Raw genomic sequence first — 138,323 nt, forward strand, 5'->3', positions numbered from 1 at the left:
ACTAATCCTTTACTAGGTGTGTCTGGTATCACATGAGGGTTTAAATATAAGCTGTGCAATAAAATTATTTGAATTCATGGAGTCAGCAAGAGCTGACCAAAAGAGGGCAGCATTTTATCATATGGTTTAAGCTTTTATCGCTCTGGTGTCATGTCGCTTATGTAATATTATGAAACTCTTATCTGGTTGTTGAAGACACTGTAACAATAATTCAGCAAATCACACTCGATGTCATAAACAAGGAATGGGCCAGGGGGAACTGTTGAGGTAAGTTTGAACTGTTAGCTGAACATAACCACACTCAAAGAGAGTCTTTTGTTTTGTTCTTATTACATAGCAGTGTCAGCAGAAGACTGCACAGTCAATCCTGTGGTGAAATCCTAGTGGTTTCACTTGGTTCTGTCAGCTGTGTTTTTTCTGCGGGTCTCACCAGCTGTAACAGCATCTCCATATGGAAAAACTCTGGCTTCCAGTGGAGCTGCTGTTATCTGTGGAGGGACACCTCTTGTCATCAATACACTGCGTGGACTCTCTGCAGCTTGCACTCACAAACAATCTGTTTGTTGTTGTTGTTTTTTTAAAAATGTATTTTTGCTCTTCGTTTGTTTGTTGAAATGCAATAAATCTGACTTTGTGAATCCACTTTAATTGTCTGCCTTTTTCTTTACCATGCTGTTTGAAGAGATAAAACACATTTATCTGAAGAATGTGTCCATATGTTGTTTTTCTATGTAAGATAACACTCAAAAACATGTGAATAGAGACCCAACATTTTTAAGTAAGAGATAAGACGGGAGAAAAAAAGTTCACTTAGAATTGTTATCTGTGTAAATGCCAAGCACCAAGAGGTGTCAGAGTTACGGTATTACACCAATATTACAGCATAAGTCTAAACTGACAAACATTTTTAAAAAATCCCCCTGTTTTCGAGAGATACTGTTACACCACTAATTTACAAGTAAAACCAAAACTGAAATTGGATGTAGGCAATCCTTGTGGACAGAGTGTAATTTGATACAGGCCCCTCAAAAGAAAAGCAAAAGTACTTCTGTATTACTGGAAGTTTTACTGGTAATAACAAGAAATCAGTGCATGTATGTTTTAATTTAAACCAGTATGGCTGTATGTGAATATAGCAAACAGATTTTGCAGTAGCACACTGGCACATTACATATACATTATATTTATTGGGCACCTTCCAAGGGCCCCAAGGAGTCAGTTAGGAGGTCCCTGACTTCATCCCAGCAAAATAACAAATACTGTTTCCCAGAAAAAGATTCAAAATGACCAGAATAAAAATGATTTGCAAAACATCTGCATGATGGGCAGTTGGAGACACACAACCACCACAAATAGCATGTCCACGGTTCATGGTTGTTTTGTGCAGGATAATCGTATAATCTGCCAATGATCTGGAAATAAAATGCATATACAAAAGGAAGATGAAGCAATTGAAGAGGGAGATAAGAGAGAAATAAACCTCCCTCAGAATAAGAGGAAAAAGTAACTATGCGAGAATATTGACGTCTACACATATCTTCACTAAAAATCAACACGCAGGCCTATGAATATTATGGTTCAGTAATAGATTAATTAATTATTTGTGTGTCCGTTATCCTCCAATGACCACAAAACGGGCAAACTATAAGACAAATTTGAAAAAAGATAGATTAAGCAACAAACAACGGTGAAAAAACGCGTAAATGTGGCTTGGATTAATAAAGAAACTATTGAAAAGTTACGTTTAAACTGGAGCGTGTGTGTTACTATGACTGCACAGGATGTTATCGCTGAATGTTTAGACTTTTAATAGGAAACGTGAAACATTTCCGGTATCCGCGTGTCACTCGTCATTGGTGGTTTCACCAACTGACAGTCGGTTGCTAAGCTAATAGCTAATCCCTAATAGGTTAATTGCTTTTACTTTCGCGCAGCATTAGACAGTATATATATATGCCTAGAGGCTGGTATTTATGGTGAAGTGTTTCTGGCTGTGTTATATCGACCAAAGTCCGCTGAAGAGGGAGTCCTACCCTTAATGACCGAGACTCGTAGTGCGTGGCTACTGGCTGGCTAGCTAGCGTAGAAGAGGGTGGGGACAAAAACTTCCAAGACCTCGCCCAGTCGTTGCTTCACTCCAGCAGGCAGCTAGTCTCTTGACGGTGTGAGAGACCCACACCACTAAATCAGATAATTATTCAAGGGGAGAGTGGCACAATTGTGTCAACTAAGGGTAAGAATCAGTAATCATGTTCAGAAAAAACATGAAGAAGGACCCCGAGCTGTTTCAAAACGTGTCCGAAGGGCTGCGGCGGCTTTACCGGACCAAACTGTTCCCGCTGGAAGACACGTATCGATTCCACGACTTTCACTCACCCGCACTCGAAGATGCCGACTTCGACAACAAGCCCATGGTACTCCTGGTGGGTCAGTACTCCACCGGCAAGACCACCTTCATCCGACACTTGATGGAGCAGGACTTCCCCGGTATGCGGATTGGCCCTGAGCCGACCACAGACTCTTTCATCGCGGTGATGCACGGCGAGCAGGATGGGGTGATTCCGGGTAATGCCCTGGTTGTCGACCCCAAGAAGCCCTTTCGCAAACTCAACGCCTTTGGAAACGCGTTTCTCAACAGGTAATGTCACTGCCAGATCTGCCAGTCACCAGATCCGATTAAAGGGATTGCCTCTAGCAAATTGAAAAATGTAATACACCAGGATATGATCTCATAGGGTTATTCATTGATTTGTGAATTAATGAATGAATGAATGCGTGTCTTGTGGGTCTCATGAATTTTTTAACTTTCTTTAGCTTCTACAGATGTATATGAAGAATTGTCCCATAACAAAATAACATCCGTGATTTAAATGCTTCCCCTACAAGTCCTAGCATGCGCTTTGCCTTTTCTAGGTAAATTCATAGGCTGTTGCACAATCTTTGCAGCTGAGCCAAGTTTGTGTGCGAGTTTTCCCCCTTTCATCATGACTAGAGAATGTAGTTGTCTTGTGTCAACCAGACAGGTGGCATATCCACTCTGTATCGCAGAGCAAAGGACAGAAAGGTGCTTTCCAATCTTATCCCCTTAACAAGAAGTACTTTCGCTTTGGACATAACCCTGCCTGTTAGCACAGCACCTGGCAGAGTCACTCTTTACAGACTGTACTGTCCCAGTGTCACAGCATGGCCCCTTTAACGTGGAAATAGTTGTAAACTATGTTACTTGGCAACAAGCTGACCTTGTTCTGTCCTTAATTCAGTGCCACAAACTTCATATCCTGCTGGCCATATAAGCGTTACCACATCAGAGCAAGTCGGCTAGCCAGCTCCTTAAAGCTCTACCTGTGAGTAGGACATATGAGGTCTTATCATGAAGGGTGAAAGGTTTGGTGTCTATCTTGTTTCCAGTGGAACATATTTGTGACAGTATAGTTGCACTATCAGTGTTGAGTCATTTTAGCTCACTGGAATTTGTTCTGAGAGATTGATTGGTCCAGATAAGGCGGTTTCTAAGGCAACTTCCAGAGCTCTTCCCAAATATTATTGAAATTTATGTCCAAGTCTGAGGGAGAAGCTCCGTCATTCCAAAAGCTCAGATGACTCAGAGGTTTTCTCAAGGTGGGGCGTTTGCTATTTATTGCAGTGTGGAAATAGCAGAAATGCACAAATTATTGTCGAAAACTGCTGAGTAAAAGCAGAAATGAAAGGGAAATCTACTAATAATAAAGGCGAGTGTGGTTAGTGTCATGCTTTGAAATAAAGAGGGCAAAGAATAGGCTGAGATTGCTGGTGTCTCATTGACTACAGAAAATACGCTCCTCCCCACCCGGCTCAGATTGCAAGGTGACTTGAGTCAGAGCCCGTATGACGGAGCAATATTAAGCCTTGAGCACCTGAATCCTGTTCTTTCTATGTATGGATTTGTCATGACATCAGGCTTCTTAACATCTGATTGTTGATGATGTCACTTCCTGTTGAGGATGTTGGATGTCCCCTCCTCTCCTTGGTGGTGTCACTCATGGGAATAGCTGCCTACACACACAGGCAAAAAAACCACTCCAACAAATGACTCATTTGTCGATGGTCATGATCTTCATCTGCTGTTAACTTCAGATAATCACATTGGTTGTGTTGCCCTATGCTGTAGTAATCCCAACACTCAAGTTGACAATTGGTCATACTTCCCATTATCCTCTCACATCCCTTCCTGTAATTATGTTGCATGTTTCCCTTATCTTCCAGAAGAGCAAACGTCTGCCAAGGAACATAACTCGGATAACTTCAGATAACACTTTAAAACAGTAGGGGGTCTTTTACTCAATACACCTTAATTCATCTCTCAAACTTTATTACAGACTCAAGGGAAACCAGATAAGATTGGGTATAAACAGAGGCCATTGTCCATTGTAGTATCATTTGTCAAACTGTTGGATGAAGTATTGTGGCTTCATGGGATTTGTGGTTCTATTTGAATTCAGCCTGTATCTTTGTCTCCAAAACAATCAGGCCTGGAGTGGTCATACATTGGCTTAGATATCACACAATCATTAATTATAAGACGTGTGAGTATGACAACAGAAGGTGTTTGATCTGTTTGAACAGCTCACATGTCACTCAGCCAAGAACTGGCCTATTACTGATTAAGCTTTCTGCCAAAGACCAGATCCTCAGAAACATTTAGGGCCAGGGCTGTTTCTGGCTAAGGGTCTGTAAGTTTATCATTTTCCCTCTCGTGAGCCAAAAGTATTGAGACTGGCATTTGGCTGGTTCAGTGTTGTTATTACTCATAAAAGTACATAGGAGATCTCCATGGTCAGATTGTTAATTGACTGATATAAGGAGACTGTGATGGCGTCTCTTCTTTGTAGCTCTTAACTATAGTTATTCACCATGCAGATTAGCCTTTAAATACCAGGCTCAGATGGGACCTACCCTCAGTATAACCAGTTATTTATGAAGAGAGTAAACAGAAATCAGTCCTGGGATCCTCACACATACAGTTGGCTATTGGTTTTAAGTTTTCTCCATTAATTTATTCATTTCTTGGTCAGTTTTATAACATCTTGGCTTCTGATTATCTCTCTTGTTGCTTGTGCAATGATTTTGTGCAAGATGTTTCCAAAAAAAGTAACCAAAGGCTTCTTCTCCACCTTGCATATTTTTGAGCTCTTGTTCCCTTTTATTTTACATGCCGCTGCAGTCGGAGGGCCCCAGTGTATTTTGGCGTTCTCTGTAAGCCATTAGTCAGTAAATCTGGAGTCAGCAAAGCTTAAGTTCCGCTATGGCCCACCCCGGCCCACGCTGTCCCGCTCCGTCCTGTCCTGTTTTTCCAGGACGCTGACTCTGCTCTTTGCTGACGTAGGGGCTAACACTTGTAAAGCCTTAGCACACAACAAATATACAAGAAGATGTGTGCATATATAGATACAGCAGGTAATTCAGTCAGGAAGCAAATTTGGAAAGGTGACAAAGTTGTTCATCCCTCCAGTCCAAGTGACAGCCTCCCTGTTCCCTGTTTCCTCTTCTCAACAGGAAGCTGAGGTTACGATGTGAAGGAAGGCCATAGGTCAAGAGGTGGGGCACAAGACGAAGACCTTTGTGTCATGAGTTTTAGCCAGAAGTCAAGTCGTAGGGCAGATATCATGTGAAAAGTTTACCCAAGTCTTCATGCCAACCTGTCCTCACAGTCTCCTATTTTCCTAATCACTCCATGACCCCCAAGCCTGCTCGAGTCGACTGTTTCTGGGAGTTCCAGCTCTAGTTGAGCCAAGCCTTTTTCTTTTTCTTTTTTTTTTTTTTTCTGACAAAGCTATGTGTGGAAATATGTTAGGACAGACAGTTGAATGGAAAATCTGAGCCATGATTCCAGATGGATATCCTACGGCGTCCGATATGAGAAAGAGAGGAAAATGCCTCCGTGTTTTGTTATCTTTGGCGGTTACTGTTAGTGTCGTGCAATAATGCATAGGATCTCTGTGCATGGAACCATTGTCTCATATTTCTTTGACTTTGTAGATTTTTCCATTTCCCCATCGCGTGTGGTATTAGACCTCTGTTGGGGTTTGTGGTGTGTGTGTGTGTGTGCGTGTGTGTCTGCCCTCAGTGTGGTTGCGGCAGGAATGTGAAAGCACGGTTTTCCCAGTCTTATGACCTGGTGCCTCTGAGCTCACGTTGTGAGTATCCTTCGGTTTGGCTGAAAGGACAGCGGAATGAGAAGTAGTACTCTGTACCGTGGGGCGTCTTAACAATCCCCCTCTTTGTCCTGGGTGGGAGATTGTGGGTTTATGTAAAACCAGTCATTGTTTCTCATGCTTTATTATGTGTGTATGAGTTATTGTGTTAGCTCAACTTCTGTGAGGGTGCAACAAGGGTCCTTTAAAGTTTAAACCTCAGTGCAAAAGCCTGAGACATTATTGTTGAGTGAGTAACGTTGCATGGGAATGACCCAGGCCTACAATTTTACAGCTTACAGTGTGTTGTCCCAGTGATTCCCTTCTTAATCATTGTTACATCAGAGGTGGTCCTCCATAAACAAGCCCTCTCCACACTGTTTGGAAAATCCATTTCATTCTGTAGTCTTTGCTGTTGTAGGATAAACATCGAAACTAGATTTAAAGTGTCAGCTTGAGCTCAAACAATTAATCATTTTAGCTTGATTGATGTTTGTGCACAGAGCCGAATAACGTGGTCAGCACAAGTGACCCAACATTACTCTCCTAGTGTCAGAGCCTGAGAGCAAGAGGGCTGTGACAGAAAAGATCCCAAGTGAAATCTGTTGAATGCTAAGCTTATGTATAAACACTCTCACCTGACTGGTTTTCTGGTCTCTCCCTTTCCACCCCCTATCCCTGCTATTCTTCTTTCTCTTCTGCCTCATTCTGTGTCACTTTCATTTTCTTCCTCCTGTGCTTTGTTTTCTGTCCTCCCTCAATCCCCTCTGCAGGTTCATGTGTGCTCAGATGCCTAACCCCGTGCTGGAGAGCATCAGCATCATCGATACCCCTGGAATCCTGTCTGGTGAAAAACAGAGGATAAGCAGAGGTCCGCTTCCCACACTTACACACTTACACTTGACACGTTCTTTCCTGTGCTCGCGAGCAGTTTACACCAAACCACACCTTCTAAAAAACCCTGAAAAACTGTAACCAGAGAGGCTTGCACACATGCAAAATAAACTCACAGGAAGTGGCAAGTTCAGATAAAAAAAAAAGGAAACAAGCTTAAACAACCTACACACTTGCTTCTTTCTTAAATATTTCCACTTGACAAGTACTCTGCAAAGATAACTGTAGCAAAGTTGCTCCCTATGCTGTCAAACCTGTATTTAACTCCTTTTACACCCTCAAGGCAAAGTGTAACCAAACGGAAATGTGATTGAGGTTCTCGCAGCTTGACAGTAGCGCAGAGAGGGCTTCTGAAACTTTGAAGTTCATTTCCTGTCAATACAGATGTCATTGTCTGTGGCATCCTCCATTTTGACATTTTTCCCTCTTTTTCTATCCAATCCCGTACCCTTCCTTAGCTGCAATTATTTCTTTTTAAATAGCTGAATTTATCACACTGCCCATCTACTACATTTTGTTTTTCTCTTTTAAATTCTTACTTGTCTCTTAACTCACTTCTGAGTCACTTCCCAGCGCTCTGGAGAGTGAATCCTTTAATATCTTTATCCACGAGTTCCCACAATAAGGTGAACCACAGGGTCATTTCAGTATTGCCACATCAGCAGTTTTCATTAAACTTTTGATGATGTGAAAGAGCACAGTCAGAAGATAACGCTGCAGCTGAGCAGAGCTTCTCTTTTTTCTACAGTATTCAAACCGGCTTAAGAGGAAACATGTACAAAATGTAGACTTTTGTGTAGTCAAGTGAAAGGAAGTGGAGTAAAATGGCAAACATAGCAGAGTTTCCCAAGATGCCCCCGCCCCACCACCACCACCACCACCACCACTGCCTGTGTTGCACAGAGAGCTGCTTCATAGGCTGTCAGTCTGTGACTGTCAGTTTTCAGACCAGATGGCAAAAAAAGAAGGATGAAAGAAAATTTCAGGAACTGAAATTGAAATTTCAGTCACAGCAGGTGTGATGAATTATTTGATGAGACTCAAGTAGAGGCACGCTGAGGTGACCCTGTGTGAGAAAGAGAAACTTACTAAACCCAGGGCCACCGACCTCAAACACTTTTGTTTCTCTGCACACATATACTTATACATTCTTTCTCTCTGTTAACCACACGCACCCTCGCTCACGTCATCCTCTGCTCTGTTTCTGTGTAAATATGGACACAATACTGTACTCCACAGACATACTGTACGGACTATGTCACGTATAAACAGACCGATTAGATTGTGCAGCTCATGTGTGGCGGACATGTGTTTCTGCACTCAGTTTGTAGAGTTTGTACCAGGCCACAGGAAGCTGTTGGATTACTTCAGCGTTTTCCTCGCTGCTAATCAGCTAACAAAGGCTGAGTGTGACTCAATATAGAGCAGCATAGTTAATTTCAAAAGATTTTGACAGAATTTAATGCCCACAAAAGCTATCGGAAAACATCCATTGACATTGAAATGGTGAAGGCCATTTGTGGATGCTCAGCTTTGTCATTGCGTAACTCTATGACCACGCATTCATTTTTGAATAGGTCAGCATGTGTGGCTCAGTGCTTTTTAAGTGACAGAAGCAGAAAAAAGGCGATTCTTTTGGAGAACTATCTGACGCCTTTCCCACAATCGCCGATGATAGCGAACACTCCCGTGTTGAAGTTTTCTCAGAAGCCAAGTTGAAAAATCTCGCGGCTATGACGGGAAAAGCTCTGCAGGATTAATCTGAGGTAAAGTTAGACACTTTTGGGATAATGTGCTCTCTTGACATGATTTCAGACACAACAAAACCTGTCTGTTTGCATGATTTTTAACCCGATTTTCTTTCAGTATGCGCCATTGGTCCGAGAGAAAAAAGGTTTCTTTTTTAGCCCGTGACGAATGAAACAATTAGACGAGCTGATGAGAGGATCTTTGGATGTTCTGTTAGGTGCATTTTATTGCACACGAGCACAACCATGCTAGCTCCACCTGCTCTTTTCAGGCTTTATGGTAAGCATTCTAACATGAGAGAAGTGTTGATCGGCACCGCAGACTCGCGACAAGAAAACTCTCAAAATAACGTACAAGTCATAATGTGAAGGTCTGTTCCGCATGTCTGTGCACATTTGAGTTTCTCTCTCTCAGTGAGGTGCATGTGGTAAAGACATCGCAGTTGTTGATGCTCTGTGCTATAAGTAAGTCTGGGCTCGGCCAGCTGTCTCTGTCTGATTCCCTTACATGTGTGTTTAAAAACAGACTTAAGAGAGAATGAACAAATGTCCCCGGCGGGCTCCCACTGGGATCTTAGATTTGAAATATTACTCCTTTTTCTCCCTCTACTTTCACGTGTCATGTGCACAAACTGCTCCAAGTGCTTTCAGCTGACCTTTTTGTCCACCTCTGTTTACAGTTTTCTCTTATTTTCATTTTCCACTGACTTTCTTTCTCTTATTTCCTGAATCCAGTCCCCTCTCCGTCTCCCTAACCATCTGTCCATATCGCTGACATTCTCTCTATCAACCATATCTCTCCGTCTCTCTCTTTTGTTTATATGTACGGGACGGGGACAAAAGCCAGCCATGTTGGAATGCACAGCAGATCTGGCGTCGATTGTGCGGCAGCTGAGATGAGCTTTTAGACGAGCTGCATTCTTTTCTGATCAGATGACACACAGGCACTAATCAAAACCACAGCTCCCAACTTTCCCTTCACATCCTCAAAGCAAATAAAACCTCATAAAGGGCCTGTTTTGTCATTTGGGTTGGCCCCTTTTTTAATTAAATAACCAGAGAAAGTGAACCGTAGAACAAGGTTCGGGGAAAGAAAATCCTAAATTGATTAGTCACTTTCTAATGTAAACTTATGTCAGCGGTTTTCATATTTCACTGCTGGCTAAATAGATGTTTGTGAGGCATATTACAGGCCTACAATAGAGGTCATTTTATCCCTGAGGCCAGTACATGCTGCAGACTGAGAAGTCAGACTCTGGTACAGTCTCTGCCTTTATAGACCTCTCATTCTCAGCACACCTAGTTAAACAGTAACCAGGGGAAAAAAACCTAGCCTCTTGAAAGCCCTTTATTAAACATTACTGGATCAACATGACATGGAATATAAATATACAACCCACAATTAAACCTCTCCCAGTACATCATTTATTGACTAATTGGAGCATTGAGCTCTTTGTCAGGGTTAAACATAATTAACCACACCTCATCTGCTAACAGTGAGGCGCTTCACTTCTATTGTGGATTATTTAGTCGGTTCTAAAACAATTTTGCCTAGATTCCTGTTAGATTACAAAGCCGGTTGCCGATTAATGTTGATGGAGATGTCTAAACAGCCCGTCTGCCCTCCTTTTCCTCCAGGTTATGACTTTGCCGCTGTGCTCGAGTGGTTTGCTGAGCGCGTGGACCGCATCATTCTCCTGTTCGACGCCCACAAGCTGGACATCTCTGACGAGTTCTCCGAGGTGATCCGCGCCCTCAAGAACCACGAGGACAAGATGCGTGTGGTGCTCAACAAGGCAGACCAGATCAGCACCCAGCAGCTGATGAGGGTCTACGGAGCGCTGATGTGGTCTTTGGGAAAAATCATCAACACACCTGAAGTAAAAAGCATTTATTTGTCACGTTTGTGTTGTGTTAGAATTAAATGCATCTAGACAGACTATGTTTTATTTATGCATGGCCCGTCTAAAGAATCTTAAGCTTGTGTTAATTCTACTCACTAAGCACCTGAACGTTCCTTCTTCAGGTGTAACTTAGTTGTTTGACGGACCTTGAGCAGTCAGTGAATGTGTTTGAGTAAAAGGCTGCTAATCTTTGTCAACTCACGCTGGAGGTCAGATGACTTTCCAAGGACAAGAGCGATCATGTAGACTTGTTCTCAGCCTGTTACTGTATGAAAAGACATGAGAAGAAAAGCTATGAAGTGTAAATAATGAAAGTGAAAAGCAGTTGTTATGCCATCCTTTTCAAATCCCGTGTCCCGTCATGTGAAACAGTCTCATGATTTTTCCCTGCCTGTTTGGTTAATGTTTGATCCAGAGCCATATTCATCAACTGCTCCCTGAGAAACCTTTGGATCTTGGAGGTCATTATTCATTGACTTTAAAGAGGAAATTAAACTCAGAACGCATGTTTTTTAAAATTCCCTTTTCACTCTACCGGCTTCCTCACAGTGTGATGCATCGTCTTACGCCCCTCTTGTCTCTTTGGGCTCCTGCAGTGTAAATGTTCTGTGTGTTTTTGTACAACAGGCGGACGGCGGTGTCGTGCGCGTCACCTGTGAAAGAGTTTCCTCTCACGAGGGTGTAGCCAGATCAGTTAAAGCCTGAGGGAAGTGAAGAGTAACCTGTGCAATCTTTGTTCCAGGTTGTGCGCGTGTACATCGGGTCGTTCTGGGCTCAGCCCCTCTTGGTTCCTGACAACAGGAAGTTGTTTGAAGCGGAAGAGCAGGACCTGTTCGTAGACATCCAGTCTTTGCCACGGAACGCAGCACTGCGCAAACTCAATGACCTCATCAAGCGAGCACGCCTTGCCAAGGTCAGTCGGCCAAGAAGAGGCCAAGGGCCTCCCTCCACCCTCAGCACACACTTTTAATTTGGAGTGCGTGTTTGCTAGCTGACATTATACACAAAGGGCAGATGTGGCTGGTGTGAGTGTCAGTTTAGCATCACTTACTTTCTGTTTAGTCAAAAACATAGTTTGTATTTAGGCGGTTTGACCCGATGATCAGGTTACAGTTGCAGTGTTTCCGCCAGATTTTAGCCGTCGATACATTTCACTTTCACATTTCAAAGCAACAAATCCCAGATCCTAATGGTGGCCCTGGAGGAAGAAGTCATGAGATCATTAAGCAGAAATGTCTGTTTCAAAATGTGAAGGAAAAAGCAAGTCGAAGGTTGAGATAATTCAACCAAAGCATCAACTTTCCTGTTTGTAGGAGCCACCTGCCACAGAGGGATTTCACACACACACACACACACACACACACACAAAAACACCCTGTTTTGTGCAACTTTGTTATCTACGTTTTAATTAACCACAAGCAGAAGGAAGCAGAATAGCATGAGTCGAGATGAGGGCAGTTTTGACACCATTAACCACATGACTTTATGTAAAGAAAGGGATTGTTTGTTATTTCTTATGGCTTTCCCCACTTCAGACACCCCCGACTTGTGTGTTTTAAGTTTTCTCTTTCTTTCACTTCTTGTTTTAAGGAAGGCAAAGCAAGTTTATTTGTAGAGCACAATGCATTCAAGGCAATTCAAAGTGCTTTGAACTAGTTTTAAAAACTGTATTTTTACCTCTTAAGCCAAAATAATAAATCAAATCTTTAATCCTACAATTTTTTCCCCTTTCTAATAAAGGACAAAACAAAGAGTTAACGGTTGCTACAAACCTCAACATTCATTGAAACAATGTCTCTTCTTTGTGATACGATCTTCAGGTGCAAGCCTACATTATCAGCTCGCTGAAAAAGGAGATGCCCAGTGTGTTTGGAAAGGACTCAAAGAAGAAGGAGCTGATCGCCAACCTGGGCGAGATCTACCTAAAGATAGAGAAGGAGCACCAGATCTCACCTGGAGACTTCCCCAACCTTGCCAAGATGCAGGTGAGATTAAAGCTAGAGAAAGATCCACAGAGAGATGTCTCCCTAACACACTGCTGTGTACTAACTGGAATTACAGGCTTGATGTATTTTTTTTAAATTTTTTTTCAATATAGAAACAAACCTCTCAGAGTACAATAACCTTCCAACCTTTTCTCTTCACATCTTTGCCCTTCTTTCCTGCTCTTTGCCCTCCAGGATGGGCCAGGACGGGGATGAGATTTATTTTTCCTGGTTTGTCAGGAAATCCTGCTTCTTGTATGCTTCTCCCGTTGGTAGCCATTGAAGACTGATCTATTTCTATCCCCAATTCCTGTTTTCTCTGCTCTCCATCCCTTCAGGAGCTGCTGAATGGCCAGGACTTCACCAAATTTGCAGCGCTGAAGCCCAAACTCTTGGAGGCAGTGGAGGACATGCTCGCCAACGACATAGCTCGTCTCATGGCTCTGGTGCGCCAAGAGGAGGCTGCCATGCCCAGTCAGACCGTCAAAGGGGGAGCCTTTGAGGGGACCATGAGTGGCCCTTTTGGCCACGGCTACGGAGAGGGCGCCAGCGAAGGCATCGACGAGCTGGAATGGGTGGTGGGCCGCGATAAGCCCACGTACGATGAGATCTTCTACACCCTTTCTCCCATCAATGGCAAAGTGTCCGGCGCTGCGGCCAAGAAGGAGATGCTGAAGTCCAAGCTGCCCAACACAGTCCTGGGAAAGATCTGGAAGCTGGCAGACGTGGATAAGGATGGCTTGCTGGATGATGAGGAGTTCGCCCTGGCCAACCACCTGATCAAGGTGAAGCTGGAGGGCCACGAGCTGCCACCTACGCTGCCTGAGCACCTGGTGCCCCCATCCAAGCGTGGGATTGCACAAGAGGATTAAAGGTGCAGAGAGGAGGGGGGGACAGCCACGTCAGTACTCATGTTAAAGACTCTCTATGCATAAAGTCCAACCACGAGCATGAACAGCGTCATCCTCCATCAAGCTGTGAGTTCCTGAGCTTCCCGACGCACTCTGAGAAAGCGGTGCTGTGATCTTATTCACCAGAGAGAGACTGGAGGGTTTCTGCGGAGGGTGGGGAGGGTGGGGGGGCAGGTCAGGTCCATCTTTGTGCATTAGGGGATAAAATTCAGATATCTAAATGAAAAGAAATGAGAGATGAGAAGGGGTTGAAAGGACAGAAGTGGATCATGAGGTGATGGAGCTGGAGGTTGCATGATTGGGCTGAATATGGATTTATGCATCCTGTGTAAAGATAAGGTAAACAGTTCATATTATAATATGTTGATCCAAAGATATATAGTTTTTTTCCATTTGGAGAGAAAGAGGAAATGAATTCAAACAACTGTCAGAATTGCTTTATCTATATTTTTGTATTTCCTGACTGTTAACTTCAACGCTTTCCAAATGCTTCCCTTTTTATTATTTTGCCAGATAAATAAAAAGGAGCACTGTACTGTGTAACTCGTAGTTATGTGGATTTGTAATGTATCTTTCTGTGATGCACGACAGTGTTGCAAATGGGAAATGGTCCACATTTGAACCTCATCTGGACTTTCCAGTGTGTTCCTCATTCACCAGCTCACTCAAACACTCATACGGGGCTCCTTCTTCTTCCTCTACAATCACTCACTTGATGAGAAACTTTGGGGCCGTGTGGGGAGTTCGGTGTCTTGCCCAATGACACTTTTACACGTCTCCAAAAAGAAAGCCTTACTCTTTGAAGAAAAAGTAATAAATTCAATCTTTGCTGAATAAATCTGGACTGAATCATAGTTGTTTTTTTTTTTTGCTTTCATTTCACAGCTGTTTGTCACTTTGAGTCATGGCAAGTTCTCCAGGTCACTATGAGGTCTTCCAGGATAGTTTTCTTTAATACGCTCTGCTTGTGATGTAGTTTTCTGCCCTCTGTAGGCGGCGCAGTCAGATCAGAGGCCACAGAAGGACATATAAGGTCATTTACTCATGGAACGAGTGGCATCGGTCTGAATATTTTTTAGGGCAAACTGAAAGGCAGTAGTGACTGCAGACACTTGGGACGCATTCTGCAGCAGTCGGAGGACACATGGAGACGATTCGTAACATGTCAGCCCAGACTCAGGAAGAGCTGCACAAATCATAAACAGAAGGACAGGAAGCCCTCTCACACAAGAATCTGATTTTCATTATTCTCCTGATAAACCTGCCGTCTCGTTCAGTCAGAGTAGGTCTGAATCTGGGGATTTTCTGCTCGATTCAAATCATTCTCAGTGGGGGTGCTTAACGAGGGTTTTTCTTTGTGGGACTTTGTGATGGGGGGGGGGAAGCTGCCAGGCTCAGTTACATAAACACGATATTTCAATGGAATATTTTTAGTCGTACGTTTAAATATTTCCACACTGCTACGTCTGTCAGCCTCAACCTGTAACAACCACCTGACCGGGTGGAGTTGTTGTGATGCTGAATCACGGCTCAGAGCGTCGAGTCACCGCCGAAAACACAATGCTGCATTTCATCCTCATGCTAGACTCACGGTCATTCATTTCTGTCTCATAAGCACACACTCAGCCGGCACACTGGCTGCCAGCCTCTGATACACAATGTCTCATCTGTGATTAAGTCCAAAGGCGCTCTCTTGTGTCTTGATAAGTTATTACAAGCTATTTTTAGTCGGCCGGTTCTGGTTTTCCTCTGCTCTCCTGCAGCTAAAGCACAACGCCGCTTGAAAGAGCTGTGCCATCCTATTCTGGCTTTTCTTTATTCTATTACTTTGATCCACTTTTCTATGTTTCCGTTCCCTAAAAGATGGTCAGAACTTGATGGAGACAGATTTTATTTCACTAAACGTTTTCAGTGTTCGCTCTTTAAACTGAGGCCATATCTCCTTATCAGCCATCACCCTCCTCCATGTTTAGCAGCTGGACAGATTTATTCTGCTTTGACGGCTTTATTTGATCATGAGTCATTTCTTTTAAAACCCACCGATGAACTTGGATGACTTACGGTTCGATAACGTCCTACATAATGTGTTGTATAACCTGAGAATTCACAGCTGGCAGTAGCTCCGGGGTCCCTCCTGACAGAAAGCTGCAGGAATGCCCACAGTGGTGTCAAGTGAGAGCCTCTACGACTCCTCATCTTTACGCTTCTGTGCACTGTGTTTGCATAGCTGTCAGGCTGCTCCACTGTATATCTCCCCTTTACACCGTATCCTTTTTCCTGTCTTCCTCTGGTAGGACGTCACTGCGTTCCCCTCGTCTCCTTTCCTCTTTTCCTTCCTTCTCCTCCACTGTTTATGGAGTGCAGCCTCTCCCTGTTTTTCTGCCTCTGGGGCTTTGTTTTTCATCTGTATTCCTGTCACTCTGCTGACTCGTTCCGTCACCAGTGTTTTAGGTCACATCAGCTGGTCCCCTCCACTTTTAAAAATAAACCGTCCAGCCCTCTGACACACTGACCCAGCAGAGAGTTGACTGGGTCGTGCTTATATAACACCGTCATGCGGTGGGAGTGCCGCTTCTCAGAAGCAGGTGAGGAATGAAGCACCTGCATGTGTGAGAGCAACTCATCGGGGAGCAAAATGAAAACGGTGGAAGCCTGTGGTTAAAATAATTCATCATTAACAACTGCAAAAAAACAACAACTTTAAACCCAGAAGTGTTGCGTTTTGTTGTTTTTAAAGCGATCATTTTGAAACTACACAAGCTGTTGCAGGAGCATATTTATCACTGTGCTCCTCATTCTTTACTTCTAAGATTTCAGCAGCTCAACGCGTCCTCTTTGAATTCTTCTGTTTAATTACGCTCCAGATGTTTTCAGTGTGTAACAGGTCAGGACCGCTGGCAGGTCAGTTTAGCACCTGGACTCTTTTACTTTGAATTCATGTCAAGCAGAATCTTGTTTGACAAAGTCGAAACGGTGTCATCTGGATGTCAGCAGATGATGCTTCAAACGCTGTTTACATGCTAAAAAGTTCTTACAGTTTGGTAAATCCAACCTCAGATGAACACGTGACACATAGCACAGAGTCATCATTTATTTAAAAAAAATGAAAATAAAAAATGTAGAAACCATGTGAAAAACTAAACTAACTCCATGAATCAATAGTTTGTACAATCCCCTTTTGTATTAATAACTTGAAGTTAAAATTCTCTGCATGATATTATCAGTGAATTCTGACCCACTTGGCCCTAAAAATGTTGTGGTTCATTGTAGTTTGCAGACATTGGTTTCCGCACAGCTTTCTTAAGGTCCCACCACAGCATTTCAGTCAGGTTGAGGTCTGGACTTTGACTGGACCACCGTAACACCTTGATTCTTTTCTTTTTCAGTCATTCTGTTGTAGATTTGCTGTTGTGTTTGGGATCTTTGTCCTGTTGATGACAGAGTTTCAGCCAAGCTTTAGTTGTCAGACACGACCTCACATTTGACTCTAGAAAACTTTGGTGTGCAGAGGAGTTCATGGTGACTGCAAGGTGTCCAGGTCCTGTGGCTGCAGAGCAAGCCCAAATCATCAGCCCTCCACCACCGTGCTTGACAGGTGTTTGTGCTGACATGCTGTGTTTAGTTTTCTCCAAACGTGCTGCTGTGCATTATGAGCAAACATCTCCAGTTTGGTCTCACTTGTCCAAAGGACATTGTTCCAGTCTTGTGGTTTGTTCAGATTTGCAGCTTTGCAAACCTAAGCTGTGCTGCCATGTTCTTTTTAGAGACAAAGCTTTATTATGCAACCCTTCCACATAAGCCTGTCCAGTCTTTCTCTAATTGTACTGTCATGAATTTTAACATTTAACATGCTAACTGAGGCCTGTAAAGTCTGAGATGTAGCTCTTAAGCTTATTTGCAGTTTCTGCACACTTTGACCATGGGGTGAACCTGCTGCTCCTGGACAGTTTGCCAGCTGTCTGTGCATGAATCATTAACTGACCGTGATTTTTCAGTGTTTTACTGTGTGTTTCAGTGTTTCATGCAGTGATTTCCACCACAGAATTGTATGTTTTCAATGATGTTCTGCCATATAGAGTCAGTTTTCAGCTTCATCCCTTACACATAGGGAATCCTCTGGATTACCTGTGGCATTTAATGATATTATGTACAGTAGATTATGAAATCCCCAAAATCCTTTCCAATTTTCAGATCGAATTTTTAGATTCCTGCACTTATCCGTGCAGTCTTTCTCAGAGTGATGAGCTCCTGCCCATCTGTTTTTCTGAATAACTAAACATGGCCAGGATGTTCTTTTCTAAGTTATACTACTGGGATTACATTCAGTACGACAACTTCTAGATCATTTCATTCTGTTTTTTTTGTATATTTTACACAGCATCCAAACTTTTCTGGAAACAGTGCTATAAAATTGACATTGCTACCTGATACCAGAATGGCTGAAGTTGTTTCAGGCAGCACATAATATAACGTGACCAGTGCATCATGTGATTGCGTGCGTAATACGTCAAATAAGCCTAAACTCGGGGGTAACAGTAAATATGACACAAAGACAAGAGATTAAAAGGAGGAGAATTTAATTTTCAGTTTCTTGGACACAGAACACATCAGAGCAACAAAATGACACGCAGGAGTGATTCTGTCCTGTAATGATACGTCTGTGGGACAGGTTCACATTCTTTGGGGAAGGTGAAAACGGGGAGGTAATTTAAAAAAAAAAAAGGGGGGGAGGCATAAGGGAAGATAAGTGCTAAGAAGGATTTTGATTTTCAACAGCGATTTGAGAAGTTTTAAAATGCTGAGCTGCCATGACAGACATGTGGAAACAGGTTTGGTTTGTTTACACTGGATCTCAACAGGGGGACATTGATTTTTTTTAACCTAGAAATGGGCTAAATATGACAAAAAAACAAAAACAAAAACAAAAAATTCAAGTAACTGCCTACATTGAGATAATCTCTCTGTGCTTCTCAGCAGAAACCCTTCATTAAAGCCAATCATTCCAAACCAAAGTCTTCATCAGGGTGAGCCTTGTCCTTGCTTGTCTGGTGCTGGAAGCTGAAGAGCCAGCACAGTGAAAAGGTGGGACAGACTGATTATATGTGTTTAAAGATTCAGACAGGTTTGATGAGGTAGGCAGATGTGCAGTGTGGAGCAACAAAGCTGGAAAACAACTGTCTCCTTCGGCTCAGTTCGTCCTTTTTCTCCAGTTTGATTGTGTGATTGATGCTGGTCACTGTTGGTCAGAGTTCAGTTAGTTTGTTCAGGCCCAGGCTCAGCAGGGTGGCCTAGCTGTGGGCTGAGGGGCTCCGAACATTTCCTGTGAGGCGTATGTGATGTACAAGAAACCATCTGTATCTCTGTAACGAGAATAAACCTCCCTCATGCTGGAGGACATGCACGACATGCTCTTCTCTGCCACCAGGAGGAACAGCGCCTGGGAGGACTCCAGGTCGATTTTATTCCTGAGGAGAAGACAAGTGGAGAGGCGGATAACGGGAGGAAGGCAGCAGAGAGTTTGAGCACAAAGGAGAGAGAGAAGATGAATGTTAGATTGAAGGGAAAATTGAAAACATGCTCCCGGAGACGTGGGTACAAGCAACGAGAGGAGATTCAAACACAGAGAGATGATTCACCTGAGGAGGCAGAGGAACTGACCCAAGGTGAACTCAAAGGGTACCAGAAACTTCGTTTTGTCCAGCAGGGGGAGAGTCTTTTCACGAATGTAACGTTCAACAATCACCTAAACACAAAAACACGACTGTGAGGAACTGATGTTGCAAAAACACAATAAAAAAGTTATTGAATTAATTGGGATTGCAAAGTGATGGAATTAAAACCAACTTACAGGCAATTTGTTGGGGAATTTAGACCGAATACTGCACACTTCATCTTTTCTTGTTGCTGAACAGAAATGCAGAATTTTATTTTCAACACTTTTAACCAACCTTTGCGCAGTGTGAGCTCACAGTGCTGATACAAGTAGAGGAAGTAGTAAACAGATGGTCTTACCAAGGCATTTCCTCTGCTTGAAAGGCATCATCTCCATGGATTTCTCGAAGGGAGCCATATTCCTTGGGAAAGTTTGCTGACGCCGGTGGTGATGGAGGCGGTGAAGCAATTATGCCCGGGCTGACAGTGAAGTCCCCTCGGTGGAAGCCAAAAAACCCCAGTGAGCCTCTGTGACCGCTGGTGTTTTATGGAGGCAGAACTGGGAGGAGTCGAAATGTGACACTAGCAGACAAAGACACACTCCTCATCCTGGTGGGCAGCATGTGGTCGCAGGGATGCCTGTTTTTTCTCCTCTGGTTCAGACCACATTCACACCTACTGGTTATGTCACAGAGCCTTCTCGCATCTGCTTGTGACATTGGTGGGGCTGTCACGTACACAACGCGTGTGCTAATGAAGAGGGCCGTGTAATGAGGACAGTACAACATGTGGAGAAATGAAGGGGGTCCTGAGGAACCCTCCCGAACAAAGCCGTACAACCCCAGACCCTCACAGTTAAAAACCTGTCATATTTATCACTGCTCTGAACTTCATACCTGGTGACCTTTGACCACTGTCAGACACCGGCTCTGTAACAGCCACATTTCATCATATCCTCATGTTAGACTCACCTTTGAGCCTCAGCTGACAATGATTAGGATCACTCTGTGATGCTGTCGACTGTACTGTCCACCTCAATATGTGCATCTGTTCATATTGTTCTTAGTAGGTTTTCTGTAACTTTCTCTTATATCACATGATTGTCATAAGCGGATCACTGAGTTGTCACGAAATTATCTTGCATACAATTGCAATTCTATGAGAGATTTCATCTGCTGATGAAGGTCATGTGATCTGAACAGAGACTTATAACGCTCCTTGTGGCAGTTTTCAGTATATTAATCTAAGTAATGGAAGGAAAGCAGCAAACTCTCAAGGAATCACCTCAAGGAAACATGCAATGATCAGCTGCTTTTGTTCCGTTTTGTACAGGTATTGGTTGTTCATAAAGTTGTGAGGATATGGTCAGTGTTTGTTCTTTAAGGTGGTCCTGCAGTCAGTTTGCTGCTTGCGGAGCACCAGTCTGCTTAAAGAATCAGGAAAAGTTGCTCTCTTGTGGATGAAGATCACCCTCTGCTGGTTAAATTGCAGCACAGGGGAAGCTTCATCATAAACCAGTCTCGATGATAAAACCAAAAAAAAAAGATACATTCTTTTGTTCACCAAACCGACGACTTTACTGGTGAAGCCAAAAATCAAGAGACATCTCGATTTTGATCAATTGTATGAAGCCATTTAAAAAACATATAAATGGGCTGTTAAACATCCCAGAACGCTCCTCTAAAGCCAGAGGTGTCCAGAAGATTTAATAAAAGTAATGACATCCTCAGTCATTTAAAAAAAGAAAGCAGATGTTACAGTTCAGAGAAATTTCTGTCACCATCTGTTTTGTGGCTCTGGGTAAAAGATAAGCTGCCGGATCTTTTCCTGCTCATCCTCATCTCTGCACTGTATCTTTGTTCCTGTAACTTCTAGCTTCCCCCTACTGTTTGAAAACATATCAGACTAAACAAGGCAGATTCAGTGTTTGCCCAACGGTGAATTCTGTTCTGATATAACACACACAGTCATGTGAAAAAGGAAGTACGCTCACTATCAGTTGCACGGTTTTATCTATCAGCTCACAATATAAAATCGCTTTGTCTACAGCAGGTCCAAAAAGGAGCTAAAGACAACGAAAAACAACACATCACATATTTAAAACATGTCATTCATTTAACAAAAACTGAACCAAAATCCCAAAGCAGTGTGGGAAAAATTAAGTACACCTCTCAACAACAAGTGTGAGCACCTTTATGAACACAGGAGTTTAGGCAGTTTGTCGGTCTGCGGCACTCAGGTGTGTGTTAACACAATGCCGAAGAGCAAAGACATCAGTGATCCTTAAGAAGGAATTTTTGCTCCACATTAACATGAGAAGGGTTATGAAGTCCATCATTATTATTCAGAGAGCTTATTCACACATGGAAAACATTCAAGACAGATGACATTTTTTCCAGGAGTGACTGTTCAAACAACATCTTCCCAGGGTCAGACTGCGCAATGCTCAGAGAAACTGCAAACAAACCCAACCCCAACAGCTACACTGCAGACTCTACAGGCCTCAGTTAGCATGTTCAATGTTAAAGTTAGAAAAGAACTAAGGTGTTACAATGATCTAGTCAAAGTCCATATCTCAACCTGATTGAAATGCTTTGGTGGGACCTTAAGAGAGCTGTGCATAAACCAATGTCTGCAAACCTCAATAAACTGAAGCAATGTTGTACAGAGGAGTGGGCAAAAACCGATAACGTCCTACAGAAAACGACTACTTCAAGTGTTTGCAGCTTAACGTGGTTCTGCATGCTGTTCATCATGGGGTGCACTTAGTTTTTCACACACTGATTCTGCATTTTGTAGTAGTTTTTGTTAAATAAACAATGACTCTATGTAATATCCGTTACAGTACATCACAACAATGTCAGTCTGCTTGAGGTGACTTCTTTTCAAAATCCTTTCAATCATTAAGCATGCAATGATGTAAAAAATGACAAGGTAAAGCTCTGAAACTGTGTTTTGACATAAAACGAATAGCTACAAAATTCTGGAAACAGTTGCTATATGCTGTACTTTGCAGCAAAATGATGGCATGCAGCAGAAAAAGGCAGTAAGTTAGAATCACATTAAATATTGATCTGTAGTTCATGGCAGTGAGACAGAGTCTGAAAGAGAAGCAGCTACAAGTAATTATCTTGAAGAAAAGAAGAAAAAAACTCAGAAATCAGAAACAATGCTCCATATATAGAGTGCACAATATGTACGTAAACACAGGTGTTTTCACTTTATTCAGCCTGTTATTACTCTGTTTCAGGGTATAATTACCTGCTATACTCCACCCAAATGCAGCTTTAATGAAACAGAGCAACTGCAAACACTTGACTGGGTGGGGGGGTAAAGGGACTCTAAGTCTTGAATAAATGAGGACCCAGGGATAAAACGTTCATTTTCCATAAGAATCTAAAAGACGTGTTCCGAGCAGTGCACCGGTGTTACAGACCACTGGGGGACAGCGTGCAGGTATTTGTCCTCTGCTATCCTGCTCACTGAAGTTGGGCAGCGGTGGGATTTTTTTCGTGCGTCCATTCGAAAAACTTGTGCGTCCAATCCCCGTCCAAGCTCCGGTGCGGTGGCTCCTCCTCTCTGCCGCCTGCTCTCACATGTAACGTTATCACCCTCTGCTCTCTTTCTGATGCATTGTCTCATTGGGGACGCAGCGCACGGAGTCCGGACTCGAACGGACCGGCAGTGACAGGAAAAAGGAGGATGTCAAAGGGAAATCACGCTTGGGCTGTTGTGAGACATGGCTCGTTGATGTTGCCTCAGTCTACCGGTGGATTCATTAATTCTCGTCCTGTGCCAGTCAGCGGGGCTGCTGCCTAAAGCTGCAGGCTGCATGGCACGTTACAGATGGACAGGATTATATTTAACTTAATGCTGCGTTAATTCAAGTCGCTGCCATGTTAATGTCCCTCATCCGGAGTTGTGTTGTTCTTCCTGGCGCTGGACCATAGCCCATTCATCCCGTCATACGGTAACTGAGCGGCTGCCATCAGTGCGCCCCGGTTCTGCCTGCCCAACGAGGATGGCCGCCCGCCGCGGCTGCGTGAACTCACTCTGGTCGGGCACCGAGCGCGTCCGCATCGGAGAGCGCCTCAAAGCGACGCTGGCCGGGGTGCTGGAGCTGGAGGTGCTCAGGTGCAAACACCTGGAGATGGTGGACACCGCTCTGGCTGACCGAGCTTCCACTGCCGCTAACGCCGAGGAGCCACGCGCGGAGGAGGGGAGCGGAACCCCTGAGAGCGCCGCTCCGGACGCCGAGCATGCCTCTGCGACATCCCGCAGGCAACAGGTCAGTCAGTGCGTCTGTCAGCGCCGAGATGGATCTCTACATGACAAGTTTATTAAATATGAATGCGGGGTTGATGGTGATCTGCCAACAAGCCAGTTCCTCTGGGGCTCAGTAGACAGATTTTATCGCTTCCTGGTGGCGCGGCTGTGCCGAGAGCTGAATACCCGAATGACTGAGATGGTGCCAAAGACCATTCAAGCATGCAACCCGATTATTATATTCAGCTGCAGTCACGTGGAACAAATGTCATTTAGGTCAGGGAACCAGGGCCAACTACTGTCTGCCTCAAGGTTATACTGGCTCTAAAATCAGTTGCAGGTATTAATACACAAGCCAGAAACCAGACACTGCTATATTATTTTGACCCCAGCCAGCAAGCCCATCCGCTCTAAAGGTCACTGTAACACCTTGTTTGCATTCACTCTGGTGCCAGAATGACGCTCTGCTCCATCACTTTCTGAACAGATAACCCAAATGTCGACATACACAGTGTATGATCTCGCGCTCTTTTCACAGACACCCGCAAATGAAAGGCAACCCGTTTCTCAAAGTTTGATCTGAAATGGATACAAAGGTGTTTTTGTGCGGAGAAGGAGGGGAATGTAGGCTGACAAGTAATACAAGACAGGATGTGTCCTGGTCGCATCATGAGGCCCGGATACTGAGGCTGTATCTGCTGTATCTGATCACTCATTTCTCCAGATAGAATGAATCTGAACCCGTGAAGCCATCAAGATGTAAAATCAGCTAGAAATGAGAGGATAAATATTGTGGGTGCACCACAGAAATGAGTAGGCCAATAGCAGGAACAAATGCAGTCTTGAGAAAACTATCTATTGAAGGATTGAAAAAAAGCATGTTTTTGCAAACATTTCCTATTTTGACTTCTTAGATTTGAGGATCTGGGGAGGTTCTTTTTCTTATGATATCCAATAAACATATAAAGGTTTTGGACTGTTGGTTGGACAAAATAAGCAGGTGGAAGATTTCATAATCTCAGATATCTTTATCCACTTCTTATTCCAGTAAACAAAAAAGGGATGGGTAAATGTTAGTGGTTAGTTTCAACCTTATTGTCTTTCACAGGGCACCGATATCAACTCCTTTCGACTATGAGATTATCTTCTTTTTTGTCAATAAAGCAGCTCTTTAAGACCAAAACTCAGAGATAAATATCTTCTCATATGGATTCATTGTTTGCACAGAAGGTTTCGTGATGTGTTAGGTCATTTTTGAGGGAAATAAGACTCACAGATTACTCTGGAAATGTTCTTGAGCTTGATCAGTGCCATCATGTTTTCAAGCAGAAATGCCAAAAAAATTTTGGTAACAGCTTAAGCAGTTCAAGCAATAATGAGATCAAGCACTGGGGGCAGGTTGAGATAATACTACAGCCCTGTTTCTGTTCCCATACAACACAAATTTGAAAAAATAATCCCAACTTTCCATTACGGAGATGGTCTGGTTTTATTTCCAAGCACTGACTTTGTTGTTGAGGACAAACCCAGCATCTGAAATGCTTTACAGAATGTACTGGAACTAAACTTCAGCTTGTCGTGGATTATCTCTGGATCAGTCCCAGATTTGACAAACAAGTGACAGTACAGGTCCATGCTGTTTTTGGAGGCTACAAAACGAGGCCACTGCTGATTACATGAAATACGTTTTGCGGTTATTCTCAGAAAGCAACAAATCACTTTGAACAAACCGTTATTACACTATGAATATGTGTTTCTGATACCAGTGAGTTGCATTAGTCAGCAGCCTGCAGCATATTAACACACACTGCTTAAGCTGGGCCACAGCTGAGGTCACCCTTGCAGAGTGGTGTATTTATCTACCAAAATAATATTAAATTACATCCTTGAATAGTCTGCAGTGCAGAGGAAAATAACATTTGAAATAATCTGTGTTCATCAATGCAAGGATAGAAATGTCAGTCCATTCAGGGTGTCTGCATATGTGCTGCCTTCCTCGCCGCCCACCAGCCAGCATCTCCTCTGTATTTTCATCCTGTGGGGAGGCTGAACAGCATTGCTCATTTTCACCTCTGAAGGGAGCTGCCGTTGGAGCGGAGCAGCCTGGCTCTCAGCCCTTTGCCCGGGCCAGCCTTCACCAGCACACAGATTTGCATGAACAGAAACAAATTTGTGTCCTCTTTGTTGCAAAAGTGACTACTTTACAACTGTAGCAGCTGGAGAGAGAACAAGGAAGAGAGAGTACTTGAAGTTTTTTTTAATTTACTTATTTAGTTTGTCAGTAGAATTAAGGTGAAACTTTATTCAGAGGCTCAATGGATTCATTATCTGTAGTTCTTTAGTCAATGCTTTGGTAAAACACAGTTGGTCTATGTTTGAAAATTGAACTGTTTTAGTATAAAAGGATTTGATGACTAATAGCAGCTTCATTTGACATCAGATTTTCCTTTTTTTTTTAAACTTTGGAATGAAACTTTTCAAAAGAAAGAGGGTGGAGGTTAACACAGGGCACAGCTATATTGGTCAGGATCATGTCAGTTTTCATCTGAGAAAAACATCAAAATGACTCTTCAAATATGTGATTTCCTCCTACTTTTGAGATGCATTCAGGGTTTTGAGTGGGAAAAAAAAACATCCTCTCGAAACAATGCTGTATGAAGGTAGAAAATCTTTTTTCTCTGCATTCAGATTTTCTGAATGAAACAAGTTTACTTTCTTGAATTTTTTGTAGCAGCTATAAGAAAATTTGTCAACAGCTCCTACTGCTGTCAAAATGGGTGTCAAGGCCAAGCTGGTGGAATCCTCAATGCTGCTGCTCTGTGTGCCGAAGCAGAAGTGTCACCGCTGAAGATAACACACAGGAAAGGCATGGGAGGAGTAGGTAATGTGCTGCAGGGCGTCCATTCATACACGTTAAATAGAGTTGCAACGCTTTTAATGGATGGACAGAGAACTGAATTCAGCGGATCTGAGACAAACGTAGCTGTTTGTAGCTTCTCGGACGTGAAAATCGGTTGTCTTGTCTTGCACTAACACTAAAACATGCTGACTATGTGTGTGTTTTGGGCAAGTGGTTGGATAATTTTGACTGATTCTTTTGATGTTTCATTGACCCAACAACTAATCAATTAACAAAGAAAGCAAACCAGTAATGACAATAATGATCAGATACAGGCTTAATAAGCAGTGTCCACAGCACTTTGTGCACCTATTGAAGGCTGCTTCTCTTGAAACCAGTATTGGAAAGCATCAATTTACATGGAGGGTCATTACCCTGACTTGTGGAGTGAGACAGCTTTTGTCTCCTTTTTTTTTTTTTTATTGTGCCTCGGGGTCTCTCTGAGCTCACAGGAAAAGTCTGTAACACTGATACTTGTAGGACCTCCTGCGCAACATCCACCTTGACGTTTAAGAAAAACTGGAGCTCATCACTCTCGTCAGCAGCGGAGATGAAGATACACGGCGTGGGTCGTCTGTAAATTTCAGTCCAACATTAATAATGCATGAAACAATAAATACCACACTGTGTCAAACTAGCCTCTCCATAAACCCTCGCTCTGTTCTGCGCTGTCCGACCACATCGTTCTGCCTCAACATGGCAACCGATTCAATTTGTCTCGCTTATGACATCATGTACGTATTAAGAGGAGGTGTGCTGCTTGTGCAGCTGCGATCGCTGCAGCATTATTATCCAATCGACCCATACATTTTCTGCTCATTACTCCAAGGGGGGCTGCACTCCACCCTCACATGACAGAATATCATATTACAGAGCTCAGAGCAGACCTCCACCCTCCTATGATTTGATCATGCTCACTCTGTAACATTATATTCTGTAATGTGGAGTGCATTATGCGATGAGGGACAACATAGAGAAAGATTTTTGCACATTACTAGACACTCAATGAGCTTTTTAAGAGGTTTTTCATATCTTGAAATAGAAAGAGTCTGTAAACTTAAGTTAAAGTCATTAGAAATGCAAGAGAATATGTGCTATATTGGCAGAAAGTCACATCTAGATTGGACTGTGTGTGTATGTGTGTGTGTGTGTTCAGGCTGAGTTAAATATTTCGCCAGGCCTGTTGTGCTGTTGTGAGTCTGTGTGGGAGGAGAAGTGTGCAAGAGTTATAGAGCTAGTAGCTGTAGCTATGGTGAGTAGGGGGCGGCAGGCTCGAAGGATATTGTAGAAGTGGGTTGGAGGGGGGGTTATTTGTCAAGGGGAGCGTGGGGGAGGTGGGGGTCCTCCAAGATGCCCTTCTCTTTCACCCGGCAACCGTTCATTCCCTCCTCAGCTCTCTCAGTGACTCACACTGTTAACCGTCTTTTTTTTGTCCCTCACACTCGTTTTGGTCACCCACTCAGCCTCGACTCACTGTAGATTCACATGGAGAAAAAAAACAACAACGGGACAGGTTCTCACAGAGCTGAGGGGAAGGGGAGAGACAAACAGAAGACGGGTCAAAGTCTGACATTCTTTCCCCCACTTTTTCCCTTTCTTTTCCTCCCTCCCCCTCTGTCCATCACCCCCCTCTTCCCTTCTGCCGCTCCGGCTGCTCTTTGTTACGTCATCTGTCCTCTCCCATTATCCTCTGAATCCCCCTCCTCTCCTGTCGCCCCAGCAGTGAGTCACTACCTGTATTGTTTCCTCAGTAACAAGAGGATTGATCAGCGCCACTCACAGTGTTTCTGTTGTCTGGGCTCGATCACACTAATGCCGGGGCTCCTGGCTGGTGTCCTGGAGAGATGGGTAGAGGATTTGGAGTATAATTGGAGGAGGGGGGTTTACTCAATGGAGCCTCAACTAATCTGGGAAATGGCTGCACTTTGCTAACTTGATGACTGTTATACTTGTGTGTGCGTCCTCATTCCTGACTGTTCTGGTGGAGCGCTGTGACATCATCCGAGCGTGTGCCTGGTGTACGATATCATAAACACGAAGTCCCTTTAACAGTAACCAACTGACAGATAAACAGAGGGTTAAGAGTTGTGCTTTCAAAGCAGCGTGACAGCTGTCATTAGTGGAAAATAAAACAAATGTATTCAAGTTCTTTAACTCTGTCATATAGTCCTGCCTCATTAGGTACAAGTAGTTTTTAATCCCACTTTTTTCCCCAACAGCTGTTGTTCCTATATGTTTCCAATTAAAATTGACATTGAAAATAAAATACATTAGCCTTAATATAGCTCAGTGGTTCTCTGCCTTTCTACTGTGACACAAAGACTAGTTGGGGTTCTGTTGCATCAGTAGTAATCTAATTAAGTCACATCATAGATTCTGAGACAGTTTCTCTTACTTCTTGTGGCTGAAAATGTATCTGTGTCTTTACTAAAGAGGAAATGGAGCACAGGGTAGAGTGTTTTTCTGTTGAACTAGAACATTTCTTCTCATTGATGATGCCTCACTTTGGCCCTCTAAATGGTCTCATTTCAGTAGACAGGCCTCCCCACTGGTAATCAATACTAGCCAGAACAATTTGTGGACAAATTGTGGTGGAACTGCTGAGACTGCCTGCCCTTTGTCTCTTTCTAACTCCTAAAAAATGTAAGATGAATCTGTCAGAGTGTGTGTAAAGAGAGCATAGCTGATACAAGCTGTTGATGATTAAATCTCCATCAGCTGTGAGCTCTGAGTGTCTGTTGGGGTTGCCATGGAGAGGCAAAGTGCAATATCTGACTCACACTGAAAATCCTCCCAAAAACGATTCTTGGTTACGGCTATTTAAGGAAAAACAGTATATCCTATCTACACAGTTTTGCCACCATGAGCACCATTTACGTGCTTTTCTGTTTCTAGTGTTAAAAAACAAAAGAAGAGTTAAAAACAGTCAGTTTTAGTTTTCTCTTGAAATCCAGTACAGCAGACTTCTGAGAAAAGGCATGGCGGTCATCACATGTACAAACTTGTATCCATCTTGTTTGTATCAGTCACAAAGTATGTTTTTTTTTCAGATGTTCACTGACTTCTGCTCAGTTATTTTGATGATACTCAGCTCTCGTGTTTTCTTATATTCAGGCTGCCTCTCCCTCAGATACAATGGTGTTGCCCTGTCAGAGCAGCCCAGAGGACTGTGGCAGTAACTCAGTTGATGCGATGGTCCACTCCTCATCTGGCAGGGGCAGTAACTCACGATGGTCTACTCTGTCCTGGGACGCCCCATCTGACCTGCTCTCCCCTCCAACCCCAGACCCTAGTGGTATGATCCACCTGGATAGTGACTCCAGACCTAGTTCAGGTAAATAATGCACACCTTGCTGTCAACGGTCAAATTGACAACAGCATGATAACAGCATTTACTTGTACAATGACCAACAGTTTGTCACCTTTCGATACAACTTCAGCTCACCTTTAGCGACCTCGTTAAACATTAACCATGCTCTTTTTTTACTTTTATTTACTTGAACTCTATCTGACTTGGCCTTGACGCGTTGTTTCCTGCTGTAGATCCTGCAGCATTTCTTGTCAAACTCTTATCCAGTTTGTGCTCCGTGTGCCTTGACGATCATTACCTCTTTGTTATGTACTGCAACACATTTCCTTTTTTCCCCCAACTATTCTTTCCTTTTTTTTTAAATATGAAAACTGCAAACTAAAACAGAGCAGGTGATCCAGCTCAGACCTAAACGCACAACTCCAGAATTCTTTAATTCAAATGTACATAGATGTTTAATTTATTTTCAACACAGATTTTTTTTTTTAATGCTTTAGAGCTAGGTTTTTGCTTCGGTTGTATTTTTCCACTGAACTACTAACACTCGTAGGTCAAACAATGAACACATTACTGTGACGCCTTCTCCTGGAATTTTAATGAAGTTTGAGTTTCTGAAGCTGATGTCTTGTCTCTGTTTGACTCCTTTTCACAGACTCTAGTAATTACCTATTTGATCATACAGAAATCCAACATAAATTCCTTCCGTAGGAGCTGTCTCACACAACCAGTGTAAACCTCATAGGTGGTTTTGTATCCTGGTCTACATCACTAACACTTGTACACATTAGAGATAATTTGCTAATAGCTTACAAAGGCATATGTGCTCACTGAATTTCTTTTCTTTGGTCAAGGTTTCTATTCAGTGAGCGGGAGCTCTCTGTCAGACTCCAGCTACTCAGTGTCCAGTGAGGCCGCCCACGGAGGCCCGGCGCCGCCTGTCAGACCTCTAAAGCTGTGGGAGCAGGTTCCTCCATCTGCTGACAACACTGACACCCTGTGGTCAGAGGGTGCAGCGCAGCTGCAGCAGCCTGCACCGGATAACATGCAGGAGGATGCTGAACCAACAGAAGAGACACAAGTTTCAGGTGAGCTGAGACCAACAATAGACATGTCTTCTCAGTTTGTCTGTGTATTTCATAGATGAAGTTTCAGGTCCCAGCTGAAGCTGGTTCAAAGTATTACGGTAAGCACTGAAGGTCTTGCAGTACATCTGAACATAGATGACTTTATCAATCCAAAAGCAGGTGAGTAAAGACTAACAGGTGGCTTTAAATAAATATGTGGAACTCCCTGTCGGTCAGTTAGAAGTTAGGAAGCCTCATGGATGAGAAGTCTTGAACCAAAAAGTAGTCTAGTTACCTTCTCAAGACCTTAGGACCATATAACCTGGATGACTGAGAATCTACAGAAATAAACTTTAATGAATATTTTTCCTCTCTTGTCTCTTACAGTCCCTAGTGACCTTGATGCCACTGGTCTGAGCTTTCTCTCTGATCTTTGCTCAGGACTTGGTGACTCCCTGATTTCCTCTATTGCACTACTTCTTAACTCCACTTCATCCCCCTCGTCCTTTCATTCAAAACCCCAGCTGGACCCCCGCTACTGCACTGACCTAGTGTCCCGCCGGACCAAAGAGGTGTATTCCTACCCAAGTCCACTGCATGCTGTTGCCCTCCAGAGCCCCCTCTTCACCTCCCAGGCCCAGGAGCTATCCACCTCTACAAACCCTGAGGGACCCCAGAATGATGAACTTGTAGAGTCAAACGCTGACACAGCTGTGCCTCTCCAGCCTTCCACACTGACCTCCTTTACTCATTTGGAGCAGTACATATCACGACTGGCTCGCCAGTACCACAGTCGCGTAACTTCCTCCACTTTTGATCTCACTTCAGCTGCGACCTCTGGTCCAGTCACACACAGAGGACTTTGTATCCCTGGCAAAAGTCACGGCTCCACCCAGTCCTTATCTGCCTTTGAGAGCCGCAGTACACCCTCCACCCTGTCGGGGGGCAGTGTCACTCCCTCAAAGTCACTGCTGGGGAACTCAGCCAGAGTCAGCCTCAGCACTTCGGGGAAAAAAGGCACCAGGAATTCAATCAACCTGGGAAACCTTCCCTCAGCAACTGGAGAGGACCTGAACATAAATCTGCATCTCAACCTCAACTTGAATTTGACTCCTGGCTTAAATTCCAGCCGCGGGCTGGGAGACAATCCTAAAAATGGTAGTTGTGGAGCTCTAAAAGCCGACTTTGCTACATCTTCCACAGCCTCTGCCTCCTCACATTGTTCTGCTACACCCACCCCAGCACTGAGATCTCGCTCTCGCATCTCAACCTGCCCAAGCAGCCTGTGCCACCGCAGTTCCCTGGAAGTGCCCTCTGGCTCAGGAGCCAGCTCTGGATTTGGGTCAGCAGCCTTCTGTCGCTCGTTAGACTGGAGCAGCGGAGCACCACCTGAGACTGGACAGTCGGTGTTTGGTACCACTACTGGATCAGCTCCTGGGTCTCAGCGCAGCAGCTTAATCCAAGAATCCGGCTCTAGTACCAAATTGGGTGAGGACTCCCCCATGGTGGGAGAGATCTCCCGCCTCTCTGGCCTGTCTAGGGCTGTGGTTGTTGGACTGATGGAGCAAGGTGTGGAGCTTGATATTGACTGTTTCCAAACAGATTCTGCAGGTGAGAGGAGGGGCCACAGTAAAACTCACCTGACAGCACAGAAAGATCAGTCACACGACTATGCCAGACTGACAGAAGTGAATCCTCAGAGACCAATACAGCTCTCCCTCAGTGTCACTCATTCTCCACAGTCTCAGGCCAGCCTCACCCCTCCTCGCTCACACTCCAGCAGCCCCATACACCCATACCAGTCCATCCATATTCCATCCCCCCACTACTCCTCACACTACCACTACCAGCACGCCCCTTCCCCTTCTGAACTTCCCTCCTCCACAGCCTCCTCCCCCGCCTCACACCCCACCACAAGGGCTCACTCCCCTCCACGCCCTCTCCAGCCATCCCCTCTGGGTGCCACCCCCCTCTCGGTTTTCCGACGGGATTCACCCTTCCAGTGCTCCCTGCCCCACACAAATGCCAGGACATCCCCTTTGGAGCACGGAGGCATCCAACCAAGAGGTGGATCACTTCGGCAGGGCGTGGGAGGAAGTGATGGTGCCAGCAGGTGGAAGAAGGTGGAGGGAGAGGGGCTCTACAGAGGGAAACATACCTCCCACAAGTTGGTCAGGGCAGCCACTGTTAGCAGCTATGTGAAGAGAGAGGACTACAGCTCAGTTTGGGCTGAGGAGGAGGAGAACGAAAGATCAGTAGCCCAGACACCCAGCAGGTCCTCCAGCAAGCTCTGGAGGGGCCTTGAGGGACGCCGCTGGGGCAAAGAGTCTGAAAGCAAAAAGGAGGAGATGGACAGAGCTGAGTACGGCTATGGCTGGAGGAGGAACAGCATTGGAAGCTGGAGGCGGGAGCACCAAAGGGGGAAGGCTTCATCCAGCGGTGGTGACAAGAAGCCAAAAGTGGATAACTCCCCCATCTTCTCAAGGAAGAGGGGGAAAGAAGATGGGGAGAGACGCAGCTCCAGCCTCAGGCTTTCTAGGAGGGCTCTGTTCAGGAGTGAGTCCCAGGGCCTGCTAGTACCTCGAAACCACAGTGACGGGCCCACAAAAAGGGCGCATTGGGTCTCCTCCCTCGACGTGGGGCAAGGTGGGATGAGGATCAGCAAAGATCAAGGGATGAGACTACTGAGAGCCAAGGAGGAAGACAAACGCTTATCTTCCACTGCCAGCCTCTTTAACCTCTCTCGTTCTCAGAGCCTTGAGGGCAGCTGCCAGTCACTCTCGCCTCTGTCCTCCCCGTCATTTTCTCCTTCCCCTCCTCCACAGAGGCCCCTCCAGCGCTCTCGATCGCTGAGGGATTTGGGCCGGAGAGTGTTTGGCTCGATGAGGTCCCTGAGTCTCAAACGGAAGCCGCCCAAAAAGGGACACTTGTAAATGAACATCCCAGTAGATGCATCTCCGATGTGTTACATTAGAAACACCACTTGTGCTTAGTATTATATTTGATGTAAAGAAAGTGCCATCAGCTCCTAAGTTTCAGTCTTCAAAGTTGGAGTCATCAGATAGATACACCGGTTCTCAACACTGGCAGTTTTCTAAAATTCATTCACACCAACATGATGGAAGTTCCTCTTCGGCACATAGAAGTCTGTAAAACCTGCTATTTATTTTGTTCTTGGCACACAGCGTCCATTCTAGTCACATTTTTGGTCATTTTCCAAGGCATAGCTACGTTTTCTATCCTCAAACTAAAACATATTCCGCATCTTAAATGAAGAGCGTTGAAGCTCAGTGATTTTTCAACTTGCAAAGCGTGCAGTGAAACGTGCTCGATGGTGCAAACAGAGAAATGTGAGTGAAAGAATATTCGACAGATTCATTTCTATGTGAATATCTATGTAAATCTTTTACAATCTTCCTGCATAAGTGTTTTTGGTGGAGTTTTACTTCACGTGAAAGCCGTTTCCAGGATCCGACAGCCAAACAAAAATACTACTCTGGGATGCTTTTGTGGCAGGAAAAAGAGCTTAAGTTTAAGATGCTGAACATTAACTCATTACTGGCTACAAGAAACTTCACAGCATCAATGGTCAAACCCTCCTGCAACCATGAGTATGAATGTGTACGCACATATTTCCCCTCTGCATGCTGCTCTGTGACTTGTTAAGTGATTATAGCTATTGTGAGAATGTGATATTCCTCTTTGATGATTGGCAATACTGCCTCTGAAGTACAATCATATTGGCCAGATAATGACCAAAACCAAGCAAATACTCTTTAACTTGTTGTTTTGCTCAGGATTTTGAAATAAATATCAAACTATTAAAATACAGATGTGTTGTATGAAATTAATTCGACTTTAAAACAACTAATAAAAGAACCAAATGACTGAATGTCTAGTGTCCCTGAAATACCTGCTAATATATATATATATATATCTACACAGTGCCAAGTCACTCTCTTTTCTTTGAGTTACCCTTCTGCTCCTCAGTGTAAAATTTTACATCAAACATTTTAAAGTCCACCATGCAGAGGTCATTTCAGGGCGCCTTAATGTTTGGGGCAGTTGGCTTCCAGCTGTTTGTGAGTCCTTAGGTGTGTGTGTCATTGCTTCATCAGTGCAGGGATAAGATACCCAAGCTTGCGTCTACAATTTGAAGTCTGTAGTTGCCATTGTTCAACACGAGGAGAGAAGCTGTGCCAATGAAAGTCAAGGAAGCTATAATGAGGCTGAAAAACCATTAGAGACATGAGTCAAACCTCAGGATTACTGCAATCAACTGTCTAGAAGATCATTCAGACGAAATAATGCACTCGGGAGCTCTGTTAGCACAAAGGGGCTGGCAGGCCCAGGAGGACTTCCACTGCTGATGACGGAATAAGCCTCACTATAGTTAAGAAAAATCCTCAAATCCCAACAGATCAGCAGCAGTCCTCAGGAGGCAGGTGTGTCTACAGAGGCTACGCTGCAAGATGTGAACCACCACGTAGCCACAAAAACAGGATGGCAAGATTTCAGTTTGAGAGAAAGTGCTTAAAGGAGTCTGCAGAGTTCTGGAAAAAGGTGTTCTGGATAGATGAGACCAAGATGAACCTGTAATAGAGTGATGGCAAGAAGAAAGTGTGGAGATGGAAAGCAGCTGCCAAAGATCCACAGCATAGCAGCTCATCTGTTAAATGCAGTGGTGTTATGGCTGCCACAGGTGCTGACACCCTTTTCTATATTGATGTAACTGCTGACAGCAGCTGCACAATGAACTCTGAGGTGGTTAGAAACATCTGATTGGTTTAAGTTCCAGTAAATGCCTCCAAACTCATTGGACAGCGCTTCATCCTGCAACAAGATAATGATCCTAAACATACTGCTAAGGCAACACCAAAAAAAAGGGAAAATTCTTGAATGAGCCAAGCCGGTCATCCGATTTAAATCCAACTGAGCATGTCTAAAGAAGAAACTTAAAAGGGACAAGCAGGAGTTGAAGGCGGCTGCAATAGAGGCTCGGCTGATCCCCACAGAAGATATTCAACACCTGGTGATGTCATCAGTGGATGTGTGTGAGGGATATGCAACAGAGTACTAAACACTGTGTATAAAAAGTGTTGTAATTGCTACATGGTGGAACTAAAATGTAATGACTTTAATCACGTCTGAAGTGTTTGATTTAAAATGTTATACTGAGGGGCAGAGAGGGAACTGAAAGAAAAAAAGTGACTTGCGTGTACATGAAAAAGAAATTCTGAAACTGGGAATTATTTAAAAAATACTTTACTTGAAAACTCACAAAAATCACCATTCACATCACTGAACAGACAACTGCAGTTATGTAAGCATCTGAGTAGTGCACGAAGAGTCTCTTCAGCTTTCACAAGCAAAGAATTACTGGACTTTCGTTCATTTCCTTGTTGCTAGGAAACTAACTCTTCTGTCCTCGCCTTTCTATTTTCAGCAGCAACATATTTACTGTCCTACTGACTGCTTTCCAGCAGTCTGCATCATGTAGGCTCCTTACTTTCTCATGCCCACTTAAAACTCACAAAGGTGACAAGAGTCATGTCAGCAAATCGATACGTGCGGACGTTCTTCCGAGGTTGTACAGTCCGTCTCAGGTTGAAGTTTTATTTGGCACACTGAGCTGTTCGTCTACATTCCGTCACCTGCTCTGTTGGTTTGGTTCGTCCCGTCTCCGGCGCTCTCCTTCATGCTGGAGGGGAACATGCCTCGATACATGGCTTTCTCTCTTTGCAGCTCCTGATTTAGTTTCTCTTCTGCCCTCTGCAGATGCTTCCTCACGTTGGCATCTGTGACAGAAATAAACAGTTCAGAGGGGCAAACAGCAGCCAAAATCCTTCGAGTAGCTGTGGATACTGTGATGTTGTGGCTTTGTTCTTACCATTAGGCTGCTCCCTGCAGGCCTGGGTGAGGTACTGTTTGGCTCTTTGTGCATCCCCCATCTCCAGAGTGGCTACTCCTGCCCTGTACAGTGCTTTGACGTTGCCCGGTTGCCACTGCAGCACTCGCAGACTGTACTCCAGCACACGACCATAATCAACAGTCTGTCTCTGCAGCAGGCATGCTGGAAGGCGCACATGCACATGTTTAATAATTATACAAAGGGTTCCATTTCAAGCTAGTGAAGATAGAACAATATTTTGAGAACCTTTTTAATCATACTGTGTATTTTATAGCTAATCCTGAGATGTATTTCACTTTATTAACAGTATCTACTTGAACTTAACAGTATTATCATTTACCAGCTAAGTTGTTGTAGCAGTCAACTTGTGTGTTTCTCAGCAAAGCCTCCTGATCAGGTGTAAGAGGAGGTTGCTCAGGTCCAAACCCTTTCACCGATTTCATCACATCGGCATCGAGGCTCCGGAGCACCAGCAGAGCGCGGTGATAGCGGCCGATGGCTGAGCGAATATTCTTGTCCCTGTAGAGAGCATTTCCTTCCGTTTTCATTTGAGCTGCCTCTTCCAGCAAAGCCCAAACCGGCTTTGCAGAAGTTCCTTCAGGTCTCGGGGGAGTTGATTCAGCCGCTGCCGCCCCCTGCCCATTCAGACTGTCCTCTGCTCCTGCTGCCTCCATTTCTGCAGTGGTGCCAGTCAGCTGTTAAGATGAGAAAAATGCATGTATATTGATGAGTTAAGAAGCCATTAAGCCTCATCTAATATTAATATGTGCTTACAGTCTTTGTCTTTTAACAAAAGGGATGGAAAATCTTGTTAAAGATGGTGAGAAACAGCAAACTCATATTCAGAGTTTCTAACGATTCAGGCCAAACTGATAATTTGGCCATGTCATACTGTCCTTTATGTTATCAGATATGCAACTTTTTACAGCGGTTAGGGTGCGGTAGGTGGGGTGTAGAGCAAAGCAGTGTCTTTGCAGAAAGCACAGATGGTTTGATAATAGAAAGGCAAATTCCCATGAAATGCTTTCTTAGAAGGCAACCCCCAGGTGTTGATTGATCTAGATTGACAAGAATCATTTTGTTAGCACTGGTGACAGTAACTGCAGCCTTTTCAGGATACAGAACCCCATCGATAGCAGATTTTTTCTGCACTCTGTTGCAGTGCACCTGCTTTGAATAAACAATAAAAATAAGATTAAATAAATGCCCCCGATTAATCAAAAACATTCATCCAGAGCGGCTACACTTCAAAGGCAGTTTGCACAACCAACCTGTCTGAATAAAGTGTACAACCTCATGATGCCAAAAATCTGAAAAATGCATATTATAAAAGGGGAAACTTTCAGTAGTAAAATGAGCCAGATTCCGTTTTTTGTCAGCTACACATTCAAAATATATGGAAATCCACGGTCTACATACAAGGGTTATTCATTGTTACTGTATTTATAATTGTATTTTATGCATTGACATGTAAAACAGTCAAGAATAACCAGCACGTTAAACCCACAATGAGATACACAGTTTTAAAGTTAAATTGAGAACACCCTCTTTTGGACAGAAATATCAGTCACAACCCTACGCTTTATTTTATATCAAATCGAACGCAGTCACGTCCTTACTTTCATCAAGTTAACTGACATTAACGGACGTTCTGTAGCAGAACTCCTAACTGACTCCACAGCTAACAGAGCTAGCAGCTAACTTCGTCTCCTAAACAACTAACTTTCCTACTGATTATTTCAGTATGTTTTCCCAATTACGGGATCTAGCAGCTTAAAATGCGGTAGATAGCTTATACGGTAAGGTAACGTCTCACCTCACGCCGACAATATCAACAACAGAGAGCTACTTTTGGCAGTTGACAGCCATGTCGCTTGCGCCGGCACATGCGCTGCCTTCCATATTTTCTTCTTCTTGAGGCAGGCTAGATTTTTCTTCTTCTTCTTCTTGTTCATTTCCGTCAGTCTAAATGCCTGATGGCACATTGCTGCCCCTCACAGCTCAGGAAGTCGAAGCTCAGGCTGAGTCTACGTGGAAAACTACTCGCACTTGCTGCATTCCACTTATTCCTACACTTGCTTTTAATTTGTATAATCAATTCAATTTCCTTTGTTAACACACATCCAATTGTCGCATTTCAGGCCTGTAACATATTCTAAAAACAAAGAAAAGACAGCAAAGCTTTTGTCACTTTGAAATGTTTCCATTCCTTTGAGGATGCCAAGTCATGAATAAATAGATTCTTTCAAAGATTCTGCTTTGTTAAGAAATCATGATTCTAGTCACGTGTTTGAAATGACAACATTATCATTGTTATTTCTTAACATACAAGCTCTAAATTTGCACCTGTCTTACTTTTCCTGGAATGAGTTGCAGGCCTGAAATGTAGGAATAAAAGATTCATAGCTGCCAACTGTAACAAAATAACTTTGTCCTTCTAAGTAGGACCTGAAGCAGTTAAGGACCGCTCCAGAAAGTCCAACCCAGTTTTCCAGTCTGTGCAACAGGATTCTGTGATCTACAGTATCAAACGCAGTGCTGAGATCCAACAGAACCAGGACTGAAACATAACCGGATTCAGTATTCAACCTAATGTCGTTTAACACTTTGACCAGAGCTGTTTCGGTGCTGTGATGACGTCGGAAGCCTGACTGAAAGTTATCAAGACTACCAATTTCTTTCAGAAAGTCGTTGAGCTGGTTAAATACAACTTTCTCAATAATATTGGATATAAAAGAGAGGTTAGAGACAGGTCTGTAGTTGTTCATCACAGAGGCGTCTAGAGTTCTGTTCTTTAGGAGTGGCTTAATGGCAGCTGTCTTTAGTGCCTTGGGGAAAATGCCTGATGCCAGTGAGATGTTAACTATTTGTAGGAGATCACTTTCTACTGAGCTAAAAACTGTTTTTAAAAAGTCGGATGGTATTATGTCCAGAGTACAAGTTGTTGACTTCAGATGCCGAACTGTTTACTCCAGGATTTTTAAATCAACAATATTGAATTGTGACATAGCGTCAGAGTTAGTTCTAGGTTTAAGACACACATTAGTTTTCTTGTTGGTCAGTGTGGCGTAAATGTTTTGTCTAGTTGTTTTGATTTTTTGGCAAAAAAAGTTTTTTGCATTTCTCAGTGGAGAGGATGTTTGGGTTTGACTGTTTAGGAGGATTTGTGAGTTTTATAGCAATCAGAGTTGGAGAATTGTTGACATTCTTTTTAATCAGTTCAGATAAATTCAGCTGTCTGGCCTTGCACAGCTCATTGTTATAACTACGCAGGCTTTGTTTGTACAGCTCATAGTGAATCTGAAGCTTTGTTTTACTCCACTTACGTTCAGCTTTCCTGCATTCTCTTTTCTGTTTTTTGACCGTTGTGGTGTTTCTCCATAGTGTTTTCTGTTTGCTCAAGCTGCTCTTGATTCTTATCGGTGCAACAGCTTTCTGGTGCAAAGTTTTCAAGTTGAAATAATCCAGCAGTCCGTCAGCCGACTGTGCGCTCATTGTTGGTAGGTTCTGTTACATGTTGCCACAAACCAAACATGTCCAGCACAGAAGAAAAGTCTTTGGCATTACCATCCGTCATATTATCTATGTGAATGTTAAAACCCCCGGTCAAGATAAAATGGTTAAAATCAGTCGAGATAACAGACAATAATTCAGAAAATTCATCAATAAAACTTGCACAGTATCCTGGAGATCTGTAAATGATTAAGAACAGAATTTTAGGAACGCCCTTTAAAATCAAACACCAAATGAGATCTCTTTACACTGGAATGTATCTTTAAATAAGGCAGCTTCTCCTCCATCTTTCCTCCCATTTCAGCATTTATCCATAAAACTAAAATTGCCCTGCGTTTCCTGGTAGATGATGGTCGCTGTAGTCCCGGCTGGGATAGAGACATCCTTTGGAGACCTTGGGTGATGTGGAGTAAAGGGTCTGGTGAGGGGTTGGGGGTTGACAACCATGTGTTCAGGCCAAGAAGTCTGCTGAATAGTTTAATCAAACAGCAGAGAAAAGTCTTTCTTTAGGATCTTCCTTCTCAGAATATCAAAGGACCCCTTGTGGACAATGATCTTCATGCCATCTGGATGTGTAGACAGGATGGTCGGCAAGATATCTATCAGTTCCCTGACTGATGTATCAGAAAAAGTTATATTCTCTGTCTTAGCCATTCTGACATTATGTGTTATAGAGTCCCTAATCAGAATGGTATCTATTCAATTAAGTGTGGAGGTGTTGATTGCTTCCGTAGGCCTCACCTTGGTTGTGGGATTTGGGCTTCTCCCAATAATCTGGTTAGCCCTTGGCTGAGTTTTGGGGCCATTTCTCTTGTTTTTATAAATTTTTGCATTACATTCATTGTCACACATTGTATTTGGAGTCAACGGATCGTATCTATTCTTCAATGGTACTTCAGGTGGTGGAGTGAGTGCTGGAGGTTTAGGTTTCATGCTGGGTTTACCTCTGCGACGGACAACATGAGACCAGGTCCTGGCTGGGGTTGACGACTTTGGTTTGGCACCAACACTGTTCCAGTAGGAGATGTCAGTCCGACCGTCCTGCTTGGGAGCTTCACCAGATATTCCAGAGTCATTTGGACACATCCTGGGAAGTGTGTCAGCCAGGTCTGCAGTGTGAGGCTCCACATCAGCTGTTATCCCGCGTAGAAAGATCTGAGTTAGTCCTTTGGCACATGAAAGCTCCTCAACCTGCACAGGAGGTATAATAGAGTCAATAAATTCCTCGTTTGCACGAATGTCTTGCAGTGTTTCAATCCTCTTCTCAATTCAATTCAATTTCAATTCAGTTTTATTTATATAGCGCCAAATTACAACAATTGTCATCTCAAGACACTTAAATAATATAGTCCAATTCAAGCCAATTGGAATTCAATTCATTGTAATCATAATCCAATGAAATCCATCCATCCATCCATTTTCTATACCGTCAATCCGTCGGTCGGGTAGCAGGTGGGCTGGAGCCTATCCCAGCAGTCCCAATGAAATCCAATTAATTAATTTCAAAATAATCCAATTCATTCATATAGAGCCAATTCAAAAAACAATATCCGAGCTAAGGAAACCAACAGATTGCACCGAAACTTGTCTTTAGTGTGGAAAGGAATGACTCCCTTTTTAGCAGCTTAACTATGGGATGTTTCAGGATTACTTGAGCCATCCCTAACTATAAGCTTTATCAAAAGGTAAAGTTTTAAGCCTAATCTTAAAAGTGGAAAGGGTGTCTGCTTCCCAGACATTTACTGGCAGCTTATTCCACAAGAGAGGGGCCTGATAACTGAAGGCTCTGCCTCCCATTCTACTTTTAGAAACTCTGGGAACAACAAGTAAACCTGCAGTTTGGGAGCGAAGTGCTCTGTTAGGAAAATACCTTACAATGAGATCTTTAAGATATGATGGAGCTCGGTCATTAAGAGTTTTATATGTGAGAAGAAGAATCTTAAATTCTATTCTGAATTTAACAGGAAGCCAATGAAGAGAAGCTAGAACTGGAAAAACATGATCTCTCCTGTTAGTTCTCATCAGAACTCTGGCTGCAGCATTTTGGATCAGCTGGAAGCTTTTCAGAGAATATGTGGGACAGCCCAATAATAAAGAATTACAATAGTCCAGTCTTGAAGTAACAAATGCATGAACTAGTTTCTCTGCATTACCCTGAAACAGGATGTTCCTGATTTTAGCAATGTTACGAAGGTGAAAGAAGGCAGTCCTAGAAACCAGTTTTATATGTGCGTCAAATGATAAATTCTGGTCAAAATTAAGGTTCTTCACTGTAGAACTAGAAGCCAAGGAAATACCATCTAGAGTAACTATATAACTAGACAATTTCTCCCTGAAGCGCTCAGGTCCAAAGAGAACAACTTCAGTTTTGTCTGAGTTTAGAAGCAGACTCTTCTATCAATGATAGACGCCTTTGTGTTTGGTTGAATGGGTTTTAGGTGTCTGTCTTATAATGATGATTTTGGAAGTGATTAAATTGTTTTCCTCTTGTCGTTGATTCATTTGTTTGTTTCTTTTTTTTTAGTTGCTGGAGCCTGGTGGTGGCGGTGCTGGTGGTCGGGTGGAGGTATTCCCTCCCCCTCTGTCTGCTGGGTCCTGGGAAGCGGGCCCTTCCCTTCACTAAGTGTGTGTGCCACCCATGTCATACAACTATAGGTGTAGCCTTGTCCATTCACCAGCTCCAGTCCCCTTATTTTTAAAGAGGTTGAAACCTTTTTAAAGAAAACTATTTAAAATTAATTGTATATTTTTCTTGATCTCATGATCTCATGCCTCCTTGTGGCAAGAGACGTGATTCTTGTGTTTCTTCAAATGATTTCCTGGGGTGAAATTCCCCATCCATCACGACTCAATTCAGTTCTGCTCCGATACCGCTCACACGAATCTATTCTTATTGCTCAGCTCCGTTCACATGCTCTGTCTCCGAAACTTTAAAATATCTCCACACTGCCGACATCTTTGTTTATGTTTACCGCGTCAGTGGCTTTTTTTTTTTTTTTTTTCTATATTCGGCCGAATATATTCATTTTCCGAGTATTCGGTGCATCCCTACTTAGGAGACATTGTTCGGTCCGATTCTCTTTGCAAACAGGAGGCAAATACCGTTTACAAATATACTCTTAAACGGAAAGGAATAAAATTATGACCAAGACTTGTGGAAATAAGTATGATTTAAAAGCGAATAAAGCAGTAAGCAGCAGGAGGAAGCAGAGACATGTCTGCACTCTTCAGAAGCAGGTAAGTGTTTTAACAAAGCTGATGAGACAAAACAGGAAATTTCTTGGGTTTATACGGTTTCCAGTGAAATGAAAGCCAAAGTAAACGTGAGAGCCATGGTGTTTGCTTGTTGCCCTCTTTCCAATGCTGTAACCTTTTACCAAAAGTTTTTTTCTGATTTGGGATTGTAATCTAAAATGTGTTATTGGCGAAACATACACACTCAGAAAAGAAAGGAAAAAATTGTGCCAGTGCCCAGATATTTCTGCTCATCCGCCATTCAGAACCTGCCTCGCCTGCCTGAGAATGTGTATCATTTTTTCACACTATATGTACTTTATATAAGCTTTTCACATGCAAAAAAAAGAAGAAAAATCAACGGCATGGAGCATCACTGCCACAACAACAAGGCAAAACAAATATTTACCAAGAGAGCACCAACAACTAAATACATTTGTTTTATTTGTTGTGGTTTTACAACTCTAAAAAGCTGCAATACATCCCGTTTCTTCAGATACATTATTGTTCTCTCTTGATAAAAGAAAATAGTGGTTAAATTGAACTTTTAATTCAACTTATGGATGTTTTGTGGGACTGACTGACACCACCAAAAGAGGAAAAAGTCTAAATCTTAAAACATGACTTAAAACAATAAAAAAAAAACAATGGTACATCATATGAGATAAAAATCCATGGCAAATGTACAAAATATGCGCTATCTTTCCCTTTCCTTTGATATAAAACTATGCCATTCAAAAAGAAACAACAGAAAGTTAATCGAACCCCTTTAGAATGTAACCACAGACAGACAAAGTAAAAAAGTAAACATGGGAATTATTGAGATAATTTGATACAAGGGATGAATTCCTTAGATTATCGTCACCAATCTATGTTTCATCTATCTCTCGGTTCAGTTTCATTCTGAAGGTCAGGCTGATCATCTTCCCCTGTACTGGTGCCGCCTCTGATCATTAACTTCACTGTCTGTGAGGGTTTGTGGGATTTCACTTTGAATACATCCCACCTCTCAGAAATAAGTCCTTTGTTAAAGAGCAGTGAAGCCAGGTAGGAGGACAACAGAATTAGAAAAATGGCCGATAATGTGCATATAGTTCTAACTGGAGCGTGCTGGACATACACACCGTCCTCAAGAGTGCAGCCAGGAAGGTGCAGGACAACAGGCAACCCAACAGCAGGCTCTCCGCTCAGAAGTCTCAACAACAGCCCACCGAGCAAGCCTGTCAGACAGCCATAGCTATTGGATATGTTAAAAAAGAGGACGCACACCATCTGAGGGAACATGATGGTGTAACTAATGTCAGAGCCCAGCAACCAGAAAACCATGATGCTGTTCTGTAGGAAGGTGAGGGATGCGCCAACCAAGCCAACCAACACCACGGTGACACGGATCACCCACTGGAGCTCCTTGTGTGATGCCTGCAAGAGGAGAAAACTGTGGTAGCTGAAACAGAAAAGGTACAAACACAAGTCTAATGTCAGGTGTCCTCTTACCTCTTTCCGCAGGATTTTCTTATATATGTTGTTTGAGAAGATGGAGGTGGCAGACAACAGGGAAGAGTCAGTTGAAGACATCGCAGCAGCAGCTACAGCTGCGATACCAATGATGGAGATGAAGTTTGGGGAGAGGTGCTGCAGAGCAATTGGCAGGACCTTGTTAGCCTCTCCACGCTCGAACGGAGTCGGGGAACCATATGTGGTCATGTTCCAATCTGATTGCAAAACATAACAATGTCAAATAAACTACGACACTGTTCGGTTTCACGCTCTCGTTGTACCTGTTGATGCTGAAACTGCTCCGATCAGCACAGATGGGATCCCAAAGATGAAAATGATAGGTGCCGCAATGAAGCAGGTGATCCTGGCTGAAGTTGATGAAGAGGCTGACAGAATCCTTTGGAAGAAGACCTGACATCCCAAGTTTCCAAAAGTCTTCAACAGAAAAATCAAAGAACCATTCTTTATCTCTTTTTTTTTTAAAACTTTTAAACTATCACTTCTATCACGATTCACACCATTTCAACTCTTGTAGCTTCTTGCAACAAAACTGAATATCCCAACATTTTCTGTTTTCCCCAAACACTTAATCGAGCTTAATAAAACGCATAAAATCAGTAGAATAATGTTATTTCAGAGCCTTTAAATACAAACAGACATAGCCTCAAATATGTGGGGGCCTGTGCTCAGTGGAGCAGCCAGTAAGTTTGTTGATGCAAAAATGCAGGATTCAAAACCGCTGGTGGCCACGTTATTGTATGTGATAAGAATACAAATTTACTGTCAGCTTACTGTGGAATTTATTAAAGACCAGCTTTGCAAAAGCAAAAGGTAAACACCCCCAAAAAAACTGACACACAGGTAAACACGCTCTGCATCATATTGACCCCAGAAATGACATTTAACAGCCGATGTATACGCATACACACAAAGTATTTTATCTGTCATCAAGCAGGAGAATAGACTGACATGAGAACGAGCTCATCGGGCAACAAGTTGCAAGTCTAAGTATGCTTTGACTGAATACAGCATTGAAAGAATGTTCCAGACTTGAGGTGAACAACCACTCCCTTTCTCCTTGGCTCAGATGCTTGAGTAAAACCAGTGATAACTTGTACTCTTTGTTTTTGTAAGAAGGAGTGCATGGATAGAAGTACATACAGTTGAGAAATTACTGAACAGCCTTCTTACCAGTGATAAGAAGTCATCCAGCCACTTCCACACTTTATCGTTATCCACGGAACCAATCCACGGGGCCTGGTAGGTGAAGTTGAAGGCGGTTTTGGTAATGTCAACTGAATGAGGGTTCATCAGGACGAAGGGGACACAGAGCAACTGCAAAAATAGAGGGAGAATACAAATCTAATTAAGTTTCAATCTGTGGAAAGCTGTCAAACAGCGAGTTCATATAGTTAGACTTAGAACAAAAGAGTCTGCAGCCCGTCCAACTGCTTCTGAACTTTCAGATTCCCACTGCAAATCAAACCAGCACCATCACCATAAACAAAAGTATTCCCTTCTTCTTTAGGCTTCACTGATCGGTTGACCCCTGACCTCCTTCCCGCCATCTCCTCTCCTCTACAAATAAAACTCTTTTTGCAAGTTTCAGAGTTTTGCAAGACATTTTTTGAGAGAAGTGTTGCAAAAGTCAGAGTGCAGATTTGTTGCAGCAGCGGATTAAAAAAAAGTTGCAATCACTTATCTGGGGTTATACTGCAAAACTTACCCAAGTAAAAAGAAAATGAAAATACACATTTTTGTGAAGATTCTGTCTGAATTTACGTTTAGAACAGCCGGGACACAGGCAAAGACCATCTGAGGGTCAACAATGGATCCTTGGCTTCCTTCTTTCAGGTGCCGTCAGACTTGTATCCGAGTAGTTTGGAGACCAATGCTTAACCTTTCCAAGGCTTTCGTTGCATCGTAGCAGCTCCATTTGTAGCATCACAAAAAGACGACCCACATTTGAAAAAGCACAAGCCAAATTTAAAAAAGGGTGCGTAGATTCTAAATGAAAAAAGGAGGCAATGAAACTGGTATTTTATTCACATTAAGACATATAAGACCTCTTAAATGTTGAAAGAATAATAAGGTTATTTGCTCAACTTGAATTTGATGGCAGTAATATGTCCCAAAATAGTTACAGAGTACAGTTTAGACAGGAACGTAAAGCAGGTCAATGCTTGTGTTTTCACATCAACATTACAAGTTCTCGCATTTTGAAGCATGTTTACCTTCATGTAAAGTAGGACACCGAGACAGTTTATCCACACTGGTATGATGCTGGAAAACTTTAAAAGTTACTAGCAAAGCATTGCTGACTGTTATCACGTCTGAACATGCTATGGAATGATTTTTCCCCAGAGACTAAACTGTAAGTAAGTAATTCCATTCCATTATTATTTATTTTGGCAAAACATGGCTCGATGAGGAACTTACCAAACTGAAAAAAATTAGAGTCAGCTGTATGATGTCTGTGTAGGCCACAGAGTAGAGGCCTCCCATTAGTGTATATATGATGGCTACTGCTGCAGAGATCCAAATGCAAAGAGAATAGGACAAATCCAGGATCACACCCATAGTTGCTCCTAAAATAGTAGCATCACACACATTCAGATTTATTTCACTTTTAGGACTTCTTAATGTGCAAAATGTGTATGACGTAAGACCTTAAATTCCAATTCTTATCATGAATTTGTGCAAAGCAATAACGATAACAAATGCTGAAAATTATGAATGTTGATGTTTTTCTCTTAATATACACTCAGCTTATGCTGATCTAAAAAAACACTTCAATTCCATTTTTTACTGAGAGTCCATTTTAAATTCTGATGGTGAAGGGCGAATAAGTCAAGCATGTTTTTACTGTGAATGCCACAGCTGAATATTCCCTCGTGGCGATGTGTGGCTTTGACAGATTCATAAGGTTCAGATTCATGTTTCTTCTCTAGTAATCATCTCTTTAACCAAATAAACGTGTTTTATTATTCTTCCAGCCATCATACAGACATATATAACAGACTTTTGTTTGTTTCATATAATTTATACTGTTTCTAAAATTGTAGCAGGAGAAGTTTGTTGGCAAATAATGGTAGGAGGCAAAGATTGTACTATTCCAACAAGAAAACTAAAACTAAAAAAGTATATTATTAAGTATAGTACATAAGTATATCATAAAGTCATACAAGTGTAACTTACCTAAGCCGATAAGAGTCCCTGTCACCCAGATTACATCAGTTAGTATCAGTGTCAGAGACAGGACTGCACTTATTGAGTTCCCATACTTGATCTGGAGCGGGTCCATCATTGTCACATATTTTCTGTCTCTCATTGTTTTGGCGAAGCAAAGTCCTCCTTTATAATTACAGAACCCAAAGGGATAGAAGTTTGAGCCCATGCATGTGAGTGGTAATGTACATAGACCTGCCATTTGTCTCAAACTCACGGCAGATAATTAATAAGGATCAAGACCAATGCAGCAGAACCAGAGTTGCTGTTCCTCGTACTGAGCAGATGCATCAGATCTATAAAAACCTGGTTCAATTGAGAAACACTCGGCCGTACATTCAAGTATGCTGTTAGAGGCTAATTTGGATTCTAGAAGGCAACCAAGGTCCCACAACCACAGACAAATGACTTTCCCCTTAATTTTTGTCTTATATATTTCCTTTTTTTTACCTGTAGTCTTGAGCCCCAGTACTGACACACAAATTACATGAAAACTTTCTTTTAATGTACACATTTATACATCTGTGATGTAAGGCCGGTCAATGTTAAAAAAATAGTTTATCAGTTCAAGTCCTTCCATGGAAAAGCATCACTGAAGATATGTTGCAGCTGCTCCTTACTGTGACAGACTAGTGTAAAAGAAAATCTTAGTTAGCCTTGTGCTTGTGTCTTATCATGATTACATTATTTGTGAGACTTGGTCTTGTCTTTTCAGGCACAACATGTTCCAATAAATAATTTCTCTTCATTGTTCATTTGGGTTAGTATAATAAGATATGCACTGAAATTGTAAGTCAGAGCTACACTCTGACACAGATGCTCTGTGTTGAAGTCTCATTCTCTCTTGTACAAGAACTGTTCAATAAAATCTGTTTGAGTGCCTTTCACCTTAATAGTGCTTGGATAACATTAATTTTTCCACCACACTAGGCAATGGAAAGATGACACATAAAATACAAAGTCAACATTCTGGATGCTTGGGATTCTCTCTTACCAACTAAGAAAGACAGGGATGCTGTTAGAGGCATGACCGCCCAGGTCAGTCCCATTGTTGGATTGTACACCACCTCTGCGGTAGCCATGATGAAGCCCCCACCTACATATGTAGCTGCAGAAAGCAAAAGCACACGCAATACAATACATACAGTAATGTAACACATTTTCAAAAGCTAAAGAACAATTAGAACAATTCTTTTTTCTGCAAAATTACAGCCACAATGCATTTCCAATCAGTTCATTTAAGCTCAATGTGCATTTATTCTTTTGCAGTATCTTTCTTTATTCTTTATTTGAAATAAAAAAAACAACTATCTGAAGTGTCATCCTTTGCTGGCTTCTCTGGCAGTTTAGGTCAGAGGACTGTGAGGGACATGGTAATACGTTACCATAGTAATACCATAGTAATACGTTAAAAAGTCTGATTTGCTTCACAATCGGACTTGTGGTTTTTCGTTAAATTATTTTATCCATGAAGGGTGGACCGTCACAAAGCCATTCATAGGAAGGGTAAACAGAGAGAAAAGGCAGAGGTATGTCAAATGATAGAAAAACTGGACTGAAAATCAGTAGCAACAGGAATGATGAATCCCCCCCCAGAGCCCGGACCTCAACATTATTGAATCAGTGTGGGATCATCTTTTCAGAGAATGGAACAAAAGGCAGAAAACATCCAAAGAAAAGCTTTGAAATGTCCTTCAAGAAGCACGGAGAACTATTTCTGAAGACTACTAAAAGAAATGAGAAGAAAGCCCATCTAAGAGGCTTCAGGCTGTGTTGAAGAATAAAGGTGCTCATGTCAAATAACTATAACCCTAGAAGCAAATGAAGTGCTGATCACTGGAAACATAAGAAGAAAACAAACTTTAAAGAGGTGTCCCAAAGTCAGACTCCATATGCACCTTGTTGCCTTCCAGATCAGTGCTAGAAGACAAGGGTGTGGCCAAAGTCACGCACACATCTGATGGCGACTGAAAAATCCCACCCTACACTCAGGCTAAAGAAAACAACATTAATCTCAAAATGAAATGAAACACTGGAACACATTAACATTTATCTCAAACTGTGCTGATGTGTAAATCTGACAGGATTAACTTTTTAAACTTATAATCATTATTTTTTTTATACAAATGTTGACCTCATTGGCAGGAGACTGAAGAAACTTAAACTATGATAAAGCCTTTATAGTATAAGGAGTGGTTTTCTTTGGAGAGTTTTTAAAAAAAATTGATTTCTTTTCTTTGATGTAAAGCATGCAATACAACAATCAAGTCAAACAATTAACAACAAATCAGATCTGACTGTAGATGGACATTATAAATAGACATTGAAACATCTTATAGCCAGCACATCTTGCAGAAGTTGTAAAGGTCATTTGGATACAATTAGACAGACACTGTGGGACAATGAGCTTTGGATAACATAGTGAAATATAAGAATTCACAAATGCAGCTGAAGCTACTTCTTTTGCTTTCTCTAAACTTGCCAAATGTGTGACTTTCTACACATGAAGTGTGCTGAGTTGCAAACCTACCTGTCATAGTAAAGATTCCCACCACCAGGCTGATCCTTCTGTTGCCAAGCAAAGTGACCTCAGTCTTGTCTGCAGGGTTGGTGCTCTGCAGCTTCTTGGACTTCATCGAGCCCCACAAGCCGACACCGAGCACCATCAGGTAGAAGATGACCGTCAAAACCAGTCCAGGGACGTTCATGATTATTACACGTTACCACTTATCAAAAAACAGGCAGACTGTGGCTACCTGCTGCGTCCTGCAGTCATGCCCACGAGCGCCAGGAATTTGATTGTGGGAGGGTTTCCAGTAAACTGGATGGGCCAGTTCAAATAAGACAGAAAACAAACATCTTCATATCCGTTTCAGGGCTTTTCTAACCGTACTTAATATGTCGGGAGTTTCCTTGTGTTTCTTTGTGATACAATATGAAAACCAGCTAATTTGCTTTGTTTTGTACGTTTCATATTAGCTATCGTCTATTTAACATTTAGATTTAAATTTAACATTCAAGTGTAACCTTTAACATTTGGATTTAAATATTTAAAATATCTCTAATGCTGGGCTTACACCAAACGATTTTCACAGTCCCAGACTAAAAACGGACAGTCTTTAGGAGTCTAACTGGAGTTTCGGCGCGCTCCCGTCATCTCGATCGTTAAATTTAAGGTGGTAAACTGCAGTCTGCGACCGCGTTTCATACCAGTCTTTCCCTAGTCTTGGGCTTTGGATCATATCAAACGTGTTTAATATTATCACAGGTCGCAGTGACGTAACACGATCAACAACCAATAGATGAGCACTGACAAAATCGGAAATAGGTCAATAACAAACATGTCGGCGGACGTTGAAGAGCGATCGACAAGCAGCCGAAAATGGACTGTCCCCGTCCATATAGCCAAGGCAGTGCCCATATACTGTGGCGTTTCTCTTCTTTTTGTTGGGTTTTTCAATACAAACCACTGCACAGACAAGAGCAGCTGTAGCTAAAAGCTGCTTCTCCTCCATTTTTGTAAAAAAATATATGTATATACATATATGTCTATGCTCCTGACTCCACAGGTAACAGACCTAGCAGCTAACTTCGTCTCCGAATGAAGGTGACCAGATTGACCACTGAAATGAAAATCGGGGACATTTTCATTGCAGTGGTGAAAAAAAAACATCATTATGAAATAAAAAACAGGGACAAGTGCTTTTTCATGTATCTTAAACAGCTTTTATTACACAAAAGGTGGCAATCAAAAAAATGAGTGATATTACAGGTATCTCCTCATTCATCCACCTCCACCTCAGGAGCCTGGGTAGAAGAAGAGCAGAGGAGAACGTGAGAAAAATATGTCATTACCTGGTAATCTCATGCTAATGTTGTTAACAGTGTCATGGTGTTAACGTTCACTGACTTTTATAACATTAGGTTAGGTCTTAAATTCAGAAAAATAATCATACTTACTTTAATGTTACATTACTTCACACACACACGCGCGCGCTCTCACAGCCAAGTCTACTGCCAGTTCACACAAAATAAATAAGTTAATACTCAACATACCATTTATCGCTGCCGCTGGTCTCCTTTTCTTTCCTTTTTGCCGCCTAAATTGTTGTTGTTGACGCTGCTGCGTCTGTACGTCATATGACGTCGTATCTGGCGATGCCTTAAATGGCTACCGTAATAACTGGTGTTACTTTGAGTCTGCGCGCTTTTTACCCCATTTAATGTCAAAATCGGGGACATTTTCGGGGACAGCTTTGACCGGGGACAGGTCACCCAAAACGGGGACTGTCCCTGGAAATCGGGAACGACTGGTCACCCAAATCTATGTACTGTATGAAATATTACAAATGCCAGCTCACAACTCGAGGCAGTCTTTCCTAAATGTCACCGCAGAGTCCTAACCCAAAGAGACTCCATTAAAGTGTCAGTTAAGCTGGTTGCTACAATACGTCGAAATATTTTAAGAATTTGTCACAAAAGCAGAATGAACCAATCCCCTCTCCCGCCACAGTTAACCGCCAGATGCTTGCAATGTCAGCTTGACCCTCAATTTAACAGCTATAACTAAGTTTGAACGTTTCTCGCTGGTAAGGACGTCATATATTGTACGTTTTACTGTAGTTAGCAGAAACATTTGGTACCAACAGACGGTACCAAACACCGATTTAGAAGTTCGTGTGACATGACGGATTCCAAATTATGGACGTTGACGTGGTTTAGCCTAATTCCTTAGCATATAACATATAAGGAGCTAGTCCTCCTTTTTTCTCTTATAAGCCCCGTGTTTATATGTGTAAAAATGTAAAGTTATAAGTCAAACTTCTTATTTAATCAGCGTGACTGTTCAGGTGTACTTTAACATTAATTAATGATCTAATCTTCAGTTACCTCTTTACTCTTAGCATTAGCATCTATTTTATACCTAACATTTGCGGCATTAACTTTTGCATTGATTAGTTTAAAGTCAACCATATTTTCATTTCTTTGTTTGGTTGCTTATGTGTCTAATCTAATAAAAGCCAGTTGACCTGTAGACTCATTTTAACTGTCGTTTTTTTCATCTAGATTCATCTGAGTTGCAGACATTGCAGTTTACTAACTGTGTATGGGACTAACAAACATAATGAGTGGATTCCTCTCAGGATAATTAAAAAAGAGGAGTAAGTGTGGTGCTTTTTGTCCAAACCCTATCTGAGATGAAGCTTACTGTCTCAGGCTTTGGAACATGCTAGTTTAGGCATTGAAGATTTTTCATGAGTTGAATCCTTTTTCAGGGTAGTTAGACAAATTAGTTCAACCTAGTTTCATGGACAGGTGTGGTTAGCCCTTCATTATCTATTAATTACCTAAGCAGATAAAAGGTCAAAGGAGTTCTCAATTCAGTCATTATGCAATCAGCAGGTAACCATTGAAACAGAGAGGCCAATATATACACCATGTAATGCTGTAATCTGTAAGTCTTCCCTCAATTCAGGATGAGCATAATATCAAAGCTGAACATCTGCTTTTTTGACCTATAATAGAACTCTGAACTCTGTACTTTGTCTCTTCTTGATGTGTAGTTTCGGTGTTTCCCTAAAAGCACGAAGCAGGATTAAGCCGGCAAGATGGATGCCACAGATGAAAACATGTGAGTGACGTGCGCTGAACACCCCTCCCGCAAAATAATTTGTTGCGCAAATTTGGCTGTAAACAATGCCTTTTTTTGATGGTGTAATTCTGTGCAGATCGCCAGAGGAGATGCTTGAGAAAATAGCTGAGCTGGATTATAGTCAGAGTCAGCTGAGGGACTTGAATGCAGAGATGAGGCACTGGCTCGATTTGGCCGATGATGACATGCTGGTGCTGCGGTCGGAGAACGCCAGCCTCAGAAAACAAGTGAAAGCGTAGGCTGTTGTGAACTACTGTGGAAGCGTCATTTAAGTTGCTTCTTGATCTCTTTGTCTTCTGTTGGCTTTCAGGTGCAGGTGTTGAGCTGTTGCAGCGTTCGTTTCCAACTGTATCTGTGTGTTTCGTGTGTCTGCAGCCTGGAGAGGATGTTGGTCCATGACGTTGAACTGGTTGAAGCAGAGCCTTGCAGGTCCCTCTCAGCTGCTGACCTCGATGTAAACAGATGCAGTGAAAGAAAGCTTCGTGATTTGGTGCGTGACAGGAGTGTTTACAACAGATATGATGCTTAAAGGTACACGTGTTGTGTCTCTCGGCTGTATCGGTGTTCAGGTGACATCTGTGTTGCTTCATGTGTTTGTCGTGCAGGAAATGGAAACCGCCATGATGAAGGACCAAAAAAAGGAGCTAACTGCAAAGGTAGAGAAGTTCACTGTCCTTCCCATAACTGCTTTAGGCAGGTGTTACAGCTCTGGTTGCGTCTTGTGGTGATACATGCTTAGTAGTAGTGAAATCATGGTCTGTGGATTTGAGGCTCCACTTGTCCACTTCTCCGCTGATGAGCTCGTTTCCCAGCTGAGTGGCGTCTACTCTTTGGGGGTCCAGACATTTGAAAACAATTTCTGCTTTCCAATTTGTTTTGACCCTTTTAGCTTAAAGACTTAGAGAAGGAGAGAAGCCAGGACAAGATCATGCAGAGCAAGCTCAGGGATGCGCTTCAGACCCTCAAGGTATCACTGTGGATTCTACACTGTCTCTCCAGCTGTCCCACCAGCATCTATGTATTTGACATACAGGAAGTTGAAAGGAGGCTATTGAAACGCATTAGGTTGCTCATTTTAGCCACTTAATATCTTGATATATTAATTTGTAAAAGAGGAAGTGGTCTTTGTGAAGTATACATCACCAGATTTACATTGTTTACAGCTAATTCAATGTGTCGCCACCCACCCGGGGTCTTTGCAGATTTTTCAACAAAAAATAAAACTACACGCGGCCTTAAAACTGCACTGACACCTCCAAAAGCTTAAAATCAAAGCAAGAGAACAAATATTGCCTCCATATCTCTTCCATGCATTTTTTGAGCAAATATTCTTTGGACTTTTTGGGCGCTTGCGCAGCAAAAATGGGACGAAATGTGCCAAACTGACCAGAAGCTGAGAGGCCAAGTGACCTTTTTGACCCTCAGACTCGCTCATTAATGGAGGAAAATACTTGAAATCTGATCCACCATCTGTAAAAGTGGCTGTAACTTGATAAAGGCCTCCCTTATGATCTTTTTCATTGTACAGATTCACCTTTTTAGATAAAACTGTGTTGATAAAAACACTTGAACCCATCCCCTCGCTTATTATTTCCTGTGTTTTCGTTAGGGTGGGATGGAGGACGTTAACCTCACGCTGCACCAGAGGGATGAAGTTATTCTTCAGGTGAGAGCATCGGTACAGTCTGGGATTCTCTCTCTGAGATCGAACACGAGTTTTCTGTCTGAACATCACTTGCTGTCTGTGTGTGTTAGAAAAGCCTGCAGTTAAAGTATTTGGAGGAAACCGTGGAGGAGTGTTCGGACATCATAAAGGTAACAAGGTTCACATCTGTCTCCATGCAGACGATCCCAAAAAGATGTCGCTGTTGCTTTGAACTTGACACAAGTTGAACACGTGCGTCCTTATGTTATCAATGCTGAAATAGCTAAGGATTGAAAGATGACTCTTGCATCAGAAACAGAACAAGGCAGACCCTTTTCAGCAGTTTGAAAGCACTTGGGCTTTCGATCTGAAGTGGCATAATTTCTTTAATGTGATGATGTATCAAATGCATGCAGATGTGTGCAAAAGTTTGGGTTTGAGTTGGGCCTAAAGGTGTCTTGTAAGGATATATAATACATGTCAGGGATTATTATTGACAACCTTGGCATCCCGGGCAGTTAAAAGATATCCACATAGTACACGAGCCTGGGTAGGCATTTAAAACTTAGCCTTTAGGGGTTTTGCACGCTACTTTGTCTGCACTGTCACAGCAACCCGACATGCATAGTGCTCACACAGATGTTGACAGCTGTGGTGTTCTTCTGAGCTGTTGGTGAGCGCTTTGTGTCTCTGTGCTCCAGGATCTCAGGCTGACCAAGCAGGAGCTGCTGAAGCAGCTGGACGACAGAAGAGAGGAGGCCTCACTGTAATCCCGACACACAGATCCTCTTGCTTGGAAGGATCAGCACAGCACGAGCGCTCATTCTTCTCTGTGTGCGGTCGTTTGCTTTCAGTGCCATTCAGACCGAGCTGATGAGAGAAAAGGACGGACCGCTCGGGAATCCCCTGTCCATCGCGGAAGAAATTCAGCTGCTGGCCGATTCAGCTGACATGGAAGTCAGCACGACAGACTTCACGGAGCTTCAGCACGTATGACCTCTGACTCCTGGGTCTACGTTAAATACGTTAATTTTCCTGTTTATTAGATAAACGTAAGCTAAAACGAATGATATTACAACAGTCCTGCAGTAACTCCAGTTAGTATCCCTACAGCCTTCAGACTCAACGTACACTTCAGTCAGCGCATCTGTCAGACAGTTTAAAAGATAAACTTCACGTGTTTTTCTGTGTCTGTAGGAAGAGACTGAGGCTGAGGAGGTGCTAGAACCTCACAGTGTCACAGCGGATCTTAAAACCAAAAGGTACAACAGCATCACGTGATGTATCCGACATTTATCAGTACCTGCGTGTTTAATTCACGTTCTCTTTTGTGTCTTTACCCCACTCATAATTGCCCCACCGGGGACAGATTTGCCGGTACGTGGAGGACCACCATCCCGAGAGCAGGGCTGCTCCTGCTGTGTCTCTTCTGTTTCTCTGTTTTGGCTTGCGTGGCTCTGGGATGCTGTGAGATTTTCTCCAACATGTGGTGGAGCCGTGCACGCCTGATGTTACAGCCCTACTTCAGCGTCCACTATGGGACTTTACCTCCTATTTGATCTCTTATAAACATCTCAAATCAGTGTCTATGTCTGATTGTTGTTTTTTTTTAATTAGTGTCATACACAATGTGTCGCACTGTTAGGACTTACAAAGCCGTTATGATCATTATTTGTAACACATTTTCCTGCCACGATAAGTAAGTTTGTCTACTGTGAAAATGAAATATACTTAAAAAAAATGGAATAAAGTTGTAATTAATAGTAAAAAAAAAAAAGATCAGGTCAAGGAAAAGTGATTTAATCACTTGATCATGAGGTAAAAAAATACCAGCACAAAGTCTTAAGTTTGCTAAGGAGTCTGCAGTTAAAAGAGAGTCGTCACAGAGCTGAATAAGCTGTGGCCTTAACCAGAGAAGATCACAAAACTCATTCAAGAGGGTAGTTTAACTTTGAGAGGGGCAAAAGATCAAATTGGGCGCAAGTACAAACAAATTGGGAAGGCTGTGAAAGGAAACGTACAGGATGACCAAGGAAAAACTGACAGACTGGGGTGTGACCTGACTAAGAAACAGCCAAACATGAACCATCCCTACATCACCTGAAGTATGGAGAGGCAGTCATAGACCGTGGGTGATTTAATGAAAGTGATATCCTGTGATGAATCTACACGTGTCAAGAAGTTTGTGCGGGTTTAATCAAACCCAGAAAATAAATGATTGGGAATGTGTGTGTATGGGGCTGATGAGAGATAAAGGACGAGGGGAGGTGAAGTGACCTGTACAGTAAATACAAAGTTTGGACACTCATTCCATCACCGGAAACCATTTTTTTTTGTGTGTGTGTGATAAATTTGTTCATTGAAATAAGCCATCGGCCCCACTTATTAACTAAGTTCAATTAGACTCCTTACACAATGACTCCTGCATCTGTTTCCAGTCGCCCCACCCAACTGAAGCTGAAGGCGCTCCAGTTTGGGGGAAAACACCCCCTCCTGGTTGGGAGAATCATCAACGGGATCAGATTTAGGAAAACACTGATATGGAGACTGTCTGAAATGGGGAGATACTTTAAAAATAGACGCTAGCTGGTGATTCGACCACTGCACTTATCGCTGGAGGTTAAGCTTGTCGTCACGGATGCTGGACCGGAGCTGGATGCTGAGCCACCGACGACGGGCCATGGCTCTGTAACGTTCCCCTCTAACGTGGATGGAGCCCGAAGCCGCTGAAAGACCATAAATCAAAATAAGGAGGCAACAGGCCAGTTATATCCGGTCTTGAAAAACGGGGACCCGCTGGTGGGAGGGAGAGCGATCGTGGCGGCGTTGGCGTGTTCTGATCGGAGAGCCGACGAGCGGCGGCGGCGGGATGAGAGCTCCGAGGAGACCGAGGCAGACGCTGCTCCTCCCCCGCTTCTGCGTCTTCGGTGGAGCCGGTCTGCTCGCTGCTGCCTGGATCTTTCACTTTAATGATGTTACAGGTACGTAAAGACAGAGAATGCTTAAAATTGGGTTTTATTAGAGTTGCAAAGTTGGCTTTTCAGAGTTCTAGTCACAAAAAATGCAAAAAAAGTTCAAATTTTAATGAATACATTTACTGTAAAGTTTGCATTAATTGCGTCAGTTGTGTATGCCTTTATCTATCAATCCTTCTTTTTAGGCTCTCGTGGCCAAACTGTGGGCCAGGACATCTCTTTGTCCAAGACAGAGCTCATCCAGCAAAAAGAGGACAACCAGACCGACAGTATTTCTAGATCTGGTAAGACATCTTTTATAATGATCTGCTGACACCATTTTGTGTGTTGAGGCAGTGAGAAAGTGTGCCATCTCTATTAATCTGTTTAATCCAAGTCTACCTCCTCTGTGCGTTGATCCACCTCTGTGGTCCACTCTCATTTCTTAAAACTCCGCACATCTAGATGTTTAAACACTGTCAGTCCTTTGAGGGAGCCAGTTGCTAGGAAACTGAATGCTGAATTTGTGGTTGGATGTTGCATGCATCTATAGCGGTTCAAAGTGCCTACCCTGTCGTAATGATCTGCTGCTTAGCAGCCTCTCATCAGCATCTCTCTTATGGTTTGCGTGCGCCTGGGTGTGTTTGAAAGACTCAGAGGGAAACACTGACAGCAGCTCGTAGTCTCATGCTGAGATTAAGAGATTTGGCCAATTATAGAAAATGCACTGAGCCACATTCATTCAGCTGGGGGGGAAAGTTTCCATCCCAGACAAGTACAACACATATTAACTACGTATTTGAATTACCGTATTGCAGCATTTAACAGCAACACCTTAAAGGAAATCATTTGAAATCATTTGTCTCACCATGGAGTCTCTACTCTCGCACATGTTGCGCCTCTAACTGCACATTGTTACCTGGATAAATACCTGGATCCAGTACGCATTTGTCACACTTGTGTTGCTTAGATGGGTTCAACACTCATCTTTGGTGAGGGCTTTGTAAATTCTGACTGAATCAGAAAAACCTGTGAGGTAAGACACTTGGGAGGCAGCTTTCCACATTATTGGTTTGCCTTTCTCAAAAAGAGTTGCAACATTTAAGCTTAAGTGCAAAGTGGTTATGGTGTTGAGTTCAGCCAAGGGAGACACAGTTTGTGTATCACTGGCTTTTGGAAAAACTTGAAAGGATAACTGATGTGATATATTGGTGGGGCTTGCATGAGAGAATAATACAACGTCACATTTCTGAGAAGAAACTCAGTGCTGAAGATAACTGTATTCTTGGTAACTTGACTGCGTCGGTGCTTTAACCGCAAGCAGTCTTGGCGCTTGTTGCTAGGAGATACTGAACATACATTTAGCAACATCATATCCAAGGAAAAGCAAAGCAAAGCGACTTCCAGGTTCACGTTAGAGCTGTAAGTAGTGATTTTTGTCATTACTATGAATCCTTTTATGATTTCCTCACTATTGATACCCCAAAAAGCTCATCCCAAATTTCACTGATGTCATCAAAGAGCCCAGTGTTTGTTTTTTTTAAAGAGCTTTATACATCTCAGACATAATGTCTGTTTTGCCTTAAGATGATTTAAGACGATTTCTGCTTTTTGCAGATTAAGAACTACTTCCACTTTGCAGACAATGAGATTACACTCTGCCCATCTCTTCCACAGCTATCAATGAGTTTCCGGAGGACATCTTTACTCTGGACCAGAGGAGACAGGGAGCGGTGCTCCTTCATGGTCTCTGTGTGAGTATTAGCAAAGGTTCGTTTTGTTGCCTGAACCCACAAACAAAAGCCACGCGGTTAATAATGTGTCTCCTGCATTTAACAGGCTATCTACATGTTTCATGCACTCGCTATAGTGTGTGATGTTTACTTTGTACCATCACTGGAGAAAGTATCAGAGGTAAGAAGAGCAGAAATAAAATGTAGTCAAAAGTAAGATAATCTAAGATCTAAAGTAGTTCCTGTGATTGCAAAGTCACAGCTGATGCTTTTATTGTTGTTGAATTCAAATCATCTGTATGTATTCCGCACCTCCAAATCGGCAGGCGACTGGCTATCTGCTGTTTGTTAGTCAGTTTTTTCTTAGTCCCAAAGCGCTGCCTAATGCTTAGACTTTGACGCTGAAAACAGCTGGGCATTCAAGTAGCTCCAACAAGATAGAGATGTATTCGTAGGATAAGTACAATGGTATGAAGAAAAGTAAAGAACCTCATCCTTTAACTGGTTTAAACGCCTCCCCTCTGTCCTCCAGAACCTTCAGCTCAGTCAGGATGTTGCCGGAGCAACCTTCATGGCCGCCGGGAGCTCCGCTCCTGAGCTTTTCACGTCTCTGATTGGTCAGTATGACGCTTGTCTAATCAATCATTCTTGAGTTAGCCCAACACATATTCCAATCATACATTATGCATCTGATTAAAACTGATAAAAGTCAAGTGCATGCAAGTAGCAGCTCTGATGGACCAGAGTCAAGCTTTTAGTAAACATGACCGTAGATGGGAGGAAGATCACATTTTAATGGGATGGTTTGCAATCATAGCCAGAAAGTACCTATAAGTGTTACTTAAGCTTATATTTATGGGCATTTTTTGTCTTCTAAATGTAACTGTAACGTAAAACTGGATTTGTTTCCAGGACACTGTTCACAGTATCATGAGACCGTCATGGATGTGCAGAAATATTTGCAAGTTAATGTTTCAAATGGGAGACAGTCGACACCTGGGTGACTTATTTCTGTCGCTTTTTCTGAGAAAGAACATAAACGAACAGTTAGCTAAAATGAAACAAGTCATGCGAAAAAGAAAATACACTTTTCTAATTCTAAGGTTTTACATGTTAGGACATAAAATAGAAAAATCTGCTCTTCACCACAACAACACACTGTCATTATTTATTTAACAACAGTTCATGGTGGACAAAAACAAGCCCAAATCAATCGCAGAAATAGATAGTAATATCTCTCACTTTCAACTCTGACATGTTTCGTTGTGGGCTCGATTGTGAACGCAATATTGGTTTATGAGATTTACAAATAATTGCATTATTTTTGTTCTCTTCAGAGAGCTTATCTTATGCTTTCACGCTCTGGTTTTAGCGGTGTTTATCACAAAGGGAGATGTTGGCGTGGGAACCATCGTTGGATCAGCTGTGTTTAACATCCTGGTCATCATCGGCCTCTGCGGCATCTTCTCTGGACAGGTGTGTTTACTTGTTATGTTGTTTGCACAATAAAACGACTGCATAAGAGGAATAGTGCGTTCAGTTTGGGCTTCCAGCAGATTGCCATCTGTAGTCCCTCGACAGGTTGGCACAATTGTAAATGGTAAAGATTTGAATACCTTTTCAAGTTGCTAAATAGGAGTATAATGATTTGATTAAACATACATACATAACCTGACAACCCCATAACACATACTCCCCCACTCAGTTCCAGGATTATCCCATCAGTCCACAAACTACGTAAAAAATCCAGATCATATAGGGGTTAAAGACACTGTTTGCATTAAAAACAAGCCAAAAATCTGAGTCCTGTATTAGACTCTCATAACTAAACTTTGTGACAATGACGACATTTAACCTCTCCATATAGTGGGAGGCTTCAGAGAGACTTTAAACAAACTTTTAGAAACTAAAGTCTGACACCGTCCCATATATGAAGATGATCCTTGTGTCGATTGCTTTAGAGATTATTACCCATCATGTTCAAGGTGGGTATTTATCGAGAAGAAACTGAAGAATAAGGACACAGTGTTGGAGGGGGGAGAAGTCTCCCTCTCTGCAGTGCAACTCAAACCCTTATTAACGTTCTGAAGTACACTCCATGTTCATTGTTTTAACTTATGCTTCCTGTGTGGTGCTGGAAGCCTTAGCATAACTGAACTTTACTATTTAGAGACTTAAGCCTTAGGATAGAATAAGATTTGATTTTATTGTAGCATCAAGACACCGAACAGCACGACTGAGTCTGAATTTTTTTTCTCCAAAATCTGAAATAGAAAATGAAGAGCTACTAATTCAGATTTTGTTTCTCACTTTTTGGGCGTCTGTCTCTTCCTCTGCAGCCCATCTCTCTAAGCTGGTGGCCTCTGTTCCGCGATGCTGTTTTCTACATCGTGTCCATAGTGGTGCTTATACTGGTGAGAAAACCCTTCCAGTGAAACAAAAGCAGGTTTCATGTTGGTCTCTTTCCAATGTTTGGATAGATAGACGTGTAAATTCAGCAGTTTCAGTCAAAGGTACAGTGTGACGCCGGTGTTTGATGCTCCTTATGAATCCTCACTGTTAGCAACACATAAATGTGGCTGCGAATCATTGCCGATTTGACCTACTGGTCAAACATCGAGCACAAGTCAGTTGTTGTTTTTTTTTCAAATAAACAATATTGACTCACAATCAAAACCTCTTACAGACGATGACACCAACTTACAAATCAAAAACACTAAAAATCAAAGACTTGGTCAACCTCAAAACAGCCCACCTACAGAGCAAGAAACCAATGATTGCCCCGCATTATTCAGAATTTGTTCCAGATTGAACAAAATACATCACCAAAGAAGAGGAACCTCCATGTTCAACAAACCAGCCGTCAGGACTAATGCAAAATACGGGAATCAGCGTGTGGAATAATTGCACTGAGGAAATGAAAAACGTTGCTTAAGCTCACACGACAGTTTAAAACCAACCAAGTAAACACAGGAGGGAATTGGTCCAAGCTGTCTTATTGAGTTCTCCTTATCGTAATTATTATTAATAATGTCATTATTTTTGTAAGACAGTAAGTGTACATTACACGTTTTATTATTTATTAAAAAGAGCAAAAAATGTGATGGTTTACTTTTACGTCAGCACTGAACAGACCACAAACACCTGCTGCTGGTCAAAAGTCTGTCACCACTTATTGTCATTTTTTCTATTAGGTGATCTATGATGAAAAAGTCCTGTGGTAAGACTGTCATTTTTATTATTAGTTGTTTTTTATTCAGTCGTGTTTGTTGTTTGAAAATGAACATTGTGATGAACGTTGCCCGTTTCAGGTGGGAGACCATCATCCTGATCTCCATGTATGGGATATATATAATCATCATGAAGTGAGTCTACCTTTCTGGGACTTTGGCACCAAGCCGACGCAGGCTGCATACCTACTGAAGTTCCTATATCTTTGAACGTGTGGTGTAGGTTCAACAGATCTCTGTGTTGCCTGGTGGAGAGACACTGCAGGGTGGATGGTCAGCCGTGCCTGAACAGCCTGCGACGGGCGACGGCTGTCGGAAACGTCGGAGACTGCGACAACGACATGGTGCCGCTGAAGCCAGGTGCAGCAGCTTGAGTTTGTATGTGTGCATTTAAAACATCGCAAGCTTCCCTCGCTTTGAGAGCTGTGCCCAGCAGACACGGTGACACACTTTTGGCTGCCAATCAAAGCCGTTTCCATTCCCCTGTGGTTTCTAAACAGACTGAAATAGAACTCTCCATCAGACACACTTGTCTTCTGCTTTTGGCTGCTTTCCATTTTCTCCTCTCTACTCTTATATCCTGCTAACATTTGCTCGCTTCTTGCCTGCGTCCTCAGACTCTTGTGTGGTGGCCGGTCAGGACTCAGCAGCGGTGATGGTGGATGAGCTACTGACCCTGCACCCCCACCAGCTCACCTTCTCAGAGGCAAGCCTCCGCCTTCTCATCACCCCGCATTTTCCCCCCTACACCCGCCTGCGAATGGCGGGACGCATTGTCATCAACGAGGTACAATGCACGTGCTCACAGCCTTCATATAACATCAAGTTCCCCTGGTTGTTGGGGCTAGGTTCTTGGGTATTTATTTATTTATTTCACCACATTTTGAATGTCACTCTCAAATGCATTTTCACTTGTTGGCAATATTTCTGAACGCATGATTAGAAAGTGGCAATAATACCACATCGTGGCGAAAGTTCAGTGGTTCTATACATCCCAACTAACCCTTGTTTTGACTAATATGATGCAGATTATCACTGTTTGGTCATTCTATGAGCAATTCATAGTCAAGACAGTATCTTTTTCCATGAAAATTAGTGTCATGTTCACTCAGTTAAGTTAGTTTAAGTTTTTAATTTAATTCTAACTGGTCACCAGCTCAGATTTGGGGGCCACAACCATCCGTGGTCCCATCTTATGATTCACGAATTACGTTTCCAAAAGAGTTTCACATGGTGGATTTTGACATTCAGAGAGCTTCGGTTTAGGATTGGTACTCAGCAGAAGCAGTTACCCAAAGTCAGAGCGAATAGAACTGGCATCAGAAGAGAAAAGATGGTTTGATGCATCTGCAGTAAATACTGAATGAACAGGAGTATCAAATCACATCCCATTTGCCAGTGAAATACACTCACTCCACATCATAAGAGCACGTATATAACACACAGACACAAAGTGCTGCCTAATGCTTTATGTTATGGCTGAGACAAAAACTTAACCTCACTCTCTGTCTGCCTCCTGCATGCATGCTTTGCCATTTCTTGAGACAAATTAAACTGCTCCAACGCTGTCCCTGCTAATACTCCTGATCAGCCTTCTTGCAAATGTAAGGACCTGCCTGGCTGCATAATCACTCCTCCTGCTCGTCCTCATTGAGTTAGTCTACATCAGATGAAGTCAGGTCCATAAACCTGCCTCAGTGCTTCTCGTTTCACTCGGATTGTCTTCTCTTTTCATTTCTCTATCTTTGTTTCACCCGACTTCTCTCCCCACCCACAGAGGCAGAGGCTGATTCAGGCTCAGGTGAGCCCAGAGGAGGGGGCGGCATCGGGGGAGGAAGGTTTGGGTGCAAGTGGAACTTGGAGCAGGGAGAACGGGACGGCAGCTGAGGGTGACAGGCAACCGCTGGAGGGAGAGACGGAGAGGATTAAAGAGACAGAGGTGGAGACAGGTGGAGGTGTGCAGGCAAAGGAGGAAGAAGAGGAGGAGGATGAGCAGGAGGAAGGAGAAGGGGAGAACACTCCTTTTAAACCCTTCGTCGTGCCAGGTGCGTGAATGAAAGCTCCATTAAGTTCAGTATGAGTTTAATGAACAAATGCAAGCGAAACACATGATGACCTGTCAGCAGCTGGCCACCATAATGTTTTTATTCATCACAATTGTCAAAGAAAAAGACTAAGCCTGCGGCAGATAACCTGATGTCATCTGTGGAGCATCTGCAGCTTTCAGCCGCTACTTTCCATAAAAAAGGCACAACTTGGAAGCAAAACCTTCCTTTAAAAGCTCATTTCCCATTGGTGCTCCAACCAGAACTCCCTCCTGCTTCACCCCCTTATGAATGCTTCACAGCTCAATAGATGGTTTCTATGGCTGATGGAGCTAATTAAAAGGAGATGACACAGAGACTCGCAGACACATTCGGGCCGTGCCATGTGAATAATTTAAAAGTCGAGATGATACTCTAATGGTGCCTGTGGAGAAACTGTTGTGTGTGTGTGTGGATTTGCACGCATTTCCTCAGATGGTTGGTGTGTGCGACTGAAGTGGCTGCTCTCCTGGCCTGTGAGCTTACTGCTTCACTTCACCATCCCGGACTGTAACCTGCCGCGATGGGAGCGCTGGTACCTGTTCACCTTCTTCTCCTCCACGCTCTGGATAGCCTTGTTCTCCTACCTCATGGTCTGGATGGTACGAAACTCAAGCCGATGCAGGTGCTCTCGCGCATGTGAGCGCACAAAAATCACTCATTTGCAAACCTCTTTTGTCCTCTGCAAAGGTGACCATAATCAGCTACACATTTGGAATCCCAGACGTCATCATGGGTATCACTTTTCTGGCAGCTGGCACCAGCGTTCCCGACTGTATGGCCAGTCTCATCGTTGCCCGGCAAGGTGTGTGTGTGTGGATGTGTGTGTGTGCATTTATTTGCACTTTCTGGTTTGTTACTAATTTCACCAAAAATCACCTCGTTCTGCTGGCTTTGTGTTTATTATTGAATATTAAACACAGCTCTATGTAGACTGTCGCCATGAACTCGATCATTTGAACATTTGACTGATCTGAATATTAGTTGAAAAGTCTGAAAACTAACATCAAAAGTTTCAGTAAAAGATGTTCATTGAAAGCATAGCGATGCACATCTGTACTGATTGTAAGTTGCAGGGAGCTGATCGCAGGTCAGTGAACGTGTCACAGTCTGTGGTTTCTGTGTTAGGTTTATCATGGTTTTATGTTATGTTTGTTTTCATGTTTGCTTCATTTCCAGAAAGAATCTGTTTCTTTTTTCTGCTCCTCCGCACACCTGGCTCTAATTCCTAATTCCCACATCTGCGACATTACTTTTGTTGTTATTCTCCTCTGTTTATATACTTCTGCTTTTCCTTTGTTTCTCAGCCACATCCTCTTCTTCGACTCAAATTGTGAGCCTTAAGTTTTCCTGTCCGGTTTAGTTTTGTTCTTGTCGTAGTTTTCTTTTGACTTTTGGATCCATGTCTCTTGATTTATAGCTCCTCCGTTGTCTTGATGTAAGTTAATTTTCTTCTAATTCCTGCTTCCTGAGTTTGGGTCTGTGTTTGGATACCCTTCCTCAGGCACACCGTGACAGAATGTGCTAAGAAAAAAACAAACAACAAAAACATTCAACTCTTTCGGACATGCAGGGGGTTGGTGCACTACCTGACGTTTTGGGGTCTGAGTGGCGGCGAGTATCTGGGACCAGGTCATAAAGCCGTGAACACAACAGAGCTCCTGCAGCTTTGTGGTTTGGACGCCTAAATACTGAACACCAAGGTTCACAATCTTACATCAAAGTCCACGAACAAGCTCTCTGTGCCTTCTTAACTCTGTCAAGAAGTTGAAGTAACGTAAAATGAATATGTGAACATATGTACGCATGAACTCCATTGTGTGTTTGTTAAATGTTGCAGGGATGGGCGACATGGCCGTGTCCAACTCCATCGGCAGTAATATCTTTGACGTGCTGCTGGGTCTGGGCTTCCCCTGGGCGCTGAGGACTCTCATAGTCAGCTATGGATCAGTGGTAACTCAGGCTGTTCTCTCTGCCTCATATCATCTACATCCTGACAGTGGTAACATGCACAAGTCGAGTTGTGTCTAAGCTTCTGGCTTCTAGTCCTGTATTTCTGGGGTTGTTTCGTAAACTGCCAAAAAGGTTTAAAGACTTACAGTCCATTTTCACAGTGTAACGTCAAGACCGGACGGTCAGCGGGTATTTACTGTGGTTTCCCCGGGTCTGTTCCTCTCTATGTCCCACTGTTTACTGTCATCTTTTGACAATCCACTAATACATATTTAAAACAAATGAGATATTAAAATGTGGAAAAGGGGGTCAAGAATCTGCAGCTTCTGTTGACTTTAAGGGTCCTTTTTTAAGCCATAAACACGCTCTTTTCATCCAGTTTGTGGTGTGGGACTTACAAGAATGATGCTCATATGTTTTATTTTCTATGTTTTGCAGGTAACAATCAACAGCAAAGGCCTGGTGTACTCCGTCATTCTGCTGTTGGCTTCTGTCATACTTACTGTGAGTAACTCTCCACCGACCTGCCCATTGCTGTTAAAAACATCTGAGAAACAGTCACAGATTTAGTTCTGAGATTGTGTCGCGGGCACAGACCTGACGCCTGTTTGTTCTCACCTTATCGTTTTTTCCCGTCATAGCCTGAGAGCCCCATGATTCAGTTTTCTAAGGTTTCTTGGGATTAGACCTGCAACAGGAAATTAAGTTTGCCTACCATTAAATTGTGGCTGTAGACAGAACAGAGAATGTGTGTGTGTGTGTCCTCAGGTCCTGTGTGTCCATCTGAACCGCTGGAGGTTGGACCGCAGGCTGGGCCTCTGTCTCCTGCTGCTCTACGCCGTCTTCCTCCTCTGCTCCGTCGGCTTCGAGAGGCTGTAGAGGACACGCGTGTTCCGCTTATACACCGACGGGTGGCCTGACTTGTTTTTTTCACCTTCACTGCTGCCGTTAAGTGTACGCAGAGATTGTTTTTTTAATTTAATTTCACAATGGCTGTAGATGTTTGAGCAGCATTACTGTGACACCGGCTCTCTGTAAGTGACAGTGTTTACCTTTGATAATGAGTATTTTGAACAGTTTTGTACCGAAGCACCTCCAGCCCAGATTTTGTGAAATCAGACCACACTGGTAATGCACCATTTGTGGACAACACATGTATAAAGTGTTGAATTTGTATTCTGACACCGAAAATATTGTATAAGGAACCCCACTGTGTGTTAGTTTACTTGTTATTACTGTACAACTGCCACAAATAACCTCAGTGACAAGATTATACATATGAGCTCATGTAGTTGATCCTCAGTTTGTGCACTTTTGTCATGTTTGATGTCAGTTTCCATCACACCTTCGTGTCTGTAGCTGTAAACGTCAAAGCATGGCTGATCAGCACACTCCAGATAAATGCACTAAGCCTTGTATAAAATGCAGCCCCCCCCTTTCCTGAAAACTTCTCCGCACCATTTTTGAATGTATCTTTGAAGAGTCCCCGAGTATATGTTCGTGAGGCATGAGTGCAATAATAAAACTTTGCTCTGTGAGGTTCCTCCTCTGTGCCTGAAGACTCATCACTGCTTTGATCCCATCAAAATTCCCTTTTCTTGCATTTAAATTTAATAATTATCACTAGAATTAAGAGCGTCGTGGAGGGATCCCATTAACCAACTCGTGCAAGAATGCATTTAAAATTGTTTGTAGGTGACCCTCAACAAAACAATGCATTTGGACCTTAAAATGTACCATCTACTCCCATCTCCACAAGCTTTTGGATAAGAAACGGACCACTGACCACACTTGAAACTTGCTGAAAAGACTTCAGCACCAGGGACAGCGTCACTTCTGGGAGCTGTCCCAGGTGTTGAACAGCTCCCAGAAGTGACGCTGTCCCAGGTGTTGAACGGGACATGTTAAATACAAAGAAAGGTCAGATAACCAGGTATAAACCAAAAAAGGAATCTAAATATGGGTTTGAAACATTAAAGTTCTGGTCTTTTAGCATGGACTAAAAGCAACCTTGCTGACTTAGCGGACTAAATATATTTAGCAAACTATTTCCATGTCCCTTTAAACATGCTGGTAATTCATTTAAAACAGTAAAAAAAAAAAAAAAAAAGGCAGTTTAAAGTGATTTTTATTTCAGTCGGGCTAAATCGGCTTCAATACCAAAGAAATGTAAAAATAAAAATAGTACAACAAAGTACGTCATTTTACAAATACTCATGATGAAGGTCTGACATATCAGAATAATCAAATGAATTCAAACATGTCACAGTCATAACAAAATTAGAAAAAGTCAATACAGTACACAGGATGCATTAGGAGCTATATATTGAAGTGTTTGCTATACCATAGACTGTACAAATTTCTACTAGAAAAACTCCCAATACCAATGGAATATCAGGTAATATAAAATGTAAAAAAAACTAAACCAAAAAAAAAAAAAAACAACAGAAGAAACACTTGTGATATGAGTTTGTGTGCGTTCATACAGGTGCAATCTGCATGCAAATCAGCCTCAGGGTGACAAATGATAAAAGCAGCTACAGTTTGTAAATGAGTGTGTGTCGGCGGCTCGGCAGCAGCTGTTTCATGTGATGTGTGGCAGGATGACACTGACGAACTTAAAAAAACAAACACATCTTTGAGAGGATGACGCCACCTTATGGTCACTTGTGTTTCGTGGACTCGGTTTAGAGTGGAACAATCATCGGTTTCTCCAGAATGTAGGAAGCTTTTTCAAAGTGGGAGCGTTGGTTACGCCTCCGATTGAAAAATCTGTGAAATAGGACATCACACGTTTTAGTTTTATGAACTCGGCCTTCAGTGTGTGCTCACTTGTTTTAGTGTTTGAAGTAACGGATCTGTGTTTTAACACACTGAATGTTCGCAAGCTGTCGTTTTTAAGCTTAATTTGAACCGTCTTTGAGGTGTTTAATTGGTGTGCGTGATGAGCTCCCTCTGAGCAGAGATGTGTCGCTGTGATGTGCGTCTCGTCTGATGGCTGACCTTGGCACTGGCTGGATTGGGGGGGGGGGGGAGAGAGACTCTTCAAAATTTACAGTAAACACTCCAATGGATCAGACAACAGTACACAGACAAAAGCCACTACAAAAGCCCACTAGTAACCAGAAACAATAACACTTAGAACACTATTCCTTGACCATATATGCGGTGACGTCTTCCTTTTGTCACGTTCAGCGAGTAAAAATAGATCATTTGGCGGAAGAAAAACTGTGTGTGACAGTCCGCACTGTGTGTCTGAGTGTGAATGGGTGCAGATAATTAGCTGTGATGCTAATCCATGTTCTCTCGGGAGCTCCCATGGAGACAGCAGTTACCATGGTCACGGGTCACTCGGTCTCTGTTTGGTGTAACAGTCCAGAAGAAAGTGTTTGTCTACACTGTATTTGCACACGATATGTCATGTTTGACAGCAGCCTCAGGGGCTCTGCAGGCAGGTTGGTAGTGATGGTTTGATCCCCTGTGTTGACTGATCTGAGGTCTGTTTTAGTTTTGAGCCCACCCACTAGCGCTGTAGATAAGACTTGTTAAGATGATCTGCGATCTGGCTCAGCTACATCTGGACAGAGCCTGGGGCTCTGGACTGAGGAGGTCTGACATTTTGACTGGGGTGGAGTACTGGTGCTGAGGGGTGGGGATTCATGTGTGGATGTCACTCGGGGGCAGAGCTTTGGTTCTGCTGGTATATGGAAGCTTTGTCCTTCAGCAGAGCCAGGCACAGGTGGCAGCTCCAGCTCCCTGGAAGGCACATAAGAACAGCGAGAGTGTTACGTTTTCATGTGGAATGACACTCTTTAATGCGTCACACTGTCATGTCACATCTCCACAACTTTAATCCAGAAAGAATTTGGTTAAGATCCCCCTTTACAATGCATGAAAATTCATCCCACTTAATTTTCCTCATAAATTTACATATTAAAACAGATTTATTATGTGTGTGTTCTATCTAAATACCCAAGCTACTATAACAGAGGTCTTTTTCCAATACACAAAAGCTAAATTGTTCCATAATGACGCATATCTCTGTACATACTGTGATATCTTACATATTTGGTATATCTTGATCCTTAGCTGCTCGCAGTCAATAATAATTGGATGTATGTTGCCTAAATGAGAATAACTTCTCTTAAACTTCTCCCAGAATCTGCAAAATCCATTTTGTTTTATGTCGGCTTTAAATATTTTGCCAATCCAGCCTCTTTATAGTGATGATTCATACAATCCAATTACTAAACACAACCTCTCCACCATCTCTAAGATCTTCCATGGAAAACTCAGCTTAAATTACTTACGGCTCGTTTTCTGTCTGATATATATTGGCATGATAGCTCTGAAAGATGGACGGTGACATTATAATTGGCTGCATCATCATTAAATAATTCAATTTAGGGGTTTCAGTCATCTTTACAACATTAAATTATCCACACCGATTATATATTGTATTGTCTCACTGGTCTCAAGTTTTTAACTCTGGATTTCAATTCAGTAACTTTTCTGCTCGTGTTTAAGTGTAGAAGTAGCAAATAAATGATGAAAACCTCTGCTTCGGATTTACTAAGAGGCTTCTGATCCTGCCTGTGACGTCAAGACCACACGACTCGGAAAACGCTGCACAGCTCGACTCTTGAGCATTGATTTCTGTCCAAAAGGTCACACATCGCCCATGAAGACGACTGTGAGCTCCTTCTCCACAAATGATTAGAGAGTGAAGCAGCAGATCAGACTAATTAGGTGGTTGCTGCCGTGCGGGTGATCTGTACAACAACACGCAAAAGTCAGTCAGCCTGGGCAGTGGAGCAGCATCTTACCCTCTGGCGGTTCAGTCATGGGTGGAGTTAGACAGTACATGTGGTAGCCTCGATCACAGTCGTCACAGAACAGCAGCTGGTCCTGTGAAAACACAATATGTTCAGTCTACTGAGGACACACGAATAAATAAGGGAGCATTCCTTCAAGAAAACTGAGCCGTGGGAGTCAGACAGAGAGCCCTGCCACCAGCTTGTATTCACTCACCATCGTGTGCTTTAATGTTTGATTATAAAACACAAACTATCTCAGTCCATTCACTCAGGCTCCTCGCTGAGCATTTACATTTAAGTAGTCTGGTGAAAGATGTTGTGTGTGCAGTTTTAGGAGTACATCACAGCATACCAATGTCCAGGGGGAGACCTTAGGAATAGCGCAACAGTTTGCATATCCCCTCTGCCTGTGGCTTATTCTTCTGTTTCTCAAACACACGAATAATTAGCTCCAGAGGATTACAGCCGACCTTCTCCCTCACCTACAACCAATGTGCTGACGCTGCTGACATTTACTGTATCAGCCCGACATAAAGGACCAGCCTAATTATAAAACAACCCCAACGATCTAAAAACATGGAAACACTTTCGCAGTGGTCCTTTTGTGCACCTTTTCCTCCGATATTCATCCAGAGAAGAAGAGCCTGTGTGTCACTGAAGCCTTTTCTTGCATAACTAAAACATGGCAACACCAGAACATGTCACATCTGAATCATTCTCAGGCTGTGCTGACAGGCTGCACAGTCCTCTGTCAGCTGTGGTTCTTGGCTGATAAACCTGCATAACTGACTCCTAAAGTTAAAACGAGACACTATGAAGTCATTTTGAATGTATTTCCTCTGCAATGACAAACCGCACTGTTACTCCTTTTCCACCAAACCAGTTCCAGAGCTGGTTCGGGGCCAGTGCTGGTGCTGGTTCACAACTCGTTCAACTTGTGAACCAGCTGAGCTGCTTTTCCATAGCTCGGGGTGCTAAGGAGCCACGTCATTACGTCACTCTATACATCAGTTACATCACTGATGTGGGTACCTTAAACATATTTGACAACATATTACATACACAAAAATAAGTAAACGAACTAATTGCCAAGACCGCAGACCTCACTCTCAAATGATAAGCTAACTGTAGCTTACATAACTTGCAGACGACTTTGTCTCGAGGCTCCACAATTTTTCCATCAACTGACCAAAATTCTATGTATTTCCAGACAGGCCTTTTCATATTTTTGGGGGTAAAAATCACTTTCTCTGCACCTGCAGTCGAGTTGAGCTCTGAACTTTCTGCCATCTTCATGAACCCATTCGAATATATATTCGAATTTAGAATATTTTTTGACAGTCGTAGTTTGCATACACCTTGGCGCAAACATCAAAGCAACAACAACACGGAGAAGAAGAAGAAGAAGGAGCAGCAGCAACAACAACAACAATAATGGATGACTTCGCGTTTGTACAGCTGCTGCTTCCGGCTTTACGGTGCTTCATTGGGATCAGAAAAGGGCAGATCCAATATGTTTGTGTTGATCGACAGGTTTTGAGTGGACAGCGATTGCGTTCTAGCAGACAGGTAATAACCTAATAACGTTTTGACTCTTACTTACACTGAATGTGAGATGGTTATATTTGTTATGAGCTAACGTCAGCCGGTGTTATGTCCCTGCTGGAATCGTCACAAATTCACAAACATATTAGGCTACTGGGGATTTTTAAGTCGCTGCTCATATCTACCACAGCTCTCGCGGTCTTGCTATTGTTGTTGGTCTTAACAATCCCCCCCCGCTGATGTAAGCAGTTCTTTCCTCTAGCCCAGCAAAGTGCTGGTCCTACGCTGGAAAAGGGATATGTATGAACCCTCAGAAACACTGGCTTTAAAACCAGTCAGTAGTCTGACAACGTAATCAGCAAACAACCCATAATAATACAGAAGACTGTGGTTGGCCCTTTGTTTTCCATAGCTAAAGTATATTTGATATTAAGAACAGACAGTTTTCCAGTCACCGAACATACGAATGGAGGCAGAGCATTTTCACAAGAAATATTGGAAGAATGAGATGGTGTAATGTGGACAAAGTGTAAAAGTGAGAGGTCATTGTTTGCATTCAGGGTTTTCTTTTTTGGTGACTTGACATTTGCTTCACCTGTAACCCAAAGGCTTGTGTGGTATGACTTCTAGAGAAAGACTGAGAATACATGTGCTGAAAACATGTTTAAAAAAAAAAAGAAAAGTGGGTCTCACGTCGTTCTCTGAGGTGCCGCAAACATTGCAGCACTTGCACTCGATGCACTGCCAGCGGTAGGTCTTCACCGCAGCCATCATCACTGGCGTGAACTGCAGGCACGTAGGGTGGCCTACAAGATGGAGACGCACATGTTTACGAAAACACGAAACCCAGTCCCATGCCACAGAGTAACCAGCATATATAACCATTTTACCATTTAAACTGAGAGTAAACTGCATATATTTGGCTAACTACAACAACTTGTAAGGTTTTTACCAGCCACTGTATGAAAACCGATCCTGGATAATATAAATTCTTCATCCTGTGAGCCTTTCTTTAACATTTACAGTGAAGAAAACTGTTCAACCAACTCATAGAGGAAACATTAGCTTATAAGCTTTTCTGTCTGAAAATAAAGATCATCATATAAGATAAATATCAACTAAAATCCGCTGCTGACACAACTGTAAACTGCAGATCACAGAGACTCTGGCTTTGTGAACTAATAATAAACGAGACACGACCCGTTCCTACCTGAGCGTCCGCAGTCTGAGCAGGACACCAGTTCTTCTGATTGGCCAGTCTTTTGATTTAAGGTGGAGTCTCCCAGACAGAAGTCACAGTAATCGTTTGGCAGCGCCAGTCCGTTGGGACCCTTCTTCGTTGCTGAGCAGGAGAAAGAAAAAGAAAACATTCAATGCACATCAGAACTGTCAATTTAACCCAGTAAGATCTGATGCAACATATTGGTATGGATGAACCCGCGGGTTTTAACAAGTTAAAGCTGAAAAAGAAAACCAGTTAAACACCTCCTTCTTCTCAAGTCACTGTCTTACTGTCTCCAAGCACATGTAACAATTCAAAGTCTCACATTTTTAAGCCCAAACAGTTGGTGTCATGTCTACCTGGAACATGTATTTACTGTGACTGACTGATGATGTCATGTTCTGAACAAATGAATGACAACTGAGACCCGCGTGTATGCAAAGATGGTGTCGCGTACACAAAAGAAAAATAACGAGTATATGCGATGGATATGTTGGGGGGGGTTTAAAAAAAAAAAAAGACAAAAAAAAAAAAGATGGATGATGTTCTAAAAAAATTTTTTTTTTAAAAAATGCCTGAAGTCCCAACTGTGCAAGCATGTTTCAGTCAGGAACATTCAATCTAATCCCCAAAAACCATGAAAAGCAAAAAAAAAAAAAAAAGAGAAAAAAAGCGGAACAAAAAAGGACAAGAATGGGAGGGAGAGACTTCCTTTAAACAAACACATACATGCTACATGGCATGCAACCAAACATCCCTCCCCTCCCTCTCTGCCTCTTGCTCAGCACTGGAGAGTGACTCACTCTTCTGTTCCTCAGGCTGGCGAGGAGTGGGTGGTGCCTCGATCTCCTCGCGGTCCTCGCCCTCCTCCTCTGCCAAGTGAGAGTGTGTATAGTGGTAGCTCAGGCCTGGACGGTTCTTGTAGCGTTTCCCACAGACTGATACACACACACACCGTCACACAAAAAGTGTTATCGTAATGGAAGCTGATTTAAATTCTTCTCAAAAAAAGCCCAAGGTGGAGCCAAAGTGGAGGTTAGCCATTCATCAGCCCCCCTCAAAAAATAAAAAAAATAAAAAAAATAAAAAAATCAGCGTTTTCATGACTTTTCGCCGCATTTTACATGATTCATTTCTGGCGGACACGCAAGTAGCAAACTCATACAGCATCAGCACAGCGAGCTGGGGGCCAACAGGAAGTTACAGAGCACACACGGAGCATCAGAAAAAAAGAAAAAAAATTTAAGAAAAATGAAGAGAGGGAGAAAAACGGATCAAGAAAAGCAACTTCTACAATCTCTATGTTGCAAACTTTAGTTCCAGGTGGGGTTTCTCAGATCACGCCATGCGTGGCAGAAGGCCCGTCTTTGTCTTTCAGGTGCGGGGGGAGCAAAAGCCTCTCTTGCTGACATGCATGACACAGACAGCCGTTAAAAGCAAGCAGCTACTCACTGTCGCAGGCGTAAGGTTTGTCCCTCTCCTCCAGCGCTGCAGCCGCAGCCTCCGTTTTCTTCTTGCCATTCTTGTCACTGCGGCCCTACACAACCCAGTTAATATTTGACAAAAACATTACCACAGAAATAACGCTTCACCTTGTCTGTATAATTTAGTTCTGTAAGCTAAGAAAAGAAGTGCGTTTACAGGATAATTCACCAGGGCACCTATACGGTACCCCTGCAGAAATAAAATGCATCTTTTACATTAGAGTAATCGTAGCACAGAGTGAGGCAACATTTAACTGAACTGAAGCTCTGCGGATGTTACTCTGGCTCCAGCACTGAAGCTCAACACTCCACATACAAGCTGAGTGGTATGTTATCTCGTCCCTTTGTCCTTCGGTGTCCTGTAGGCAACTGACTGCAGAGTAACCCTTTAGACACTCACCTTAGACTTGCTCTTGCCTCGTCTCTTAGGGGTCTCATCTTCAAAGTCTTCGTCGTCCAGGTCATCCAGGTAGTCGTCGTGGTCGAGGACTCTCTGCTGTAAGAATCTGGATTATTTCAGTGAAATGAAATACCTGAACATTATTTCAGAGTATGAAATAAAGGAGTGTTCATCTGATGCTTTCTCAGAACATGGACACCAACAAAGTTGTAAGTACTTCCAATGTGAACATTTAAAGAGGGCAAGCAGTGGAACTAATAATCATGTTTCAGGTACTCTGAAAGCAGATTTACAAACACTGTGACTTTATTCGGGATGTTCCTACTCTTAGCTCAGTCCCATGAGTAGCAACAAGTTACACTACACACATTTTTGAGCAGTCATCTCTGACAAGACAATGTTTGTTACAATCCTCTGTATTCGAGACTATGCACACAGCCGTGAGGTTTCAAATCTGCTGTCTTTATTGACTGAAAACCAAAGTGCTTTGCCAGCTTTAAGTCTAACCTTACGGATGCGTCCAGAAGACGTATGAGTAACCGTCGATGTAGCAGGAGGCTCAACGGTGGCTGGATCATCCTCGGGACCGCGGAGATCCGACCCACCAGTCCTCCTTTCAAGAGGCTCCCCTTTCAGCAGGGCCTCCAAGCTGCTTCCATCCACTGCTCCCAAAGCATCACGCTTCAGACCCAACTCTATATCTGCTGCGAATACCAAAACAGAAAGCAAGGCAAGGCAGAGTTACATAAACAGCAGTTCAACAGCTAAGAGATCCAAAGTATTTACTGGTGCAGAACACAAGACATGACCTCAACTAATAACTGCTAATGGAGGAAATCAATCAGTGAAGTCTTTATCAGAACTAATAAATCCAGACTCTCAGATGTGTCTGTAAAGGACAGTGCTGTTTCCCCAAAGGTGGTACCTGCTTTGAGAGGAGGAAAGGCCAAGCGGGGGTCCTCAGGAGGATGGGAACGTCGTTTCTTTCTCCAGCGACGAGCTGGATAAGAGTACAGCTGCCCTGGAGCTAAACCTGGTGTGACACGGAGGAGTGTAGTTGGAAATAAACAACAGATGAGATAACAACAATATGTAATAGCAATAATATAAATAAATAAAGTACACTGTAGAATGTTACAAAATGTAAAATCACATTTCATTGCACTTTGTTGAGCATTTTTAAATACATAAATACACTTTAGATGCATGACTTGATTATACAGTGAGGCCATAACAGAGTTGAAAGTCTGTTAATGATCACGCCACATACCTGCACTCCGGTGTCGCTTCTCCATCCAGATGTAACAGTTTGACTGTGCCACACCAGTCTGAGAGTCTAGGAAGGGCATGAGGATGCTGCGCTCAGCACAGAGGCGAGCGTTGTAGCTGTGACACTGCTCCATGGCATCTCTGTAATACTGCTCTCCCAACCTGAAATGTGGATGTTGGTTACAGGTCAAATAACAGAATAGAATAGCTTGTTTCTAAGAACAAACACAGGGGAAAAAATGTGCGAAACGCACACAGTAGAAGTTGAATATAGTAATATCAAAAGCTTAATTCTCTACACTAAATTCATCTGCTCTCTATTTACAACCTTGTTGACATAAATAGATGTGGTGTTGTTACGGGCTCTGTTACATGTAATAGATATACTAAATAATTATAATTGAGTTCCTTATTTGACCAAGAAAGCATTCACAAATAAATAAATCTTATTTTCTTTTATTTTTCTTATTGTTCTACTATTATAAGCAAGATATGCACTAAATGAATAGTTAAAGAACAAATCCCTCAGTGCTTACAGATCAAAATGCTATGTATTGGTGACAGTATTTATTGTTTCTTTGCTTGTACAAATGTCTCCTTCACAGCTTTGTTACTTTTTGGTGTACTGTAATATCACCATAATTGTAATAACACAGCAGTCACCTTTGATGCGTGTAAACGAATAATCACTGTGTTTCTCATAAATGCGGTATTTGCTCCAGATTCACTCCAAGTAATTGGTCACATTGTCGTATCATACTGCTTACTGGCCTATACTGTATGTTCATCGTATCATTTATTCGCAGAATAAGCAAAACGACGCATTGTTTTCGTGATAATAGGCAGCATCAACATTAACGATGGAGGGCTGTAAGAACAAAAGGTTGATTGTTAGCAACAAAGCGCCCGCCAAACTGACAGTTTACCATTGAAATTAACTCGCTTCTTCATTCACAAGCGACTGACTAAAACAGTTCACTGATATTCTGTGTAACACCACCGCAAATAATGTTAACGAGGGACGGACTTGGACATAATAGTGGCTTCACAATGGGTTCGCTTATTTCTAACTGCCCAGAGCTAACAGGCTAACATTAGCACAAAGATAACGTAATTCTCTGGGGACAATCATCGTATTCAACAATAGGGATACCATTTATGCACTTTTCCCAACAACGCATTAGAATTGTAAACAACCAACAGGGCGCGTCTATCTGCGCGGCAACTCGTTTCTCTCAGAATAAATAAAGGTAAACTTACACTTTCACAACACTGTCGACGGCCGCCGCCATATTTGCTTACTGCGGTTCTGTGAAGTGCGACTGCGCCTGCGCATAAAAGGTAGCGACAATTATTGCCTCCCACAATAATAATAATAACGAAAAAAAACATACAAGACGTGCACATTTGACGCTAAATGTTCATTATTCGCTGACAGCTTAACGATGTCCTCAAATTTCTCTTTGTTTTCATTGTTACTTTCACCATACTTTTACTTTCATCTATGTAGAGGAGACACTTAAAAGGATAAAGATTTCCGAAATTGTATGTTTAGATTAGGGTTGCAAAGGGGCGGAAAATTCCCTGTAAATTTCCAAAAACTTCCCAAACTTTTGTTATTTATTTTGTAGCTTTTTCTCTAAACATCTCTATGTTGTTTTTGCTCTCATCGGATTGCATTTTTACATCGTTAATTGGGTCTTAATAATTGCAGTTCAAGACACTGACCAAGCAGGTACCAGAGTGGCAAAACTAAAAGCAAGAGCGACTGAGAAAACCAAATGCATAGTCAAGATGAAATGGAAAATGCAGCCCAACAGAAGTAAAAGCAATGCAAAAATTGTTACACCAAATAGAAAAAGCTAAAGCAATGTGGCACAAAAAGAGAAAAAAAATTAATTATATATATAAATCAATTACATTAGCTGAAAAATTATTGATATTTCCCCATTTTATCTAGTATATTATCCCCAAATTTGTTCTATGCATTCTTTCATTAATTCTTCTTTACATTTCCACACTCCTTATCTATTACACATTTATTCTTCTTTTGTGGGCAATGTGTTGTAGAAGATCTGGCTGCAGTAGACACCCCTATTCCCTGGGACCTGCCACAGGGCAGGAGGGCTTGATGTCCACCAGCTCCAAGGCCCGCAGCAACAGTATCCGGGGAGCCACTGCACACCCAGAAGGCACCTACCCGCCGCACCTCGGAGGCCCTCCTTAAAAAACACACACTGTCACAACATTCACACCGTCACAGCCCATCATCCCCCGGGCCCGTCTAAGCAGCCCCCAACAGGGGAGGATCACCACTACAACACACCACAACCCCCTGAAAAAAAACAAAACCTGCGGACACATCAGAGTCCCCAAAGCAACTGGACACCAGAACCCCCACCAACCTGCCCACATCGTGGCTTGCCAAAGGCAACCCAAACAACCCCAGGCATAGACGAGCCTCTCCTTTGTGATACATAACACTATGAGGACTACATGGGCTGAGTTAATTTCCATGTTGATGTCACCTAAGTCACCCATAATGATCAGGTGTGTTATCTGTGCAATGTGTGCAGATGTCAGAGTGTGTAAGACCCATCCTGAACATCTTTTGTCCTGAATAATGTGTTCTGTGAAGAATTTTGTATGCATTCTGAAGGTGTTCAAGCATATTTGTTGCCAGAAGTTGTGATTAGAACTGATTGATAGATCTTCCTCCCATTTTGAGGATGTTAGAGAAATTGTGTGTCATCTAGTTTGGAAAATAATTCATATATATAGCAATTTTGGTGTGCAGATGTTTAAAAATTCTGCTACCCTAATAGGGAGTTGTTAGTTGGCTGAAGGTATGTTTCTTAGTTATTATAGACTTAAATTGATATTCCAGAAATGTATTGCTGCTCATCCCGTGATGTGATATGAGTGCATCGATTGAAATAAAATGTTTTATAAGATGTTTTATTCCTTCAGGCCAAAGGAATAACTTGCAGATTTCTGATGAGAAAATCATTTACCTCCACAGTGATTGACACTATATATTTATCAATAGTGTTGGGATTTGAGGCAGAGCTCAGGGAGGATGATGACCCAAATGCACAACTCACCGGCAAAGTTCAATGTCTACAGATGTAACTAAAAAAAAAAACTAAAAAAAAACTGCAAAGTTACAACAGAAAGTACAGCATAGAGGCAGGAAAAAACAAAACAAAAACAGGAATAACACGAAATACATCAACTGGGGCCACATGTTTTAACAGGCAGTCAGTGCAGGAAGCAGCAGGGAGCCACGGTCTGCCTGTTTTTTGATAAGTGGTAACGTGTAATAATCATGAACGTCCCTGGACTAGTTTTGACGGTCATCTTCTACCTGATGGTGCTCGGTGTCGGCTTGTGGGGCTCGATGAAGTCCAAGAAGCTGCAGAGCACCAACCCGGCAGACAAGACTGAGGTCACTTTGCTTGGCAACAGAAGGATCAGCCTGGTGGTGGGAATCTTTACTATGACAGGTAGGTTTGCAACTCAGCACACTTCATGTGGGGTGTGTATGACAGCAGAAAGTCACACATTTGGCAAGTTTAGAGAAAGCAAAAGAAGTAGCTTCAGCTGCATTTGTGAATTCTTATATTTCACTATGTTATCCAAAGCTCATTGTCCCACAGTGTCTGTCTAATTGTATCCAAACAATCTTTACAACTTCTGCAAGATGTGCTGGCTATAAGATGTTTCAATGTCTATTTATAATGTCCATCTACAGTCAGATCTGATTTGTTGTTAATTGTTTGACTTGATTGTTGTATTGCATGCTTTACATCAAAGAAAAGAAATCAATTAAAAAAAAAACTCTCCAAAGAAAACCACTCCTTATACTATAAAGGCTTTATCATAGTTTGAGTTTCTTCAGTTTCTTGCCAATGAGGTCAACATTTGTATAAAAAAAATAATGATTATAAGTTAATAAAGTTAAGCCTGTCAGATTACACATCAGCACAGTTTGAGATAAATGTTAATGTGTTCCAGTGTTTTCATTTGTTTCACTTTGGGACACCTCTTTAAAGTTTGTTTTCTTCTTATGTTTCCAGTGATCCGCACTTCATTTGCTTCTAGGGTTATAGTTATTTGACATGAGCACCTTTATTCTTCAACACAGCCTGAACCCTCATAGATGAGCTTTCTTCTCATTTCTTTTAGTAGTCTTCAGAAATAGTTCTCTGTGCTTCTTGAAGGACATTTCAAAGCTCTTCTTTGGATGTTTTCTGCCTTTTGTTCCATTCTCTGAAAAGATGATCCCACACTGCTTCAATAATGTTGAGGTCCGGGCTCTGGGGGGGATTCATCATTCCATAAGACCTGTTGCTACTGATTTTCAGTCCAGTTTTTCTATCATTTGACATACCTCCGCCTTTTCTCTCAGTTTACCCTTCCTATGAATGGCTTTGTGACGGTCCACCCTTCATGGATAAAATAATTTTATGAAAAACCACAAGTCCGATTGTGAAGCAAATCAGACTTGTGGTTTTTAACGTATTACTATGGTATTACTATGGTAACGTATTACCATGTCCCTCACAGTCCTCTTACCTAAACTGCCAGAGAAGCCAGCAAAGGATGACACTTCAGATAGTTTTTTTTATGGCAAATAAAGAATAAAGAAAGATATTGCAAAGAATAAATGCACATTGAGCTTAAATGAACTGATTGGAAATGCATTGTGGCTGTAATTTTACAGAAAAAAGAACATCTAATTGTTCTTTAGCTTTTTTGTATTGGTATGTATTGTATTGCGTGTGCTTTTGCTTTCTGCAGCTACATATGTAGGTGGGGGCTTCATCATGGCTACCGCAGAGGTGGTGTACAATCCAACAATGGGACTGACCTGGGCGGTCATCCCTCTAACAGCATCCCTGTCTTTCTTAGTTGGTAAGAGAGAATCCCAAGCATCCAGAATGTTGACTTTGTATTTTATGTGTCATCTTTCCAGTGTCTAGTGTGGTGGAAAAATTAATGTTATCCAAGCACTATTAAGGTGAAAAGCACTCTACAAGAACAGTTCTTGTACGAGAGAACAGGCAACTCTGGTTCTGCTGCATTGGTCTTGATTTCTTATTAATTATCTGCCGTGAGTTTGAGACAAATGGCAGGTCTATGTACATTACCACTCACATGCATGGGCTCAAACTTCTATCCCTTTGGGTTCTGTAATTATAAAGGAGGACTTTGCTTCGCCAAAACAATGAGAGACAGAAAATATGTGACAATGATGGACCCGCTCCAGATCAAGTATGGGAACTCAATAAGTGCAGTCCTGTCTCTGGCACTGATACTAATTGATGTAATCTGGGTGACAGTAACTCTTATCAGCTTAGGTAAGTTACACTTGTATGACTTTATGATATACTTATGTACTATACTTAATAATATACTTTTTTAGTTTTAGTTTTCTTGTTGGAATAGTACAATCTTTGCCTCCTACCATTATTTGCCAACAAACTTCTCCTGCTACTATTTTAGAAACAGTATAAATTATATGAAACAAACAAAAGTCTGTTATATATGTCTGTATGATGGCTGGAAGAATAATAAAACACGTTTATTTGGTTAAAGAGATGATTACTAGAGAAGAAACATGAATCTGAACCTTATGAATCTGTCAAAGCCACACATCGCCACGAGGGAATATTCAGCTGTGGCATTCACAGTAAAAACATGCTTGACTTATTCGCCCTTCACCATCAGAATTTAAAATGGACTCTCAGTAAAAAATGGAATAGAAGTGTTTTTTTTAGATGAGCATAAGCTGAGTGTATATTAAGAGAAAAACATCAACATTCATAATTTTCAGCATTTTTTATTGTTATTGCTTTGCACGAATTCACGATAAGAATTGGAATTTAAGGTCTTACGTCATACACATTTTGCACATTAAGAAGTCCTAAAAGTGAAATAAATCTGAATGTGTGTGATGCTACTTTTTTAGGATCAACTATGGGTGTGATCCTGGATTTGTCCTATTCTCTTTGCATTTGGATCTCTGCAGCAGTAGCCATCATATATACACTAATGGGAGGCCTCTACTCTGTGGCCTACACAGACATCATACAGCTGACTCTAATTTTTTTCAGTTTGGTAAGTTCCTCATCGAGCCATGTTTTGCCAAAATAAATAATAATGGAATGGAATTACTTACTTACAGTTTAGCCTCTGGGGAAAAATCATTCCATAGCATGTTCAGACGTGATAACAGTCAGCAATGCTTTGCTAGTAACTTTTAAAGTTTTCCAGCATCATACCAGTGTGGATAAACTGTCTCGGTGTCCTACTTTACATGAAGGTAAACATGCTTCAAAATGCGAGAACTTGTAATGTTGATGTGAAAACACAAGCATTGACCTGCTTTACGTTCCTGTCTAAACTGTACTCTGTAACTATTTTGGGACATATTACTGCCATCAAATTCAAGTTGAGCAAATAACCTTATTATTCTTTCAACATTTAAGAGGTCTTATATGTCTTAATGTGAATAAAATACCAGTTTCATTGCCTCCTTTTTTCATTTAGAATCTACGCACCCTTTTTTAAATTTGGCTTGTGCTTTTTCAAATGTGGGTCGTCTTTTTGTGATGCTACAAATGGAGCTGCTACGATGCAACGGAAGCCTTGGAAAGGTTAAGCATTGGTCTCCAAACTACTCGGATATAAGTCTGATGGCACCTGAAAGAAGGAAGCCAATGATCCATTGTTGACCCTCAGATGGTCTTTGCCTGTGTCCCGGCTGTTCTAAACGTAAATTCAGACAGAATCTTCACAAAAATGTGTATTTTCATTTTCTTTTTACTTGGGTAAGTTTTGCAGTATAACCCCAGATAAGTGATTGCAACTTTTTTTTAATCCGCTGCTGCAACAAATCTGCACTCTGACTTTTGCAACACTTCTCTCAAAAAATATCTTGCAAAACTCTGAAACTTACAAAAAGAGTTTTATTTGTAGAGGAGAGGAGACGGCGGGAAGGAGGTCAGGGGTCAACCGATCAGTGAAGCCTAAAGAAGAAGGGAATACTTTTGTTTATGGTGATGGTGCTGGTTTGATTTGCAGTGGGAATCTGAAAGTTCAGAAGCAGTTGGACGGGCTGCAGACTCTTTTGTTCTAAGTCTAACTATATGAACTCGCTGTTTGACAGCTTTCCACAGATTGAAACTTAATTAGATTTGAATTCTCCCTCTATTTTTGCAGTTGCTCTGTGTCCCCTTCGTCCTGATGAACCCTCATTCAGTTGACATTACCAAAACCGCCTTCAACTTCACCTACCAGGCCCCGTGGATTGGTTCCGTGGATAACGATAAAGTGTGGAAGTGGCTGGATGACTTCTTATCACTGGTAAGAAGGCTGTTCAGTAATTTCTCAACTGTATGTACTTCTATCCATGCACTCCTTCTTACAAAAACAAAGAGTACAAGTTATCACTGGTTGTACTCAAGCATCTGAGCCAAGGAGAAAGGGAGTGGTTGTTCACCTCAAGTCTGGAACATTCTTTCAATGCTGCGTTCAGTCAAAGCATACTTAGACTTGCAACTTGTTGCCCGATGAGCTCGTTGTCATGTCAGTCTATTCTCCTGCTTGATGACAGATAAAATACTTTGTGTGTATCCGTATACATCGGCTGTTAAATGTAATTTCTGGGGTCAATATGATGCAGAGCGTGTTTACCTGTGTGTCAGTTTTTTTGGGGGTGTTTACCTTTTGCTTTTGCAAAGCTGGTCTTTAATAAATTCCACAGTAAGCTGACAGTAAATTTGTATTCTTATCACATACGATAACGTGGCCACCAGCGGTTTTGAATCCTGCATTTTTGCATCAACAAATAGAACTTACTTGCTGCTCCACTGAGCACAGGCCCCCACATATTTGAGGCTATGTCTGTTTGTATTTAAAGGCTCTGAGTGAAATAACATTATTCTACTGATTTTATGTGTTTTATTAAGCTCGATTAAGTGTTTGGGGAAAACAGAAAATGTTGGGATATTCAGTTTTGTTGCAAGAAGCTACAAGAGTTGAAATGGTGTGAATCGTGATAGAAGTGATAGTTTAAAAGTTTTAAAAAAAAAAGAGATAAAGAATGGTTCTTTGATTTTTCTGTTGAAGACTTTTGGAAACTTGGGAGGTCAGATCTTCTTCCAAAGGATTCTGTCAGCCTCTTCATCAACTTCAGCCAGGATCACCTGCTTCATTGCGGCACCTATCATTTTCATCTTTGGGATCCCATCTGTGCTGATCGGAGCAGTTTCAGCATCAACAGGTACAACGAGAGCGTGAAACCGAACAGTGTCGTAGTTTATTTGACATTGTTATGTTTTGCAATCAGATTGGAACATGACCACATATGGTTCCCCGACTCCGTTCGAGCGTGGAGAGGCTAACAAGGTCCTGCCAATTGCTCTGCAGCACCTCTCCCCAAACTTCATCTCCATCATTGGTATCGCAGCTGTAGCTGCTGCTGCGATGTCTTCAACTGACTCTTCCCTGTTGTCTGCCACCTCCATCTTCTCATACAACATATATAAGAAAATCCTGCGGAAAGAGGTAAGAGGACACCTGACATTAGACTTGTGTTTGTACCTTTTCTGTTTCAGCTACCACAGTTTTCTCCTCTTGCAGGCATCACACAAGGAGCTCCAGTGGGTGATCCGTGTCACCGTGGTGTTGGTTGGCTTGGTTGGCGCATCCCTCACCTTCCTACAGAACAGCATCATGGTTTTCTGGTTGCTGGGCTCTGACATTAGTTACACCATCATGTTCCCTCAGATGGTGTGCGTCCTCTTTTTTAACATATCCAATAGCTATGGCTGTCTGACAGGCTTGCTCGGTGGGCTGTTGTTGAGACTTCTGAGCGGAGAGCCTGCTGTTGGGTTGCCTGTTGTCCTGCACCTTCCTGGCTGCACTCTTGAGGACGGTGTGTATGTCCAGCACGCTCCAGTTAGAACTATATGCACGTTATCAGCCATTTTTCTAATTCTGTTGTCCTCCTACCTGGCTTCACTGCTCTTTAACAAAGGACTTATTTCTGAGAGGTGGGATGTATTCAAAGTGAAATCCCACAAACCCTCACAGACAGTGAAGTTAATGATCAGAGGCGGCACCAGTACAGGGGAAGATGATCAGCCTGACCTTCAGAATGAAACTGAACCGAGAGATAGATGAAACATAGATTGATGACGATAATCTAAGGAATTCATCCCTTGTATCAAATTATCTCAATAATTCCCATGTTTACTTTTTTACTTTGTCTGTCTGTGGTTACATTCTAAAGGGGTTCGATTAACTTTCTGTTGTTTCTTTTTGAATGGCATAGTTTTATATCAAAGGAAGGGGAAAGATAGCGCATATTTTGTACATTTGCCATGGATTTTTATCTCATATGATGTACCATTGTTTTTTTTGTTTTTTTTTATTGTTTTAAGTCATGTTTTAAGATTTAGACTTTTTCCTCTTTTGGTGGTGTCAGTCAGTCCCACAAAACATCCATAAGTTGAATTAAAAGTTCAGTTTAACCACTATTTTCTTTTATCAAGAGAGAAAAATAATGTATCTGAAGAAACGGGATGTATTGCAGCTTTTTAGAGATGTAAAACCACACCAAATAAAACAAATGTATTTAGTTGTTGGTGCTCTCTTGGTAAATATTTGTTTTGCCTTGTTGTTGTGGCAGTGATGCTCCATGCCGTTGATTTTTCTTCTTTTTTTGCATGTGGTTACGTCAAAAACTTATATAAAGTACACATAGTGTGAAAGAACAATACACATTCTCAGGCAGGCGAGGCAGGTTCTGAATGGCGGATGAGCAGAAATATCTGGGCACTGGCACAATTTTTTCCTTTCTTTTCTGAGTGTGTATGTTTTGCCAATAACACATTTTAGATCACAATCCCAAATCAGAAAAACATTTTGGTAAAAGGTTACAGCATTGGAAAGAGGGCAACAAGCAAACACTATGGCTCTCACATTTACTTTGGCTTTCATTTAACTGGAAACTGTATAAACCCAAGACATTTCATGTTTTGTCTCATCAGCTTTGTTAAAACACTTCTATTCCTACATTTCAGGCCTGCAACTCATTCCAGTAAAGTTAGACAGGCGCAAATCTAGAGCAAGTATGTTAAGAAACAATGATAATGTTGTTATTTCAAACAGGTGACTAGAATCATGATTTCTTAACAAAGCAGAATCTTTGAAAGAATCTATTTATTCATGACTTGGCATCCTCAAAGGAATGGAAACATTTCAAAGTGGCAAAAGCTTTGCTGTCTTTTCTCTGTTTTTTAGAATATCTTGACAAATGAAATTTAATTGATCGTACAAATTCTGAAATATTTTGGATTATTTGAAAGTAAGCGTAGGAATAAGTGGAATGCAGCAAGTGCGAGTAGTTTTCCACGTAGACTCAGCCTGAGCTTCAACTTCCTGAGCTGTGAGGGGCAGCAATGTGCCATCAGGCATTTAGACTGACAGAAATTAACAACAAGAAGAAGAAGAATCTAACCTGCCTCAAGAAGAAGAAAACAAGGCAGGGCATGCATCAATAATACCCAACTGAGTGAGCAAGGGATGATAACAGAAGCAGTGGGGGAACACAGCACGTAGACATAATAGGCATAATATTCCATCAAAAGTAATCCGTAAGTTCAATCAGGAGGCGATATGACAATAAATGTACCAAGCACTGAAATATTGTTATAGGGTCGGACAAGATTTGCTTCTAGAGAGCTGAAATGGACTAAAATAGACAAATTTGTCTGTGCAATCAAAAGGAAAGGGAGACAGAAAGAAATCCTCCTAATATTTACCTATTTTAAGATAAACTTGTGTGCATTCATTAGTCACATATATGAATAAATGTACTTATAAATCTGCAGGCCTATATAATCTTTTGAAATACATTACTTTCTATTTTTGTATAAAGTTGTTGTTTCAAACGCGTTGTTTGCATTGAAAGACATTTTATGTTGTGAACCAACCGTTAAAGTTGTTCAATTATTGCTTTGTTTCGCTTTTGCTCACTTTCTAAGCGCAATGGGCCTCTACAGCCAGCTGGGGGCGTGTTTAGCCGTGGGCGTGGTTTGTAGTTGCTTTGGCTGCACCTTACTCGCACGCATAGATGTATAAAGGTAGTACAAGCCATTGTTGTTGTTATGACCATAGACATTATAAAGTTAGGAAAAATACAAGTACAATGGACTTGTTAAAGTTTTATTCCTTATATGTCTAAAGTTATGACGCGTCTAGCGACGGCGGCTGAGGTTAATGGTTAGAGAGGTGAGGCCTATACGTCATCGTTTCTGAAAAAAATCCGCATTTCCAGTCCACACGACTCCGGGCTCTCCGGCGTTTTATGATCTTCTCACTCAGGGAGCCGTTTTAAAAAAATACGGTTTCACACCTCGAAAAAGCCGGATCCGTGTGGATGCGAGGCCGAAATGATGAAGTATTTATGCGGATTCGACAAAAAACATTCTCGTGTGGACGGGCCCTGAGAGCAACAGTTATTTTGATGGGCTACCATAGCAACGTGATGACTTTATAAGTCATTCAATGCCAAAATATGGTCAACTAATATTTTTATAAATGGCGAATGTATGAAAATTTGTCAGCGCTGGTGTACAAATAGATAAAAACTCAGTGACATGTTACATTAATCATTTCCACTTTTTAACCGCTAAAGTCCTCATTTACACAACTTACTTACTTTTTTTCCCCATGGAATTAATAATTACAAGTGAATAGTGACTTCAGTACATGTCCATTTGAAAGAAAACAGCAGGAATACGGGCGAGATTTTATTCTTTTTGGATCAATCAAAAATCTGAACATCAGAAAACTCCTTCCAAACAAATATAATTATGCAACATAGCTTTCAACACAAGAGTTTGCAAAGTGCAAAATACACAACAATTGAAAAGAAGCGGAAAAAAAAAAAGCACCACCCTTCAGGTAGTTTATTAAGACACTGAAATGGCCAATTCCAACACCACAAATAGTATCAGATGTCTTAAGCCAAACAATTAATAACACAACATTTTTGGCTTTTATGCAAGCTTAGCAACATGGACCCCCCTAAAAAAAAAAAAAAAAAAAAAAGTAATTCGCTCCACTTTAAGGCCAGAACATTTCAAACAATAAAAACAAGGACTGCAGTGAGGTAATTCAAGTCCAGTTGGCATCAAGAGGAGTAAGACATGTCAGCACCGTCCCAAATCCAAATTGCATCCTAAACAAAAGAAGGTGGTATCATGATGTGTTCTCTAAACACTATAAACAGACTGATTCCCTTTGGAAAAACATTAAGCTTTCCGTTTGAGTTGTTCAGCCTGCAAAGATGAAGGTATGTAATTAGGAATGAGGACACGGTGGTGCTCCACTCCCTTCCTGACTGAAACATGAACAAAATAATATGAAACGTGGAGACAGACTGCTTACAAACCAGATTGATACATACAGTTTAAATACTGTATTTACCAGATGAGTTTGAAAACTGAAACACGGGACTATGCAGTGGTTTTTCAGGGTTTGTTGTCCTCCTGGTGTTCAGACGTCACCGTTAACCCCGTCTCAGATCTCTTATGGTTCCACCTGACATATTAATATCCAGTGAGAAGCTTAGTGTAGTAAACCCCAGCTCAGGAGTCGATGTAAAGAGGTGCAAAACGCAAGCACATGGTGAGCCTAGCTGGTAATGCACAACAGCAAGTAGGAGGCTAACGATAACTTTATATTCCCGGGGTCTAGCCAAGAACAGTGCAAAACATATCTGATTCAGATTCAGATTCAGGCAGCTGAAGTGTACAGATAAAAAAAAAAAATAAATCTAAATAAGTAGACAATATCATCATAATCAAGAGTCCATCTGCCCCAGGAGTCATTGTCAGGGGACCGCAGATGCTTGTTAGTGAAGATTTAAGACTCTCCGATTTTTTTTTCTCATCAATAAAATACATTCTTATTTCAGTGTTGTTTTTAAACATATTTTCAGTGCTCAGTGTTCCAAAGGAACTTTGTTCATTACCGTGTAATATTCTGAGGCCAGCCTCAATCAGTGCACAGATTATCTTCAAGTCAAGCGCAACATACCTTCACGACAACACCTTGTTTTTCTATCTTGGCACAGCAAAACGCTACAGGAGATTCTGGCAGACTATCACAACCGCTAACATCTAAAACAACCCCGCAGTATTCCAGCATCATCCCAGCTTATTCCCATCCCAAGCTACCTCTTGAGGAACTGAGGTCATCTTCCCTTCTGTTGCTCCCGAAAAAACGTTAACCGTCAGCACTAAAGTAAAGACCCATGACCCGGTCAGACCTCCATCTGTTACCGGGCGGGTTCCAGCGACCCCGTGACGTGGAAGTTGATCCCATCTCCAGGCAGCTGCGACGGGATGAGCGGACAGAGCCAGCAGACGTACCAGCGGACGCCCAGCGTGTGACGCAGATTGCCTACGAGTCCGAGACTGTAGGGGCGGCGGGAAGAGTACCACTCCCTGGTGGTCTGGCCCCGGAACAGCATGAAGAGATGGAAGAAGAAGAAGGCGGATACAAGCAGGAAACCCACCACGCATGTGTCAGCGATGAAGGCGAAGGCAAAGGCACGAGCTGAGACCTGGCCTAAAGAGGAGAGGATAGTAGTGGAGAATTGTCTTAGAATAAGTTTAATTCTGGGATTCATCTCATCACCATGACTTCATGGATACAATAATCTAGATTATACGGTTAATATTTCATGTTATGCAACATATTTTAGTAGGCGATGGCATGTTTGAAGTACAAAGTCTCTAAATTATTGAGTTCATTCAAAATAAGTCAGTCTTTGAAGAGGAAAAGTGCCTGTAAGTCAAACTACGATGGAGTAAAATGAGGATGGCTCTCTCCAGGCTGAGCTGACACAGGTTCTCATTATTCAACACTATTTAAAGTAGTCATCATCGAACGTCTCAAAGTGCAAACAGCAGACTTTCAACATCCTGAAAAAAAACAGGTGGTTAGCATTGAGAAATCAGAGGTGTTTTTTTTTTTTTTGTTTTTTTTTTACAATCGTTTAATGAGATTTATGAGGAAAAGCACATACGTCTCACGCTGAAATTAAGAAAAGGACATCTGTTACTAAGTTAATTAACATAATAAATAAATAACTGGCAGCTGTTTTCATTAACACCATCAACCACTTTACAAGCAAACTTAGAATACAGAATATTTCTGTACACAGGAGCTCACTCAGTTTAAAAGGATCTTAAGAACAGTTTCTAGATCACATATTACTTATTTGAAATAAAAATCTAATTAATGCGTTAGTCAGAGCAAAACCTGACGTTTTAAAGTACATCTCAGCCCATTAGTCCAACTGAAATTGAAGTCGAATTACTCCAGCATGCATTCAATCGGGCTAAGACTCACCACAGATCCCGTCACTGGCCTCGACACAGAAGTAACAGAAGGAACCGTTAATAAGAAAGAATAAACACAAGGATGCCGTGCATCTAATTTGTGAATAAAATAAGAAATAAATGACACATACTGGGCAGTCAAGAAATCCAACTAAGCACTGGACATGATACCAATCTGCCACTTAACCGCTTTTCTGTCGTTTTGGTCCAATATGTAAGAAATCGACCGCAAACAGACCCATACTAACAAGCTGAAAGAGGACATTCAAACACCTACTTTAGCAGAGTTGGACACACTTTGATCTAGAAATAAATTCCCTTCCTGGCTGTTTACCGGAGCAAGGAGAGCGGTCTTATCAAATGGACCAGTCCAGCTATAATCGTAGGATGTGAGACCGTACCTGAGACAAGCATGATCCAGGGAATGAGCAGCAGCAGCACGCTGTGCACCGTCACACCCTCCTTCAGTATGACTATGAAGACCTCTGCATTCATCAGCACGGCGTACAGGAGCCCCGACCACATGAACAGCAAACAGCTCAGGAAGTAGCGATAGTTCCGGAAGCCCACGCACTGGCCAAAAAAGACGCAGTGGTGATCCCGCCGCAGCACGCACACCTTGCAGTCGTAGCAGTGGGAGCAGCGCGGAGGAGTGTGTGTCTCACATGTGTAACAGTACCTGCGTTACAAAAAGAAAAAAAAAACAACAACATTTATGGTCGGAGAGGGTCACTGACTGATGATTCTGAACTTTCACTTGATAAATGAGCACACGTCACCCCTCTGTTCATTGAACTCCACTGGCTACCCTTAGCCTACAAAGTGCTTAATGGAACGGCTCCCATCTACTTGAATGCTCTTGCAAAGGCTTATGTCACAACTCGGCCCCTCCGTTCGTCCCAGGATTGTCGTCTAGCAGTGCCTACACCACGCCTAAGACAATCCAAACTCTTTTCATGTGTCGTCCCACGATGGTGGAATGACCTACCGAGCGCTACCAGAACAGGGGTGTCCCTGTCTATCTTCAAGAAACTCTTGAAAACCCAGCTCTTCAGAGAGCATCTCCTATCCTAGCACTTACCTTGCACTTACCTACCCCCTCTATCTCTGAACTTTATCTTTCTGCACTTCCTTCTATGCCTGCACCCTATCTCTACTCTGTCACCTCTGACAGAGTCGGACTAGTGGGTTCCTTCTATGTAGTTTATTGTTAGCTTTTTATATAGCTTGTTATATCTTCATTTGTAAGTCGCTTTGGATAAAAGCGTCTGCTAAATACATAAACATAACATAAGAAATGAATGTCATTCATTTTCATGACCGTCATGAATGATTAGTTGATGGGTTTCTTTTCATTCTGTCACTTTTATCCAGCTGTTGTCGATAGGCTCAGTGGAAGTGTTTCTAACCATTCTGCAAACTGCAACACTGAAAATGTAATAACTGAGCCACAGCTCAGCTGAAGTTTGGGCTTAGAGAAAGAGGAGAAAGCTCGTGAGAAAAGCACACCCTACCGGATGATTTTATGGTTTAAAATGTATGCTTTTTTCATTATTGTACTATATGTTTAACAACTGAAATCTAACACTTGATTGCAACTGAAAAAATCTCTTAAGTTACAAACAAACATGAAGGAAGAAAGAAAAGAAAGAAACACTAGGGTTGAACTAGAAAGACCATGACAATCTGCCCCCCTCCAAAAGTAAGCAGAGGCATGTGGATAGCTGTGTTCACTTACTTTCAGCTAAATACTGTGACTCACCACACAAGGTAGTGGTGTTACCAGCCATAATGACACACAGGTACTTTTTACTCACTTCCACCCCTGGCCCAAGCCATCTCCTCCCAGAAACACCCCTTTGATGCTGGGGCTGGTTTTCACGAAGAGCAGGGCGTTCCAGCAGATGTTTCCCAGCATGAAGTACTGTGCCAGCAGGTGCATCACCTTCCACCAGGAGGACCACATCGTCTTCCTCTGCTCCGCCTCCAACGGAGCCTCGACGAGCACCAGGTAGCTCACCTCCCCGGTAATCGAGAAAACCAGGAACGTGTTGAGGACCACCGGGAGGTGTTGGCACAACTTCTCGGTCCTACAAAACACTTTGCTGGCAAAACTCGTCATGTTTTGAGCTCGCGCACCTCCTGGTGCTCGAATTACAATTTAAAAACGCGACGTGGGCAGTGGAGTAGAAGGAGGGATTTTGTAGACGCACAGTGGTGACAGTGGTTAGCTCAGTTGGCTAGCGAGCCAAATAACCACCAGTTAGCTTATCGCGCGGGTTTTAAATGAACCGTATAAAATCAGAAATACTTGATATATCTTCAGTATAGTCGAATGTAATGTAATAGAATAAATACGGCGACGTCGCTTTTTCTTAAAGTCCCCTCTCAACTGGGGATTGAGCTACTGAACCATATTCGATTCACGCCCACTAATAGGTGTAAATGATAATACATCCGCAGTGCAACAACACAAAGTGGTTCCGCCCGTAATACTCTTGATTCAAAATACGAATAATTGGTATTGTAAAAACTTTTTCTTTTAGCTTAGAGAAAGTCATTATTTTTTGTATATTATTTTGTACACCTACTGCCTTCTGCTGCTTCTGTAAACCCATACCCCAACCCGTACCCACCTATTTTACCTAATGTTAATTACTTTGATTACTTTTTGCTTTACACAGAGCAAGAACATGCAGCCTTCATCAGATAATCCATCTCCACTAGAATATGACACTTTTGGCCCCAATTAGGCTCTAAATAAATCTAGTTTCCAGCTCATTATGTCAAATTATAATCTCAATTTAAAACCTTACAGACCTAAGAAGAAAATGGCTCATTTCAATGTGCCCATTTTATTATATAATGTTGATGGATGGCAATACAGTGACGCCTGCTTCCATCTTCCAATTATCAGATACAAGGAATGAAATGAGTGGTAATTCAGTGCCATATTATCTGTTTAAATTTTCTTTCTGTCCCACAGTATATGTACATTTCTTCTCCAATAATTACGTTATCTATGTGGTAGTAATAAAAAAACAAAAACAAACGTATATATCACATCTATAAAGCCCTTAAACTGTGTCTATATGTGGATTGGCAGAATGTATCTGGTCCCTCCCCCTCATAGCCCTTAATCCCTGTTAATCTCAGCATTTAATGAAAGCTGGCTGTCATGGCTGCACCAAGAGAGAATTTGCTGTCCCTTTTCCATCAGACCAGCACGGAACCAAACACTTTTACAAAACAAAAAGAGCGCCGTGTACAGAGGAGGTAAGACCCTTAATGCTGCTATCGAGGTAGGAGATGACACATGGAGAGTTTGTGCTTTTAAAGCTGTTAAGGTATCACAGGAATAATTTCATGAAGAGAAAAAAAATATTAATTTTAAAATCACAGTAATGAGCTCGTATAAAAGCTTTGGTAAATTATGGTTAAAAAAGGAGTATTTTAGGGGTTTAATTCCATTTTACAGTAAACTACTGTAAAAGTGAGTCCAACCCTGTCAAATCATCATAAACTAAATGTAAAATCATTTAAAATACACCTAATATTGGCTCCCAATTTAAGAATAAAAGCAGTTTGGATTCACTACACAAAACATACGGGCTACCAGTAAGGATACCAGTGTTGCACACGATGCTGTGACACATTCTGTCCTACTTTGTTTTTCAGCTGAGTTCACCAAAGAAGGTTCCCCTCCTTTCACTTTGAAATAACCCATGGGGGTTTGATTCAAGCTAGGCAACATACGTGATTTCAGTAGTTTTCATTCTTCAGAAAATCTTGTTACTTTGTGAACTTACATGTGAATCCATAATGCCAAACAAAGAAGTTTCAGCTGTTTAAAGGCCATTTTGTAACCACGATCATGCAGTCTGGCCCCTTGGAAATCAAAGGTGTGGTCAGTTTTGCTTAAGTTATTTCAGATTTTCTTTTTTAACCTTATACTCTCTTGATAGTTTGTTTCAACTTAGAGGAATGCAGATATTGGGTTATGATACACTTCCAAATCAGGTGACATTTAAGTAATATTGCCCAGATGGCTGTTCTCTTTAGTTGTATATTTTAAATGGAAACTCCAGAAAGCAATACTTTGAATGACTTTTATGGAAGAATTTACTAAATGTTGTCATTTAAGCTGCAAAGTTTCATTCTGACAGCTTGTCATGTTGTGACATTATGCAACCTCTCTCTTACTGTGTCAACAGGTCAGTGTTTCAAGATGAATTTGCATCTCCTATTAGTCAAGGACATATGTAAGTGCAAGGAAAGGGTAAAAGACAAACAAATGCTTGCAGAGTCATTCCCGTCATATCTCGCATAAATGTTCTAATCTTTCTGTATATTTTCCCTGCAGCAGAGAGACGCAGCTTCAGCAGCGCTGGCTGGAGCTGAAGGAGCGAGAGTCTGTAGCCCAACAGCACAACAGGCAGCTGCTGCAGCAGTTTGAGAAGGCCCAGGACACACTGAAAGACATGCTGGCCCGCAATGCAGCCATGAAAACTATTCGGGTGCACAGACACACAGAAAATGCACAGTGTAGACTGGAAAATTGAACAAAACTAACTCAGGAGCAATATTAATGATCACAACTGCTCAAACATCCCTTGCATGAAGCTCTGGTGCTGAACTTATGGTTTTGATGTTTGCAGATGGAGTATGAGAGGTACCTGGAGGAGAACACCCCCCGCTGGCATCAGCAACTCCAGGAGAAGAAACAGGCTGCTCAGAAGCAGGTACAATCATGGCACTGAATATGGAGGCAGTTTGACCCCTCCTAATTTGAAAGATATATATCCAAAGCTTATGGCTTGCTTTGTAATGTAACTCCATCATATATCCTATCATCATCATATTGTTTCTATTATCACAGTCTTCTCCAAAAGATTTTTTATTAAAATATATTCTTACAAGTGACATGAATTTTCTGTTGCTCCATCACTACGGGCTGTGTTACCTTAAAGTGTGTTTCCTCAACAGAAGATGGAAGACTGTTTGAGGTCATATCTAAATAAAACAGAAGAAGAAGAAGGTGTATCACATTCTGCATTAGGTGCGCCTTCACTTTCACAGGGTCTGTTCTCTTCTGTCACTTCAACATCTGTTATAATCTCCTTTATTCCTCAGTACTGATGGTGTGCTCCAACCGCACATGCAAGCTTCTATCTGACCCAAATTATTATTTACAGGTCTTTCCACGAGGCCACAAAAAACAGTTGCTCCTCAGGCGAATTCCATTCACGAGTACTCTGATTACAACCAAGATGGCTTCTCCCAGCATCCCTACGTACAGTCCTCCTGGCTGACCCAAACTCAGTCCCAGATTGGTAGGATTCCTATTAGAGTGCCTGCTCAACGCCACAGCTCCACTCTTCTCCCTCCACCCAACTTCCATCCTCACTCGTTTCTGCTCCCCCACCCTACCCCCATGCCAGGGCATCATCAGCCACAGCCCAGGCAGGAAGCAGCAGAGTGGGCTTCCACGCAATACAGCTACCCCTGCTCCTGGGCTACTGGTGCAGCTGGGATTCCCCCGGGATCCTGGGGCCAGCTCTACACCGAGGAGCCTCCTCTTGAGTCGAGGGTTTCACAAACTGGGAGGGGGGAGTATGAGCCTGGCAGAGAAGTGAGCTCAAAGAGGGAGAAAAGCAGTGGAAGCAGCAGCAGTTGCTTGTCCCAGGAGCTGGACATTAAACCAGGTGGGAAGAGAAAGAAAATGCGATGGTCTCATGAGCTTCGTGCTTGTTGCTCTCACACGTTTAACTTGCGTGTTTGTTCATATTCTGCATCCAGTTCGTCTGCCCAGTGGTCACGCAGAGAGCAGTGAGAGTGGCGGAGAGTCCAGACTGACCTGCAGAGAGAAGAGAAAGAAGAAGGAAAAGAGAGGAAGAACACAGCATTCCTCCTCAGACGGGGAAAGATGTGGCTCCAAGGAGTAAGAGATAATTTTTGACAGCTTTATCCTTTGGTAGACGTCATATGGTATCCCTTCATAATGCACCAGTCTGCCAAACAACGTATCTACACACTGATCCGACCAATACAGTTATCTGCCTCTATTTATGTTGATCGATGAGAGTCCAAACTTACCTCATCTGTGCACACAAAGCATCCCTCTCATCTCACAAAATATGCACCCAAAACTACAAAACAAGACTTCAAAACCAGCTCACTGCTGTACACAAAATTTGACAATTCTTTATTAAAACTTTCAATTAGTCAGTTTATATATACGTTTTAGAACATAATGCATTTTAACCAGAAATACAAAGGTTCATTATCTAAATGGGATAAAGCCCGGTACGATTTATGGGTTTATTTTCAGCTATGCTGATACCAGGAGAAGGACTCCAAAAAGTGGATGACTGCAAATCAGGGAAAAAAAAACTGTAATTAGTTTATATGCACTTTTTTTTAGCCTTGTATAGCTTCTGTTCATACATTACCGGGATCTGATTACTCCTCATAAGCCCAGTTCTTGCTTAAGATCCTCCTGCAGCTTGCGAGGCCGGACGGTTCTGAAATCTTGACTTGTCGCTTCATGTTAGCGGGTCTGTGCCGTCTCTCTCAGCTCTGAGACTCTCTGCCTGAAGCTCATAGACGGGCAACTCAGTATAAGACTCCAAAATGATTATATTTGATGTGACTGTGTGCATGAATTTATGTAGTTTTACATTTCATTCCTCTATTGATTTTTTTTATTTTAAAGCACAATCTAATTTTGTTTAGAAGATGTCACCCAATATGAAATATACATTAAAGCATTATTGATTTTAGACAAACTGTACAGCAAACAGGAGGAGCAGAGCGAACCTCAGATAAAGCATCTGTTCACACATTGTTTTAGAATAGTTTGTTTCTACAAGCTTGAGGAGGTAAAAACAATCTACTTGATGTGTGTTTTCCATCTGTTCCTCTTTCAGGTCATCCAGGACTTCCAGTGAAATTGTCATTGCATCAGTCACAGTGGCCAAAAGCTCAGAAAGAGAGACCTCATCCGAGGACAACAGCACCAGAAGCAGCGGGAAGACAAAAAGAAGAGGGGGGCTTGCTGTTGGATCACCAAGATCTGAGACGGTGGCAAAGGTTAAACAAACCGAGGTTAAGCAAGAAGATCCAGAAGGTCACAATGAAGAGAGTCAGTCTGCTGGTAAAGAGTCAGGAAGCGAGGAAGAAAAGCTGGAGAATCAAAGCGAAGATGACAAACCAGAGAGTTGCAGAGTAGAGGAGGAACCAGGAAGTGACAGCATAAAAAGTGAGAAAGAAAAGCAGGAGAGCAGCAGCTCTGAGCAAAGCAGCACAGAGAAAAGGGATGAAGAGGACAGCAATGTGGAGGAAGACCACAACGATGATGAGGTTTCTGAAAAAAAGAACACCACAGAGGTGGAGACAGCGGGAGAGGATGAGGAGGATCAGGGAGACGGTGAACAGTCAAAGAAGCGGATGAACAAAGAAACCGAGAACAGAAAACATGGTTCTGCCTCCTCTCAGGAAGAAGACGTCGATGAAGATGGAAGCAAAAGTAGTGAGGACGAGAAAGAAGATGAAGAGGAGCACGGGAGTGAAAATGGAGAAGAGGAGAACGGAGATTCAGAGGACAGCATCATCTCACCACAGGAGAAGAGGTGTGATGAGGGAGGAATGAAAGAATCTTCCTCTAACTGTGCCACACGGGTCACATACAGTTCTTGTCTTTTAAGGTCTAAACAGATGCAGAATATTCCAGAAGAAGCAGCAGAACACGACGAGGAGAATGACGGTGAAGAAACAGGATCCTCAAAGGAAGTCAGCGATGAGGACGATATTGAGAATCTTCTTGCACCTCGAGAGCAAGCGAAGGAGAAAGAGTGAGTTCATTTTTGACATTTTCTGCTGGCGTAGATCCCATCACCAATGACCCGGTTTTCACTTTTTCTTTCAGAGAAACAGAGGAAAAATCTGATGAGAAGCCTCAAGGTACCAAACAATCATAAGACAACATGAAACACAATATGTTGTAGCTTCTTGTACACGTTCAGTCTGATTGATGCTCACTTTATTTTCCAGCGATTTGTCACAATCTGGAAATCTTCCAAGCGACGGAGGACAGATCGCAGACGGCTCACCGAAGTGACTCCGATGAGTTCGATGACTTTTATGACTAAATGTGTCGCGGCCCAAAGCCAAAACCTACCTCACTTACCTCAAGTGTAACTTTAAAGTCTATTAAAGAAAGGCTTGATAGATAGAAATGTTCCGTCAACTCAGCACATTTAACTTTTTTTTATTTTTGGATCGTATGAAATACAAAATCGGCAGATTGTTTAAGTATTATACAGACAAACGGAACAAAGTAGATGGAGAGAAAATATTTTCTTCAATAAAAAAAAACAAAAAAAAAAACTGTACAAATGATGGCAATAATTTATCATTGCTGCTGTGTCTGAGTGACGCAGAAGAAAATGCACTCCGACATGTTTCTGATATAAAAGTGAACTAATATGATGTAAGTCCAATTAGATTTTTACGTTTTTGAGATTTCGTCCATCCGTATGGAGCTCATAGAAAACTGGCTGCTCACTTGTGGCAGTTTAAAGTCAGATTTTCACCACCTGAGCCGCCACGCAGGGGCTCACTCTCTTCCCTTCCTCGGGTGTAGCGCTGCGCTGGATGAGCAGCCTGCTGTACGTCCCTCCCACCTGGCCTTTGGTCAGCCGTCCAGGGTTCACGCACACGCAGCCGACCACATCCTGACAACAGGGGGGGTGGGGGGGGGGGGCAGTTTGCAACCGATCAAAGGGAAAAAACATTAATCTTCAGGAAAACTTCTCTAATCTTTTGAAACGAGAGTACGAAATGTTCCGTACCTTTACAAAGTAGCGCAGCTCCGATGGAATGATGAGAACGTCGGGGGTGAGCGGCATCTGACCGAAGCTCTGGAACTTCTCGTAATCCATGTTCACCTCCTCCGCGGGCGGGTACAGAGGGTAGTAACTGCAAGTAAGAAACACGTAGGAGTCATTTATTAATTAAAAAAAAAAACCAAATCAAACAAAGTAGAGCTGATTTATTTTAGTAAGTCTACCTCCTCTGGGTCAGCATGTGCTTCAGAATGCGTGAGAATCGGTCCGAACCAGTGCCACTGCAACGTAAAACACATGTAGCTTCAACACTGAACACTGATTGCAATCAGTGCTTTAATTACTATATTCATTAATGTAAAAACGATCTAAAGTTAGCCAGGTCAGTGCTAAAGAAGCACACTAAATTTGTAGGTAATCAACTCATGCTTAAACTGACAGAGCTTAAACTGACAGAGCTTAAACTGACAGAACTTAAACTGACAGAACTTAAACTGACAGAGCTTAAACTGACAGAACTTAAACTGACAGAACTTAAACTGACAGAACTTAAACTGACAGAACTTAAACTGACAGAACTTAAACTGACAGAACTTAAACTGACAGAACTTAAACTGACGGAGCTTAAACTGACGGAGCTTAAACTGACGGAGCTTAAACTGACGGAGCTTAAACTGACGGAGCTTAAACTGACGGAGCTTAAACTGACGGAGCTTAAACTGACGGAGCTTAAACTGACAGAACTTAAACTGACAGAACTTAAACTGACAGAACTTAAACTGACAGAACTTAAACTGACAGAACTTAAACTGACAGAGCTTAAACTGACAGAGCTTAAACTGACAGAGCTTAAACTGACAGAGCTTAAACTGACAGAGCTTAAACTGACGGAGCTTAAACTGACGGAGCTTAAACTGACGGAGCTTAAACTGACGGAGCTTAAACTGACGGAGCTTAAACTGACAGAGCTTAAACTGACGGAGCTTAAACTGACAGAGCTTAAACTGACAGAGCTTAAACTGACAGAGCTTAAACTGACGGAGCTTAAACTGACGGAGCTTAAACTGACAGAGCTTAAACTGACAGAACTTAAACTGACGGAGCTTAAACTGACGGAGCTTAAACTGACAGAACTTAAACTGACAGAGCTTAAACTGACAGAGCTTAAACTGACAGAGCTTAAACTGACAGAGCTTAAACTGACGGAGCTTAAACTGACGGAGCTTAAACTGACAGAACTTAAACTGACGGAGCTTAAACTGACGGAGCTTAAACTGACGGAGCTTAAACTGACGGAGCTTAAACTGACAGAACTTAAACTGACAGAGCTTAAACTGACAGAGCTTAAACTGACGGAGCTTAAACTGACGGAGCTTAAACTGACGGAGCTTAAACTGACAGAGCTTAAACTGACGGAGCTTAAACTGACGGAGCTTAAACTGACAGAGCTTAAACTGACGGAGCTTAAACTGACAGAGCTTAAACTGACAGAGCTTAAACTGACAGAGCTTAAACTGACAGAGCTTAAACTGACGGAGCTTAAACTGACGGAGCTTAAACTGACAGAACTTAAACTGACGGAGCTTAAACTGACAGAGCTTAAACTGACAGAGCTTAAACTGACAGAACTTAAACTGACAGAGCTTAAACTGACAGAGCTTAAACTGACAGAGCTTAAACTGACAGAGCTTAAACTGACGGAGCTTAAACTGACAGAGCTTAAACTGACAGAGCTTAAACTGACAGAGCTTAAACTGACAGAGCTTAAACTGACAGAGCTTAAACTGACGGAGCTTAAACTGACGGAGCTTAAACTGACGGAGCTTAAACTGACAGAACTTAAACTGACAGAGCTTAAACTGACAGAGCTTAAACTGACGGAGCTTAAACTGACGGAGCTTAAACTGACAGAGCTTAAACTGACAGAGCTTAAACTGACGGAGCTTAAACTGACGGAGCTTAAACTGACGGAGCTTAAACTGACGGAGCTTAAACTGACGGAGCTTAAACTGACGGAGCTTAAACTGACGGAACTTAAACTGACAGAACTTAAACTGACAGAACTTAAACTGACAGAACTTAAACTGACAGAACTTAAACTGACAGAACTTAAACTGACAGAGCTTAAACTGACAGAGCTTAAACTGACGGAGCTTAAACTGACGGAGCTTAAACTGACGGAGCTTAAACTGACGGAGCTTAAACTGACAGAGCTTAAACTGACAGAGCTTAAACTGACAGAGCTTTGCAGTCGGATAAAGGTCTGACTATTAGAAACACAGATTTCTGGTAATGCTCACCAGCTGATCTCCTCCGCACCCATGTGGAAAAGGATGTCGGTGGACGTTAAGCCGAAGGTCACACCATCTATCAGCAGGGTGCAGGGGTCGGGGACCAGGGTGACACGCTGCGGCGTACGGACAGAAATATCAGGTGAACACGACCGTGTGGCGTTAATGTGCTTTAATCAGCGACTGCACAGACAACTGACTCCCGTGTCTCCGCTTTCAACAACCGTGACTCAAGCAGACAAGTTTAAATAACAAAAAAATAAAAAATCCACACTTTGTACTGGGTTTGCATGTGTGATCAGACCTGGTCCTTGCTGAGGTTTGGCAGGGTGAAGGGAGGCTGTGGGTAAATGAAATGGTGGTGGATGTCTCTCTGGGAGGGCACAAACACCAAGTGACAGCCAACACTGCGTAAGAAAGAGAACACAAAGCTTTACCGAGTCAGAGACCACAGATTCAGCTAATTTGCTGAGGAAATTAAATGATTTGGAATAAAAAAAATGTTAAAAAAAAAAAAACTGTTAAAATCCCCCCTCAAAAAAAGCAAAAATACATAAAGGACTTAAACAAATATGCCAATAAACTATATAACAGAGATTAAATTGTATTTGTTGCCTCTTTGTAGGCGACAAACAAGCTTGAAAATAATTTGAATGCTGGAATGTGAGTTCTAGTCTGGATGTAGGATGGAGAAAACAGGCCTCTTTGTGGAGAAGAGACAAACCTTTTGGTGCCATCCACAATGCTTTCAATGCATCTTGAGAAAATGGCCTCAAACGTCTCGGTCACCTGGGCTTTCTGTGTGACAAACAGGTGGAGACGGAGATGATCGCACACATTTCGAGAGATTTGGAGAGCTGGACTCAAACCTTCAACATGTTGATCACATTGCCATGCGCTGACTTTGGCGGCGAGGGCTCAAATTTAATTGTTAACCACAAACGCTTTTGATCTACGAGCCGAGGAAGTTGTCCCATTTCATACCAACCTCAATTTGTTCATGTTTGGAGTCCACGAACGGGCCCAGCTGGAGAGGAGAAGTGAGAGTGAGAACATGCATTCAGGAGCTTTTCTGTGTATTCTTCCACAAATTAAGTCGCAGCAACTGTACCAGCAGACAGACATCTGGACGATCCCTGACAATGACGCCGATGAGGTCCAGAAGGGGGTCAAAGGTCAGGCTGTCAGAGGGCGTGTACGGTCCACAGGCCACAAGCACGTTCAACGGCTCTGTGTCTGCATGAGATCAACAGTGTCCAGAGATGTAGTTGACAAATGTGTGCTCTCCAAATAATCACAAAAGAATGTGTTCAAACAGGAGCCTGCAACAATGTTCTGCGTCGTTAAGTAGAAACCAACATGGCTCCTTACCTTCATCAGTCTCCATTTTTGCGGTTGAGGTGTAAAAAGGAAGAGGAACTCCCTAAATAAAGACAAAATTAGGAACTGGAAACCCAGAAGGCCACAATTCTTAAAAAGGCTGAGAGCATCTGGGCCACTAAAGTTCGTAGCTGACCTCATAAAGCTTGGAAGCCACAAGTTTTCTTCCCGTAGCGTTCATCCCGTCCATCGCTACCACCTGAAAAAAAAAAGGTTCACAAGATTAATGCTTTATAACACAAGAAGTAAGTGAACAGAACACCTGTTCTGTGGCAGGCTCTGGAGCTTGTTTCGTTTGCATTCATTGTCAGAGTTCTCGGTCAGACATTGGGTTAGTCTCAAGCCCACGTCCTTGGCATGCTCTGTTACTCTAGGTGGCCATATAACCTGCTGCACACTAACCTCAGTGCAGAGGCAAAGGAAAAACCACCACCTGGTGTGTGAGATCTTTACCATCACAATAAACTCCAATCTGGTCACTTCTAAACAAGGATGCTTTTCAGAAATGTCACGGAGGAGGAACATTAGACACATTTTAATGAGCTGAATTAATACACCTTCAGAATAAGTCGGCTCACCTGGCCAGGAAAGAGGGAATACTCTTTGAGCTCAGACAGGTCCACAGGGACCTGCTGACCACCCTGTTCTGGTCCTGCCTCCAACAGAACCGACTGTGCATTCAGTTTGCCGTTACTGTCACAGCACACCTGACCCAACACTGTTATTCTGTCCTGTAGGAGGAGAGATGCAAGCGCAACAGTAAGAAGTGATAGCTAATTACCGCACATTTACTGTTTATTTCAACTTTGGTAAATAACACGGTTTAGCAGCTCGATACCTGGGCAGGAAGAGAGACGGGGGAGAACTCTTCAATGGTGAAGTGAGAGCTGAGGCTTTCTCCCAGCTCCTCTATCTTCTCTGTCAGCACTGAAGCAAAATGCACAACAAGGCTCTGGGTGGTGCTCTACACATAGACTCATTTGTACAAGCACATTATCAAGATGTTCCACTGTTTTCAACGTTTTTTTGCAATCATAAATATTTGAGAACCTTTATTTTTGGCTAAATGCTCGTGTTTTTCTGTAGTAAAGAGCATATGAGATGGTAGCGAATCTGTGAAGCGACATACCATTTCGAACATCTCGTAGCCTCTGGAACATGAATTTGTAGCTGCATCGGAGGGAGTCTTCAGGCCCCTCCAGGAGCTCCAATTCAACGCCTGTGCCGGGATCCTTCCTGCCCGCCCAGCGGGTGCCCTGCACAGCTCCAAAGGTGACCACCACTTCCCCTTTCCCTCCTCGCTGGTTGTACTTCTGCGAGGGCGTTGCACTTTGAAAAGACACGGGGAGAGGGGCAGAGTTGAGTCGTACTGCAACAAATCCACAATTTTTCTCGTGCTTTCCATTTCTGAACATCAACCAAACATCCAAAGAGGTTCCAGGTGTGCTTCACAGCTGTGCTAGAGACAGCTCTAAGTTGGTTGTGGCTAAGAACTGGTTTGATTTTCCAGAGCCAGAGGGTCACATGTTTGACCCTCCCTCCACTGTATTCTAAACATTTGTAGATGAGACATTTTACCTTCATAAAAACATCAATGGATCATAGTGTTTGTCTCATAGTGTTTTACCAGTAAACTGATATCTTCATGTCACCCGTCTAGTTTATTAGCACTGCTTCAAACAACAGTTGATGTTTGTGAACACTCTCCAACATCTATGGACAAAAGGATTTTATATACACACTGTTTCTAGTGGGATCTATAAACAAGTAAGTTGTTATATTGGGTCTGGAAACACCTCCACTGCAAGCTCAGAGGTGCATCAATTTCAACCTATTTCTCCACCTTCATTAAAGAAACACAGGACGGAAATGCACAAGAGTCTCGGCTTCAACGTGCTGTGTGAAAAGGGCGACTAACTCTTTGCATGTGCAGCACAGTACCTGGGGGAGAAGCTGGCTGGAGAAAGCAGCAGACCTGGGCTGGACAGCAGAGCAGCACTCCTCTTGGACTGAGGATGTTCTGGAGTGGTCAGCGCCCGTTTCTGAGAGCCCTGCGGAGACATGAACGAGTAGGGAACACAGTAACATCGTTTAAAACATCTACATTCGCAAACGGTAAGTGGTTACAGACGGTCAAACTAATGTGAGCCAGACCTAAGCTCGTTTTAAAAGTACAGGACTCATCCGCAAATGTGTAAAACTATTCCGGAGTAAACTGAGAAGAAGAAGAACAAGAAGAAGAAGGTTTTGTTATAACCCAGAAGTGGCAGCTTACCTTCGCAGGAGTAGAGTAGGAGTCCAGGAGATCCTCCTCCTCTTCCTCAGCTTTTATTCTGGAAAAAATACTGTCAAGGTCTGCAATGCATCACCAGAGGTAAATCACAGAAAAACAAACCAACCCTGAAAGAGGCGCAGCTTTACAGCTGAAGGTGCGTTTTTTGTTTTGAGTTCACTATAAAGGATACAAGTCCTGTACTGTGTACATTCTGTTATGAGTTTCTTCTTTTCTGAAGCTTGATTTCGACTTGTTCTTCTTGTGTGACAACTGTCAATCAGTTCAGAGTACAAGAGAAAGGTTAGAGTGGCATGTTTAAAAATGTAAAACATACATAACTGCATACGCCATGAGTTACTTGGAAAATAGTAACTTTATATTTGTGATGTACGAGGTGAGTGTTTGTCATTTTGACGTGATGTAACAGATGCAAACATCCATCAAACGTTTCCTTTACCTCATGTTCAAACTGCTCCAGGTTGTCGATGGTGAGTTTAGAAACAGTTTTTGTGTTAATGTAGGCCAACAACTTCGAAACCATGTCATCTGCCTGTATCCTACTGCAAATGCACAGCTCAACAACTGTAAGACAGAAAAGACGGAGGGGAAAGCAGGTTAAATCTGGGATTAATGTAGGGAAGCAACAACAATCAGCCACAAACATGCACAGTGACTGATCCAGACACAGATGTTGTGCAGTTTCCAGCACAGAACAGAGGAATTAAGGAGAAAACAGAAGGTCGTTCAGGTAACAGATCATAGAAGTGGAACTAAACATAACTACACAGCACAAGAAACACATTAACACCATATTAAATGTGATATGCATTGTAACAAATGCTGTAAAAAAAAAGTCCCAAATGTGATTAAAACCCCATTAACAAACATGTATTTAATGTACGTGCACAAACAGATAGTAATATCACAAGAGAGTGGACTTAATTATGATATTGCACAACAAAAACGTGCCACCTGATTATTAGGATGCTTATAGCATCACTGAAATGATAAACTTACTCTTGTCAAGGACAGAGTCATCTTGCCAGGTTATACCGAAGATTTCCAGCTCGGGTTTTAAGATCTCCGCGGTTACAAGTGCCATCGTTTTTGGCTGTATGATCTATCAATTTCACAGGTCCCGAGCTCAATGTATGACGGTTCAACGTTGTGATGATACTTTAGCTAACGTTAGCTCTGCTCTCGCTTCATACCAACGTCAACGATCTTATTTTTCCTACAGCTCAGTCTCAAAACACTGGCTACTGTGGCTGATTGGAAGTTAGCTGTTAAGACAGAAGTACAGGGAAGTAATCCTGACCTAAAACGGCCATTTCATTTTACCGCGAAAAAGAGCTGTCGGTGTTGGCGGCCGGAACTGACGTCAAATCAAACGTCACGATAAGCGGATGTCACTTGGCGCCACTAAAACAAAAGCCTTTGTTTATCAGTGCCGCGTTCCCATTCAGTCACAAAAATATTACAGCCTTCACATTAATTTATAAACAATAGATAAAATAAAATATTGGCCAGAAATAAAAACTAACGTTTTACACAAAAAAAATCCACTAATAATTTATTCAGTTTTCATTGTAGTTCACAGCTGTAATACAACTTCACACTCTAAATATGGATAAAACAGTAAAACAATAGGGATAAATGATATTGTACAGATGATTGTATTTTCTACCACATTGCTTATTTCAAGGAGAAGCATCAAAGCAAGTTATTCCAATTTACAGTTAATTTGAAACATTCAGATCTCACTACTTATAATTCTGATCCAAGGATTGTGTTAAATTACAACCATATGGCATAGAACACTTTTTTAGATAAATAGTTAATAGTTAAATCAAAATATAAATAAAGGGTTGAACAACTATTGCTTTATAACTAGGATACTTTAAATTTCAGAAACATTTTAATTTCTGAACTGCCTCCATGGCCAGAAGTCTTTTGGGACAAACACAGACATCCTCAGATTTCTGTTCTGGTGAGCTCGGAACAGTCAGGATGTTCTTCCATCTGTCGAAACAATGATGGTGCATTAGATTACAATCATCACCAGATGTAGTGTAAGTACTGGTGGAAAGCACATAGCCCACCCCACTAACCTGAGCAGAGTAGCACCTGCTCTTGGGAAGGAATTTCCATGATGTCACTTTCCATAATGATTCCCTGAGGGAAGCTGACAGTTCATGAGTGTCATGCACCTGACAAACACAAACACACACACACAATATATCTAATTTCTGGTGAATAATCAATACCTATGTTATATTTGTGGCTGATATTAATAGAGTTTCACACAGTCTGATAAAGTATTTGGCAGAGTCAAATCGTATCCAGTTATGAGATGTAAAAGTGAGCGATCCTTTTACATCTTACAATTAAAAACAAAGACTGGCATAAAACTTTAAAAATTCATTTCTTTCACACCTTCATATGGTTCAAGCAAGCATTTCTGAAGTCCACGTTACTGCTGCAGCTCACGATATTGACAGTGGAACTGAGAATCACCTCAGCAGCTGAACGGAGCTTCTCTTGTTGCTGATAAAAACACAAACGTTTACCGATTCACTTTTGTTAATATAACCTGTAATACAGAGACAGAGACGTCTGGGTTTCTCTGCTCAAGCTGCTGCCCCCGCGACCCGACCCCCGGATAAGCGGCAGATGATGGATGGATGGATGGAACCTGTAATACCCAGTAAATACTGAATGACCAGTTGGGTTCGATAGAGCTCAGCAAACACTTTCTCACACATAGCTTCTTTGAACTCTCTGAGCATTAACATACAGCTCATTTTTGCTGTATTGAACAGAGATAAATATCAAGTCTCACATATTAGAAGCTGTAACCTGAAAATATTAATAATTCTGTTCTGTCCACTGATTGACCAAAGTGCCGTTACACAGCTACAGCCTCTTATCTGAAACCAGAACGCCTGTTAGTGTGTATATATGTCTCTCGGTCTTGCCTTTTTTCTGTGATTTTGTGTTTTCAGTGTGTTCCGCAGTTCAGTCTGCAGGGCTTCTGTGATGGCCCGCCTGTTGTTGCTGAGAATGTCCTCCAGGTGGTGCTCTATCAACACCTCTGTGGCTGTGGGAAGAGCACAGACACCGGTTACTTCTGGAGATGAAACCACACGGAATGCTTTTATTTGGATGGAGCATAACAATTAAGAGGCTAAATTACATTCAACTCTGTGTTTTGTGCTGAAATGGTCTCTCACCCAAAAGATCGGTGACCTGGGAGGTGAAGGGGTCACTATGCTGTAAGAAGAGGAAGAGTAGAAGACTCTGCTGCACTGGGGCATGAGTGGATTCTTGCTCCGGATCGTCCCATTTTTTACTCTCCACTGTGTAGACAGTACCGCAGCTGTGTATAAGATCTGCAGGGGATGTTAAAATATTTAAAAATGAAGATCTAAATATATTTGAAATGTGATGTCACGGTTAAACACACTTCAAACCCCGGGGTGAGTGTGTGGGGTCTGTGGCTCAGCAAATGCAGCGGTCGCGGACGTCCTACAACGGGACTTGTCATGGGGCAAGACACAGAACTTTTCCATTTATCCAAGTCTACACTTGAATAATGAGTGATGGTACACTCATGGGCTGTAGTAACAAAGTGTACTGAACTTTGGTGTGACAGACGAGACGACACACCTTTGGGTTGGTCAAATAATAACCGTTTTATGACTTGAGTTCAAGTCATCTCTCCCAAGTAAAGCAACAACGTTAGCAACCAAATGTTCAGACCGAATCAAGCTTCAATTCTTCCAAAGACAGAAGCTGTGAGGACTGTGCAGTGCGAAGTTACAAGTGATTCATGGACTTGTGGCTTGCTTGTGGTTGTGATTCACATTCTTAATCTGTAAAAAAATGATACTATGAAAGAACGGTTTCTGAGAAACAAGCGGTTATCTGAACATTACGGTTTGGGAACTGAATCTAAGTTTAATATGCAAGAGGGTGTTTGTTAGTTTAAGTTTCCAGACTAATTTGTATATTCATATCTAATTTTCTCGACTTGGCTCTCTTAAATACGATTAGGGAAGCTGGAAAAAAAATGTTGGGTTTGTCTCAAGGGAACAGACCTCGATGACTCCAGTGAGTCAGACTCTTCTTGGTTCTCTGTTTGGTGACCAAGTCTCGACAGCTATTGGACAGAATGCAGCAAAACTAGTTCCCACCCCCTGGATTTGAAACAACTTTGGTATTCCCCTGACTTTGAATCTCTGCTCTACACTCTATTTTTGCTTAATGACAAAGAAAACCAACACAGTGAATATCATGAAGGTTTGTCATGCTACGCATCAGCATTCAAACATTCCTGTTGTGATGATGTAGTGATGCTGACTTAACAATTCAGCCCACAAATATCAACTGTATCTTTGGGTGGAACCATTTTTGACTGTGGACTTAATATTTCCAAATACTTGGGTAAGATCTTTGAAGGGAGGTCGTTCTGTGAATACAACAGTGAATATTTTATTACAGCCAAAAACACAGATCATCTGTACATGAATATAATCCACATGTTCAAATTACTGAGAAAATCCATCTAAGTCCCACAGTTTGTGGTACTGGCACAAAAAGAAAGGCCTGGAGACAATTCTGTCCAACAGTTAAACTTTTCTTTTTGTTTTTCCAGTTCCTTGGTTTTGTTCCTCTGACTTTAATTTTGTACTTGTGGGATCCATTACATTCTTGTCTCTGTAGCTTGAGACCAGCGCTCTGTGCTCTCACAAACATAAACATGTGCTTGAATTTAATCCTCATCAACTCAGACCCTGTAGTCAAGAGAAAACAAATCTGTGTTTTAATAGTTACACAAAGTATTTTAACAAGGCAAGGATTAACATCCTGGATGCTGGACCTACCCCAGACTTAAATTCCACAATTTCATTGGAAAACTAGCCCCTCTAGCTAAAGACCTACAATGTATCTTGGCCATCAGTGCATGTTTTCCCAGTGTTTCCCAGCGGTGGTTGTTGTTTACCTTTAAAGGAAGAGCAGAAGACTCTGTCCAGATCGAGCTGTTGACAGTCATGCGTGACAGGAAGGGCTTGGAAAAAGCCAGATGGACCCAGCATGGGAATGTTACTCGGGCTGTATACCAACACCTGTAAACACGTCACGTCAAGGACAGCTAATTCAAGTCAGATGCTCAAAACAATGTCGTCAACGAAAAAAAGCAGAAGGCCAACTCTTGAGTTCTCACTCTCGGCGCCTGTTGTTTTACAGATTGCTCGTATCACTGATTTGATTTTTTTGGTCGTCCTGATGCTCATGGCCTGGAGGTAAGACTGAATCCCCACCCCACCCCCCCGAACCGAGCAGCACATAGAGAGCTTCTCCTTAAAGCTGGGTATAGCACTGTGAACGCTTGAAAACATGTGGGACAGTTGTGACAAGCCGCTCTCCAGCTCCGACAGATGTGCGGGGGTTCAAAAAGCATGCAATGTCTGAACTTGTGTGTAGAACGCTGTAAGAAAAAAAATCCCTTCCAGCTATCCCAATACATGAAATAAAATCTCTTTTTGCCTTTCTTTGTGTCGACCAGCTGTTCGCTCCACCCTGGAGTGAGGCGGTTGGGAATAGCTATAAACACATCTGACTGGCTAACAAGGTCAGACGGGACGCTTCTCAAACTGGTTCTGTCCGAGCAGAACCTGTCAATGACCGACAGCCATGACCATAAACCAAAATAGTCGAGCGCCTTCTCTTGGGATGGAATCTGAAGGGAATGAGCCACCATTTTCTGGCAGATGCAGAGGTATCCACGCTCATCAATGTTTTTCAGATCAGACAAAAAAACAAACAAAAAAAACCCAAGGTGCCGGAAGCAAGATGCCATTTGTGGAATCCACTTCTTGAGACACTTTCCATCGCTCACCTCCACCTCCAAAGAGAATTACAATAAAACCTAAATAAGGATACTTGGACGTGTGTCAGCTCTGAAGGCAGGTTGGGGTACGGCAGCAGGCAGGGGCTCAGGACCGAAACAAACTGGACACTGAGCTCCCCGAACAGGCCTTGATCCATGGCTTGTGGTGGGATGCTGAGCGGCAACCTGCCTCCGATGACAGGATGTCCTCCCTGACACCAACGACCTTCCCTCACACACTGCGGAGGCCTTTAAAGGAGGCATAATAACTTTTCGTAAGCACTACTTGCACATTTTTACAGAATCAGCAGATGAGGATAAAATCATTTTGGGTGCTGTTACTCCCAACTGTGAGCAGCAAATGAATAATAAATAATAAAAACAGCATTACTGACTGTGTAGAAGAAGAAACATCCAGGATCACAGCTGGTTGGACTGCTTGTGCAACTTTACTCTTGACCTTGATGCTGCAGGATAGCGAACATAACATCAACACTTTATCAAATCAGATCTTTCCAGTGGTCATTTCATTTTATCAACCGCCTTTTACCTTTGCGTAAGGTTAGAAAACAACATGACGACTGAAACTCTGATAACACGGACAGGGGAAACACGCAGAATTTGTCGAATTGACCTCCTCAGTAGTGAGATTATATGAGAAGAGGGAGGCTCTGAACGAAACTATGACTGTTGCCCGCATAGCTGCTGTCTTACCTAAACTCACGCTGTGACGTCTGCTCACCGAATTTGAATTTGAGGTGGATTTTTATCTGTGAATAACACAAAAGGTTTCAGCTTTTTGTTTACCATCTCAGCATAACTGAACGGAGAAGCAGAGAAGAGAGAAGCTTACCCCTGCGTTAGTCAAACTGAAACTCTGAAGAAATGCCTCTATGTGGTCTTGCCAGCCTGCACTGCAATATCTTGCATCTTTAATCTACAAGGCAATAACATGAAATCCACTGGGTATATCTATATCTCAGCACATCAGAAAGATAACGCGTGAATAATTGACACGTGGGGCAATTTTGCGACACTTGAAAAGACCCAGAAAAGGATTTTATTCTGATCTTGATCTGATATCTTCTTAATGATTAGCGCTGAAGCGGAGGGTTACCTGGAAAGACATGAGTAACCTGAGTGAACCATACAAATCAGCGAAGGCACTCAGCTCCTCGGGGTCGGTCTCTGGACATGGCCACACACACGGAAACATGCCGTCCTTCAACTCTGTGAGGACTAATGCAGCAAAAAGCAGGTGATGGATGCAGTGAACAACGCAGAACACGTGCGTTCAGGTGCGTTAGTGTTTTGCATACATACCCGGTTGAAGTGCTGTCATTTCAATCCCTGCACACCAGGGACCGGCAGCTGCAACTGCACCACAGAAGATTCCACTATAACAGTTTGTCTGACAGGTCAAACCATTTTTGGTTTCCCTCTAATTCTCTTTATAATGCATAGACTATGCATAGATATAGGTGCAAGTTCACAGGTATCTCCTGAATCAAAGCTACCGATTAATAATGGTATTAAAGAATTAAAGTCTACCATATCCTGCAAATGTTTACCTGATAGATTATATTATTTGTCAAATGTATAGTTACTGTTGTCACTGTAGCCTCTATGTTTATCTTAGCTATTTTTCATTCAAACTAAAATGGTCCACTTAAGAAGCTGTGATTTGGTGCCTTTTCCTTCTTTGAATACACTTACTTATATTCTAGATATATTTAAACTATTTGTGACTATTTGTGGCTGTTTCGACCAAACAAAAATGGGACACTTCACGTTCATTTCTCTGCTCGCCTTGAATGAATAAGCTCAGTTCATGTTGTGGGTTGATGTCTTACCGGTACAGTTTAATGTTCGAGCAGAACCTCCCGTTTCAGCCCAAAGAAGCACCAGAAGCCCTCCAGTAGTCTTCACACCTCGCTGTTGTCTTTGCTTGCCCATCAGCATGATCAGCCTCAGCACCTGAGAAGCACCCTCCTAGGTTAGCAAGCTAACGCTATTTGCGATTAAGATTAGCTTTAAAAGCTCAGATAGCCATTTTTTGTTGTTGTTGTTTAATCTACTTCAAAACAGTACTTCGCGTTTGTAAACTTTGTGTTTCTAGCAACAGAAAAATTAATTTAAACTCTTACCTGCCGTATTTCTCCTAGCATTTTCACCTTTTTAGTATCCTGGCGCAATCTGTCCTTTATACTTGTATGGAGCTGTGCACGTGCTCAGAAACAGCTAATTATGCTAACTACAATGTTTATTGAGGTTTTCAGACTTTTCTTTGCCCTTGCTGCTCATAATATTTGTACATTATATAATTGAGTAATTACACGTCACTTTTTGACACCAAGTCAAGTCAAGTCACCAACTTTTTTGTACCAATAAAGCAGAAATACTATATTTGTGAGGACAAGATTTATTTGTTCACCTGCATCTGAACAGTTTTTAAAATATCTTATAAAAATCAGCAATCAAACCCACTGATGCCAAATAAATAGGTTGATCACCTGTTGTTTCTATAAATGACAAATGCTGGTTATGCGTCATATTTATCTGATATTTTGGTGTTATAAAGGCCGACAGCTGAAAACCAAACTCTGTGAACCGTTTGGATTCTACACTGATGACTCATAGACTGTGGTCTGACGTTAAAAGTCACATGTTGTAGGTAATCTAAATATGAGAAAACCATTTGTTTTTAATGAACACAACCATTTAGAGTGCATCCTCGTAAAAGCGAAAGCAGCACAACAAAAGTAAAACAAACTTCCATTATTAGTTTATAGTTTATAACTCGCCAAGTGCCAAATGTGGGGGAAACTTTCTGCAGATAAATAAAGTGAGCCTATGGTAGGTGGCCTGAAAACACAGTGTTTATGTGCAGAGGCTGAGACCAATCTAACCCCTCTGTTCATCCCCCACACAATCAATACAGTGAATCTATTAGACAGGCTCACTGGTGTGGGGCACTTTCTGTAATACATGAAGCAAATACATGTTGGTGAAATTTATATTTGCCTCGTAGATTTACTACATTGGGATATGGGCCAAAAAGCTAATGTGGGGCCATGAGTGCAGCTGTAGAATATAAACTCTCATGTAATTAAACCATTCCAAAGAAATATGGCAGATAAATTATGTGCTGCTTTAGCCTTTCTGCGCACTCAGTTTTTCTGTGAAAATCCCGACAAAGACATGCTTTCAGAGTAAATAAGTTATTTTATTTTGACCATACATTTAAAATACAACATTATATGTAAATTAACAATAGCATTTTATCACTTTCTAAAGGTTTCAAAATGTGTATAAATATAATACACTATGCCTTTTGACCAGTGATGGCTGGGAAAGGCTCCAGCCCCCCCCCCCGTGGCCCTACAGTTGGATTAAGCGGGTAAAGGAAGTGGATGGATAGTGCGCTCTCCTTCAAAAGGAATCACTTTCTTTCTCTTGTAGACCACTCCATGAATCCTCCAGTATAATTACGTGCGCTGAAACCGAAGACAGAGGCACACGGTGTAAGAGTTGTCGTCATCACACGTCATCACAGATTCTGAATGAATCTGATCACATTTCATGCGCTGCAATTATCGACAGATTTAAAACAAGGTTCGGCAAGAATGTGGAAGAATTTTGTTTAGGCGTGAGATGAGTCTAAAAAGCTACAAAAAAAAAAAGCGTCTTTACTTCACGTATCCGAGTTGATGGGCCTTGCTTGTGGCCGTTAGTCCTCTCCTGCCCATCTGGCAGTGAAACACCAACTCTGGTGCATCCGGTGCTGGTTTAGTTACTCCATACTTGGCCTTAAATTCCTCTGGCTTCATCGAAAAAGCAGCCTCTACGGTTTCGACTGATGGAATAAAGATAGAAAAGATAAGCGCACAAAACATGCAATGCATAGGTAATATGCACGAACATCTAGCGCAAAACTAACAGAACCTGAAAAACCAGACGAGTGCTCAGTATGTACGCCCAGGAGACAGCAGGTTTAAGAACATATAATCATCTTCTTTTCTCCTTCCATGTTCCAATAAGTGCATATAAACACACACTCACCCGGAATGTTAATTGATCCTGGAATATGACCTCTCTCGACCTCCTCCTTAGTGCGTACGTCAACCAAAAGCAGATCCTGGCTCTTTCCCAGAAGTGCCTTCAGATCCTCATAGGAGATTTCCTTGGTGACTGCCAATAAGGTGGGGGGGGGACACACATTAAAGGCGTCGATGGCTTCAGGCAACACTCCCATAAAACTGCATCAATATTATACATTTGTGAAGCGTAACTTGCAATATGACACCGGCTTTGCAAACAGAAGCACATGAAAGCAGCTTGATGACCAAAAATGCCCCGAACAAACTTGATGCAGGTCTACTGACTCCATTTAGAGGGCTGAACTAATCTCAGCATAATAACAATAATAATATAAAATGTTTACAATAGATTCTCGCCCTCACAGTTGGCAGATGTGCTGACAGCTGTCCCAGCTATTTGCTTAAACAGTAAAAACAATGAAAGACTTTGATGAAGGGGGTTGGAGCCCGTCATCCACCTCAACGCTCATCAAAAGTATCATTAAAAAAATATGTCTAACTGCTGGAGCAGCTCCCTTATGCTGGCACACATATTTCTCCTTATCAGATAAGGTGTGTGTGTGTTTTATTTTCCAAACTAGGAGTAAAGTTACAATGCTATTTGGCCTATGATGAGCCAGGTTTGTAGAGAATGTGACCTGAATATTTTTGTTGTTTGATGCAACCAAGGGGACAGATGGTTTCCGGTTTGACCAAATCAGGACTGCTGAGTCATGCTGAATTATACCGGTATGCTTTCAACAGAACAATAATACAACACCGTGAACACGGTTCCTCATCTCACTTTGATCGAACAGAAAAGTAAATGCGCGTATTACTCACAAACACAACTGGGACACACCATCACTTTTTTTTTTTTACAGCTACTGACAAATTATAGTTCCTTGCGATATTGTTGTATTATTTCACCGAGGCGTGTTTACTCATTTTAAGTGATAACATCACAATAATTTTAGGGCTAATGCAGTTAAGTCAGATTCATGACTGAATAAAACCAGACTCACCTGTACTCGCCATCCTGATAGTAGAGTTGAGCTGTTAATATGAATATCAGGTTGCTCTAGTGTCCACAGAGTACACCTTCTTCCTCATATTGCCTGGTGACACATCATTGGCTGAGATAGTGACTGGGCGTCGCGCGGCAATTATCCAGTAAAATCCACTTCTGTATCAGACTTTCAGAGTAAGAGTACGCATGTAGGCGGTTGTAGCGGAAGTATGTAGATTCTCCACCTTGGCTGAACAATGTGGGACGACAAGAACAGCGTGTAGTTGTGCTGCACCGAGCAAAATTCTCGAACCACGCCACGTTGCTTTCAGTAAAACGGCCAGGTGCACAGGCTGTATAGCAGGTGAAAAACAGCTCGTGCAAGTCTAAGGAGCTTGAAAAGATTAGCTTTAAAAGTATTAAATAGGTATGAGCACCTTTATTACATTTTTTTGTGACATGCTGAGACATGAAAAGTTTTCATTGGCGCAAAAGTACAATTTGAAATATCAAACTGTTATCTTTGTCAATTTCAAATGCCACCATTTAAATGGGTTCAATAAACTCAATCCAGTTTTATTTATATATCACCAAATCACAACAAAATGTCACCCCAATGTGATCTTATGCCTAGGCCCAACACTGATTCATCCCTTGAATAAGGTGCTTAATTTAGTCGTTTTGTCGATTTTTGTCGTTTGTTAAGTGGCTGAACAAACAAAAAAAATCCACCATCCCTCTCATAATGCTCTGGTAGAAGGGATGGACTGAAAACAACCAAAAAAAGAGGCTGATATCGAAAGGAAAAAGTTTGAAAGACTTTCAAAAAACCTGGAGAACTATTGTCTAAGTCTGGCTAAAGAGATGAGGGGTGGCTAAAGACTTTTGCACAGCAATTAATTAATTAATGGAATTATTATACTCAATGCTTTTATTTGTAGCTTTTCCTTTGCAAGCGAATAATTCACTCAGGACGTCCATGCAGTTTTTGTTAAAATAATTTTATTACAAAAATGGTCATCAGTAGTTAAATCCAAAAAATGAATATGTACAGCTAAATTCTGCTGTGACAGAACGAAAAACAAAAAAACACCACAGTAAACCTACAAAGGTTAATTTGCCAGCAAACAAACCTGTGGTTCTAATCCCCAAAATAACACGTTAGTATACAGTTTGTTAATGTCACTCTATGAGCCGCTGCTAATTGTGCGATCATGTGTACCGACTCCTTGAAACAGGAGTTTAAACAACCTCTTTGTTTTATAAGCAATGGCAATACAACTAAGAACTATAAGAGTTTTGTTACTGATCAGACCGTTACTCTGAGCCCCGTGACTCAAATTAACTGTCCTTGCTCCACTAGTTTGGATCACAGCGTACCCTCTGTGATGTACGAGGGGTTCCCTAGTCCGTTAGTGGAGTTTCTTTTCGCCTTTTGACACATTTTATATTTCCAGGGTATCACAGCCATCGCGACGAGAAGCAGAAGAATGGCTGCTCCTCCGCCTATAACCATGGCCAATAGTTTGTGGTCAGATGATTGAGGTTGTTCGTACCGCTTACAGGAGAACTCAGAGTGACTGCTGTGTCCTGCGTTGTTCACTGCTTCCACGCACACTTTAGTTCCCACCTCCAAAGACCCCACCAAACCACGCCGCAAAGTATTCTCAAACTCCAGGGCTTCGCTGTCTCCACCCTCGACCACCACCCTGTACAAAGACACCAAAGAGGAAGGCGCACACCACTGTACCTCTACCTTCCCTACGTTATCCCCTTCACTGACAGGCAACAGGGTTTGGATGCGTGGTGCGTGAGGAGGCTCATCAGATCCACTCATCCCTGGACAAAGGCAGTGAGTCCTTTCTGCGAGAAGGTGACATGGCTCCTGATTCTCCAAGCAGGGGTCATACTGGCATTGCTTTTGCTCCTTGTGTAAAAGGGGCGTCTTCACAGAGGAAGGCACTTCAGAAGGAGGGCTGTAGTTATCATCGTAGTCATCATCGTAGTTATGTTCTGAGCCCAAGCCTGTCATGAATATGATCCGGTGACGGGTGATGGGTGAGGAAGTGGAGGCAGCATGACTGACGAGGTGGGAGTGCAAGAGAGGCGAGACAAAAAACAGAAGCGCAACCAGGTTCCTACGCATGTGGGCCATCGCTGTGGGCAGAAGTTACAAAAGTAATGAGACACAGGTGATAACACAGCCACACTGTTGCTTACTTACACTGCTTAGCCTAAAACATAGAAAACCACACTGGTTCTTGCTTCTCTTTTTACTTTGTGGTGTAAATTGTACAGAGAAAGAAAGAAATCTGATACCAGACCATAATGAAAACAGCAACCAGAAGCCACGACTATATAAAGGATAGAGAAATGCCGTGTGATGCTTTACGATTTGCTTTGTTTTGGTGTTTTCATATGTTAAAGTAGAGACAGGAGCAGTAATGACTTCTTCTTCATCTGCTTCTTTGGTGGCCAGCTTTTTTGGCCACAGAATGCTTTTTAACACAGTTTACAGCTCAGAAAAGTCTTTAAGTGTACTTGTAAACACTGTATGATAGATAAATAATTTGTGGGTGAAAGCTATTGGGGTGACCCAACAGGGCTTCCATTTTCTCTGGGCAGCAAGCCAGACGATGCCTGTGGGAACCCAAAACTAGAACTGGTATGTTCACTTTGTGCTGTTGTTGATTTTGAAATGACCCACAACTGATCAAAAACATTTTCTCATGCCCATAAATACCGTTGCTGATGACCAAAGAACTAAGAATAAACATGCAATCACTCTGTTGTTTTGAACCTGGTTTAAACATCTCATCTTAGTGATAAAGTGAGTGATAATATTCTACTGTACCTGTTTGATTTTGATGTGTAACGCTGTAATCTCTGTCTTCAGTTCCTGCGCCGGCTGCTCTCTACGTATGCTCCAAACTGTCTGCAGTTCTCACTGTTTTAAGTTGTTTCTCAGGCTCTCTCCTCCTCTTCAACACCCCCTCTTTTTTCTCCTCTCCCTCCCCCTTTACACTCTCTTTCAAGCTGTCTCTTTTTTTTTTTTCCACGCTGCCTTCACTCTCTCAACCGGGCCAACCATCGTTGCTTTCTCTCTCTCTTTTTTTTTTTTTCTTTGTCTGGAATTTGGGTGTAAATGCACATTGAGGGGACAAGGAGGGCGGAGGGGGAGCCACCATGTGTCTGTGTGCTGTTCAGCATTTTAATTTGCAAAGCAGCAGCAGGAGGCAGGCATGTGCTTGTTGCAGTATGTGTTTGTGTAATCTGTAGGTGTAGATGTCTGTTTCTCATTCCTTGATTTAAAGCGCTTACACTGCAGGTGCTCTTGTAAAAACGAGTAGGACATAAGGTCACCTCAGTGTGTGTGTTTTTGTGTGTGTGAGGGGGGTGAGGAATGCATGCATGTGTGTTTATTATAAACTCCCTCCACCTCTTGTGTGTCCCCATTGTGGCACAGGAGAGGAACGATAGGGGTTTCTCTTTTCTAGTCCTTTTATGGGGCAGAGTTGGCTAAGCAGTCTTTTTTTTTTTTCCTTTCTCCAAATGCCACTGTGGTAGACAAAAGGAAAAGTACCAGGGACTAAGCCTCCTTTCAGCTTCAAAGGAGTTACTCAACCTACACCACTAAAGTCTTGATGAGTTCTCGGGCGCCTCCAGTTTTACGGCTATTGAAATAATAAATAAAGTGATGAAATATTGAGGATGAAGGAATCTTTTATACAGCTAAGAACATCAAATAAAAAACAACTTTAACATGAGCAGAACAGTATAGAGTGTGTAAGAAGAAAGGATGTACGTGCTCAGTATATATACGGATATGATATGAAATCATATCATAAAAAGGGTTAAATGAATAACATGTTCTAAAGGGCTTTGCTCATGATAAAAAGCAACATATAAGAGTAGAACATTAACTATTTATCAAAGACAAAAGATCTCCTTAATCAGGTTGTGCAACTTCCCACTTTCAAGTAAATACTCCAAAATCATTGATGTATGCCCAAGATACACACATACACACGCACACAAAAAAAAAAGATTAAGAGAAGGTTTCTGAGAGAAAAATAACACAACTGGTTTAGTCCCCCATGTTTGATGGCTTAAGGTCCTAATTGCAGCTAGCCCAGGTTCAAGTTCTGGCCTGTGGCTTTGCTGTACATCATCAGTCTGTCTCTGCCTACTTTCCTGTGTCTACATTACTCGATCAAAGGCCAATAGTGTCCCCGAGAAAATGTTAAAATATATGGAAAAGTAATAACATCCTCCTTGAAGCAGACCATACTGTTTCAGATCACACTCCTAGATGAACCATGAAGTCACTCTCGACTTTTAGATTTGAGTCTCATTAAGTTTCTTTTTAACAAAAAGTTAATGTGAAGTTTCAGCTTTTTTTACTGTCAGCATTTCGAATGTCAGTTGGAGATTCGTGCCTGCACCACGCTTTGTGCAGTTTGTAGATTATACAGTCATTTCCACTCAGTAATATAGAAAAAAGACAAACTTTCAAACCTGTGTTGGTCATTGTGAGAGGGTCAAGCCAAGCCACGGCCCTAACCTTAACCAAGAAGATGAGGAGCACTTGAGGAGCTGACGGCAGTCCCAGCTGTGCAACAGTTTAGGGTTAACACGCATACATGTAATTCTAGCTTATGGAATTACAGCATTTCAGCATATAGTTCAAACCAGCACTGTGGAAAACTCTGAAATATTATATCACTCCTCCTGAAGTTTTCTCGAAGCTTTAAGCTTTAGAATGTTTTGGCTACATGAGACAACAATCTCCTCCACATCCCCTATCTGTCCCCCGGATGAAGAAACGTCAGAGGCTGATAAGTTTCAACAACTTGCTTGAAACCGTCTGGTACAGGTTCCTGTGGCATATCAGAAGTTTGAGTGATTCACTCCAGCATTCATTACTGTATGAAACAATATCTCCTTGGAGCCATGACGGTTAATTCCTTTTGTGTTGCAGAAATGTTTTTACATTTGTAGCACAGCAGCGACGGTTATTTGTTATAATTCCTAAGCTTCATTTGGCCATTTCTTATAATAAAGCATAGTAGAACAGTGGGGAAAGAATCTTTAACTCTACGAATACTTAATTTCTTATCAAACAAAGTGGGAATTTCAAGGAAACATACATACAGGAACATCATATAATAGAATCATTTACCTGTAAGCCTGTGTTGCATGGTTAGGGTTTTTAGGACACACTGAGACAGAGATATATCAGCATAGCTATAGATGCACTTACAAAGGCTTATATGCTATTAGTATCAGTGATCTCATTCTCATTTTTCCCTCCCTCCTCAGAGGGAGTTTATTTTTGTCAAAGGTGTATCGAGAAAAAAATAAAATAAAGCACCCTGAAAATTTTGGGCGTTATGCGACATGTAGAGTGCAACTTTAAACCACTTGCAAACCGATAAAGTAAAATATCAAATATAATAAAAAAACTCATGTAAAACTCATGATCACAAGGAGAAGGGTCATTTCGTGATCAACGTCTAGATTCGCCTCTCAGGTGAAGCCAGACACAGCATATGACGAAGACACATAGCTGCGTGTAGATTGTACCTCTGATACAGTTCACTGTTTTGTCGTCATTGGATTTTGCAATATATCCTCTCATGTACTGATGTGTAAACTGCTCGGTAGACATGTTGAAAGTGGGCAACACCACGACAGAGGCGGAGTTTAATATGTATGATTTACTGGTGTTAGTGGCGGGCCAGTATGCTGAAGTTTAAACAAACTCTGTTTCAGAAGTCCCTGAGGAATAAAGGAAGCGAAGTGTGAGTCATACATCTTGAGAGAATGACTTGCCTACCAACGCCGACTCCTCTCCCAAAACCATAGCGTGTTTGAGCAAGTAGTTGGACATGTGTCAGACAAGCTGCACGTATCACCAGCATCAAGATTTCAAAAGTCTTCTGAGAAACAAAACACTTCTATTTCTCATTAATTTAAGCCATAAAAGGCAGTAATTCCCCTAAAGTGCTTGTTTACCACGGTATGAATGACAACATTTTGGTTTCACAGTCATCCATTCAGTCAAGTTTCAGTAGCCTTAATCAAACTCAAAGATGTGTGGGCCTCATTCCCCTCCCACCCACACCTCTCAGAGGATTTAAACTATTTCACTCTGAACAGGAAGCGCTAGTGTTGGCTGGATCCCTGTCACCTTTGAACCCTAATTCATTCAAAAGGAATCCTAGGGTAACCTTATAACCAGACTATATGAGGCTGTGTGAGCTGCTAATTTTAGCTTAAAGACCCTGTGGAGGTAGAGTGGCCCATCCAGTCGAACTGATCCTAAAGAGCCAAACAGGCACATAATGATGTCACAGCTTTACATGATGACAAGGATCCACATCACTTACTATATGGAATTTTTGTGGCGTTATAAACAACGACTATTTGTGTTTACTATGTGTGAACATTTCACTGAACAAAATGTTTCCTGATAAACAGTGAAAACCTTATTTCTCTGTTCATCTCATTGTTATACGTCATTGTCACGTGTACAACAAGCCGCTCCAAATATTAGAGGATTCAGTTCAGTTATTTACACAGTTGGCATCAAAGACAACCTCCAAAAACAGATCAATTTAATCCCTACACTGCTGGAATGAATCTCTAAGGTGATATCAACTGCTATGACAACAAATAAGCCATTTGCTAATAATTTTTTTTCCTAATGCTTCTGCGGAACACCATAGTTAGTCACCAAACAAAGCTGTGTGTGATAAATGGGCATGCTGGCAGTATTTCTGGTGGATTATGCTAGATTAGAACCAATACTTGCAACATATACCGGCGGCTGATGTCATCGACACATCTCGTCTGTAAACATAATCCTATTCCACTTGAGAACTTTCAAATTGACTCTATGCAGGGGATTTACATAGTTTTTGTTTGTTTCCGGACATCAGCTGATGCAATCAAAATTTATACGAGTAATGAAGCTTTTCCCAGAAGAAATACTTTAATTCGTCATCCCTGGAGCAAAAGTGCAGCAACATTAAGACAATGAAGCTGAAGCAGCAAAACAGACTCGATTACTGCAACGCCCTCCTCATTGGGTGACCTAGCAAAACTCTCCAGAAGCTCCAACTAATCCAGAACAACGCCACCGAAGGACCCCACAGAAAGAAGCCTTTAATCTATCTTTAGTACTCTTTTTAAACTTGTTAATGTTGCTGTGTTCCTTTTCACTGATTTTCTTTTAAATGAAAAGTGCATTATGAGTAAAATTTACTATCATTGTTATTATCATTAATTACGAGGTTAATTTCATTATTGCAACCTCTGCTTTTCTGACTGTGTCATGTCTAAATATTCTAAAAACACGACCCATGCGTGTATTAAAATACGATGCAACATTTTCCTCTCCAAAAGACTAGAATGAAAAAGTGAATTGTTTAGATTACTGTGTTCTGTACTGTAACATATCTTGGAAAAATCCTCGGTTTAGTCAGCTTTGATTGATTGAAAATGGTCATCCACTGTTGGACAGCCTGTTTTGTCGCTGGAGTCTTGAGCAACCCCTTACACATAGCTGTAGCTCCCCTTGGTGGTTAATGCTCGCTACTGTTGCTTGCCGTCACTTGACCACATTAGTCCTATAAAGCAGAAAAATTCTGGAGCGTCAATGGAAAAAAAATCAAGCCGTGCTTCTTGCCCGTTTGGTGGTAATCTAATTCAGTCTATCAGATTAGGTAATGGGCTTACTTGATTTGATTCATTCTTTGCACTGTGCGAGAAGCCTCAAGTTAAAACTAATTCAAAGAGATTTTCAAAGGAAATTTAATCTGCTTTCATAATGAAAATGTTAGTGTGTGGTTAGAAATACAAAGAGAGACCAGTTGGTGGAAAATCAGTATAAAAATACAACAAATGCAGATATTTCCACACAGGTGCCTTGTTTGGCACAATCGAGCCTCTAATTCATGTTCAAAGGGCCAAATATCTACAAAAGTCAGCTTTAGGAAACTTTAGGGCAGCTTGGCTCAGCATATATAGCAGCTCATTCATTAATCAGATAATTGGTGGTTTGACCCCTGACTTTCCTTTTCACATTTCCTGTGGCAAGATACTTCACCCAACATAAGCTCTGAAGTGTTCATTTGCCTGTGTATTTCATCCAGAAATGTGGTCAAACACGCCTTTACCAAATATTCAGCAGCAAGGTAAAACCCACATGGTCATGGATGATTGCAATATGTGAGAAAAAAAGAAGAATGACTCTTTTTAAGCTGACTGAGAACGCCAGCTGAGGACACGATCCCAGTGGGGAGATTAAACGAGCGTTACATGGACAAATGATGGTTCAGGGTGAAGATGGGCCACTGCAATTCGATGGAAAGTTATTTTGAGAGATCACTTGTCTCTTTTTGGACTGTGAGGGGTCATTGAAATGTTTTTTTTTGGGTTTTAAAATTATGTGAATCGTATACTGGTAGGTTTCAAAGCCACCTAACTGTAAACCCATGAGAGATTTTGGCGTTAAACAGCACTTGCCATTTGCCGCCACAAAACCAAACGAAAGAAAATCTTTTGGATAAATGGTGTCGCTTCTAAAACCCTTTATGCTTTAATTCTCTTTTACTTTACACCTGTCTTTAATATCAAATGTAATCCTTGGATAACCTTAAGTGCTTTTTATACGAGGTCTGCAGTACAGAATTTTTGTAAAACCTATTAATTTCGTAAAATGTTTGCCCATCGACTGGAAAGCTCAGCTCGAGCGTGACATTCCCTTCAACAGTAGACTCGCTTTGTTTGAAAGCTGTCCAGTTGCTCTTGTTTAAAGAAAGAATGATCCCCGCCTGATTTCAGGCACTATGTTGTCATGGTAAACACCTAAAAATACTCTCGAAGGTGTCCTGTTTATACTTCCACCTCAGTGCTTTTGCACAAAACATAAACTGTTCTGGATTTCTGATGCTGCTCACTATTTAAAAGCTGGGAATTATTCACCCTTCAACAAGCTGTAGTGAAATCTTACCGTATAATCAGAAATATTATACGGTAAGATTATTCATGCTGAAAAAGTCTCTGCATTCTGTGACGGCTTATGATGTCAATTCAAAAGCTTGGATTTTTATCATATTGGCCTATTTAATTGAAATCAAATAACCATCAACTGCAAAACAAGCTTAAACTGTGTCTACGCTAACCAACACCTATATGTTTAGCTCCGAAAAGGATACCCTACTATTGTCCCATGTCACCTTTGACCCCGAGCTCATTAATAAAAGAATCCTGGGGTAACCTTATAACCAGACTCATTTATGCTTAATTTAGATCCTTGAGCCAGAGGGGCACGTGCAATCTACCTGATCCTGAAAAAGCTAATTGGAAACAGGCATAATGACTGAGCAGTTTTATATAATGGCAAGGATCCACCTCACTGTCTATACTGCAATCTTGAGGAGTAATAATAATAGTAACCACTAACGACAACAAATAAGCCACGTGCTGAAATTTCTAAACTTTTAATGTTTCTGATAAAAAAAAAGCACAAAAAAAAACTGGGAGTGACATGTGGGCATACAGCCAGTATTTTCGATGGGTTATGCTAGAACATAATCAATATTTACCGCATAAAATGACATAATCTAGACATCTAAAAATATAACATAGCAAGACGATAATATATGACATTAACCTAGCTCGGCCTCCACGCTGGTCCTGGAGGCCGGTATTAATGACATCAAACATCAGCAGTCGGAGGTCCTCAAACAGGATTTCATCTCCCTCGTGGATCGCCTACTGGACACGGGGAAGCGACTGATTACCACCGTATTTTTCTGAGCTTTTAACTGTCCGTAATCCTGGTAGAGCTCTGAGGTCAACAAATCAACCTTTGTTGGAAGTGCCCAGGTCAAAATACAAGCACTGGGGTGACCGAGCCTTTTCTGTTGCTGCCCCCAGGCTCTGAAATAAGCCCCCCCCCGAGATGCGTCTTATTTAAATCTAGGCTACAAACCTACTTATTTCAGATGGCTTGTTTCAGATGGCATATCAAAAACAACAAAGATAGTTTTATCTATCTTAAGAATATAGCCAGAGTCCGCCTGTTTCTCTCTCAGGCCAGCACGGAGGTGCTGATGCATGCTTTAGTTTAGATTACTGTAATGCCCTGCTCTCTGGTCTTCCAAAAAAGAGTATTTTTAATCTTCAGCTACTACAGAATTCACCCGCACGAGTGCTGACAAGGACCAGAGGGCTGGAGCACATTACACCAGTTTTAAAATCGCTCCATTGGCTCCCCGTATGTTTCAGGATCAATTTCAAGGTTCAAGGTTCTTTTACTCGTTTTTAGATCTATTTTTTCGTTTTATCTGACTTACTTTTACCATATCAACTCTCACGGACCCTGACATTTTAACTTCATGTTGTTGTTATATGTTTTAACTCCATGTTTTAGTTAGACAATTGAACTATATGAGCTGAAAAGCGTTTTATCTATTTTGTTTATTTTACACCTTTTTGTATTATTTTTCTGTTTTAGTCTTTCAGTTTTTAGCTCCAGTTTCCTTATGGGGGCCTACCACACTGGGAGCTGCTTTTGGTCCACTGATGGGAGTGCTGTTCTGTGGACTGCTCTGGCCTGGGTGGCTGGAGGACTCTGCACCTTGGTGTGGGGCCTCTTGTCTGCCCGGGTCGGGACTGTCTCTGTGTCCCCGTGGTCGTGGTCGGCCCCCCAAGGTGGCTCTTTCCTTGCCTTAGGTCTGGGTGCCCGGCCATGTCTCTGTCTGATGGGTGCAGTGGGGTTGAGCGTGTGTGTTCGTGTGTGTGTGTCTGTTTATCTCCGTGTCTCTCTGGGTATTTATGGAGGTGAGAGGGTTGATATGTTGTAAATCATTGTTGTTTTTAGCCTCTATGAGGCAATTTGTGTTGCTTTTAAAGTATGAAAATATGAAATAAATACAATTTGATTTGATTTGATTATTAATATAAATCTAATAATTATCAACAGAGTAAAACCTAAATCTATGTAAAGCTAATTTAAATTCAGAATAATCCGTAAAATTGAGTTTGCATGCTAAGTATTAAAAAAAATGACCGTTGAAACGGATGTTTAGATTAGCCACAGGATGTTGCTGCTTGTTCGGCCCGTAGCACTCGGGTCTTTCCGTGCGGAGACACGAATTACCAAACTCGTTCCGTGACTGTACCGAAGCTCCGCCATTGGTCCCAACCGTCCATTCGCCGGGGAGAGGAGGCTGGGGCGAGCTGCTCAATTACGCCAAAGCAGTGTTGACAGTTGTAAGCCGACACAGTCAGCGACTGAGACAAACACGGGCCTACGTCTATTACATTAACGCCGTGTGAGAATGTCGGAAGAAAGAGGAGGGGCGCCAAATCGTTTCATTTAACGCCGCCCGTGAGATGTTGCCGACCGCTTGCGGACTGCGTGACAGGACGACGCGGCGTCGACTCTGCCGAGGTGGAGCGGACTCACTGAATTGGGAGGCAGCGCGAAAACATAAATATATGGTGTGAGTCTCTATAGGCAGTTCCTGGAAACGCACGGTCGGATTAAAAGGAAGAACAGGCCAATGAATTCCTGGAAATACAGACTTCTGACCAGAATGACACATGTAGCTTTTGCAGGTTGGGATTTATTCGTTTAAGTTGACGCTCAGACTTCGGCTTCAAACAGCGTGTTTTACAGGCTTTGTGCCAGTAAAGCACCGTCCGCCTTGCACGTTTTGACAGATAACCAATCAAATTGGTTATGCAAATCACCGCGCTTATGTCAGTGACCTATATCCCATGCATGTGTGCCTAAAACCCCTCAGTAACCTTTACTCCGAACCAGACAGCATGGGGACCAACGGGTTAGACATTCAAGCAAAGCCGTCCAGCGAAGAGTCCCGGACAGAGCAGCCGGCTGCAGGTCCTCAAATGGAGCTGAGAGATGCTTCCCAAGAGCCGGAGAGTTGCAAGGATGGTCCACCGGTGGCCAGCGAGAGTAAAATCACCAAGGAAGACAGCGCTGCGCAGCTGATCGAGGGCGGGTGCAAGCCACCCTCTTCCACGAGTCCCGAAGCCGAGGCTGGGGTTCAGGTGGAGATGCACGGCGGCCCCGGAGCCGGATTCGTCCCACCCGAAGGAGGCTGGGGTTGGCTTGTTGTTTTTGCTGCAACCTGGTGCAACGGATCGATCTTCGGGATTCAAAACTCTTTCGGCATCCTGCACATGATGCTGGTGAAGGAGCACACGGACCCAGACGACCAAACGTCGCAGTTCAAAGTGGGTGAGTACCGACACCGAGACGGAGAAGCACACCAACAGGTGGAGAGCCCGGGATACGTGGGCAGCACCAATGTAACGAATTCAAAAGTGGAAATTGGACTGGTTCATTTTAAAGCTGACAAGTTATATATATAGTTATGTACATTCTAATTTTTAATGAGCAACATGCACTTCTTTGACCAGCAGTGCACTTGTTATCTGTCTATTACACCTCCAGTTAGCAGCAAGGGTGAACCTAATCACTTTGTCACAGACTTCAATAAGTCTTTCCTCTCAGGGCTTGAAAGTACAGTGAGCAAAATCCAATAAACTATCTAAAGTTTGATATTTGAGTAGTCAGAGGTCTTTGCATCCTTTAAGTGCTTTGGGGAAAACATGTCAAGTATTCTTTGGTTTGTTTTTGCACTTGTTTTCTTCCTTTTAGCTGGAGGACAGAGAGGAACTTGATATGTAGCAGAAACCCTATTCTGGATCCATAGATGGGATGTTACTCCCATGTATATATATATATATATAACACCTGTATAACAAAAGACCGTGTGACCTTCTTTCAGGAATCTGTTCAGTGTCACAGCAAACCTCCTGTGGGCCACCGATTCCGGTTTACACGATCAGAGTTATGCCAGCGTTTTCTTCTAGGCTTTTACGCTTCCATTGAAACCCTCCCGGTTGGGATTGTGTCACGAGCGTTCACTTGCAAACGTCCACGTTAGTCCTCTTCATTTAGTGACTTTGATGTAATGGCAGGATGGAAAGCAGACCGGGAGGTCCATCTCAGCAAAGAAGTAGCTGATGCTACGTTATAAGAATGTGAAAGTCCAGTCTTGTTTTTTTTTGCAAATAAGCCGTCTCCAAATAAAACCTGAAAGAAGGCTTTCTGTGTGAAGTGACAACATTGTTGAAACTCAGAATGTGAAAGTGGCAAAATCCTCACTTCGAATAGGTTTTAATTTGCATTTGTTTTTGCAGAAGGAAGTTGTTCTCTTGTATTGATTTCCACCAGATAATCATGTCTGTTTGATGCAGAGCTACACCTAAACCATTTAGTTTTGTCCCTTGCATTAAGAGATTTTTCTGGATTTTCTGGATCTTTGATGATATTGTATATGATAGAAGATGAAATCCCCAAATCCTGTGTAACATTAACTGTCACAACTGTTGGTGTTGACTCATTCTGTCCGGGATGCTCATTCTTACAGCCGATCGTGGGGCTAAATTGTGGCAGCACATATGTCCATTTTCATTGCTCTTACCCCGGCCGATGAGAAGAAACATGAGAAAAAAACAATGAATGAAAAAACAAAGAAGTATACGTAAAGAGCATAGACAACAGATGTGATGAATTGAAAAAGCAAGTCTTTTATCAACTGTGATTTCAGTCTGATGTCGGCTTAGATTACGTACAATAGCTGCGAGAGCGACACCTGTTTTTACGAGGATTCCACTTGCGGGGCACACTGGAGAATTTCGACCTTACAGAACCTCTGGATTTACAGGATGTAAACAATAAAAATGACGACAATGGAGGAGATTAGTATCAGGCTGACGGTAAGGCAACAGCTGCCGAGTCACAGATGGAATGCAAGGCCACCGACTCAAAGACATCAGATATCCGGTCACATTTGCCCTTCCACTACTTCTACCGGTCACCTGCATATTGCACCAAGCTTCCTGGCTTATTAAACCTGTAAATGAAGGAGTACATACTGGAGCACCTTTTTTTGTTTTGTTTAGGGTCCTCCCTCCCTCTCCTTCTAAGATTAAGGAAGCTCATATTGCAGTGTACTGGTGAGGTGAGCAGTATCGAGAGAGGATATTTTTCTTAAAATCTTGTAAAGTTCCACAGTCACTGACAAAGATTAAGGTCAGGATGTAGGAGGAGATTAAACGGCTCCCTGGAGCAGTGTGAATACGGAGAATACTGTATTTTTTTCATGTCGGTTCTTTAATGACGTCTTAAACATTTCCTCCTGTATTATTTATAAAGGAACTTTCAGTGACTGCAGGTATTACATTACATTCAGGTTTTGTGTTGTTAAAGTCATGAACTTCATGAAGAGGCACAGTATCAAGGTTGCTACTCCTCAAGAGTCATCGGAGGTATTCCTTATTTTATGCAAGCAATACAGGGCGGTTGCTATTAAGGTATTTCTGTTCGGTTTCACCTTTTTTGGACTTCAGCTCCTGCAGTTCCTTGGATTTGTTTTACTTGGTAGCACTCACATGTAAGGGGATTAAGTCAACGGGCTGAGTACTGACCTTTTGTCCTTAGTAACAGACCAAAACATTGGGAAATGGTTCATAACCGTAGCTGTAAAGATAAAAAAAAAAAAAAGTTCAATTGACACACGCGGGGCATCTACAAAAACGTGAAACCTTCTAAAAAAGAGAATATGATTCATAAGGCAACGAGCTGCGAGCACAAGGCTGGATATGGTTAAATCTTGAGATCAAGATTACCAATAGATCTTGCTGAGCTCATTTGTGCTGGATATTTATTAAACCTTCAGGGGTAAACAAGAGGGTTTGGAAAATACTTCTGGTGTATCCCGGTGGGGAGCGAAAAGGGTCCTTTTTTTTCTTTCTTGGACGCTAAAATAATGAAATGTGAGCTAGGTGAGCGGGTTACAGATGGTTTTGTTTTACGGCGTGGCACCGTTTCATTCCCGGTGTGGAGGATGTTGAGAGGTCAGTCTTTTGAAACGTAAAACAAGAAAACCATGCTGTTTTCATAATCAGCGGGGAGCGAGCCCCTTGTGAGGTGACTGAACACGAGCGGGAGGGTGGGGGGGTGGGGGGGAGGGGGTTGGCAGCAGTTCGAACTGCAGCTCGCTGTGTAGGCTACAACAGAAACTGGGAAAGTGTGTGAAGGGGCAGAAGAAAGAGACTGTGAGAGCGAGGGATTAATTTTTCATAGATGCCTGAAATGATTTTCATCAATATGGCACAGATATGTCCTCCTCCTGGGATGAGACAAACGACAGAGGACCATTGAAGCACAACATGCCTTTCTTGGGTGTGAATGTAAATCTGTGGGGTAAACTGAGCAAACTGAGCCTCACTCTGGCTTGTTTTTAGATTTTCCTTTCTTTTGGTGGTTTTCCCTCAGTCTTGACAGCATTTAAATGCATTAAGCAAGTTTTTTGTTAGCGGATTACAGAAATGGGCCCATTAGCCTGGTCTTTTTTAAAAAACAACAACAATATCTTAAGACACTTACACTGATGCATTTAATTATGCTGTTTGGAGAAGGGCACAGTCCAGTCAGAGTGGTTAACAAACAGGTGAAAACCAGTTAGGGATGCCTTATCATGTGTAAAGTCACTCCTCTGTAGTTTTTTGTGTGGCCTTGCTTGTTATTTGGCTTGGCCTCTGTTCGCACTAAGGCATGTATGCAGTGTAACCTCCAAAGTCCCGACGAATGATGTTACAGGTAGCAAATAGCACTCTGCTCGTTATCTGAGGAGAAGCTCAAACATTGATTTTTGTATTGAGACAGTTTGCAATCATTAGTGACGGTTCAGGAATTCCCGTCTAGGTGAAAACACTCGGGAGCACATAATTCAGAACGTCACAGGCGGAAGATGTTGTTGCTCTCAAACAGACGGCAAACGGAAGCCCAAACCATCAACCAAAACACACACTCAGGGATGACAGGTTAACAGGAGAGGGGGCGTGTCCCATGCAACACACTCACTGCTAAAGCACTTTTTACCCAGTTTGTATTATACCCAGGAGTCAAACTGGTTTCGTTTCTGCCACAAGAGCCAAGCATTCGTATATAGATTTCTCCAGCATCTTCTGGGAAGCTGGAAATCTGAGGCTCTGTGGCATTTCTGTCATTCCATAGGGCAGGGGAATGGGTTCATGTTGGATCGGATTCTCAAGAGGCTCCACGTGCTCAAATGCATGGATGTATATTCAGATGCATTTCTTTTTGGCACTTTACCACGTTTCACATCGGCAGAAATGGGCAGGAAGTGTTAGAAAAGCAATCGTTAAAAGACCGCTTGACCACCAGGTTCCCCCAGTGTGGGTTTATTTGACCAACTATACGTGTAATCCATTTGTTTTGAGATGGTTTTCAAGTAGGTTCAGTTAGAAACAGTTACTGAGAAACCAAAGCAAAGCCATCATCCTTTTAGCCATTCCAAACACACATATACACAAGCTCTTGTCCAGCATTATTTATGATGTCAAAGCAAGCATTTTGCATCCACTGGCAGCTTGGAGTATCCACTGATCTGTAAACATCAACAGGAGCTGCGGCGTGTTCAGAGAGTAGCAACAAGTAAACACGTTGTTCAGTTTTTCGTGTGTGTTTTTCACAATAGAATCCATATAACAAAAGATCTTGTCCCTCCTGTGGATCCATGCGCTGAGCAGCATTGTCATGACAGTTGTTTGACCTGCTGAGGACAGATGAGCTGAGATGCTAAGTGAGGGTGCAACCAAACCTCTGTTGGTACACAAAGTTTGTCTTCCAGAGCCACTTGGATGAAAACAAAATGCCATGTCAGCGACAGCTGCTCATGTTTGGTGATAAAGAACGCACCCACCAGCCTGCGGCAGGTCTAAAGCTCCCTCTTGTTTTTGTCGTTGGCGTGTTGTTTACCGAAAAAGGGGCAGTTAGATACCTGCCAGTTTCATTGGACTTCTGCGACGAAACGACATTGTTTTGTATCTGAAGTTTTCAGGCAAAAAAAAAATATCTTGTACGTCATGTAACGACGTATGTTCCAGCTCCACCACCTGCTAAGGGCATTTCATGTTGCCTTCAGGGAATTACCTTCCATATCGAGTCTGTGGTCTTGTGCCTCCTAGTTTCCGTTAATAGTGCAAAAATATGTATGGCTATTGTTTCTTTTACAGCGAAAACCCGAGACAGTTCCAAACACAATCCGTTGCATTGTTTAGTTGAGGGAATATTTCCTCCTGCGTCTGCATTGGCCCCAAACACCGCATTTTTTTTTTTTTTTTTTTTTCAGTTTAAAGTATCCGATGTTGTTTTGGCCGCGCTGTGGTGGTATCTATCTGGGTAAGGTTCTTTTGGCCCAACTTAAAGCATAAAAAGCAAAGCGAGCGGCAACACATCCTTTTCTGGAGAAATGTCTTTTGTTTGTCTGGATAATCCACAGAGCGCACTTTGAACGGCTGCCTTTTAAAGACCACTCCACGCTTTACTTTTTAAAACAAGGGAACTACAGAGCCGGTCATCTGTTATGAATGCTGAGACGCTCAGATTAAAGACAAAGAGCTGGCACTTTAACCTCATTATTTCGATTCACACGCAGTGCCCAGCCTTGCTCTGCGCGGCGCTTTTTGTGAACTGGATCACTGTGGCACTGTAATATTTAGAATCTATAAATGCGAGTAACAACATCAAAGTTGTTTTGAGAGGGATCGGGGACCTTATTGGCATAAGTGACTCGGTGTTCACACACTCACAGCAGTGGAAAAGTTGGTTTGTTTTTGCAGGATGTTTTGGAAGATACCGCAGTACATACACATTACATAGATCAAAGAAGACACATTTACCCATGTATAAAAAGCTCCTCCAAAATAATATTTGGTTTCGTTTGATCCTGAGGGTAAGCTCACAGGACAAAGAAGACAGAAATTCCCAGATATGCTGTTTGTAAGTTCAAAAGCTGGAACTGCCTAATCCAAAGTAAACTTTGGTAGATTTCTGTGTACTTTCTGTGTTTCTCTTAGAAAATCTGGGTTTCTTTGCCACAAAACGATTGTTACCCCACTGTACAGGTGGGCCTTATAGAGGCTCGCTGTCAGGTCAGAGGGAAGCTCGCTGACCGTACCGCACACACACACACACACACACACACACACATCCCTCCGTTTTGCTCTACGTCTCATTCACTGTGTTTCTTTTCTTTTGTACGAAAGTGTTTAGCGCTAATCCTCTCTAATGAGCAAACTGCACTTCCTCCATTCACAGAGCTCTGCTTGTGTCAGAGTGAGGTGGTGTTAGTGGGAGGAGATCATCAAGCACTCTAACACGGGTCTACGGCTTTGATCCTTTGATTGAGCATTAGACTTTGTATGTACGGTCTTTAGAACATTGGCTCAGTCAAGTTAATTGGGCAACACTGAAGCTAGGTGTACTGTTGGCGTTCTTACGTGCTGAAATTTACGTCTGTCAATTGCTGTGGTGTCGTATCAACCAGCCATGAGCATCGCAATAATTGTAACTTGTTGCGCACCGCACAAGGGGCGCGTGTGAGAAAATACTGTGACCCAGCACAACCCCGGAAGGTACAGTTATTGCAATGTTAGAAACAAGTAAAATTGAACCTGTGTCGGTAGTTCTGCGTATGGACGACGTGCTTCAAGTGTGACTTCGTCTGCGATTCCTGTGATTGGGTCGTTTTCTCAATTGTTTTGGATGAACGCTGCCACGGCTCCAGCCCACCTCAAGCACCGGAATAAACGGTTGCACATGATTCAGTGCATGAACACTGTCAGTCACAAGATCAGACCAGTAATTTGGATTTGGTTGTAAAGTTCAACCGTTGAACTCGCTAAGTTAGGCTAAGAAAGCAAAGCAGTGTACCCAGAATTCAATTAGGCAATGACAGATGTCACCCAATTCAAAGTGAGCGAGAGGTGAGGCCGTTGGCGCCGAACTCTGTTTGTGGGAATCCTGCTTTATGGCGCTGTGCAGACGTTAAAATGAGCTTTACAGTAAATTTTACAGCTCTGTGACAGAGCGTGGGATTTCTAAAGATGAACTTTTGCTGAGGACGAGTTGTCTCTGGTCTTTCTGAACAGAAAGTGCTGCTGGTAGATTTACTGCTCTTATGTGAGAGCTACATTGAGAAGAAAGATCATTAGGGTCTTTAAAAGGTACCAGTGAGAGCCAGCGTAACCCCAGCAGCAGAAGCACTGTGAGATTCTGGGCATCAGGGAACTGACTGCAAACTAAAAGAGGCCAAACTCTTTCAGTTAGGGCTGTTTAGGATTATCAACATACTGTGTATATCCTGTTTCTGATCGTATGCTCTGTGTTCTCGGTGCAATTGTAATTCTAAAGGATTTATGGGAAACCCAAAGTCTTTAGCTCACTAAAATCATTTCTGACACGAGGACAATTCAGGGAGAATAAGGAGTTTCCCTCTGTCATGTGAAGCATGAATTCACCAGAGAATGACCTGCTCTGTTCTCACATGGCTTCGATTGTTGATGACAGTTTATAACCACTTTGACTCTATGTCTTTGATCATTTGAACAGCTGTCTTCTTTGAAAGATGCTCAGAGCCATCTTTTTCTGCAGCCTGCCACAGAGGCTTCTTTGGAAAATGCAGTCCCTTTTTTCCAAGGATCATTATCAAAACCATCCTGATGAATCTTAGCAATTCCATTGCTAGCATCTCTTCACATGGACGCCAAGGGAGGAGGAACAGACACACAAAAACTCATCTGGCTTTTTCAAAGGCTAACCTGGCCATCAATTCTCTTGTTAAAACAGACAGGTAAACCAAGCTAACAGCTGTTGAAAACAGACAGAAGAGGAGTGGTCGTAGCCATCTAAAACTCAAACCTATATAAATGTGCTCCATTGTAGATTTGCATTGGTTAACTTCATCATGAGACGGATATTGACATTTGCACTATATTTTTCAGCGAAATAATGTCCCTGTTGACCAACCGCT

The 138,323-nt window shown here is 42.2% G+C and overlaps 15 protein-coding genes across 20 annotated transcripts in view; 6 read left to right on the forward strand and 9 right to left on the reverse strand.

The window, feature by feature from the left end:
• Nucleotides 1-1,959: 1,959 nt before the first annotated feature.
• Nucleotides 1,960-14,466, forward strand: ehd1a (EH-domain containing 1a). Its single transcript, XM_072395600.1, has 6 exons — nucleotides 1,960-2,638; nucleotides 6,944-7,041; nucleotides 10,451-10,692; nucleotides 11,459-11,629; nucleotides 12,537-12,701; nucleotides 13,040-14,466. Exons 1-6 carry the CDS (start codon nucleotides 2,250-2,252, stop codon nucleotides 13,571-13,573), a joined length of 1,599 nt encoding a protein of 532 aa, XP_072251701.1. The 5' UTR covers nucleotides 1,960-2,249; the 3' UTR covers nucleotides 13,574-14,466.
• A 3,706-nt stretch (nucleotides 14,467-18,172) lies between these two features.
• map1lc3cl (microtubule-associated protein 1 light chain 3 gamma, like) lies at nucleotides 18,173-19,830 on the reverse strand. Its single transcript, XM_072395598.1, has 4 exons — nucleotides 19,625-19,830; nucleotides 19,461-19,516; nucleotides 19,249-19,355; nucleotides 18,173-19,077 (listed from the first exon to the last, which is right to left on the reverse strand). The coding sequence occupies exons 1-4, from the start codon at nucleotides 19,680-19,682 to the stop codon at nucleotides 18,888-18,890; spliced, it is 411 nt and encodes a 136-aa protein (XP_072251699.1). The 5' UTR covers nucleotides 19,683-19,830; the 3' UTR covers nucleotides 18,173-18,887.
• A 3,075-nt stretch (nucleotides 19,831-22,905) lies between these two features.
• Nucleotides 22,906-34,632, forward strand: LOC140318006 (uncharacterized). The gene is made up of 4 exons (XM_072395599.1): nucleotides 22,906-23,552; nucleotides 29,544-29,763; nucleotides 30,591-30,824; nucleotides 31,191-34,632. The coding sequence occupies exons 1-4, from the start codon at nucleotides 23,286-23,288 to the stop codon at nucleotides 33,734-33,736; spliced, it is 3,267 nt and encodes a 1,088-aa protein (XP_072251700.1). The 5' UTR covers nucleotides 22,906-23,285; the 3' UTR covers nucleotides 33,737-34,632.
• Nucleotides 34,633-36,052: 1,420 nt separating this feature from the next.
• Nucleotides 36,053-38,632, reverse strand: ttc9c (tetratricopeptide repeat domain 9C). The gene is made up of 4 exons (XM_072396417.1): nucleotides 38,531-38,632; nucleotides 37,055-37,409; nucleotides 36,694-36,876; nucleotides 36,053-36,601 (listed from the first exon to the last, which is right to left on the reverse strand). The coding sequence occupies exons 2-4, from the start codon at nucleotides 37,386-37,388 to the stop codon at nucleotides 36,444-36,446; spliced, it is 675 nt and encodes a 224-aa protein (XP_072252518.1). The 5' UTR covers nucleotides 37,389-37,409; nucleotides 38,531-38,632; the 3' UTR covers nucleotides 36,053-36,443.
• Nucleotides 38,633-44,199: 5,567 nt separating this feature from the next.
• On the reverse strand, nucleotides 44,200-50,903 carry LOC140317773 (high-affinity choline transporter 1-like; the record flags this gene model as incomplete). The annotated part of the gene is made up of 8 exons (XM_072395284.1): nucleotides 44,200-44,880; nucleotides 44,956-45,173; nucleotides 45,240-45,393; nucleotides 46,150-46,293; nucleotides 47,398-47,546; nucleotides 48,157-48,312; nucleotides 49,181-49,294; nucleotides 50,717-50,903. Coding segments are annotated over 8 exons (1,665 nt in total), but the record flags the coding sequence as incomplete, so codon positions are not given.
• A 3,699-nt stretch (nucleotides 50,904-54,602) lies between these two features.
• Nucleotides 54,603-57,043, forward strand: LOC140318601 (uncharacterized). 2 transcript variants are annotated; one of them, XM_072396418.1, is made up of 7 exons: nucleotides 54,603-54,806; nucleotides 55,449-55,505; nucleotides 55,595-55,654; nucleotides 56,186-56,250; nucleotides 56,339-56,474; nucleotides 56,682-56,746; nucleotides 56,854-57,043. In XM_072396418.1, the coding sequence occupies exons 1-7, from the start codon at nucleotides 54,768-54,770 to the stop codon at nucleotides 57,041-57,043; spliced, it is 612 nt and encodes a 203-aa protein (XP_072252519.1). In that variant the 5' UTR covers nucleotides 54,603-54,767. The 2 variants fall into 2 exon arrangements, with proteins under 2 accessions (XP_072252519.1, XP_072252520.1); XM_072396419.1 differs by having other exon boundaries at nucleotides 55,600-55,654.
• Nucleotides 57,044-57,902: 859 nt separating this feature from the next.
• LOC140318008 (sodium/potassium/calcium exchanger 3-like) lies at nucleotides 57,903-68,972 on the forward strand. Of its 2 annotated transcripts, none has more exons than XM_072395601.1 (17): nucleotides 57,903-58,465; nucleotides 58,645-58,743; nucleotides 60,116-60,192; nucleotides 60,278-60,352; nucleotides 60,704-60,788; nucleotides 61,544-61,647; nucleotides 62,511-62,585; nucleotides 63,366-63,391; nucleotides 63,483-63,536; nucleotides 63,625-63,761; nucleotides 64,019-64,188; nucleotides 65,179-65,446; nucleotides 65,921-66,087; nucleotides 66,176-66,290; nucleotides 67,326-67,438; nucleotides 67,877-67,942; nucleotides 68,207-68,972. In XM_072395601.1, exons 1-17 carry the CDS (start codon nucleotides 58,354-58,356, stop codon nucleotides 68,315-68,317), a joined length of 1,854 nt encoding a protein of 617 aa, XP_072251702.1. In that variant the 5' UTR covers nucleotides 57,903-58,353; the 3' UTR covers nucleotides 68,318-68,972. The 2 variants fall into 2 exon arrangements, with proteins under 2 accessions (XP_072251702.1, XP_072251703.1); XM_072395602.1 differs by having other exon boundaries at nucleotides 57,904-58,465; nucleotides 64,019-64,107.
• A 576-nt stretch (nucleotides 68,973-69,548) lies between these two features.
• Nucleotides 69,549-79,496, reverse strand: LOC140318009 (zinc finger protein ubi-d4-like). Of its 4 annotated transcripts, none has more exons than XM_072395606.1 (11): nucleotides 79,436-79,496; nucleotides 78,177-78,337; nucleotides 77,832-77,939; nucleotides 77,414-77,607; nucleotides 76,907-76,999; nucleotides 76,475-76,559; nucleotides 75,826-75,960; nucleotides 75,011-75,142; nucleotides 74,494-74,606; nucleotides 72,265-72,346; nucleotides 69,549-71,194 (listed from the first exon to the last, which is right to left on the reverse strand). In XM_072395606.1, the coding sequence occupies exons 1-11, from the start codon at nucleotides 79,465-79,467 to the stop codon at nucleotides 71,109-71,111; spliced, it is 1,221 nt and encodes a 406-aa protein (XP_072251707.1). In that variant the 5' UTR covers nucleotides 79,468-79,496; the 3' UTR covers nucleotides 69,549-71,108. The 4 variants fall into 4 exon arrangements, with proteins under 4 accessions (XP_072251707.1, XP_072251706.1, XP_072251705.1 ...); XM_072395605.1 differs by having other exon boundaries at nucleotides 76,907-77,002; XM_072395604.1 differs by having other exon boundaries at nucleotides 77,414-77,610.
• A 1,998-nt stretch (nucleotides 79,497-81,494) lies between these two features.
• Nucleotides 81,495-87,367, forward strand: LOC140317774 (high-affinity choline transporter 1-like; the record flags this gene model as incomplete). Its single annotated transcript, XM_072395285.1, has 8 exons — nucleotides 81,495-81,681; nucleotides 82,979-83,092; nucleotides 83,383-83,538; nucleotides 84,150-84,298; nucleotides 85,403-85,546; nucleotides 86,312-86,465; nucleotides 86,532-86,749; nucleotides 86,825-87,367. Coding segments are annotated over 8 exons (1,665 nt in total), but the record flags the coding sequence as incomplete, so codon positions are not given.
• Nucleotides 87,368-90,719: 3,352 nt separating this feature from the next.
• On the reverse strand, nucleotides 90,720-95,009 carry zdhhc24 (zinc finger DHHC-type containing 24). The gene is made up of 3 exons (XM_072395607.1): nucleotides 94,419-95,009; nucleotides 93,003-93,280; nucleotides 90,720-91,825 (listed from the first exon to the last, which is right to left on the reverse strand). Exons 1-3 carry the CDS (start codon nucleotides 94,721-94,723, stop codon nucleotides 91,533-91,535), a joined length of 876 nt encoding a protein of 291 aa, XP_072251708.1. The 5' UTR covers nucleotides 94,724-95,009; the 3' UTR covers nucleotides 90,720-91,532.
• Nucleotides 95,010-100,844: 5,835 nt separating this feature from the next.
• On the reverse strand, nucleotides 100,845-108,763 carry pola2 (polymerase (DNA directed), alpha 2). The gene is made up of 18 exons (XM_072395608.1): nucleotides 108,411-108,763; nucleotides 107,851-107,975; nucleotides 107,584-107,663; nucleotides 107,394-107,451; nucleotides 107,060-107,169; nucleotides 106,248-106,447; nucleotides 105,957-106,045; nucleotides 105,697-105,849; nucleotides 105,255-105,317; nucleotides 105,110-105,161; nucleotides 104,850-104,974; nucleotides 104,727-104,765; nucleotides 104,463-104,536; nucleotides 104,043-104,145; nucleotides 103,748-103,854; nucleotides 101,672-101,728; nucleotides 101,454-101,580; nucleotides 100,845-101,336 (listed from the first exon to the last, which is right to left on the reverse strand). Exons 1-18 carry the CDS (start codon nucleotides 108,493-108,495, stop codon nucleotides 101,184-101,186), a joined length of 1,800 nt encoding a protein of 599 aa, XP_072251709.1. The 5' UTR covers nucleotides 108,496-108,763; the 3' UTR covers nucleotides 100,845-101,183.
• Nucleotides 108,764-109,163: 400 nt separating this feature from the next.
• Nucleotides 109,164-115,454, reverse strand: top6bl (TOP6B like initiator of meiotic double strand breaks). Its single transcript, XM_072396420.1, has 14 exons — nucleotides 115,434-115,454; nucleotides 115,140-115,263; nucleotides 114,610-114,663; nucleotides 114,404-114,525; nucleotides 114,140-114,223; nucleotides 114,001-114,056; nucleotides 113,682-113,753; nucleotides 113,340-113,535; nucleotides 112,399-112,522; nucleotides 110,627-110,785; nucleotides 110,372-110,493; nucleotides 109,830-109,940; nucleotides 109,505-109,603; nucleotides 109,164-109,415 (listed from the first exon to the last, which is right to left on the reverse strand). Exons 1-14 carry the CDS (start codon nucleotides 115,452-115,454, stop codon nucleotides 109,368-109,370), a joined length of 1,392 nt encoding a protein of 463 aa, XP_072252521.1. The 3' UTR covers nucleotides 109,164-109,367.
• Nucleotides 115,455-116,672: 1,218 nt separating this feature from the next.
• On the reverse strand, nucleotides 116,673-118,521 carry LOC140318020 (thiosulfate:glutathione sulfurtransferase-like). The gene is made up of 4 exons (XM_072395619.1): nucleotides 118,391-118,521; nucleotides 117,349-117,477; nucleotides 116,980-117,142; nucleotides 116,673-116,783 (listed from the first exon to the last, which is right to left on the reverse strand). The coding sequence occupies exons 1-4, from the start codon at nucleotides 118,401-118,403 to the stop codon at nucleotides 116,729-116,731; spliced, it is 360 nt and encodes a 119-aa protein (XP_072251720.1). The 5' UTR covers nucleotides 118,404-118,521; the 3' UTR covers nucleotides 116,673-116,728.
• Nucleotides 118,522-119,359: 838 nt separating this feature from the next.
• LOC140318019 (uncharacterized) lies at nucleotides 119,360-121,827 on the reverse strand. Its single transcript, XM_072395618.1, has 2 exons — nucleotides 121,229-121,827; nucleotides 119,360-120,531 (listed from the first exon to the last, which is right to left on the reverse strand). The coding sequence occupies exon 2, from the start codon at nucleotides 120,527-120,529 to the stop codon at nucleotides 119,744-119,746; it is 786 nt and encodes a 261-aa protein (XP_072251719.1). The 5' UTR covers nucleotides 120,530-120,531; nucleotides 121,229-121,827; the 3' UTR covers nucleotides 119,360-119,743.
• Nucleotides 121,828-129,567: 7,740 nt separating this feature from the next.
• Nucleotides 129,568-138,323, forward strand: part of slc16a2 (solute carrier family 16 member 2) — a 20,898-nt gene continuing 12,142 nt past the window's right edge. The window contains exon 1 of the mRNA XM_072395616.1: nucleotides 129,568-130,654. Within this exon, the coding sequence (XP_072251717.1) occupies nucleotides 130,171-130,654 (484 nt within the window). The 5' untranslated portion in view covers nucleotides 129,568-130,170. The remainder of the gene's footprint in view (nucleotides 130,655-138,323) is intronic.

This window comes from Leuresthes tenuis, unplaced genomic scaffold (assembly GCF_036924035.1).
Source record: "Leuresthes tenuis unplaced genomic scaffold, fLeuTen1.0.hap1 SCAF_11, whole genome shotgun sequence".
Classification (NCBI taxonomy): domain Eukaryota; kingdom Metazoa; phylum Chordata; class Actinopteri; order Atheriniformes; family Atherinopsidae; genus Leuresthes; species Leuresthes tenuis.

What these genes read in the sequence shown, in the direction of transcription:
- LOC140318009 (XM_072395603.1), bottom strand. Translation starts at nt 79,467, where the DNA reads ATGGCGGCGGCCGTCGACAGTGTTGTGAAAGT. An exon ending in GTCGACAGTGTTGTGAAAGT is followed by an intron (nt 78,338 to 79,435) that starts GTAAGTTTACCT and finishes TCCACATTTCAG; the next exon opens with GTTGGGAGAGCAGTATTACA. An exon ending in CATGACTGAACCGCCAGAGG is followed by an intron (nt 71,195 to 72,264) that starts GTAAGATGCTGC and finishes TGTGCCTTCCAG; the next exon opens with GGAGCTGGAGCTGCCACCTG.
- LOC140318006 (XM_072395599.1), top strand. Translation starts at nt 23,286, where the DNA reads ATGGCCGCCCGCCGCGGCTGCGTGAACTCACTCTGGTCGGGCACCGAG. An exon ending in CGACATCCCGCAGGCAACAG is followed by an intron (nt 23,553 to 29,543) that starts GTCAGTCAGTGC and finishes TCTTATATTCAG; the next exon opens with GCTGCCTCTCCCTCAGATAC. An exon ending in AGAAGAGACACAAGTTTCAG is followed by an intron (nt 30,825 to 31,190) that starts GTGAGCTGAGAC and finishes TGTCTCTTACAG; the next exon opens with TCCCTAGTGACCTTGATGCC.
- zdhhc24 (XM_072395607.1), bottom strand. Translation starts at nt 94,723, where the DNA reads ATGACGAGTTTTGCCAGCAAAGTGTTTTGTAGGACCGAGAAGTTGTGC. An exon ending in GGCTTGGGCCAGGGGTGGAA is followed by an intron (nt 93,281 to 94,418) that starts GTGAGTAAAAAG and finishes TTTGTAACGCAG; the next exon opens with GTACTGTTACACATGTGAGA. An exon ending in CTGGATCATGCTTGTCTCAG is followed by an intron (nt 91,826 to 93,002) that starts GTACGGTCTCAC and finishes TCTCCTCTTTAG; the next exon opens with GCCAGGTCTCAGCTCGTGCC.
- LOC140318008 (XM_072395601.1), top strand. Translation starts at nt 58,354, where the DNA reads ATGAGAGCTCCGAGGAGACCGAGGCAGACGCTGCTCCTCCCCCGCTTC. An exon ending in GCTTTTCACGTCTCTGATTG is followed by an intron (nt 60,789 to 61,543) that starts GTCAGTATGACG and finishes CTCTGGTTTTAG; the next exon opens with CGGTGTTTATCACAAAGGGA. An exon ending in TATGATGAAAAAGTCCTGTG is followed by an intron (nt 63,392 to 63,482) that starts GTAAGACTGTCA and finishes TGCCCGTTTCAG; the next exon opens with GTGGGAGACCATCATCCTGA.
- LOC140318020 (XM_072395619.1), bottom strand. An exon ending in AGGATCAATTAACATTCCGG is followed by an intron (nt 117,143 to 117,348) that starts GTGAGTGTGTGT and finishes TTATTCCATCAG; the next exon opens with TCGAAACCGTAGAGGCTGCT. An exon ending in CATCAACTCGGATACGTGAA is followed by an intron (nt 116,784 to 116,979) that starts GTAAAGACGCTT and finishes CTTCGGTTTCAG; the next exon opens with CGCACGTAATTATACTGGAG.
- LOC140318601 (XM_072396418.1), top strand. Translation starts at nt 54,768, where the DNA reads ATGCAGAGCAAGCTCAGGGATGCGCTTCAGACCCTCAAG. An exon ending in ATGCGCTTCAGACCCTCAAG is followed by an intron (nt 54,807 to 55,448) that starts GTATCACTGTGG and finishes TGTTTTCGTTAG; the next exon opens with GGTGGGATGGAGGACGTTAA. An exon ending in ACTTCACGGAGCTTCAGCAC is followed by an intron (nt 56,475 to 56,681) that starts GTATGACCTCTG and finishes CTGTGTCTGTAG; the next exon opens with GAAGAGACTGAGGCTGAGGA.
- pola2 (XM_072395608.1), bottom strand. Translation starts at nt 108,495, where the DNA reads ATGGCACTTGTAACCGCGGAGATCTTAAAACCCGAGCTGGAAATCTTC. An exon ending in AAAAATGGAGACTGATGAAG is followed by an intron (nt 104,975 to 105,109) that starts GTAAGGAGCCAT and finishes GATCTCATGCAG; the next exon opens with ACACAGAGCCGTTGAACGTG. An exon ending in GTCCAGATGTCTGTCTGCTG is followed by an intron (nt 104,766 to 104,849) that starts GTACAGTTGCTG and finishes TCTCCTCTCCAG; the next exon opens with CTGGGCCCGTTCGTGGACTC.
- ehd1a (XM_072395600.1), top strand. Translation starts at nt 2,250, where the DNA reads ATGTTCAGAAAAAACATGAAGAAGGACCCCGAGCTGTTTCAAAACGTG. An exon ending in AGCGAGCACGCCTTGCCAAG is followed by an intron (nt 11,630 to 12,536) that starts GTCAGTCGGCCA and finishes TACGATCTTCAG; the next exon opens with GTGCAAGCCTACATTATCAG. An exon ending in CCAACCTTGCCAAGATGCAG is followed by an intron (nt 12,702 to 13,039) that starts GTGAGATTAAAG and finishes CCATCCCTTCAG; the next exon opens with GAGCTGCTGAATGGCCAGGA.
- top6bl (XM_072396420.1), bottom strand. Translation starts at nt 115,454, where the DNA reads ATGCTAGGAGAAATACGGCAG. An exon ending in GATGTTTCTTCTTCTACACA is followed by an intron (nt 113,536 to 113,681) that starts GTCAGTAATGCT and finishes CCTCCTTTAAAG; the next exon opens with GCCTCCGCAGTGTGTGAGGG. An exon ending in CCAGGTCACCGATCTTTTGG is followed by an intron (nt 110,494 to 110,626) that starts GTGAGAGACCAT and finishes CTCTTCCCACAG; the next exon opens with CCACAGAGGTGTTGATAGAG.
- LOC140318019 (XM_072395618.1), bottom strand. Translation starts at nt 120,529, where the DNA reads ATGGCCCACATGCGTAGGAACCTGGTTGCGCTTCTGTTTTTTGTCTCG.
- ttc9c (XM_072396417.1), bottom strand. Translation starts at nt 37,388, where the DNA reads ATGGAGGCAGCAGGAGCAGAGGACAGTCTGAATGGGCAGGGGGCGGCA. An exon ending in CTGCTACAACAACTTAGCTG is followed by an intron (nt 36,877 to 37,054) that starts GTAAATGATAAT and finishes TGCGCCTTCCAG; the next exon opens with CATGCCTGCTGCAGAGACAG. An exon ending in CTGCAGGGAGCAGCCTAATG is followed by an intron (nt 36,602 to 36,693) that starts GTAAGAACAAAG and finishes TTTCTGTCACAG; the next exon opens with ATGCCAACGTGAGGAAGCAT.
- map1lc3cl (XM_072395598.1), bottom strand. Translation starts at nt 19,682, where the DNA reads ATGGCTCCCTTCGAGAAATCCATGGAGATGATGCCTTTCAAGCAGAGG. An exon ending in AATTCCCCAACAAATTGCCT is followed by an intron (nt 19,356 to 19,460) that starts GTAAGTTGGTTT and finishes TTTTGTGTTTAG; the next exon opens with GTGATTGTTGAACGTTACAT. An exon ending in CAGTTCCTCTGCCTCCTCAG is followed by an intron (nt 19,078 to 19,248) that starts GTGAATCATCTC and finishes TCTTCTCCTCAG; the next exon opens with GAATAAAATCGACCTGGAGT.